The sequence below is a fragment of the Spermophilus citellus genome (assembly GCF_964194105.1).
Source record: "Spermophilus citellus genome assembly, chromosome: 1".
NCBI lineage: Eukaryota > Metazoa > Chordata > Mammalia > Rodentia > Sciuridae > Spermophilus > Spermophilus citellus.
In genome coordinates this window covers 10,960,688-11,082,583 of record NC_138182.1, presented here as the reverse complement: position 1 = coordinate 11,082,583, position 121,896 = coordinate 10,960,688, and the positions used below count along the sequence as shown (strand labels likewise).

General features: G+C 43.8%; 1 protein-coding gene across 2 annotated transcripts; it reads right to left on the bottom strand.

The window, feature by feature from the left end:
• Window positions 1-4,345: 4,345 nt before the first annotated feature.
• TMTC4 (transmembrane O-mannosyltransferase targeting cadherins 4) lies at window positions 4,346-59,951 on the bottom strand. 2 transcript variants are annotated; one of them, XM_081292022.1, is made up of 18 exons: window positions 59,768-59,951; window positions 54,470-54,685; window positions 51,258-51,373; window positions 50,063-50,279; window positions 44,611-44,698; window positions 32,489-32,589; window positions 27,627-27,719; window positions 27,236-27,400; window positions 25,849-26,051; window positions 24,415-24,586; window positions 24,202-24,333; window positions 17,190-17,269; window positions 16,909-17,016; window positions 16,670-16,811; window positions 12,106-12,220; window positions 10,809-10,921; window positions 5,666-5,735; window positions 4,346-4,503 (listed from the first exon to the last, which is right to left on the bottom strand). In XM_081292022.1, the coding sequence occupies exons 2-18, from the start codon at window positions 54,629-54,631 to the stop codon at window positions 4,355-4,357; spliced, it is 2,226 nt and encodes a 741-aa protein (XP_081148148.1). In that variant the 5' UTR covers window positions 54,632-54,685; window positions 59,768-59,951; the 3' UTR covers window positions 4,346-4,354. The 2 variants fall into 2 exon arrangements, with proteins under 2 accessions (XP_081148148.1, XP_081148147.1); XM_081292021.1 differs by having other exon boundaries at window positions 24,202-24,330; window positions 59,768-59,891.
• Window positions 59,952-121,896: the final 61,945 nt, after the last annotated feature.

Here is a 121,896-nt window from a genome sequence, read left to right as displayed (position 1 = left end):
ACCGCTGAGCCCCAGCCCCAGCTAGGTTATGTTTTGTTATGCCAAGTGTTCAAACTCCAGCACGTATATTATGTGTATAGCACATCCCACTTTGGACTGGCCACATTACATGTACCGGATAGCTGGACTTGTGTCCAGTGGCTTCCTTATTGTTAGTGCAACTGTAGACATGCAGTTATTATATTGTCTTTTTTTTTGAGAGAGAGAGAGAGAGAGAGAGAGAGAATTTTTTTAATATTTATTTTTTAGTTTTTCAGCAGACACAACATCTTTGTTGGTATGTGGTGCTGAGGATCGAACCCGGAACGCACGCATGCCAGGTGAGCACGCTACCGCTTGAACCACATCCCCAGCCCCTATTATATTGTCTTTACATCAACCTTGCAAGATAAGCACTATGACCTGCATTTTTGTTTTTAATTTGAAGAAACAGTCTCAGAAAGATTGACATCTTGTAGCATGACTGCTGAATGCTCCAAGTGGGGCTTGGCCAACTGAATGAATGACCAGGAGTCCACTTCTACTCCCATGGGACCTTGTTAACATACAGCAGTAACTTTGTCCCCCTTTTGTAGGGCTGATCTCCCCCCAATTTTGGATCCCATTCCTTCCTTTCTTTCCTAGACCCTCCTCTCTCCGGTTCATAGGCAACTCCTCAAAGGCTTCTCTCAATCTGCACTGAGCTGACGCTGGCACCTCTCATTTCCTCCCAGCCTACCTATCATCAATTGATTTCTAGACATTTCTCTCATCAGTCCATTTCTCCAACTCACTGCCACCTTGCTGCACCAAGCCACCTTCATCCGGACACTGCACACCTGGAATAGTCTGTCACTCTGTTCACATCTCTTTGCCTCTAATTTCTTCCCCATCAGCAGCCAAAGTGATCTTGTCACAACATAAATTGAACTGTGTCTCTTCCTGCTTTGAATCCTTCCATGCTTTAAGATGAAGATTCTCTGGTCTGGGGACTCTGGCACAAACTGGCTCTTGTCACTCTATCCTATGCCCCTCTCCCTCCAGCTTGGATTTTGTACCCACTTTCTCACCAGGGGTCTTTGTGCATGCTGTTTCTTCTGCATAGTTAGGTTTCCTAACCTTGGCCGTGCTGATGTTTTGGGGGTATATAATTCTTTGTTGAAGAGGAGTTGCCTGGTAAGCGCTGGGAGGTATAGTATGCCTCCCCCACCGGATCAGTTTTAACAAAGATATCTCCAGGCATTGCCAAATGTCCCCTGGAGGGCAAAATCTCCTGATTGAGAACAGCTGGCCTAGAGTGACTTTCTTCCTCTATCAAATCTCAGTTCAGAAATCACCATCCAATGAAACCCTTTCCTGACTGCAGGTTAGATCAGGCCTTTCTCTTCAGGTATTATTTATAGGACTACATAATAATTCTTTATCAGCATCCACCCCATTCTCTTATCTTGGGTAGCTCTGTAGATCATATCCATTTCCATTCACCTTTTTTTTTTTTTCAGAGAGTGAGAGAGGAGAGAGAGAGAATTTTTAATATTTATTTTTTAGTTCTCGGCAGACACAACATCTTAGTTTGTATGTGGTGCTGAGGATCGAACCCGGGCCGCACACATGCTAGGCGAGTGCGCTACCGCTTGAGCCACATCCCCAGCCCTTCCATTCACCTTTGTATCCACAGGGTCCAAGAAGTCTCTGGCACATAGTAGGCACCTACTATTTAATGCATGAATGAGGGAATAAATGTATTGAAGGGCAGATCTATTTGCTCCAAACACAGATACTCTTTCAAAAATCCAGACTACTATTTATAAAGGGCCAAGAGGTTCCCAGCTTATTGAGGGAGATCTTACTATCTCCACTTGGCAGATGAGAAATTGAGCTTGAGCAATGAGAAGTGAACTGCCCGTGACGGACAGCCAAGGCCCAAGTCTGGGTTTTGTGACTGTGACTTCCATTGCTCTGAGGTGGGGCCTGTTCTGTGTATTTTAAGTCAGTAATTTGAAATGAAATACAAAGAACATGTTCATGAAATGTCACAGACTCAGAACCCCTGTCAAGGCATGGTCGGCTCTTTGTAACAGGATGAATGTGAAAGAATTTAAGCTTCCGTATGCACCAAAACAAATTTGAACGAGTGAAGACCTAAACTACCTTCCAGACTGGATGATACCTGCTACTAAGGAGGGGAAGGGTGACAACTAATTTCCCCATATTTGGTTTGATGCTGTCACTCACTCCCCCCATTGTCATAAAAAATCAGAAGAGAACTGGAGCCAGGTGCAGTGGTGCACGCCTGAAATCCCAGAGGCTCGGGAGGCTGAGGCAGGAGGACCGGGAGTTCAAAGCCAGCCTCAGCAAAAGCAAGGCATTAAGCAACTCAGTGAGATCCTGTCTCTAAATAAAATGGAAAAACAGGGCTGGGGATGTGGCTCAGTGGTTGAGTGTCCCTGAATTCAATCCCCAGAACCCCACCCCCCCCAAAAAAAAAAACAAAGAGGAGAACTGGGAGGTAGCCTTCCACTTCAGTCTTGCTAGGAAGGAAACCCAAGATCCAAAGGCAGTGGCTGCTTAAGATGGGAAGAGAAGGAAAGAGAGCCGTCATGGTACACTTCCAAACTCTACAGATAAAAGGCTTCCTGGAATGTCAATCAAATAAATGACTGTTTTCTCTGGATAGAAAATGGATGCAGTGGGAACCAGAGAGACCAAGCGGGGAGAGCTCACGGTTCATCTGGAGGCAGGGTCCAGGTTTGCACGTCTCAATTTGACACTAGTTTTAGTGTCAGGGGAAAAAAGGTGCTGCAGGGGTTTTTATAAGAAATACTTTTTCTTTATTCTTGAAGGATAAGTACCCCACCCCAAAAGGGGAGAGATTTGCTTTAAACCCCACCCCACACAGTATATACCAAATCTATCCTCTGCCAAGCTAAGCACTATAGGAACATAAATAATAAGGCAGCCCCTGCTCCTAGGAGATCTGTGAATTATTGTTTGGGGTCCATTTAAGAAACGTCAAAACAGCACTTTTCTGATGTATCTCAACAACCATAAGTTATAATTACACAGATCTGTCCTCAAAAAAGTGAGTGCAGAAAATCAAATTCACCTCGTTGTGGTTCTATGCCACCCATTCTCTGAACCTGAATAACTTTATAATGCAATTGTATAAAATGGGCCCTAAAATCAAATAGAAGAGATAAATTGGTCACTTTGATTCCATTGTAAGGGAAAGGAGGACACAAAATCCACAAACGTGAAAACCATCTATCAAGAAGGCAATATGACATTTTAATGCCAGTGTATGTAATAGTTTTACTGCATAAGAAATAACAAAGACTGAATGAACCATTAGGTTGACAGCAAACAAACAACTGAACATGATTATTCTGATCAAATAAAAATTGGAAAAAATCCCCCAAATCTTAAAGTCCCCAAATATGACTCCTTTTGCTTTTTCTGGACAGAATAAGGACTGCAGTTCTATTACACAAAATGGATAACTGCTTTACGCTGAAACACATAAAACCCTATGTATACACACATGTATTCCTGTCAACACTGGAATTAACAGGAACAGGATGGTAGGCTGCCTGCTCTTATCTATAGCATGGCTGGAATTGCCTATCAATAGTGACAGTTCATGGAGACTATTACATGATCTCTTAGGTACTGAAACTGCACATACTGGAGAATACGAAATATATTGCAGGAGTCCATTTCTGTCTATGGAGGAAAAAGTATATAAATATACTGGGTGTCAAAATTTTTCATTCTTCCTTCAATTATTTGCCCTGTCCAATACATAAAAATACAAATAAATATTTCCTTACAAAGAAAGTTCATGATACATTGTTATAAAATAAAAGAGGTAAAAGACAAAAAACAAAAAACAAACCCCAAACTCTTTAATATACGGTCATTAAATAAAAATGCTAATATACAGACACATTTGATGTTCATATAAATTGTAGGAGTCCGTCATTTCTTGGTTACAATGAGGTTTCATAGTGCTAGTCCATACACAATGCTCATAGCCCAAAAGCAGACTTAATATTGGGAAAAGTTACTCTAGATAATTTTTTCAGTTTTTTTGTTTACTTAGAAAAGGTTTCATTTTGGGGAGTCTAGAATTACATTGGAGTTGTCTGAAAAAATACAATTTTGATGCAAAAACCCTATCAAGCATTCAAGAGTATATTGCTGGTGCTGTAATCTTTTTGCATGTCTTTGTTTTAATAGAAAAAAAATAACAATAAAATAAACAACATGTCCAAGAATTTCAAATGTTTAAACAAGCATATTATATTAATGATATGACTTCTCACACACACACACACACACACACACACACACACACACAGACGAATGCAAGAGGTCAGACATCCTTTCTCTGCATTTGTTCCAGCTTTCTTCTCAAAAGGCCATAATTCTCCTTGGTGCCTGCTGCCGTGGGGTCAAGCTGCAAGGAGATTTCATAGTGTTTCTTGGCCAAGTTGAGATGTCCCCAACGATGATAAAGCACAGCTGAAATAGCAGGAGATGAATTTCATTGGAAACGCTTCTGAATAACTTGCATGATTCCCAACCACTTGTGCAAAGAACTATTCCAGGGCATTTGCAAACAGTTTTTGAAAATCATTGCTTAAAAAAAATATTGTTTGTACTGAACATTCTATTGTAATCATACTCCCTGGGGATGGTCCACTTAACCTCTGCCAGTTTTCTGTAGGGCTTTTCCTATCATTAGATGGGATACATCTGCCTACAGCAACATCATTACATAAAGACGTAAAAAGAAAAGTGCATTAAGTGTCTTAAAGTTGCCATAAAATTTCCAGGACCCAGGCCAGATAGAGTGGGGCTCCCAGCACTATTTAGAATTCTGGCTACACAGAAGTCCAGCCTTTTATTTTATTTATAAAGAAAGAGAAGTCAACTGTTTATTTAAAGTAATGATTTTTCCCACACCTTTTGGCAGTAAAAGATTGTGTGTCCTAGCTGGAAGTAAGGGTTCTAATAGCAAGATTTGACCATATAATGATTGTCACAATAAACCTAATTTTTAGGATAAACCTGATTGTTACAATTATGTAAATAAACTAAACTTCCAATGTGGGAAGAAAAACTAAGATGCTTCATGACTTTTATGATAAGTAGCTTCAGAAAAACACCTTTGCATGACTGAGCTTTCTGAGCTGTGCGGTAGGCACTGAAAACTCCAACTTTGGAGATGTCAGAATGGAAGAAAGGAATTCTGGGGAATAAATAACTATTAGTACATTTTGGCCACAGCATAAGGGAACACAAGCAGAGGAAACAGGGCTGGAAGGGGGAAGATCCACTCTGGAAGAAGGGAACAGAAGGTGTGTTCCCTAAGAAGCTTCTGAAGTACCTCTCGGGTTAACATAGTAGGTTCCTTCACACAGAGGGAAGATCTGAGTTCTCATAAGAAGGCAATAAACTCGGTGGGCAATTTTGGGGGTTGTCTTGGTTATGCAATCACAATTTGCAAATAAGGCTGTCTTTGAAATGTCATAATAAAACCAAATTTTAAAACCAGATTATGAAGGACAATACAGACTAGCTTTGGAAAAAACCATTCTCCTAACAATGACTTTATAGAAATATGCCCATTTCATTTTAATTATATAGAGTTTCAATGCAATCCAATTTGAAGTTTCCTTACCCAAATTACCATGGTAACTTGCAGCATTCGGATTTGCTTTAATTGCCTTGAGGAATAAAGCTTCAGATTCCTAAAAAAAAAAAAAAAAAAAAAGAAACACACACAAAAGAGGGTATTGTAACATGAAGCTAAAGTGATTCTGTTTTTACTGCCTGTGGTTTTCAAACTGTTACCCTTCCTTTGTATCACTGTGTCCTTCCAGAAACATGCTCTGTGAGAAGAGGCTCTGAAGACCTCGCAAGGAAGCCAAGGCGCCAAGGGCAGCACTGAGAGGGCATGACTGTGCCCATGAGCTCCGCAACCTGCCTCCCAGAAGTGGCTGGAATTCTGCAACTGGAAGCGAGCTGCTTGGATCAGGGTGCGGTAGATGAGAGAAGGCCGAGTGAAGCCAAGCACTGGCTGCAGCACCCATGACAGCCACTTTCAGCCTGCACCAAGGAACTCCCTGCCAGGACCCTCACCATAGGAGTCGGCACCTGTCTCACTTCCTGAAGAACCCACAACACCCGTGGCAACCCAGAAGCAGCTCATTCAGCTGGAAAGAATAAGCAGAGAGAATGAGAAAGAAGTAGCCCTCTGTCATTGAAGCTGTCACAGTACCGTGTATGACCGTGACCGAATGCCCTGATGTACATGAATCGATTCTTGCATAGACTTGCATTTCCTCCAAATCATCCTCACATCCAATGTGGTCACTGTAAAGCAGGCAAAGTATTTTCCTACCTGATCATGCTGAACACTGCAGACTGGACTGCAGCTTTCTACCATCAAGTGCAGAGATAAAGATGCCCTATCTATTCTCCCTGGCACGTGTCAGGGGCCACCATTCACTCCCACTTCATTCCTCTTCTAAGAGGGCCAAGCATGCTGCAAATGGCTCTAAACACTAAACTTCAACAACTAAAGCTTCTGGTGTGGGGATGATTATTTTTGCTTCTTGTATCCTAGGTGTATTTTTCTGGGTGGGCTCTCCTTATCTCAGACTCTGCATTTTCTAACCTGCAAGAGCAGCAGCTCCTTTGCCCTGTGACAGCCCATGGTTGTCCTAAGAAACACACTGGTTATGTAGGCAGACACCTCTGAAACCAGTGCTTTTTAGACAGAGCGAGTGGAGAAAACTTTGCATTTTAGAAATATCATTCAGAAGTGGCTGAATGAAGACATCAGGCTAAAATACAGGAGGTCAACTCTATTTCAGTGTCTATAATCCAAGTTTCAGTAGCTGAAATGCCTCCAAAGAGGTTCTTGAGCCGGGAATGGTGGTGCATACCTGTAATTCCAGCAACTTGGGAAGCTGAGGTAGGAGGACCGCAAGTTCAGGGCCAGCCTCAGCAACTTAGCAAGACCCTTTCTATAAATAAATAAATAGGGGTGGGGATGTAGCTCAGAGGTAGAACACCCCTGGGTTCAATTTCCACTTCTTAAAAAAAAAGCCTACAATTTTCCTGCTATATCAAGTAAGCTGCAACAAGAACACCCAAAACAAGACCTCACTGCACCAATCAAATGGATTGTGGAGTTAGCAGTGGTTTCTACATAACTATAACTATATTGTCTCTGATTTTGAAATATTTCTATTTGAAGTCTAAAACTTTAGAAAATAAGGCCAGGCAACTGAAATCTATTTAGTTATGCTTCCCTGCCTGCAAATAAAGCAGGATTCACTGGAGAGAACGGTTTTAGGGATAAATGCAGTTTAGGAGTTTTCTAGGGGGTCCTAGATTTATTTCTTCATTCATTATGGAACTGCTCAAATGCCTAAAGGGATGACAGTCACATACTCTGTGAGAAGAGGCTCTGAAGACCTCTGGGACTGGAGGACAGCAGCGCTGGTGGTGGGGAGGGGCTTTCGGCCCACCCCTCCTTAGGCTCTGCTATTCCTGGCAAGGCAGGATCTGAACTCTGCAGAGGGAGCAGGAAGCTGAGAAGGAAAGAATGGGTCTGAGGAAGAACCGACAGCAGTGGATCAGGTCTCGACAGGGGAGGAAATGTGAGTCCACGTTTCTTGAGCCTGGAGATGGGAACACCGTGGCACATGGGCAAAAGGGGCATCTGAGGAAGATGGGTCTAGGGAAGGGGAGTGTGGGCCAGACACGCCCTCTCAGGACAAGGTGGGGCTCCAGAGCACCCTTCAGCAGCTCTCCATCTGCAGCTGGGCCTGGAGGAGGGGCCTCTCATGAACACAGATTCTGCAGGAATTCAAAGCCCCAGAAATGCTATGAAATTTTCTGAAGAGCATTGGATACACTGAGAAAGGCCTTGGAAATTGCATCTTGCGGTGGAACAAGTGTGGACTTTCACTGGGCAGCTCCTTCAGCCCCCACAGCTGTTGGAGAAGAAGAAGCATCACTGCCTCAGAGACCACAGCCCTCTCTGTGCCCTTGGAAGGTGTGGCTCAGGGCCACTGTGATCCACTTGAAGGAGGGAAGGCAGGTGGTCAACGGGAGCCGAGACCATGAACCATACAGCAACATTCCCTGTTCAGTTCTCCTTCCTTCCTGTGGATCCACTAGGGGCTGCACACGGCAGAGGTTTGCGGGTCACCCTCTAGCATCTGCCAGTCTCTCCCAAAGCTAAGACCAGGTGACCCTCAGGCTCAGAGCTGTGGCCAGGCAAAGTATGTAGCTGGGACTGGGTAAAATTATGTTATTTTTCTTACCTTATACTTACAGTATGATACACACACACACACACACACACGCGCGCATATTTTAAGAGCAGATTACATTTTGATAGAGCAATTTCTCAATTTTGTTCTTGTACATTTTTTCATATCCCCTCATCAGAGATTCTGCAGATCAGTATTTCCATTTTACACATGAATAAACTGAGGCCGGGGCCGTGCAGTAACTCCTAATAGATAAAAAGGGCTGCTGGGAGAGGATCCCTAGACCACTCAGCGTGAGAATGCTTGCTGTGCATGTCAAAGCCCCAGAACAGGCTGTGGAAGCCTGTACGAAGTTTCAGAGTCCAACAAGAGATGCATTCAGTCACTTCATGACTACGAACTGGGCTATTAAGATCACCCATCAGCACACAGATCAGCAAGAGACAGGAAATCAGGACTGGAGACTCAGCTCTGCACTCAGGTAGCCTCCCTAGAGATGGAGCCAGTAAGCAATGTGCTCAGGTGAAAAGCAGGCTGTGCAGAGAGAGACCCAGTCAGACTGTGCCCAAGCAGCCCATCACCACCACATCCTTCTCCACAGCATCCAGAGCAAGGAACACCCCCAGACAAGCAGCACCAGGCACGCAGCACACCAACAGCAACAGGTATCATTTTTTTTTTTTTTGCATTATAAGAAAAAAAAAGTTGTTTAAAATTCCAAATCCTAATATAAAACCATATTAAATGAGGCTCATGGGTGACACCTGGCTGGAGGAGTCCTCCACCCCTCCCCTGTCCTGAGAACTCAACTTGAGCTCCTGATTTCATCTTCTGTTTCCTTATCTTAGGCTCAGCACCTTAGCCTTAACAATGAGGATGAAAAATGTGCAGGGAAACGGGAAATTCCCACTCTGCTTTATGGAATATTTTCTATATTATCTGGGAAAAAAGGAAAAAAGTGACTTGGAAGCCTAATGAATCCTGGGTTCTGTCCCCTCAATAGAAATTCTAATGGATAGACTGCAGGATGATAGAAACACCAATACAGTGATCATCTAAGGGACGTTGAGAGGGAGAGGAAAAGTGCTGGGGAGTACTACTGGCCAAATTACCTTGTGTATTATATGCATATACGAATACACCAAAATGCCATGTACACATCCCATCAGTTTGTACAGTTATAATACACCAATAAAAAAAATGGGAAAAAAAATGAAGTAAAAAACGTCATATAAGCTGCATGTTGAAGAATTTCTGTAGCTGGGTTAATGGAGAGCCAAGACTCCTGACCATCCTAGGCAGACAATGGCTGAAAAGGTCAAAGGTCATTAGGAAGGACACCTATAACCCTCCCATGCCCCTCAAGTGGCTCCTTAAAAAATGAAACTAAGTCTCTCAAAAAGCCATCTTTGGAGCAAAATCTAGAAATATTAACAATGTATCCTGAAGCTACTAATTTCCCTGACACTTAAAAATAAACCCATGAAGAATCTTAACTCTATGAGAATTCTACCAGTAATGGCATTTAATGAACAGAAAAGGAGAAGTAAATAACACTGAACAAATATTAATTAATCACTACCATTAGGCTTTAGGTTTTATCTGTAGCCTCAGAGTGATCAAAATAACATATAGGCCCTGATTCTGAAATATTTGTCCCTCAAAAGGACCATGTGTGTCAGGCACTGAGGATGCATGTTGGAAACCCATTCCAGGCTGGGGGTGCAGCTCAGTGGTAAAGCGCTTGCCCAGCATGGGTGAGACCCTGAATTCCATCCCCAGAAATGTAAAAAAAAAAAAGACATTCCCTGACCTGACCCCATCCTCATGAGAAGGACTCTGTTTTAATGAGCTTCCTGAGTCATTCTGATATACAAAACTAGGGTTTGAGATCATTGGTATTAAGAATCTTAATATACGGGGAGCTAGGCTCAGCCTATTTCTCACACATCCTGGGACACCAAGTGGAACAGATTTACCATCTTGTGCTTTCTGTTGGTGAGCAACGTCCGGCCTTGCTGACAACCCGTAACTCAGAGGAGGGAGAACTGCAGACGCAGTTGTGTTTCCTCATGGGCTGGTCCTTCTTTTGTGGAGAAAACAGCTCCCAGAAATAAAACTCAGCTTTGGCTCCACTGCAAGGGACAGCGTCCAACCCTTCTGTGAGAGGGTGGAGGCTGGGACGTGTCCTGGAAGGAGCAGTCGCTATGCTGAATGGTCCTCACCCCAGCCAGGCAGTTCAAGGGACCAGCGTCAGCAACTCTTCCTGGTCACTGCCCCTGCCCTGGTCTCTCTTCTCTTCCCCTCCCCATGTGTGAACAATGACTGAGTTCTGATGAGAAAGGACACAGGGTCTGACCCTGCACATCCATCTTTTGGGCAACTTTTCCAGGAAACAAACTGACCAGCTCACCCTGGTGCACGGCTGCCATGGCTCTGGCCTGATTCCGAATGTAACTGGGCAGAAGTAACACTGATGGCTTCTGTCAGCTGCTGGCATTCATTACAAGAAATCACAGCCTGTGGTTTACACACCTTGTATTTCTGGGATTTCCCCAGCACGTTTGCCAAGGAGAACATAAGAGAATGATCATTAGGTATTAATTCCAGTGCCTCTCTTCCAACTGCTTCAGCCTGCGCTAAATTACCTGGGAGGAAAAAATGGAAAAGTAAAAAGCATGTTAATATTGTACTTGTGTTTTGTCTCTCTCTATAATTAACAGGGCTTACACACATCATACACAATTATGAATAAACTACTGGGGAAATCTACGTAGCATGTGTAAAACATAGGCAGCCTCCCGAATGGCAGAGCCTCTGCAACTCAGAGCAGAGTTCTGACACATCCTGCAAACGGCTTTTGATTAATTTCTGTAAACCATACAAAACCTAGTTTTAATCTTCCCCCAGACACCAGTTATACCCAAACGGGAGAAAACACATCTGCAAAATAAGCGTATCACAGTGACACCTTAATTGGGGAACACTTTGCAAGTGGAAGTGTGTGTGCTTGGCATTTTCCTTAGAAACCAGTCCCTTCCCTGCACCATTTCGATGGCCTGCCAGCTTTAAATCCTGCCAAGTAGCACCGTGGTTTCTTAAAGAATGGTTGGCTTTCTAAAGCAAGGGTAGCGAACTAACTCCAAATTGGCTGAACCCAGTCTGCTAAGGGATAAAAACCAGATCAAGTCACGAACATATCTCAAATAAGATCCAAGATTTGGGGGAAGTGACGTATGCCTGTAATTTCGGGAGGCTGAGGCAGGAGGATCAAAAGTTTGAGTCTGGCTTCAGCAACTCATCAAGATCGTGGCTCAAAATAAAAAGATCTGGGAACGTAGCTCAGTGCTAAAGCACCCCTGGGTTCAGTTCTCAGTACCATAAATAAATAAATAAATAGATAGATAGATAGATAAATAATCCAAGGCTCTTGGTATAGACTGGAGGGTGTTTTCTGTATGCAGTCAGTGAGCTAGTGAACATAGACCGGCCCTTCCATCCCAGGAGCCCAGAAACCTCTTCTTGCTCATATCTGGGTGCCTCTAACACCTGGGTGCTAATGTAGCTGGATGACAGGCTTCAGAATAAATGAGATGGAATCACACACCTTCCCCAATGACTCAACACCATTCCCCAACATTTGTATTTCAATATATCAAAGGAAGCTCCATTTTCTAGAAGAATAGACATTTTTGTAACGTAAAATATTTACATCCATATTATTTTTTAACTTGGGGTGAAGGAGGGCACACTCATCTCTGCTTCTCAATTATTCAGCAGTACTGTGGGATGGGACAATTGCCTCTGATCCATTGAATTTTCCCTTCTGCACCTGTATTGTCAAGGAGGATGATCATGTTGTTCCAAGCCAGGCTGTGTTCTGGCTTCAGCATGGTGGCATTTCTCCACGCGTTCAATGCGTCTACGTGGCGATTTAGATCTGCATACTGAAAAGGATGCAAGGACAAAAAAAAGAAAAAAAAAATCATTATTCTAAAATTTCTGCCTTTTCTCTAAGATATCAATAACAAAATAAAACCTCATAAAAACTAACAAAAACCAACCTAATCTTTATATATGGGATTTCTGACTTTTTCATATTAACCCATTTACTTTTCAATGAAATAGATATTATTAGCATCCCTATTTTGCAGATGAAGCAACTAAGGTATGGGAAATTAATAACCAAAGTCAGACATCTAGAAATGAAGATCTGGTCTAGGTCCAGAGCTTGGGCATCTTAACTACATAATCTAATATTTGTTATGTCAGGTATCAAATCATATTTCTGGCTACTAACATTTCAATACTGCTTATTATTCTTTATCTAGAAAGACCCCATACAGTCCATCTTTGATAAAGTTTTATTTAGAATAGTAAACAAATATTTTATGTGATGAATAGCTCTGTGTCCAAACTGCCTTATGAAGAATGGCCTTTGAGCTCCTTCTTATCCATACTTGACCCTAACATAAAAGGATGACTATGCCAGACACACTTTGTGAACTCCTACGGTCATGTAAAACCTTTTTCTTGGCAATTCAGAGCTTGTTTGCTTGGTTTAAGAAGGACAGAATTATCTGTTGCTTTCTCTTGAAAGGAAACTTTGTTTAACATTGGTAACAATAAAAAATGGCTGGCTCTCAATTTGCATAGGTAATAGAAGCCACAGAGGGAGAAAGAGATGTATTCTTCAGCTGGTGACCCTCTGGCCCTCTTGAACTCAGTTCAGAGGCACATTTCATCTGAATGTGCTTGATCCTTTTAACTCTGCAAAAGGAACAAATGATAACAATTATCAAAGTTCAAGGCGATTTCCTTCCTTATTGTCAAGTGTATACTTTTTGTTTTTTGGTACTGGGGACTGAACCTAGGGGTGCTTAACCACTTAGCTACACCCCCAGCCCTTTTAATTTTTTACTTTGAGGGAGGGTCTCATTAAGTTGCGTAGGCTGGCCTCAAATTTGCAATCTTCTGCCTCAGCTTCCCCAGCCACTAGGATTACAGGTGTGCACCACTACACCTGGCTGAATGTATCTTTCCATTAGACAACAGAAATGTTTGATTAGACTTATGACCCACACAGCAAATAGATGGTATTTATACCAGAAAAAGATGGGTTTAATGAATTCTAGAAACACATACGAATATCCATTTACTAAAGATGTCACAATTAATTTCCCATGAGACTTAGACAAGCAGGTTATAATATTTTACTCTTTAAAATGGATGATATAAAAAGTTTAAAAAATTAAACTAATTTGGGATACTTAATTATATTAACATTATATTCTCTCTCTTTATAGGCTATCCTAGTGATTTTAAGGCAATTCTATCCAGCATGTGATATGTATCTGATTCACTTGGACAAAACCCATGGCAACATTTTAACACATCTGAGACAACCAATATAACATCCATTCAATGCACATATATATTTTCTTTAGAGACCGGTTCTTGCAAAGTTGCTGAGGCTGGCTTTGTACTTGCAATCCTCCTATCTCAGCCTCCCGAGCTGCTGGGATAATTGGCATGCACTACCATGTATGGCACCATACAACCCATTCTATGGCTACACATTTTAAGTTCTTTTCTATTTACAATAATTTGCACACTGTTTTTTTCTGAATGCATCCTGAGTGATACAATCAGCTTCTGCTAGTGAACTGTCTCCAGTAATACCTCTGGCCACTAGATCCTAACTCTCTAGGACCAGCAGTATGTTCCAAATAACCCAGCTCTTCCTAATTTTCTATTCCACAAGAGAACTGCATTATATTCCCTTATCAGGGTCCAAAAATCAAAACAAATTTCTCTCTTATGTTATAAAAATGTGACTTCTAAAGAAGACACCTTGAAGTTATTAAGTGCCTCTCATTTGCCAATATATAAATGGATTGGTTGAGCTGTTAAAGATTAAGCTCTTAATGCTTTTAAGCTGTCAAGTGGGCAAAAGCTGGGTAATTAAACCACAATGGAGAGCAAAAGCCTTAAATGAGCAGGAACAGGGGGTGGGGGGCAGAGGACTGGGGGGGAAGCATTTCAGGGCAGCCTAATTAGTAAACAATATCAAGGTCTCAATCTGTTCCGTGCTATGGTGATCTTCCAGGTGAATAAGTAATGGATCCCAGGACTAAGGTGTACTGTTAAAGCAGGCATTTCATATCTGTGATCCTTTCTTTGGATATAACTTACAGCAGGCTCATTTAGCATATATTCTCTATTTCCAAAGCCTAAGGAATTACAGGGACAGGCAGCTAGCTACCGGGAAAGAGCAAGGCTGTGGTGCAGAACTGTAAAGCCACAGGATGCGGCAGACACACAGGGCACATTAGAGGGTACAGGCTGATGCCCTCACCTTATAAGCAGGGACTTAAAGAAGAGCTACTCTCAGTGGAGGGGAAAAGGAACAAGAGAACTCAGAGGGACAATGAGTCCAATGTGGTGCTCAAGCACTAGTCTAGCAGCACAGGAAGGAGAGGTAACGTGTATATATTCAGGCACCCCACGTGCTCCCTCCTGTACCCACCCCGTTCTCACTTAGTTAACTGTGAGGATTGACCCTGTCTTGTATGCTATTGAGTTTTCTGGTTTCCTTTCACATCATTATAACATCTTACTGATCACCCCCGCCCACAACAGTTAATCACTATAACACTTTTGGTTCTTTTCCAGTCTTCCAGTTTCAGCTGTTTTAGCATCAAAATGTGTAACTAGATCATAAAGCACAGAATTTTGAAATGTTGAAAAACAAAACAAAACAAAACATATGCCCAGTAGCTCCACAGAAAGCTGATGAGGGACAGTGGGAATATTGTGCTATCCATCTTTCCTAGCCAACCCCTGGCTGTTCTGTTGGGTCAGTCCCATTATTGCCATCCTTCTGACTGTGCTCAGGGAAAAAGAACTTCTCTTTTCCTAACTAGAGTAAGCACGGAGATGGTATCCTCCTACGGCACCTCCTAACTAAAACACTTTTTGAACAAAAAAAAAAGTAAGCTATTTTCACTTAAAAATTTATAACATAAACATTATTAACTCACTTAAAGTAAATTATGTAGAATAGCAAGGTTGGTCTTTACCATTCCCGCCATCTTGTTTCCCTCCATTCATAAAAACTGCATCCACATATCTCACAGAATCATGGCCATCCTGGCCAGAAACAAACATGTTAAGACCAGAATCATTCGCATCATGGTAAAAATGGAAGACTGGTTTTCCAATAAATTTAAAGCAGCTAACATTTTCTGAGTTGCTCTTTCCAAACAGCCCTTTTGCTTTGACATGATCTTCAGGTCAAAGCTTGAATACAGTTGCTTCCCAGATGCAGGGCCAGTGACATGACACTGGAATCATCTGGGGATGAGGGTTACTGTTATTTTTTGATTCCCAAATCTGAAATGGAGTGGATATACAAGCAGTAGGGTACTATTGTTTTTGATAACACAAGGATTCCAGAAAACAAAGAAGCTTCAGTAGTTTAAAATGAGGATTAATAGGCACTTCATTAGTACACTGGCATGCTATTCTATCTGTGAGGTTAAACTGGGTAAAATCTGGAAAATTAGAAATAAACTTCTTTAAAAAGCCATATCACTGTGCATATATTCCAGCTTAGCTCAAATGAACCAAAAGTTTCTTCCATAACAATTTTTCCTAATATATCTAAATACATTAGAAAAATATATTTACTTTCTTGAAACCAAATTAAAGAGTTGATTGAACAGAGAATATAATAATTCCCATTTAAATAATTTTGCTATTTCTGTGCCTCATTTTGTCAAGAAAATCAAGAGCAATCAGATCTTCGTGTGCAGTCTGTCAACAACCACTTGCGGAACACATTATTTCCTATTTCCAGTAAGTAATGCTGAAGCCCTTTTGAGCAAGTGCCCTGACTTCCCAAGCTGTCTCTTGGGGAAAATACTCCCTGCAGATGAAGAGATCTGCTCCCTTGAGGAAGGAGGAGAAGGAAACTCAGAAACCACACTCCACGTATGTTTTTAAATCCATTTCTATTCAGTTTGTGTTTTTGAGAGATAGATAGATAGATGAGAGAGAGAGAGAGAGAGAGAGAGAGAGAGAGAGAGAGAGAGAGGTGTGTTTATCAGGAAGTTATCCCTTTGGAAGGGATCTAAGAAGTTTTAATCTATCCTTAAGTTTCACCTATTGCCTTGTTGATCTCATAGACTTGGTTGGTTTAAGTTGGACTTTTTGCTCATGATAGCTTCAACACTGAACATAGGAAATCAAACAGCTACCGTCAAAGGAGATAAATGGATGTGGAAGCACCTTATAAAATGTCAAATACTGGATAGGCCTTATGACTGTCACTTGATTTTAATTAAGGGGAACCCAGTGTTTCCTCCTGTAGGCCTGGGACGGCCTGGTCTTACCAGACGCCCGAGGTTGTAGTAGCAGTCTGGGTATTTCCTTCTGTATTTAATTGCTGTCCGGTAACTCTGCTCTGCTGCCTCGAACCGTTTCAGGCTGTTTTGCACTATGCCCAAATTCATCCACGCAGCAGCAAAGTCTGGCCTGAAGAGCATTTTTAATAAGAAAAAGAAAGGCTCAGAAGTCAGAGCAAATGAACTTGTTTCTTTGTCCCTGGCATAATTATAAAGGCAATGCTTACTGTATTTGAACAGCCAAAGACAGCAGCTCTTCGGCTTCCTGTAGCTCATTCCTTTCTTTTAAGATATTTCCAAGATTATTCATGGCGTGAACATACTTGGGATTTAACCTGAAAGTTAAGAGAGAAACCAAGCTATTACTGTTGAGTACGTTCCACTACACTCTCAGGAATCAGTGAAGACCTTTCAAGGTTGGGGTCATTGAGGGGATGGGTTTAGGACCCCAGCAAGTGAGATCAAAACCCGCACACCCGTGGTATTTCTGGAAGACTCGGTCGCGTACCTCACTGCTTCCCGGTAGTATCTGATGGCCGCCGTTTGGTTGCCTTTGTCAGCCAGGTTTTTGCCAATGTTGTAGTGAACCTGCAAATACAGAGGACGATGTGGCCATCAGAGCCAGGACTCTAACCACACCTTCTAACTGAACACAGAGGGAGAGGGACTGAAGAGAACACCCCTCAAAATGTTTGCTAAACCTTACAGGGGGCAGGTTAACTCCCCACACTGACTAGAAGGGAGGTAATACACACACTGATCACTAAAGTGTGACGGAAGGAAAATAGCTATTTCTCAGAGAAAACAAAATCATGAACTGAGGCTGTTTTTATTCCTAATTCTTAAAGCCCCCTTCTATCCCCCACACCCCATTACCATTGAGATAACTGTCAGTCACATTTGGACGTGACAGCAAGAAACTGTGACTCTGTCTTCCCATTTTACCCAGATGTAGCCCCTTCCTGTACGATGTCTTGCTTTGGTGGCACTTTGAGCATTTGGCTTTGTATCTGTTGTGGGAGAAACATTTTATGTGCCCTGTACATCCCTATGTTGAGATCCTAACTCCTGACAGGACAGTGTGAAGACGTAGGAACTTGCACAGTGATTAGGTCATGAGGGGCACCCTCGTGCCCTCCTTCTGCTAGGTGAGGACACAGTGAGAAGACAGCTGTCCCTGAACCCACTGTCCAGGCCCTCAATGGACACTGTATCTGCTGGTGGCTTCATCCTGGACTGCTCAGCATCCCGAACTGTCAGAGGTGAATGTCTGGGATCTGAGCCACTCAGGCTCAGAATCCCACAGTATTCTGCCACAGCAGTCTGAACTAAGACAAGGCCTAATGAAACCCACCCACCTGCATCCTCCAGGCAATGGTAGATGGTGACTGGGAAAGGCCCTATGCCAGCTGCTGGGGACACCATAGGGAGCAAAGGCTGAGAAAGTCCCTGCCTTACAGTGCACCTGATTAACTATCAAACTACCACGCGAGTAAACATGTCTCTGCGAAGGGCTCCAGGGCTGGGAGGGAGACAGCACAGGCAGGTTCCAGGGCTGAGAGGGAGCCAGAGCTTGAGCAGGGGGCATACAGAGGGCAGGGGCACAGGCTGGCCAGCCCAGGCAGAGTAGCCCTGTACAGCGTAGCTCAGGCAAGGGCAGGTTTGGTTGGGTCACTGCCCTGAGAGCAAGAGGGCCAGTGCAGGGTGTGCAAACCTGCGAGCACCCTCAGGCTTTTGTATCAAAGCATCAGCAACTGGGGCACACGATGCAGCACTTTCTCTCTCACCAATCTCGAGGCTGAGATTAAGGTGCTGGCGGGGCTGGCTCCTTTCACAGGCTCTGAGGCACAAGCAGCTACGCCTCTCTTCTGGTGTTTGCTGGTGACCTTGGCTTGCAGCTGCCTCTGTGCCACTGTCCTCACTGGGCCTTCTTTTGTCATAAGGACACCAAGCACATTGGAGTCAGGGACTGCCTTACCCCAGTGTGGCCTCTCTTAGTCCATCTTCTGTTGGTGTAACAGAGTACCACAGACTGGGTAATTCACAATGAACATAAGTTTAGTTGGCTCACAGTTCTGGAGCCTGGGGAGTCTCGGGCCCAAGGACTATACCTGGTGAGGGCCTTCTTGCTGCATCTTGACATGGCGGGGGTATCACGTGGCAAGAAGAGCAGGCGCCAGAGCTCAGGTCTCTCTCCTTACAAAACCACTAATGCCATCCTGGGGTCCCACTGTCCTGACTTCATCTATCCCTAACTATCTCACGAAGGCCCATCTCCAAACGCCTTCAACACATGAAGGTGGAGATAGAGGTTCTAATACGTGAACGAGTGGGGACATTCAAACCAGAGAAACCTCATCTTGACTTACATCTTAATTACATCTGCCACATCCCCCTTCCCAAATAAGGTCACGGTCACAGAGGTCAGGATTGGACCTGCCAGGGACAGTAGACCATACTAAGACTTGTGGTCCTATGAAATAGGACACACTGCAGGAGATACCCAAGGGGGAAAGCAGCAGACAGCAAGGGTCCAGGCAGAGGCTGTGGCCATGGTCCTGGGTATAGAGGACAGCAGACTGAACTAGATGGTATAGAGTGGTGAGGAATTTGAGGAACACTGAAGAAGCAAAAGGCACAGAATTGTGATGAATTGGTAGGAATGTAAAAAGTGTGCCAAAAAGAACACCAGGTTTTCAGTGCAGTGCAGGTGATGGTGCTCAACCAGGAAGATCCGGTGAGCCGTCTTATTTGGGGTGCAGGCTGGGCTGACTGTGAAGTCTGAGTGAAGAGGCCCAGTAGCCACCCAAGCTCAGGAGAGAGGCAAGCCAGAGATGCCAACATGGCAGCCAGGGAGGAGGCACAGGTGGTAAGAGAAGACCCAGCTGGGTGTGACCACCCAGAGAGCCAGGCAGTGAAGGAGAAGCTCCAAGAAGCCCTCCCCATTCCATACCTCTCACCACACTAAAGGGGAAGAAACTAATAGGGTTGAGGGGATGAAAGTGTTTTAGAACTAGACAGAACTCGAGGCTACAGTGCCCTGGAGACCCTAAATGCCCCTGAGTTGTTCACTTTAAATGGTTAAATTTTTTAATTGAGATAGAATACACATAACATACGATCTCAGCCATTTTTAAGTGTGTAGTTCAGGGGCACTAAGTACGTTCTGACTCTTGTGTACCCACTGCCACCATCCGCTTCCAGATCTCTTTCCATCCTGCAACTCTAAACCTCTGCCTCCGATAAACCACAGCTCCCCTTCTCTCCTCCCTGTGTCCCTTGGTCTCTATGATCAGTGATATATATTGGTGATGGAAAGCTCCTTTTGGGACCACATAACATAAAGTCTAGTAGCAATTTCAGGAAAGACAGACTACAGATATCCATTCAGTTATGAGTGTTCAAGGTGACTGGTAATGACGCTTGTATCACAAGCACCTGGCACATGCTAAGAACCACCCAGATGCAGGTGTGGCATTTGGTGCATGCCTGAGTGGTCTCTTCTCTCTCCAAGCTGACACACTGCTTTGGCATTGCTGAACATCCCATCTGACTGTGATGCTGGATTTGCACCGGGTTCCTAAGCCTGTGTTTCTTTTTGTCTATGTGACACCTGAATATCAGGTGACCATGGGCTGACTGCTCCAGGCAACTTCTACATCCCTTGATTCACACCATTTGCTTTTCTTCTTGGAGTATAATGTGCCTCAAAATAGGCACTAGTGACTGTGGAAATAGGGTCTTTAAAAAGGTAATTAAAGTAAGATGAGGGTATGTGGTGGCCTCAATCCAATCTGACTGGTGTCCTTACAAGAAGAGGTAACTTGGACACACAGACACCAGGTGTGCACAAAGGAAAGACCATGGGAGAGACACAGGGAGAAGGCAGCCATCTCTCCCCCACGGAGAGAGGCCTTAGGAGAAACCCACCCTGCGCACACTTTGATTTTGGACTTCCAGTCTCCAGAACTGTAAGAAAATAAAGTTCTGTGATTAAGCCACCTAGGCTGTTATGGCCGTTGGAGCAAAGCTATGAACCTTGAAATACAGCAACAGTTTAAGCCTACTCCAGCTGCACCACATCAGAACACAGCTTTGAACCACCTCTGAAGACAGAATCACACCCTGCGTGGCCAGTCTTACCCTACAGCTATGGCACTTTTTCAAGTGTATCTGTGGAAGGGGAAGAAGAGTGCAACACTCTATAGGCACACATGTGATTATCTAATCTGATAAAATGATCACAAGCAGAGAAATCGCAGGTAATATAAATGTGCACGCCTGTGCACCACACAGAATAATTTAGCTTCCTGGACCAAAGTCTTGTCCATTCACAGGTATTCATATCCTTAAATAATAGTCTGGAGGTGGTTCAGTTAATGCTATTGCCAGAGCACGCACTGGGAGACGTGTGACGTAAATAGCTTGATTTTGCATCTCCCCAGACCCCAGCCTGGAAGTGTGACTTCACCTTCTGTCCCATGCACAAAAGAACCCAAGGCCAGAAAATGCAACCTGTAAGGGATGTCCTCGGGCCCCCAGAATACAAATTCAGCTTCTACTCCGATTTCAACATGACTCCCGCCTCTTCCACCCCCATGCTCCTGCTGCTTTCCTTTGTTCTGGGAAAATTCTATTTTCTCCATAACAAGCTCAGACAAAGAGTTCAACTGCCCTCTGCAGTATGGACAGTGTTCTGTTAGATGCTCAGAACGCCAGACCGGAAGACCAAGGGACAGGAAGGGGCCCTCTGGAAAACCAGACTGCAGTTATTTAAGTGGAATGACTTGAAGCAGATTCAGCCCTAGAGGGAGGTCCCTAAATTAAGACCTGGTGAACGGCTTTACCCTATGGATTACATGGAGGAGATTCTGTGACTAGAAAACAGCTGCCTAGATTACAAAACAAAACAAAGCACAAACCTGACAACCAGGGTCTTGAAACTGCTTAGAGAATGGGGGTGATTTTTGTTTCCACGGTATATGAAAGACTTTAAAACAAAACAACAACAACAACAAAAAAAAAACCCAAACCTGTTCATTCAACTTTGTGCTTCAGAGTCTGAGGCAGTGACCAGCACAGAAGCCAGATAAAAACCACCAACACAACTGAATGATGTAAATGCAAAGTAAAAGCATCATGAATGAAAGGTGCTTTTAATACCAGTACTAAATCAGTTTATTTGAAAAATTCTGCCAACACTGGATATTAAACTTAAAATGTTTTAAACTAAAAACACTATAAGGGTCCTGGATCATTCCTTCAGGAGATCCATCATGTGGGGCTATGATCCTGCTCACTGTTAAAAGAATGTGGAATTGTATTGCAGAGTTGATACCAAGTGCAACATATGTTTAAGCCTTAAAAACCAAGTGACTGCAAATAAATTAGACATTTGCAATCTCATCCACAGCAGGCTCAGTGAATTCAATTTCCATTTAGCCCAATGCAATAACTAATATTAAGTGCCTACCATATACAAGGCACGGTGGGTATTTAAATGCAGGCCGGGCACCAGCACCTGTGTTGACATTGCTATCTTTTAAAAAAGATGAGTTTTAGTTGGTAAATCTGGGTGTAAACTAGAGCTGCAGACTTAATATTCAGTGAACACCAGGCAAAGAGCAGTGTGGAGGACTCATTCTGTACCATGGCCTGAAGGGAAGCCGTGAGATCTCTTCCCTGGAACTTACTTAGCTTTTGCCCAAGAAAGGAAGACAACAGTACCAGGCTGTGATTTATAGTAGAAAGTTCAAAAACAAAACAAAAAACCTCTATCTTGCTCACATTGAAAGATATAATTGAAAGGTTCTTAGAAAACAGTTATTCCCAGTGGGTCTGTTTTGAAGATGAGACCTTTTGTGCATACCTTAAATTATAAAGAGAAACACAAGCACACACACTTGCACACCCCTCTGTGTACCTGCCCTGTTTTCTGGCCTGTTACATATGAAACCATGCCATGGGCAGACTCTCAGGCCCAGCCGTCACATGTCCCACCCCCTCATTTACTAGTTACCTGATATCTAGCCACCCAAATAAATAACCCAAATGTCAGTTTACCCTTTCTATGCCTCAGTTTCTCCCACTTGGAAAAATAAAGAACCTTAGCAGGAGGATAATGGAGATTAATTATATAGCCTCTATAAAGGGACCTGAGCTCCTTTGGTACAGAACTACACAAATAAAAAGGGATAATTACTGCTATTCACATAGAAAAGTAAAAATAAAGCAAACCTATTCACATTTATTAAACTAAATCACAGGCAATTTATTTTTAGTAGCATGAAATAAGTTGATCAGTCAGCAAATAAAATTAAAGATAAAAACTCCAAGTAATTCACTCTTTTATCTAAGTCTCCAACTGTAAAACAGGAACAAGATGTTTTAAATCCAAGAACAGGACAGAAGAGGAGTCAGCACCTTTTATCTGCTGTCCTTCACTGCAGGTCACAATAAGAAGTCAACTCTGCATTTTACGCACATAAATTTGCCTGAAACCATTGCTTTCCCATACATATAGAATGTGAAAAAGAGAGAGAATTCCAGAGAGCTCCCTGCCACCCAGTAGGACTGCATGGGAGCATCCCAGGCACCTCCAATTTGGAGGACCTAAGAGAAAAGGTATCATCACTTAATGATAATAATCTATACTAACAGAAAGTCTTCTAACCTACTGCCCTAGAACCTTCCTGCCATTTAATGGGAAGCCCAAACTCAAAAGAACCCGTGCAAGCTGACACTTCTTGGCACTTACTCTGTGCTGGCCACCGTCTGAACAAGCCCAGCATGCGGGATCATCCCCTTCTTAGAGAGAAGGGCACTGAAAGTTCAAAACAGCCTAGTTTGGCCCAAAGTTTTGCACAGTTTTGCCCTAGTTTTGCACAGCCAGCTGTGTGCAAAGCTCAGATTCATAAAAAATCTTAAATGAAACGTATTCTTGCCTGCTTCAACACAAACACTGCCAATATTGTAGTCTATACGTTTTTGTTTACTTAACCTGACAAAAGCAATCTGATGCTGAGAACCTGAAGGTGACATAAATATGTATTTTGTGAAATACACAGCATAATTTAAGCGTCCTACACCAAATGACTGCCCAATTGTAGGTATTACCACCTTTGAATTGCAGCTTGGAGGAGCCAGCTCTTGCTAAAGCCAGAGTCTGGGTTCTGAAGTGGGCCTTGCCCAGCTCCCACCCAGAGATGTGATGTCCCCTTCCTGGCCCTTCAGAGAGTGATCACAACAACTGGAAGATGCATAGGACTCCTTTTAAGTAATCTGCTTCATTGATATTGCCTGGTTTTAATGACGTCTTTTGAAGTATTTTAGCTAAGTGGAATTTTTATGAATCTTATCAAAATCATTAAGAAATACAGTAAAGAAAAAAACCCATGTATTTGGTTATCATGGTGTTACGCAAAATACTGTCCAACATTAAGTGTCCTTCTGACTTAGCTGGAGGATTCAAAATATTTCCTAGAAAAATCTTTTTAAAAGAAAGGTGGCAGCCAAGGTACCTTAGCATTGAGGGGGCACACGGACAGGGCACTTCTAAAAAGCTGGTCTTCACTCCGCCACTCCCCACTGCGAATCATGCATCTCAGGATGTTGATGAACAAAATCCCCAGCACAAAGGCAGCGATGAGCTTCTTAAGAACAGAGAGAAGCAACGTCACTAGTGAGCAGTTGCAGCTATTTCAGTCACACATGATACCACTCTGGGCTGGTACCTTTTTTTTGGTATGTCTGCTCAGGGCTCCAAATCCAAAGGTCAGCAGCATGCAGTAGCCAGCGCTGGGGAGGTAGAGGACCCGCTCGGCCACCACGAAGCCCACTCGGAAGAACAGGTTGCTTGCAGGAAGAAAGGGGATCACAAGAAATCCCAGGCCCAGTGTAAGGATTCTGGAAGATTAAAAGTATTTAAATAGATGGTTCTTTGGTTCTTTTTGGATTTGTCAAGAAAAACATCCTATCAACATTAATGATAAAGACCTTTTTTTTTTTCATGTCATCAACTTAAAATGGCACCATCGCCAGCAGAAAAATGTCACCAGGAGAGGATTTAGCTGGCAGTATGGGATTACCGAGGCACTTAACATAGGCACAAGGGCAAAACTTAGAAGTCACACAAGTCATATTAATAAAGTTAGAATGATCACGTTTATGAGCTCTGATTAATTCACCTATTCCTAACTATGCCTCTAGCCATTTAGGTATTAAATAGTTCAATGTAGTTTCATGGAAAAAAAAACTCCCTGTTATACTTAACAGTAATAATAATAGTGAAGTAGGATGAATGTCATCAATCTGAAACAAACTAATATCATGTGTGGTTGGTACACACCACCAAACAGAGAGCTGAGCACTGGAACACTTCTAAGACGGATGGATCCTTCCTAACATCCCATACGATACAGGAGGAGGAATGAAGAAGTGAGGTCAAATTTGGTGGCTCCTTCTTGGAGCCAGTGCCTATGGTATGTTTTTAAAAAATCGTGTTTCATATGTACATGTGAAATGACTGAGACCAAATTTCATTGCTCTTTAGAATCATCAACTGCTTTAAAACACAGATGAATGTGAAACTTGATTTATCTTGAGAAATTACTAATTCCATAAACACCATGCTTAATAGAAATCATCTTAAACAGTTTTCATTTCCATGAAACACATTTGTTTTTCTCAATAACCTTTAAAAAAAATTTTTTTTTTCTGCCAAGAAAGAATGGTCTCTTTGGGGCAGCAGCTTATTTTGTACCCGACAACAACACAAGGAATCACCACAGCATTCACTTGGGGTTTTTTTTTTTTTTGAAGGAGAACTGTGAAATAATGGGCACAACACACATCAATTACACTCTCTGTTCTGACCATAAATTACTCTTTACCACCTACAGCGAAAAGGATCTCCAAGTGCTATTTCACAGGAGAAGGGGCGGGGGAGACAGAGCAGTCATCTGTACCCCCCCTCGATTTCCCTCCCACTGGTTGAAGCCAGCCCTGTGTTCTAGGCGGATGAGACTCATCCTTGCCATTAATATGCATTTGAAACAAATGTCCTTAGACATCATGTCCACAAAATTGTTAAGATGATCAGTGCTGGATTTAGCAAAATGCTTCAGCCGCGACCCAGGGTGGAAGTTAAAATTCAGGGCTGCTCTTACCTTCTCTTGCCGCTGTCTTCGGAGCACAGGGCTTGGCATATTAGGCCAATTAGGCAGAGCCAAAGTGCTGCTAGAGCAATTACCCTCCAGTCACCAACGGACTTAATGAGGGGGATGCAGCCCATTGACCAATCAAAACAGAGCCACCAGGGACACAGCAGCAGCCAAGCATTCAATGAATAGTAGTAATTATAGTTTATGGCCTGTCAGTCAAAAGGAAAACAAACACTTATTTGACACTGAACTTGAAAGAATATATATATATATATATATATATATATATATATATATATATATATCTCCTAACTTCACTTTAGAGGCACTCACAGGCATCTGTTCAAGGACAGCAGATGCATAAAAATAAAATGTTGCCAGTGTGTATTTTGTACATGGTGCTGAAGTCTGAAATTTTTAAACACATCCAGATTTTAAACATAAACAGACTGCCAAACCACCAGACCAAGCAATACATTTGCTCTATTTCCGGTCAAGTCATGAGCCATTTATTTTGTCATGCCTAAAGTCGTCTGTGACCTAGGAAACCTGAGCCCTAGGAGTCACCAATGTGCCCACCAACTTAAGAACAAGGTTCCAGGGTTGTCTTCTCGTTTTCTGTCTCTATGAAGCACATAGCTAAGAATCTGTGGCTTGATACTCTTGCCTTTAGGCTAAAAAAGAGTCTTGACAACATTAAGACTTTTCAGAGAGCTCACAATATTGTTACATTTTGTCTTAACCTAGACAAGCTAATGTCACTTATAATATAAGTGACAGGGTCTGGGGGCAATTTTACAAGACTGGCAAGGAATCTGATGTTAGAATGGACCTTCAGATTCACCATGGATTGAAAATATTTAGGAAAAAATATTCTAGAAAATTTCAACAAGCAAAACTTGAATCTGCTACCCATTGAGTACTTACTTTGCTGAATCCATGGGAATGAAGTGATGTGTAGGCATTGTATGAGGTATTAAACATAATCTAGAGAGGATTTAAAAAATACAGGAGGACATGCACAGGTTATACACAAACATTCTACCATGAATTCTGGTTTCCATGGAGGGTCCTGGAACTAATCCCCATGGATACCGAGAGATGCTTGTACAAGGAGCTTCCACACATCTTCTCTGATAAAAAGTTGGTTTCATCTTAGAATATCCTCAGCGACAGCAAGCAAACTTGGAGGTGTCTATCTGTTAGGGATTTTGTGAGTGTGGTGGGATAGAGGTGTCCATCTGTTAGGGATTTTATGAGTGTGGTGGGGTAGAGGTGTCCATCTGTTAGGGATTTTGTGAGTGTGGTGGGGTAGAGGTGAGGATGGATGAAGGATCTGGAAATCTGATGGGGAAAGAAAATAGTGCAAAAGGGGAGCAGACTGGGTACTCACCCTAACCAACATGCTGTCAGCAAAGGAGGCTGGGTTGTCGACCTCAGTAAATGCCGGCGGGCCAGTACCCATGATTCTCCAGCGCACGTATAGCACCCCAGCCCCTCCAGAGGTTAGGAGGGTCATTCGGAAGAGGAGGCCCCCACTCCTGAGCATGCCGATATTCTGAAAGAATACCACAAAGCACCTGTTGTCACAGATTTTCAAACAGAAGTGTGACCAAGCCAGGTTCCAATGTGCAGCAATTCTGCTTCAATTACTTTGACACTGCATTAAGGGCTGGCTAGTCTAGAATTCAGAATCACAAGAAATACTTAGAAAATGGCATTTTAAAATCAGCTGGCGCTTGACATTTTCCATGTCTGGGCTCGAGGCAAAAGTATGTACTCACCTCTAATGACTTGTCCCTACGTAGTACCTTCTGGATGACTTCCACAACGTTGAATTTGCCTATCACCAAGATGTCGAACACCGCATTCAAGCCCTAGGACGCAAAGCCACACCATCAGTAGTGGGACAGCCTGGCTCTCATTGGGTAGCAATTACACATCACAATTTTATTACTGAATCAGGACAAGGAATGCAAAAGTTCAGATCATCCCAGAACTCTTCAGTGCTGAAAAAGAACCATCAATGCTTGTATGGCACTTGTTCATGGTAAAGCATTATACCACATTTATTATCCAGCAATGACTTCATGGTCTACACTTAGGAGTATTTATAAGATTCAGGGTAGCTAGAAATTTGAGGCTCCCACAGGCCATTCCTGATTCTCCTTTTTCTTAATAACCATAAAACAGTCCTTTAGTTCATTCAGCAGAGTGGTTAGTTGCCTGGGGTAATTACGCTGAAGTGGAAGGCAGTAATCAACAGTGCCAACCCAGCCATGTAAGCCAGCCTCAAGTGCTGGCTCATCAGGGCATGGTGAGTAGGTGCAGGTGCACATCAGAAGCCTTGGAGATCTCTCAGGTAGTCTCAATTGCCCACTAGCATCCCCTTCTTCTGTTACATAGCTAGACTACAACTTCCTATAGTTAGGTAAGCTCATGTGGCTGAGTTCAGCCTACAGGTCATGGGTAGAAATGATATGTGCAATTTGGGGGGTTTGGTTTGAAAGCTGGCCACTCTGTCAATTGGCTGGGATGGAGATGCCCAGGGCCACTTTGGAAATGCACCTGGATCATGGCAGGGCCTCCTGTCAGCCTGGGCCTGCTGTGCAGTCAGATACTTCCATCAATTGGGAGAACTTCCCATGGCTGTTAGGTGAACAGCAAATACCTTCAATCCTGAGAGGCCCCCTGCAGCATGCTGCTGTGGCTCCACCCAGGCACAGTTTCCATTCACCCCATGATGGCTTCTTTCCTGCAGGTAAGGGCTACTTTGACAGCTACTAAGCCTATAGTTACAGGCTGAAGGAAAGATGAACCTTGGATTCTATTCTCCACCCTGAGATAAGACTTTCAGCAAATATCACTGCAGCAGACCATGTCACCTGGCATATCCTTGACCCATCTGGAGAGGAGGGGTCTGAATAGAGCCAGAATATATGGTTAAAACTGTCCCCACATGACTGGGGTCTTTTTAATATAGGGCTTTGTAGAAAAGAAGATCATAAATTGTCAGAAGTCAGTGGTAATTTGTGGTTTTCAGAGCAAGGATGACATCCCTATTTAACCTGCTCCCATAACTGTTGGTAGCCACTAATTATCCAATACACGGGCCAGTGCCGGGTTAAACATTTCAGAGAGTCCTGATTTTATTCACTCAAGTGATATATGATCATAGTGGGTCACAGGAGACCCTTTCTGCCTGGCTGTAAACCATTTTCCAGAAGGCAGAAGCTTCCTGTTTCGCTGCCGCCGTCTTCTCCAGCTGCTTGTTTTTCTGCCCGGAAGCTGTGGGATGGTCACCAAGGGGTGATCATGCGGTCACCAGGACTGAATCAAACACACGACTGCACTCCCTCCTCTATCCCACTTGAAGGCAGCATCAAAATGTCCACATGTTATTTATGTAAATCCAGCCTAACCTTAGTGCTTCTGACATGCAAACGAGTATGGCAGCCACCCTGAGGACTGATACACAGGGAATCTGATCCAGCAAGCATCTGGGGTGTTGGGATGCTTCGTCCTCACACCGCCCTTCAGATTAGAGCAAGGCTTTAGAGCCGTGGTTCTCAGACCAGCGATTCTGCCTCTTGTGGTGTCTGCTCATGTCCAGAGGCAATGCAGGTTGTCACAACTAAAGCAGTCCTCTTGGACATCTAATGGGTAGAGACAGGCCATAAGACTGCCCCCCACCAGAAAGAATTACCTGCTCTAAAATGTCAACAGTGCCAAGGCTGAGAAACATTTTACATAGAGTCAACTTTAAATAAGAGAGCTAGGCAGGAGATTCAATCATCTTTCTGTAGCAATTTTTTTTCCTTTGCTATTTCCTTGCTAGCTCACCTTAATTTTATAAGGAAAACCACTAATCTTTACCTTGACTCATGTAAACCCCTAAATAGCTTTGACTACTCTCTTCCAAGCTATTCTTATGGTTGCTCAAATTCCACATTTTTGCTTCCTATTTCTCCACCTCTGATCACATCCTACATTTCTAAAACTTCCCCTCATAATTTAAAGCCCCAAGTGGCTAAAATGGAGGAAAAGGAAAGTGGATTTGTCTTTCTCTTCCTGGGGCTTCAACCATAGCTTCTACTCAGATGAACCCTGACAGGGGTAACTCTATGCTTGGGGAGCCCTCTGCTCCCCGCTGGGGAGCTCCTAGGGGGAGCCGAGCCTAACGTAAGACACCCAGCACTTGCTGAACCACTGGCGTCTATGCGAGGTGGTCCTAGAATGACCTCTGTGCTCTTGCCCGTGCAATGAAGGCTCGCCGAGAATCTGCTCTGTGCATGCAGGTTTATCCCTAGGAATCCCAGAACAGACCTAGTCTCTGCCCTCATGGGACAAAAGTCTAGTGGAAGAGGCAGACAATAAAGGAACACGTGGCCGATACCACTATAGAGAACCTGCCACCGTCACCAAGGTGGTAAACAAGTCGCTGGTGACATTGCAGTGGGGACTGAGCCAGAAGAGACCTGGGACAGAGTTGATGGGATGGGTCACTGAGACTGTCAGTGTGACTTGAGGATAGAAGGAGCAGGGAGGGCCAGGCAGAAGGAGCATCCCTACAGAGGCCTGGGGCAGAGACAGCTTGTCAGGTTTGGTGCTGAGGAAAGGCTGGCAGCTGGCGGCTTGCAGGCAAGTGGAGCCCACTTTTTACTGTTGAGACACAGGGGCAAGCTGTGGGCGGGGCTTCGAGAGGAAAGGCAACTGGAGTGCCACTGGCATTGTGAAGCCATCGCTTGGCTGCCTGTGCGCAGGAAGGTGGGCCTCAGCGAGGGGAGAACAGAACAGGGCTAGATGAACAAAGTGCTCCTGGGTGGGGCGGGGGGCAGCAGGCACGGCCACACCCCAGAACTTCAGCAAATGGGTCTGCTTGAGTCCATGGCTGAAGTCACAGCTAGCTGGCCCCAGGGTCTTATCACAACATAAGGGAGACCATGAAAGATGCCTTGACTGAGTTTTCCCAGACAACACAACACAGACGTCATGCAGTCAGGTATGCATCCTGGTTTTTAGTTACAGGTCATGGCACACTTGGGACAGGGATTTTAAAGTTGCTCTTATTTGATGATTTTTTAAACTATTTTCACTTAAAAAACACCATTAAGGATGGCATTAGAGCAGATTATGCTAAGTGAAGTTAGCCAATCCCTAAAAAACAAATGTCGAATGTCTTCTTTGATATAAGGGGGGGGGGGTGTGACTCAAAACAGAGTAGGGAAGAAGAGCATGAGAAAAAGATTACCATTAAACAGGGACGAGAGGTGGGAGGGAATGGGAGAGAGAAGGGGAATTGCACAGAAGATGGAAGGAGACCCTCATTGTTATACAAAATTACATATAAGAGGATGTGAGAGGGAAGGGAAAAAAAAAAGAGAGAAATGAGTTCGGGTAGATGGGGTAGAGAGAGGGGAAGGGAGGGGAGGGGAGGGGGGATAGGAAGGGGATAGGAAGGGCAGCAGAATACAACAGACACTAGTATGGCAGTATGTATAAATGTGGATGTGTAACCAATGTGATCCTGCAATCTGCACACGTGGAAAAATAAGAATTCATACCCCATTTGAATCAAATGTATGATATATGATATGTCAAGATCAATGTAATGTTTTGAGCAACTAATAAATTTCTGATGTTTTCATACACACACACACACACACACAAAAAAAAAAAAAAAAAAAAAAAAAAACAAAAACACCATTAAGTTCTTTCTGGGGTGATGAGCACGTTGCATATCTGGACAGAACAATGGTCTCATAAGTGCATATCATTGTCCAAATTCAAGTCATACTTTACATCTGTGCCTTTTATGTCACGAAAGCTATATCTCAGTAAAATAATGACAATAAAAAAGTTCACATCTGGATTTTACTTATATTTCCAAAACAACATATACTCTAAAATGTTTAAAATGAACCAAGATGATATGTTTACTCTATTAATGAGATTTCAAGGTTCAACAGTAAAAATACATGAGGAGTTACATCTGGGCTGAGAAAGCCCTCTAGGGACGAAGCCCCACCTGACACATCAGCATCATCACACACGCTCCTTTCCATACTAGACTAACTAGACTACTGATCTTTTCATTTTCCATCAAATTGTGAACATGGAACACTTGGATTCTAGTGTGGGTTGAAGTCTGACTCTCGGGTGGAGACTGGAGAAGAGACGAGGATGTGGGGTTCTGTGAGGGTTTCAGTGGCTGGCAGAACTATAATTTCTTCATTTCCAAATTACACACTGCCCTTTCAAAATCCAGGATTGAACACATTGCTGGTTTGCCAATGGTCAGTCCCCTGCTGTACCTAGGACTCTACTGATGCATGTGAGCGCATCCTAGGAAACTCGAACCATTCTTTGCTCTTTCCTATGGAACCACTCAGAGGATGAATTGTGGTCCCATAACAACTTCCTGTGCACCATTTCCCACCAGTTACTAGTGGTGGACAAGGGCACCAGTCAGTCTTCATCTGAATTATGACAGCATGAGCCAATGTCAAGAAAGGTCTATGCCCTTAGGCCAGCAATGGGACGCAGAAATAGAGGAGGTCACAAAGACAGGGCTGGCCTGAGATGTCCTTGTAGGAATGGAGGGAAGTGAACAAAGGGCAGGCCCTGCCTGAGTCTGGGCTCTTACCAGCACAGTGATCCCTTGCTCTTTGCACAGCATGGCCACTGCTCCCAAGAAGATGCTCAGCAACACCCAGAGGGTAGATGAGTGTGTTCTCTCCTTGTTACCTGTCAACCAAAGAAATGATACATGCAAAATCAATGCAATGTGTTCCACCTTGTTAGGCCAGAAACAAAAATTCCAAGCATGCACCTAAAATAGTCACAATTTGAAATCGGAGTTTGGTCTTCAGATCGCACGTCTCTGTGCGTGTGTGTGCATTCCTACATTCTGGCTGGACAATGTCCTCTGGATGGGACATATATCCCATCTCAAGGCTCTCCTGAGAGGGTGCCCAGTGCCTTTGGAAGGCATCGTAAGAAAGTCCTGGCCACAAAGACCCTACAACTTAGAGTCCGAATGAGGCAATTTCCTTCTTCCCAACCTGCCAATCACCTTCTAGACCATTTTGATGAGTTGTGTTGAGATCTCCCACTGAGACTGCAAACAATCCATCTGGTTTCAAGATGGCCCCAGCAGTCATGATGGAGGAGCTAGGAAGGCCTGAGCACCTCTTAGAATGTCTACCAATCCCTGGACAGAAGGCTGGGTTCTCTGCATATAATATGGCTCAGACGGTCTGCTCTGTTCCCTGTGTGGATTAGCTCTGACCATTACCAAAGGGTGCATGGTTACTGACGAAGGGCTGGCACTGAATGACCACCTGGGACAGGCAAGACTGTGGGCCAGGCTAGGCTGCCAGCCTGCATGGGAGTGTGGCATCAACAGGAAGTCAAATACTGCCAGACATGTGGGCCTGTGAGCAGCTCAGGACCAGGGGAGCTCAAGAACAACTGCAGGACTTGGGCTGCCTCAGGAGGAGGCGGGGTCTGGCCCTCTACTGCTGTGGTCAGTGGTGTATACAGTCTGGGGAAGGAGCTAAACTGCTGAGAAGGGAGGTGGGTGATAGGTAGGACTCATCGCTGTTCTTCCTTTGAAGTCCCTGCTCCTCATCTCAACACATGAACAAATGGGAACCCATTTGGAGGATCCAATCATGAGCTTGCCAGTTGCCTTAGGCCAGTTCCACTTTAGAATTCCACTCCTACTATTTATTATAGGACATTGAGTGAGTTACTTATCCTTACAGTCACAATGCCCTCATCTACAAATCAGGGACAACAGGAACTATCTTAGGATAGATTTGAGGCATCTTGTTTGCACTCCCTTCCTCCCTTCCTTGGCCATTTTGGGGATTGAACCCAGGGTCTTCTGCATTTTTGGCAAGTGCTCTAGCACTAAGCCATCCCTCACCCCCTTTCAGGACAGATTTGAGAGGGGAAAAACTATGACAGAATGCTTGGCCATTTGTGTTACATGCTGCAAAAAAGCAAAACATCTCTGGGAAATACGTAAGAAACTGGCTACATTAGTTTCTGAGAAGTTCTAAGAAGAAAAATTGGGATGAGAAGGGAGGAAGTCTGACTTTTCATTGTCTAACCTTTAGTACCTTTTAGATGTGCATATATTAAAAACCGTGTTAAAAACTACCCGTTAGTCATTTGGTACCATGCCAGGGCCAAGGAAACATTCAGCACATGCTTCCTGCACATGAGTCAGCAAAACTCCCTCAGCTTAGAGGGAGGTGGAATTTCCAGTGGGCTTCCACGCAACAGTCAAGGGGGTGGCTGGTGAGTCACCCTGTCGTGAAATGTGCCCGGCGTGGTACACGATATAAAAGGCACGCGCTGGTTCTCATCAAACTGCTTGCTCAGGACATTGACAAGAAGTGCTTTTGTGTGTAAGTGTGTGACATGCAGACCCTGAATGGAGGGATTAGTCTTGTGAATCCTAAGAACTAATCTGCAAAGCCCCCCCCCGCCCCGCCCTCATGGAAAGAAGGCTTGCATGTCCCAAGAGCAGGGGTGGTGTCTCTAGGGGCAGGAGGCACCCTTAACCTGGCACACTCCACATATGGGTAGAGACTTATGGCTAGTATCCATACCCAGCTGCACCACAGGACTCTCAGCAAAATGTGAATGGAACTGATTCCTGATGGGACTGACACCTGCTGCTGCCTTCAGGCTAAACACCACCCTTTTGAAAGTGGCTTGCATTTGGCGTCCTAATGTGACCACCCGGCACCCCTCCAGTCTCCCCAGTCTCCCGGGGTCTGTACTGCATTCTGGGCACACCAGCCAACTCAACAAGCTCTCCCTTGGCTTTGCTTACCCAGTTCCCTTAGGCTAGAACACCCCTGGCAAAATTGCTACACGTTTTTTTTATAAAGCTGTCAAATGTCACTTAAACTGCAAAACTGTGCCCCCGCCCTCCCAGGCAGCTTCTCTTTCAAATTCACTTGGTTTATTGTGGCAAATGGTCCTACTGCATGTGTTATTGCCCCTGTGGGTAGGTGCCCCTAACTGACCTCCAGGATTAAGTTAGGATTAGTCAGCCTCTAAACTGCCCTTATCACAATCTATCATAGCTATCTTATCACCATCTATTCACAGCTTGCTATAAACACTTGACTTTCTGTCACCCCCACAGATGAGGGCTCCTCAGTGTCAACACTACTGACGTGGGGCTGGCTGGGTCTTTGTTGTGGGGCTGTCATGCATTCTAGATGCTTAGCAGCATCCCCAGTTCTACTCATTAGACGCCAGTAGCACCCCTCACCCCAGGAGTGTGGCAGACACTGTCAAAGGACCTTGGTGGGTGGGAATTATTCCCAGGTGAGAACCACAATCCTAAACCAGTGCTATTCACAACGTGGGGTCCTGGGACCTGCGCCTGCATCTTGCTAGAAACACACACTCAGATCCCACCCAGAATTCCTGCAGCAAATTCTGAGGATGGCAACCAGCCACTGGCCCCTTTAAAGAGCTTCCAGAACGATTCTGAGGCTCCTTGAAGGTTGAGAGCATCATTCTTGGTAGCAAGCTTGTAAACAGCTGCAGCCCTGGCACCATGCCTGGCTTTCAGGAGAAACTGGAAATTTTACTGACCAAATCCGAAGCCCCTGATGGACTCTGAAAGGTAACACGTGTTCAGCGAATGAAGCAGAATTCTTTCCAAGATGCTTCCAGCAGGGGGCCACCCGGCCTTGACGTGTGTGTGCGTGCAACCTCAGCAATGGAGAGGAACTTTTTATAACAGCCCATTTCATTTTTAAAACTTTGGGGTGTTAGAATGTTCTTCCTGATGCTGAGCCCAAGCCTGCCCTTCTAAAATTCTGGGTCTAAGCTCCAAACTGTTCAAGTGGCACAACGCCCAGAGATCAAGTTCTCTTCACTAAAAACTATTATATGTCAGCACATTTAGTTCCATCAAGCAAACTTAAGGATGGTTACTTGCAGAAATTAATTACATATGTGTACGTAATACCCAAGGATCACAATTATAACCACAACAATAACTTTTAAAAAGCCTGTCATACTAAGCATGAGTCCAATTTGAGCATTTATGTCTATGAGAATTACTTATTTCATTTGGGTATTTGCTAGCACTCATTAACAAACAAGTGTTGGCAGATATCAAAGCTTTAAAAACCCTTTTGACCAAAATAATCCTAAAGCTAACACATCAATTAATTCCTTTCAGGAAATTATTTGGGGAAAAGGAACCAGAGATTTGAGCATGGAGTCCAGGACTCAGCTGGTAAAAATCCAAAGTGCTCACAGCTCACGATGTCCCATGCCAGAGCACCAAAAGCCCAGGACTTCTGCCACACTGCAGAGACAGAGATGGCCTCATCCACCGCAGCTCAATGAATGCTGTCCTCCTCCCAAAATGCTTTTCCTGAATCTGTCTGAAACCACTGAAGCATTGTCTCATATGAGTAGTTCATATGGATACAGAACCCTGAAGGACAGATGATCCCATTAGTTATCACAGGTTCTCTTCTACAGGTCAATGGGGTAAAGACACTGCCCCCAACCCTCCAGGTCTAGCAGGAGGTGAGGTCTGAGATCCAGCCTCGCCTACCGTCTTCTTCAAGTGGACAGAGCACCAGGTTCAGCTGTTCACTGGATACCAATGCACCTGCTCACCCCCACCAACTATCACCTGGATCAGACTTGACAACCTTCTCACTCCCCAATCTGTGTTCGTACTTTTCACCTAAATAGAATATGATTTCTCAGTGCACTGCTCCTGGTTCTTAATTTCAAAAGCAAGTTCCTAGATCATTTTGCCTCTTTTCCTAGAATAACTGAATCACCTTGTATTTTATTCGACTGTGACATGGATTAATTTTTCCCCATGGGCCAGGGACCTCTGATAGGAAACAAACTCCCAGTTCCCCCATTGGAAATGCTCAAGGGACTCTCTTAAGGAGACCCTGTTAACATGAAGTAAAATTACTTCACAGGTGTGAAAATGATGGGGCTCCTTTCCCACTCATGCAGAATTTAAAATGGCTTTCTCCTCGGATGGCTATCTCAGACTTCACTGAATTCAGAAAAAATAGCATACAGAAAACACAGCCTTTGGATTTATCAACAATCATCTCCCTAATCTCACCCGGTAATTTCACCCCCTCTCTCAAGTCCTAAGCCCTCATTCCACATCTACTTGCAAATCCTCAATGGCAATTTTCCTGGAAGAATCCTACCCTTTAATCTTCCCTCCAGGGTCCTGTAAAATGCACCCAGAATGAAAGCATATGAGAGGAAGGTCCTGTGCATTTGCTGAGAACCTTATTCAGTGAACATTAAACATTCAGGAGTCACTCCTCACAACAGTGGCAATTTCAGATCAAAGGCAGAATTTCAACAGTTAACACAGTGGCAGGTTTGCATTCAGAGGCCTACATTCCAGACCTGTCACCGTCCAGGAGAGGAGTCACCATGTAGCCAACAATCTACTGAAGTTTATCTAGTCCCAATACATATGAGACATGTCGTAAGTGGAACATACACACCCAATTATGAAACACATAATGCAGAATATTTGGGTTTTTTTAATATACATTACATTGAAATTATATTTTTGATACATTGAACTAAATAAAATATATTATTAAGAAGTCATCTTGCCTGTTTCTTTTTATAATGTAACTATTAGAAAATTTAAAATTACATATATGGCTCTCAACATTTCTTTTTTGGGGGGGGTCGGGTACTAGAGATTGAACTCAGGGGCACTGGACCACTGAGCCGCATCCCCAGCCCAACTTTGTATTTTTTAAATTTTATTTAGAGAGAGGGTCTCACTGAGTTGCTTAATGTCTCGCCATTACTGAGGCTGGCTTTTGAACTTGCGAACCTCCTGCCTCGGCCTCCTGAGCTGCTGGGATTACAGGAGTGCGCCACATTTCTATTACACAGAAGTGTCTCTAGACCATGTGATCAAAGTCTCAGCTAGTAGATAAAATGATCTGGAATTGCTGTTTGTATTCCGACTCTACCTTCAAACTTGAAAAATAGGGCATGAGTTTATCAGGAGCCACAAGACTAAACATGCACATACACTTTGGAGTTTTCCAGAATCCAAACTGGAAATCTCAATTTCATTAATATCTTAAAACCACGTTAAGTCAAACAGGTTGTCTTTCCAAATGTGTAATATGATGTACATGATAAACCAAGGTTTGTTGACATAGCATTGACAAAATATCTCCAGTGCTGGCATGAGAAAAAAAGAGGCTTTATAAAATCAAAACTTAGGGTTCTGATTCTGAGTGTTGGGACAGCCACACTTTGTGGAGTTCTGGTAATATACTGCCCTAGGATAGTTTTACCCATGTAATCCCCCACATCAATGTTGAGTCTTAGTTTGCTAAAGTGAGCAATGCTAATAACTGTCAATATATAATGTCATCTAGATGAATTTGGTTTGTGTCTCTATGGCTATATTTCTACTAAGTAACTAACACATTCTTTTATCCCAAGTTTGAGCATTTCAATAAGATGAATGAGACAGGTAACAGTGGGCCACCTTGCATACAGAGGGCACTCCGTAAAAATCTGTTGAATCAATGAAGAGGGCACTCAGTAAAAATCTGTTGAATCAATGAATAGTTTCCTCTATTTCCATGTCTTTCAGAAGTCTTTTATATCACTATATTTCTTATTTGATTATTATATAAGTTAATACCAAAAAGTTAATAATTTCCTCAGTGTGAACAAATACAGCCAGAAATCAAGTCTTTTCACTTTTAGATACTGTCTTCAAACCCCTTCACATTGGAAGAATCACCATCCTGTAAGAGACTCTTGAAAAACATTTTTTAATTTAAAATATTACATAAGAATATAAGAAAGCCCAGGGAACAAAGACTAATTTTAAAGTCAGAAGTAACTGTTAAAAAAAAAACAGTTAAAAATGAACTGTGAGAGTCAGATGTCACCTCCAGTGCAGTTTTATATATGAATATCTTTGTTCAGAAAATTCACAAGACAGGGGATTCCAACCTGTACACCTCAGGGTAACACCTTTACCCAGAGTTCTGTCTCATTTTCTTCTAGAGGGCTCCAGTGAGCCAGGGAGATGGTTCTTACTCCCTGCTGTCCCTCATCTCTTGCAAGACCAGCACTGGCAAACACCAAGGGTCCGCGATCCAGCACGTGGTAAGATTCGCCTCATCAATTTTTTTCTTGTTTCAATACGTGTCTCTATTATCTAAGATAATTCAACCCCGTAGGTAAGTGGAGGCAAAGGCTGACAGAGTAAAGGGAACTCGGGGTGGGGGGGAGGTTCAACAACAGAAAGACACTTGTCAGTGTTGACATCCACAAGTGCCAACAGATGTGGCGATTTAATGAAGCATGTGCCTCGGATCTGGCACTGCTTCCAGCAGGGAGCCTCCTTGCAGCAAGAGCACCACTCTGTCCACGCTAGCCCTCCTCAACACTCTCCGCCTGGCATCTCTGCCGAGTGGAACTGGCATATCCTGGTGTGTGTGGGAACCGCGCCACGCAGACAGGTGGCCACGACTCTGTAGCTGCCAGAGTAACACAATAAGCATCAGATTCACGTTCCAAAAGTTGGAACCAACCAAGCCTGCTTCTACACGCAGCCTCAAAGTCAGACCTGCTGTCCTTGAATGGGGGTGGGGGATCGAGCAATGCAGGAAGGAAAGAAACGTGCAGGCCGAGAAGACATGCCCCACGGCGTCCCAGGCAGCTTTCAGTGGGCAGAGGTCTGACTCTAAGAGCAGGGGTCCCGTGTGACCTGAGTTAGGCTATGGCCCGACTTTTTAAGCTGCATGGTTCTAAGTCAAAGGGATTTCTTAAATGGGAATGAAAGTACAAAGGAATGATAATCTGAGAGAGCTACCCTGTCTTGGTGTGTGCAATAAGATAAGGAGAGCAAAATAACAAAGAAGGTTCAAGAAGTTAAGAACAACTGAGGTTTGGGATTCTGTCTCTGGATTATGAATAACAGTCTAGGACTTAAAATGGTTGTTTAGATGGGCAGCAAACCCATTTCTCTCTAGAGGAGACTCTCTCTCCCACTTCAAGTGAGACTTAGTAAATTTCTCTTCTTAGTCCTAACTCCCACGAGATGAGTATTTTAAGGTACTGGTTTAAAAACACAATTGTTTTCACCATTCTAGCGAGCTTCTAGGACAGACATGAACTATTTCCAACCTGAACTACTATTTTTAAAAACAAAGAAATATTGACAAAGACATCTCATCATAAGAAAAAATACCTTTCGTTTGGAGCATTCAGAAATAAAAACCAGCATACCAATGACTTCATCTGACCTAATGATTTTTTTTTTTTTGAATAAAGAAAAATATGTGGCCTTTACAAGGACATTTCTCTTTTTAAAAAAAGATTTTGTTGTCGGGTGCGGTGGCACATGCCTATAATCCTAGAGGCTCGGGAGGCTGAGTCAGGAGGATTTTGAGTTCAAAGCCTGCCTCAGCAACTCAGCAAAGCCCTGAGCAACTTAGTGAGACCCTATCTCAAAAAATAAAATATAAAAAAGGGCTGGGGATGTGGGCTCAGTGGTTAAGCACACCTAGGTTCAATCCTCAGAACCCTCCCCTCCCCAAAATTTTTTTGATGCAAAAGATCTTGCTTGGAGACATTTTACCTAAATAATAAAAGAAAAACAACAAATAAACAATCAAGAAAAGAGGCAGGGCCCTGGAAATGTTATATGAGTGGGATTTTTCATTTTCTGAAAATACCAGGATTCCAGAGGCAAGCCCAGAGTTGTTTGCTCATAAACTCAGGTAGTTAAAAACTGTCCAGAGCTTTACAATACAGATACCGCATCTATAAAGGAAGCTAATGAGATTACTAAAAAAGAGATGCAGCCTCTGAAAGAGCTTTTTAACTAGCTAAAACATTGATTTTGGAGCATGTAATTTTTTTGTCTTATAAAATAATATTAGATCTGTTCCTCTGGAAAAACCTTTCTTGGATTTCAAGTTTATGTGTAACTAATGCTGGACCCTCCCCCACTTCTTTAAACTTTAGGTCCAGACCCTAAAAGTATAAAGGCCAGATCTTTAAAGGGGTCACTTTAAACATTAAATTGGAACATTAAACAGTATTATTACTGGCATCCCAATAAACAGCGGACTTAAGGTCTCCACAGAAAAGCTCTGATTCCCTGCCGAGCACTCAGAAACCCAGACACCTGGAACAAACACCACACCTATGATGATCTGAACACACGTCATGAACACGCTTACCACTTGGGTTTTTGTACATGGGCACTGACTAGCCAGAGGGAAATAAAAACGTGATTATTCTTTAAGATATCTCAGATTCCAAATGAAAACAGAGATACCTGAATGCCCATTAGTGCGAAGAGTTCTGTTCTGTTGCACTGGGGGAAATTTAATAAAGAGGATATCAAAGAAATTAGTGGAACAAAGGCCACAGCCTTCCATTTAGCAAAGGACATGAGAGAGTGATACTAAGTGCCTGACTGGGGGCTGGGTGTAGCTCAGTGGCAGAGCACCTGGACCTGGCAGAGCATGTCCTAGGACCTGGGTTTGATCCCCAGCAAAACACCCACACACTGGACTGCAAGCCCCTTACAGGTATGGACTCTGTCTTTCTAGTTTTTGAATCCCCAGCACTGAACACAGGGCAGGCCCTTGAAGTTGCATTAATTATCGGCAATGGAATGAATGCCCTAAACGGGTAAGCTCTGTGCTGTTTTAGGACAGAATCAGAGACCGTGAGTACTTTTCATGAATGCTGAGCCAGAGTGACCTCTGCACACTGGGCTCTTCCCGCTTCCCCTCTGTGAAGGTGTCTCAATTTGTGGGCATCATACTCCTCTTAAGAGACTCCCGGGCATCATGTGTGAAGTCGAACATTAATTAGCATGACGTTTAAGGATGAGTCCAAAGAGTTGGTATCTATCAACAAAGAAGAGCGTTCTACTCTCAGCAGGTTTAGGAGGGGTACAGAAAACCAGAACAAGACAAAGTTGCTGGAAACCCCAGAGAGAAGGCAAGGCCCCCAGACTTCATCAGCTGGTTTTGTGGGTAAGGAGACAAAGGGGGTGGCACTGGGAGTTTTAAGAAGAGGTGACGGCGCAGCTGGTGGAGTGAGGGGCTGTTCTGGTGCCACATGGCCCGAGGAGCAAGGTGGGCAGGGGGGTTGCTGGACATCTAGTCACAAGGTCTTGAAGTGACACGGGTGGGCTCAGGCCCAGCATACTGCCAGGGGCACTCAGAGAGTCACTTAGGCATGGGACACAGGGGACTCTCCTCAAGGCAGCTAATTGCAGTGCCTCTATGGCCTGTAGGCCTTAGGTTAGGGTTAGGGCTAGGACCCAGGCTACTCTGGGTCTCCAGACCTTTGGCACAATTTGGAGCAGAGGGGCTGGGAATGTGGCTCAAGAGGTAGCGCGCTCGCCTGTCATGTGTGTGGCCTGGGTTTGATCCTCAGCACCACATACAAAAACAAAGATGTTGTGTCCGCTGATAACTAAAATAAATAAATAAATATTAAAATTCTCTCTCTCTCCCTCTCTCTTAAAAAAAAAAAAAAAAAACAATTTGGAGCAGAGTTCCGTCATTCTGTCAATGGCGTGTGAGGGGAAATGAGAAGAAATGGAAAATAGCAATGAAAACCAATTTATAATGATGGAGACTGCAGCTCAAGACATGGGTATCTGAAACCACCCACTTTAAACCTTAAAGAGACACCGTGATGATCTAGAAGGGAAAGCCAGACCGTGCAAGTGGTCACAGTTGGAGGGCAGACCAATAACAATTAACACTCAGGGTCAAGGCCCTGAGGTCTGGATGGGTGTGCAGAGCAAACTACTTTAGCTTCATAGCTTCCATGACAGCTGGGATCAGAGACCAGGATGGTCCACAAGCTCCACTGTGATCCACTCTTTTCTTTTCCTAAAGGGGGTTCAAGTTAACAGGAAAGCAGACTCCAGGAAGATGGGGCAGCTTGCAGACCACAGACAGGCTTCTGAGAAGGCTCCCATATCCATCCATCCATACTCTGACTGCTCCAAGTAGCTTCTACCAAATTAACATCTAATCCTAAAAGCCACATCTACCACCATGATTGATTTGCAAACATAAAATATTTCCAGGTTAACTTTGTTGAAAACATTATGAACTTAACCTTAAAGGCCTGGTCATTTCTTTCCAATGCTAACGTAAACACATTATAAATGCTAGCTGAATTTACTGGACCAAAGGGAAAGGTCAAATGGTTACTGATGGTTAAAATATTTATGTTAGTACTGAAATATACTTTACTAATTTCCCACAAATCAAAGTATTAATTAACTGAAAAACCATCATTTAAGCAACTTCACCTTTGGTACTAAGTTTCCAAAGGTTTATATTAAAAAATAAATTTATCTTTGGTATAGATATATAATTTTATAATTCCATAAATGAATTAAAAACATACACATAAATATTAATGCACAAATTTATGAATTAGATTACAGAAATAGTAAAGAAATCAGGAAAAGAATATGAAATGTCTTTAATTTTTCACCATGCTGAAAAAATTCCACTAAAAGTGGGCTAATAAATGTACTGGTTCACTTGACAGAATTTTTAGTTTCATGATAGTTTTTCCATTATTTCACAAGAGCAAATCTTTAAAAGTAGTGAAGGACTGTAGTGGATCATCCCCCACGTGAAACCTATAGTAGGACATTTGGTGCTTCTTCAAAAGACACATTAGATGTATCTGAAATCCATTAAGAATAGAGTGCAGTTACTTTAAGGTAGAATGTGTTAAATAAAATGTATTAAATGATACTTCATGAGACTTTTAAGAATCGTCTTTGAGAAAAACCACAAGTCTCTATCCCAGGTATCTGTAAGTTCCTATTTAATCCACAGCTTTAGAACCTGAAGTAACATTTGCAATGGACACATCAGAGAGAGGTAAATGGAACCCTCCTCTCACTCCCGAATCATAATCATTTTTTTTAAAAAAAATATTTTTAGTTGCAGATGAACATAATACTTATTTTGTTCACTTATTTATATGTGGTTCTGAGGATTGAACCCAGTGCCTCACATGTGCTAGGCAAGTGCTCGACACTGGGCCACAACCCCAGCCCCCAAGTCACAATCTTAGAGAAACGACACCAGCATTGCCATCAGCTTCACTGTGAGGCTGAGGGAGATGTGACCTCCCAGATCAATGGTGAGCTTTATGGTCATCGTGGGGGACCCCACCTGAGAAAGAGACACATGTGCCTGTCTGCAAGTTAACTTTCAATCTCAGGAAAAGTTACCTCCACTACTTTCTGCACCTGACATTGTTCTATTCACTTGTCCCTGAACTCTCAGGTGAGTCACTGGAAAAAGTGGCCATTCTATCTTGGTAATGACAAAGGTGTGAAGTGTGACAGGTGTAACCATGCTGAGTGAGCACTGGCACCTTCTGGGGGTACAGGGGGGATAAAGCAGGAGCTCTAGTAGCTCTGCTGCTGCTTCTGCTGGTGGCTTCGCCAGTGGGAAACTCCCCTGTGAACCCCGAGAATCTGCTTTGCTCATCTAGAATTCCACATTCTGAAAAGGCGGTGGAGAAAGCAGATACCCAAAGAGCATTTCCACCTCCAGAGCCATGTTCCTTCCAAGCAAAAGGTAAACAAGCAATTCCCCATCTGTTAAAACACTGCTCAACAGCACAAAAAACACAAAGAAGTGGCAAAATTAAGAAGGCAAACATGATGCTTACTTTCTCTAAATGCTTTACAGTAGCCAAGGAAAGATAACAAAAAGAACAGGGTGCACAGGAGGTCAGCGCGGCCGACAACGCCAGCAACCTTGAAAGAAGGGGAGAAAAGATGCACGTCAAAAACAATGAAATATTCCTAAACTCTGGAAACACAAAACGTTCCTTAGACATAGAAAACCAGAAACTCCCTCGGCTCCTCCACTCCCCACAATACCCCATGAAGCTCTGCCACGAGGCTCTGGGGCCCTCTGACTCTGCTTCTCTTCTTCCCTTTATGTCTAGGACTTGATTTAACTGCTCCCGAGAAGAGAGGCTGTTCTGCAGGCACTGACAGCTGTGCTGCAGGCTGGACACACACAGTAAGAGCTGGTATTTAACATGCCACCCCAAGGGCCGTAGCTACTTAGGCTTCTAACGTGTCCAAAGTGGATTTTCCACTGGAAGACATCAGCAACTCAGAGGGCTTGGGATTTAAAAAATAAATTTGATCAGAGACATGAAGGATATAAAGGTGGCAAATATGTGTTAAAAGCCTCCAGGCAGATAGAAAGAGACAGCAATGATCCTTCCGAGCTGCCTCTGCCAGCTTTCCCTCTCCTCCAACCAAACTTGATTACGGGGTTACCCTGGAAGCAGAACCCTTCAAAAGTGAGTAACAAGATGAAAACACAATGAAACGTCTTGCATTTCTCTCCCCTATTTTCCACGTGGTGACTCTACTCTTCCCCTTTTTCCCTCAATGATAATGAAGCAATATAAAAATTTGTGTTGCTTTCTTTCGGGCTGATCAACAGTTGCTCTCCAAATGTTTCATGGTATTGAAAGCCTCAGAATTCCACTCATGGGTACTGGCCTGATTTATGTGGGGTCCTTTCCTAACTAGCACCCGAATGTGGCATGTAAGGAAGCTTCTGTTGTGAGTAAGAACTGCTTCCATGTCCATGAGATGTGCAATAGAGGACCATTCTTACAAATTAAGATAAAGGAATATATAATAACAGAAAATTACTCTATACATCATTCCCAAGTGCTTGTATGATCACGAGCCAAGAAAGAATACCTTTTTGAAGCAGTTTCCCCTACACTGCTTCATATGAAATGCTGAGGTCTCTTTTCCATTCTAATTGTGATCTCTGGGAGATCACAGCCCACAGTGTCATGCAAGGGCTAAGGATTGAATGAGTGGATAAATCCAACCCATGAATACCACGCACATGAAAGAACCTACCAAGAGGAATCAAGGGACAAGACAAGGTTCCATAGATTTGTAAGATGCATGGCAGTATGCTGGGGGTTGCATAATAGAATTACCCTGTAGATGTAATGCATGATAACGAGAGTTCTAGAACACTCAGGGCAGTAAACGCACTCAATCAGGGACACACTACAACAATCAGGGGGCAGCTACACAGAAGGGAGCCTGGCATGAGGCAGGTACTTCTAGAACTGGGAGTAAGGAGCAGAGAGGGAAAAGACATGGACAGAGAGCAGGACTTGTGACAGGAGGAGCTTCCTAGAGCTGTGGCTGTCTATAGTGCTGAGGACAGACGGGGACCCCAAACTCTTAGAGGAGAGAAACCACTAAGAGCAATGGGTGGGAGGAGGCCGAGAGCACAGGCTGCTCCTTGAGTAAAGGGGATGAAGTGGTTTAGGCAAATGAGAGGGGTGCGGCAGGATGTGGAGACCCCTTGTTACGTGGGCAGCTAACCTAAGTGCAAAAACTGCCCAGAGGCCAACTTTCAACACCATAAACTGATTTTTAAAGAAATGTTTTTGTTAGTTGTTGAAGACTGTCCCAAGTCTTTGCAATCTCTATATTACACTGTCTGACATAAAGAAAAACAAATGTTTTGAAGTATGTTGTTTTAAAGTAAAAGAGCATTTAGTACTTACGATGAATTTTTGGCATAGAAATCAAAGAGAGATTTCACAGGAAAAAAAAAAAAAAGGCAAGAGGCTATCCTGGGAGTCCCTGTATCCAATGGCTCTCTGAACAATGAGCATCAGCAAGAGGAGGTTTTGTCTTTCTTTTCAGATATTTGCATAATATGTATTTTCAGGCAAGGTTCTCTACAAAGGCTATCTTCTTTCTTCTGAATCACCTGACACGCACCTATTAGGGTTTTCTATAGGAATCACTGCAACCCCCTTATTCCAAAAAGGGCACGAGTAGAACAATTTGCCCAGGGGCCATGAAAAGAATTTGAAAGGGAGCAGGGGGAAGTTTTCCCCACCAAACTCCCCTTTTCCACCCTAAATCCAAGTCTGGGAGGGAAAGAATCTTAAGGAGGCCTCAGTTTTCTCTATCTTATACCAAAATTTGGACAACTTATAATCTGCCCCAATATCTTGAGGAAAAAGAAATGTAAAACCCACCCAGTGGTGCTGGTGTCTTCAGGGAGCTCCTGGGGACCTCTGTCTGTTCTGACCAGCAACAGGATGAGCCCCAAAGACCAGAGCCTATGCAAGGCCCCTTAGGTCTCCCTGCCAGTAGGGACTGGCTGTCAGAGTCTTCATGCATCTACAAACAACTCAGTGATTTGGGGAGGCTTATTTGAATGGGGGTGGGGATAGGAAAAGAAGAGAAGAGAGAGAGACAGAGATATTCCTATCAGCTGAGGAGAAAAGGACACCGATCGCAATGACTTCCCTACCAATTACAGCCTGGAGAGGGTAAAACTAGGGGACCAACTCATCCCAGTTAGCCTGGGGTCATCTTGGTCTTAAGTCTGGGGTCAGAACACAGTCTCAGGGACAATGGATGGTGGGTCACCCTGGGAGACTAGAAAATGTAGGTATTTATTTGCAATGGATAAAAACATTTTTGGTGTTAATGTTGAGGGGATAAAGATAAAAAAACACATCAATGTTAATATAAAGAAATTTATGTTGCTAAAACCTGGGGATATATCACCATTGCTGACCCTTAACAAATATAAACAGAGGCCCATGAAGCACCCAAATTCCACCATCCTCCCCTCATAGGGGCCAACGTGCAGTGTGAGCGTGCCATGCCCAGCCTGCACCAGAGCACGGGTTGCTTCCTCGGTGCTGGCAGGACACCTGTGAGGCACCCCCTGCCATCTGGAAATGAAAAGCTCGGGGTGTCCTGCTCTTTGCACATTTGTAAAGCTGGAATTTAAAATGCAGAGTAGCAGATAACAGGGGAATGAAGATAAAACTGAGTCTTATTTGTCCAAATAATGAAAGGTAAATATAGAAAACAGGATTCTTATGATATTAATTTTTAATTCTCTTAGTGCTACGGATGGAACCCAGGGATCTGCACGTTGGGCAAGCACTCAACCACTGAACTGTATCCCCCAACCAATACTAGTTCCTAAATAGTTTGAATAGCTGTCATGGAATGGGGGAGGGAAAATGGAAGACTTTCCAAACATTCTCTCCTCTCCTCATGGCTAGATTTCCCTCAGTTTCTTTTAAAGATATGAAACATGGCCTTTTGAGGTTAACATGTTCCCAGATTGCATTTATCTAGAGTGAGTGTCTGTGGTTTTTTTTTTTTTTTTTTGTGTGTGTGTGTGTGTGCAAGCACATCCAGTCACACCTGTTGACACTTGAAACATTTTTTAATAAATCAATTTCTCAATACTTAAAATCAGAATTTTAGAAAATTTCTTTGGCTAATAATTCAAATATCATTTTGCTTTTAAGATCAGGCTAATTTAGGCAAGAAGCAAACAATGTTAATGAGAACTTTCCCAAAGATTGCTTTGTTTATGATTGATGTGTATTATACTCTATCTATCTGGGTTCTAGCAAGCATTTAGAGATTAAGGAACTCAGATTGAAACCAATTCTAAATCAGGCACAGTTATGTGTTGATAAAGAGCTTAGAGCTAAACTCTTGCAACATCAAACCTTAGCCTCTGAAGGACTTAAATCTTCAAAACTTGATGAAGTAAAAACAAAGTAAAATTTAAAAAGATGAGAAGGTTGTAATAGCAACTCCATGATACATTTGATACCAAAGAATAGACAGTTTAATAAAAGTCAGTGCCAAAAACAGGAATTCTGCTCAATGTTTTGGAACTGACTCCGAGATGCTCAATAGGACAGCTGGTTAAATGCAGGTATCTAAATCCCTCTATTAAATGCAGACATCTATTGTAACAGAAGTAATAAAGCACATGCAGTATTTTGTACCAGGTACTTCAGGCTCACAGATGAATGACTAGAATCAAATCTTTCGCCTCAGCAAATATGCTGACTTACATTTTCTAAAAGTATGGGGGTAGGGGATGTTCCTGACAACCTTGCAAATGTTAAATCCCCACACAGTGTGCTCCAAGTATCTTCAGCAGCAGCCCAACCACATAGGGCCATGGGCCACAGGAAAGCAGGGTAGGCTCCTATGTGGGGCTGTCCCATGGCCTGGCCCAAGTCTGCTGGGGGAAGAGGATGAACAGGGAGAGAGGAAGGTGGGAAGATTTCAAAAGTGGTCCCTCCCATGTCAGCAACACCTCAGGGTGGGCCTCAGAAGCCCAGGATTTAAGTCCTATCCTACAGTCACCTGCGATTGACCCTGAGTGAGTTCTTTACCTGTCCCCCTGGGCCACCTCATCTACAAAGTAGGAGCTGTTGCACTAGGCCATCTGGATGTTAGGGCATTTTTATGACAATCACAGTAAGGTTAAGAAAGCTTTTTGCTGGGTGCGGTGGCACACACCTGTGATCCCAGCAGCTCAGGAGGTTGAGTCAGGAGGATCATGAGTTCAAAACCAGCCTCAGCAAAAAACAAGGTGCTAAGCAACTCAGCGAGACCCTGTCTCTAAATAAAGTACAAAATAGGGCTAGGGGGCTGGGGCTCAGTGGTGAAGCGCTTGCCTAGCTCGCATGAGGCGCTGGGTTTGATCCTCAGCACCACATTAAAAAATAAGATAAAGGTTATTATGTCCACCTACAACTAAAAAATAAATATTAAAAAAAAAAATCAGGCTAGGAATGTGACTCAGTGATCAAGTGCCCTAAGTGCAATCCCTGGCACCAAAAAAAAAAAAAAAAAAAAAATGCAGGCTTTTGTAAACTATAAAGCTTCCAGCTGCCTTAGGAAAACTGCCCCAGACCCTTTGCTGAAGAATGGTTCTTAGCTACTGGCCAGGCAACGTTCAAGGTTCACACCTGCCTGGCTGGTGTAGTCACATGAGCTCATCAGAAAGTACCAGCAGGAACCACACCATACTTTCAGGATTAACGTCGTGCCTGGCATGGTGCCCACATGTGTTCCCAGGGAGAAGTCTTAACTTAGAAACAATCGCTTCAAGTGTCTGGAAGGGTGTTTATGGAGTGTGCTCCTGTCCCTAGAGGATACCCTAGTGTGTATTCTCTATATCCTTGGAAGCAAGAGGAATCTGTTTTAGCCCACGAGACAGCACACAGAGCCTCAGCATTCCTTACACACGTGCGGATGTCACAGGCAGGAGACACTTACGCACTCAGTGTGCACTGGATGGACGGCAAACAGCAGCGCAGCCAGCAGGGACGCTCTAGGGGCCAGGTGCACCCTCCGGCCTTTACTGGTGTACTGCAGGCCACCAAATAATACAGAGAAGACATCCACCATCAGGACGGAGATGCCACCGTGCAGCAGGATGTTGACCACATGGAAACCCACAGGGTGGAAGCCGCCTGACAAATAGTAGTTAATCCTGCAGCAAACACGGATGCTCACGTTAGAGTGCAGCAGCAGTTGGAAGGAGAAGCGTGCAAGAAAACATTCAAAGGAGGTGAGCGAGACTCTGCCTCATTGGTAAAAATAGCACCAGGCTAATAACACGCCAAGCTAAAAGCTGAAGAAACAGCGTGGACATAATTAACCACGGGGGAAAATGGAGGGCGTCCAATTGCTGTGGTTCCACTACTCCTAGGCTTCTCTGAGAAATCTCTACAAAGGCATTAAATGCACCTGAGAAACACTAGGAACGAGAACCTTTGAGAGGTGACCATTTAACACAACGGTCTTCCAATGAACAGGCAGAGGGAAGTTGTTTCTAAGTTTCCTTTTTGCATACTGACTTGGTCACCGTAGGAAGGTTTATATCTTAATAGTTTTTTTTTTTTTTTTGCTATTATTATTTTCTTATCTTTAGTTGTAGATGGACACAACACCTTTATTTTACTTATTTATTTTTATGTGGTGCTGAGGATCAAATCCAGTACCCCACACATGCCAGGCAAGTGCTCTACCACTGAGCCCCAGTCCCATGTTTTTTGCTATTATTGTGAAAAAAGTCACAATTTCGTTCGATGCCTGTGTTGCTCTGACATATTATCATACCGATCTCTTGGTGCTGAATAACCATCAATGGGTACAATGTTTGAGAACCAAGAAAACTATGGGAGGCTTCACCAAACTGTGCCTCGTCTTCCTTGCACAGGGACCAGGCTTTTCTCCGTTCAGCTGAGTCTGTGCCGTTGAAGCGAGCGCTCTGGAGCGAAGCTCACCCAGGCACGTTCTCTCAGACGACTGAGTTGGAATCAGTACGTGCTTCTGAGACTGTGAGTAGCCTCTACCTCCCTAGGAACCATTGCCGGGACTCCCCAACGCTGGGAACCTGGGACAAAGCTATATGCAGTATCAAGTGCGAGGCCTGGTGACCAGCCCACCCCACGCTGTCACAGCTCACCTGAAAGTCAGCACGGTGAGAGGCCGGTAGGACTTGTGGCTGGTGTTGCTGCTCAGTCTGCTGCCCCAGAAGTCATGATGCCACAGGTCTCCCAGGGGTGTGTCTGCTTGGAGGTCCTGCAGGGACACACCAGGGGGCATCGTGGTCAAGGGAGTCACGATTTCTCCCCTATCATACGGAAGCCCTCCCCAAGCCCTCTCCTTCAAAGGTCCTCTGAGCTCCCAACTCTGCCCACTACTGTCCATCTCTCTGGCTTGTCCTGGGCCAAGCCCTGCCCTCTCCCACCTAGGGTGCTGTCAGGCCTCTGAGGGGGCCACTGTGCCTTCTGACGTGCTGTCTAAGTTGAGCATTTCAAAATGCACCTCAGCTCGCCCCATCGCTGTTGGCTTAAAGTCTGGCCATAGCCTTCCACACTCCTGCCCTCCTCTGCAGGTCCATCCGGGTTACTCTCAGCTCCTGTGTCAAAGGATGTGCAGCACAGGGCTCCCCTGGATGGTCGCCCTCAACTCTCTACAGCTGAACTCCTCTGAGGTCCATATCTCAGCCAACAAGCCTTCCTAAGTGGATCCCACAACCTTCCGAGTCTAGGCCCATTTCCCACCTGTCCCCACAGGGCCTGGCATACTGGTGACTTATAACACTTATTTGTTTATAGCACTAGGCTTGAGTTCAGGACCTGGGGCACATCTGCATTTAATGGGAATATACAGAAGGTGGTTAATATATGCTTATAAATGGACCACTTAGCTAAATAAGATCACTATATCATTCCATTAAATAAGGATTTTATTTTCTATTTTTCCAAAAATTTCCATTTTTGATCACGAAATATTAAAAAAACAAACTACTACTGCACTTCCTTAATTTCCATATAACTTTAAAGATCACAAAATATTAAAAAAACAAACTTTTTTACTACTGCACGACCTTGATTTGATACCATACTAAATATGCTTAAAATGCGTCTTTTTCACATTCAAAATATGAAACTAAATTGTGTGAAGGGCAAATAAGACTGTGGAGTAAACAGCAAATCTGATTGATTTTCTCTTTAAAGCAAAATTCAATAGGAATGTTCTGGGGGCTTAGTACATCCTAATTTCCAGCCCTTGAGTTCCTAATTTATTTATCAGCCGTACCCAGAGTTCAGTACTTGTTACTTTAGTGCTTACCCACACAAAGGGAATGGCTGGAGAGGAGGGACAGGTGTGGAGTGGGTCACCTGACACCCACGGGAAGGAGGCTTTCACCTCCACTGGGGTCAGCTTCAGGGCCTTAAGCACGCCAGCCACCCCATCCCAAGGGCTGGGTAGATGTTTTGTGAAGATGGTGGAACCCACCTGCTTCCCAGTGGACTCAGTGACAGAAACGGAAGACTAAACTCCTGTATTGTCACCAAAGTGCTTGTTCAGTAGTGAAGGGGCTGGGCGGAGGGTCTCGCCCTCCCTTTGAGCAGGAAATGAACACCCACTGAAGCTCTAAATATTCGATCAGGCGTAGCCGCCGTGCAGCAGGGTGCACAGCAGAAAGAAAGGTCAATTTTCCCTTATAATGATTTATGGAAACGATGGATTGTATCTGAAATTCATCATGACTCCACTGTCTCAAAGAAGATCATCGGCTCAAGGAACAAAACAGTAACTCAAGACTGCAGGGAAGCTTCTGGAAAAGTCTTCAACACCACTGGACCCACCCACAGCCTGTTCCCCATCACTCAGGCACAGTCCCACGGAGGGCAGGCGTCCTTCCATCCTACAGGAAGGAGAAAGGAGGCTGGCAAGTTAACCCAGGAGCGCAGGACAACACCGTGCTCAGCAGAGCCTCCCCTCACAGGAGGAAAGAGGGTCACATCCAGGGCACCCCCACCACAGAGCTCACTGGAATGGTCAGACACTGGTTCTGAATTAACTCTTCACATACCCAAGAGTCAAACTCATCAAAATGAAAAAATGGGAATTTCAAAGATCAAGTTGAATCCTTGTTAGAAAAGCAATTCTGTGGTTAGAAAGCCATTAATCTGACATAGAGCTACTCACTTCTTTCATATGTGGTTTAAAATAAAAAAAAAAAATCAAGATTAAACCATCTGCAGTAGCTGCTGGGTAAACTTAAAAAAATCACAGGCCAAGAACTTGAATTAAAAGCAAACATCAACAAGGTGCTCCTTAAGTGCCATCAAAATGGAGAGAATTAATTACAGTACTATGCTACATAAAATGCCTGTGAGTCAGTCATGTGTTTCCCCCACAGACATGCTTGGTCCTCAACATATTCCATATGAAAATGGCTTTTCCTCATCTGGCAAATCTGTTACCTTCACCTGTTGACAGCATTAACTGCAGTGCTGCAGAGTTCCTACACCTGCACGTCCTACAGGTGGGCTGGTGGGTTCCTTCATGTCTGGCCGCAGGTGAAGCAACACACTCCCATTGGAGCAACACACTGCCTGCCACACAGCCCCTACCTCATGCCATTTCTGGGGTCTTTCTCCTCTGGGACTTCCCTGCCTCTGAGTTTCTTACTGATTTGAACATTTCTTTCTGTCTTTGAACATTTTCCTGACCTTCCCACACACCAATTTGTTCTTCCCTTGCTCTGATGAGCTTGGGAAAAAGAATTTCATTTTTTCCTGCACTGACACAGCATTCCAGGTGAGCAAGACTGCCTGGGATTCTGCAAGGTCAGCCAACTGGAGCCTCCCAAAAGGGACGAGCAGGAAGTGCCACCCCTGGGCAGCACGCTGCCTGTGCCCCACAGCTGCCAGCAAGCTGTCCTCACACTCTCGATGGAGGAAGGGCCATGCGGGGAACTCACTGCCTGATGTTGACCATGCCCCTTCTGGCCAAAGATCAGACCAACCCATCAGTGCAGCAGGATTTTCTTTCTTTTCTTAAGTTATAGAAAATTTTCACGAAACCCGAAGTACTCTTGAGGCAATACCCTGGCCTTAGAAGAAGGGCCTCTCTCATTCATGTATGGACTGGGGCCTCACGAGGTTAGCAGGGGTTGCAGACCTTACCGCTAGGAATCAAAGAGGCACTCAATTAAGGAGATGATGTAAATAAATAAATAAAATGAGAAACCCACAGCATAACAGGGCCCAGGCAAACATTTAACCCAAGTTTAATAAAGAGTTCAACTCCAACTTTGATCATTCCTTAGACACAGGCAGGTGCTTACCATGTTTCCCAGAAAAGAATTAAGCTACAAACCTTATTGTTAACAATAGCTTCTGAGTCGTCAAAGACAAAATCTCCATCATAGCTCCGTGCAAAACACAGGAGGGAAACAAGTCCCACTACTAACTTAGCCCAGAAAGGGGGAAGGACCGAAGATGGGATGATGTGATCCAAATCGGTGTCCAGCTCGGCCATTTTGAAAACTGCAGGCTGCCAGCCTCCTGCTTCAGCATCATGCTGGTTAGGAATCTGCAAGGAAAACGACATCATATAGAGACTCACCAACGCACCGTCAGGAATGGGTCTACCGTGGACATAGTTTACCTTGAGCACCTAAGAGTTAGACAGTCATATATGCTGTAATTTTACAGGATGTGGTTCTCTAACTATAGCGGGCAGGAATCTTGGGTGGGACAAAGCCAGATTCCTGAGCCCTATCATGGCCTATGGAATCAGAAGCCCTTTGATTTCTGATGCTGGATGTGTTGCCCTTTAAGAAACACTGATTTAATGGAGATCTGTATTTTCCGACACCACCAGGCAAATCATTTTTTAAGAGTCCCTGAGCTGGTTTACAAAAAGAAAGAGTTCACATTAGCTTTTTCCAATCAAGAAAAATCAGTAACCTTTGGTCATTGGGTCTTGGCACATTTTGTGTGTGTGTGTGTGTGGAGGGGTGAGATTTAGGGTAAACAAAACATGACCCAACTCTGAAAAAGCCTACTATCTATTTGTGGAACTCAGATAATATGCCAGTTAGATGAAAATCTGAGAGGGAAATCACAAGGCAGGGCACACGACTGATTGATTGGCTGATTGCTGTTAGTGGTTCACACAGAGGGGATCTACTGCTTTTTTTTTTTTTTTTTTTCCTAGAAAGGAATGAGCTGTGTTCCACAGAAGGGAGAAAGTTCTACATGAGAATATGACCTTCAATACTGCTAAGAGTCAAGATAAAAAGACAGACTTCTCTTGAACTTTCCTTTCAAACGGCAAATGTTTGTGCCCCAGCCTTGCCATTCATAACGTGTGGCCTTGTGTATGTCCCTGACTTCTGAGTCTATTTCCTGTGGTACTCAGAAAAACATAAGAACTTTCTAGCAGTAAGAGTTGCCTTGGAAAGGACCCAAACAAATGTCAAACTACCCACAAATCACGATCCCCGTGCCCCATATACCCCCAGCAGGTGCTTTCTTTAGATTTGCCAGGATCATGTCTGGGTCAGACTGCTTGGTTCCAATCTTGCATGATTCTGGGCAAGTTACTGAACTTCTCTGGGTCTGTTTCCTTACCTGTAAAATGGGGATGACCTCATACAGTTGTCATGAGGGTTTTAACGAGTGCTCAGTGGAGGCTGGGCATGGTTATTATACTTTGTGAGGGTGAAAGCCCAGGGCAGATCAGTTTTCTCTGGCAAGCCCCCTTAAGTTGGCTTATTGGTCCCAAGGCTTCTGTCCCTGCACAGACTGGCCCTGTTCCCTTCACAGAGATGGAAAAGAATCCCAGTTCCATCTGGGCAAGCAGCTTGGATGTAATCTGTTTGCAGATCTCCAATATTCTAGATTACTGAATCAACAAGAAGTCAACCCAACGGGAATCCGGGGTTGCAGGCATCTTTTCTACCGCCTTCTATGTAGTGAAGGTGGAGGCCCATCAATAGGGCAGAGGACACGTGGTTCTACGGCAGCACTGGCCTTCTCCAGGGGTTAGAGGAGGTTTTAGACAAAAGATCACATCTTGCTCACTACTTGTCCCCTGAGTCCTGACACCCAATGGAAGGCATACTCTCAGGAAGTACTGGGGGAATACTACAGGTACAATCTGCTGCCTTTTATTCTTGTTCAATGAAAGGATAAATAATTGTTCAAATCCAAATTACAGTTCTAAATACAATTCAAGTCACCATACAGGCTCTAGTCATTGTTTACATTCAGCAAAAAATTACTTCTGGGGTGTGTGTGTGTAACAAACAATATGGAAAAAGGGGAGGAGAGATATTGAATCCTTAGAAAAATACCATGATGTGAAAATAAAATAAATAAATAAAAATAATTATGGTCTTTGATTTATAAAATTACTGTGTAGGCCAAATGTTGTGGTACACACCTATATTCCCAGCTACTCAGGAGTCTGAGGCAGGATGAGCACAAGTTTGAGTCCAGTCTGGGCAGCTTATCAAGACTTTGTCTCAAAATAACACACAAAAAAAGCTGAGGATGTAGCTCAGTGGTAGAGCACTGTTGGAATCATTCCCCCACTCCCCACCAAAAGAAAACAATTTATACCAATTTGAAGTGTACAATAGAGTTGAGAGCTGATAAAAGGTCACACAACTGGTTCTGATGTTATCCACTTGAGTCACAAATATCTGAATATCATTTCACAAAAGTTTGATGAGGTTTAAATGGCCTTAAAGGAAGGCTGTGATGGAGGAGAAACTCTGTGCCCCTAGGTTGGTCACCAGGCCTCACTGTTGACCTCCAACTGTTTAGAACAGACTCATGATTTTGGTACTCAAGCAACATACTGAATATATGTAGGGCAGACTGTGGGCTCTGACATCTGAAGTGCCCTGGGGGGCACACCCTTGGGATTCCACAGGATGGCTGAGTCATTTCAGAATGACCTCCTCTTCATCTCTTGCAGGGACACCATGAAGAGTCTGTGCCTCTCCTTCCTCTACCTCCTCGGTGGTACTCAGCCCTGGCTGGCTCTGGCCTCTTCATGGAAATATCCCTCCGTTTTTCTCTTAGTTTCCAAGGTCCCCACTTCTTTGCTTCCAATGAAAATAGTAAAAAATGCCCAATAAATGGAATTTCCTGCTCTCTTGTATAATGGAATAGTTCAGAAAATGCCTTTCATTAACAAATGCAAAACAAACAAACAAAAGGCTACAATATGTTAAAAACCCATGTGAAGTTCTCAAGAGTCCAGTCCAGTCCAGTGGTTGAGAGGAAAGACCCCGGAGACAGACAGATTTGGACTTACTGGCTATGTGACCTTGAGCTACTTAGTCTTCCTAAGGATCAGTCTCCTTAGCACAGTAGAGAACCACTATTTTATTCAGAGTTTGTGGTAAAGATTAAATGAGGTAATGTAAGCAAGGAGCTAGTTCCCATTATGGCTATTATTTTGGAGAGATTAGTTCGCAGTGCCCAATCCTTGACCACCGTCTTGGGAGTACCCACTTTGCTATCAATTGTAACTCCAACCAGGGCCAGCAGCAGCCCATCAGGCAACCAAGTGTAATTGAGATCTACCCTTTTTTTGGGTAGATCCAAGTCACATGGACTCCCTGGACAAGAGTCTTTGTGTCCTGCCCAATTACACAGAGATCCTGATCCCAACTCCCCTTCCTCCAAAAGGAAATGACCTTTGTTCCACAACGAGGCTTGACACTCAGGTAAAAGGAGCTGTGGCCCCCTGAGGAGGTAGACATGGGGACCAGCTCCTGCCACCCTATTATAAACTCATGTCATGAAACAGGAAGGGGCAGTGTTTTCCTCTTGATGGCCCTGTGCTGCACTGCCTCTTCTTCAGGTGATCTCCTACCTGAATGCCTTGGCTCCTCAGTCACAGCTGGAAGGACCAGATAGGTGCTTCTGTGTGGCCTCAGTCTAGTTGTAGCAGCCACAAAGCCAGTACTACCTGAGTCCAGTGTCTATTTTAACTGGCTCGACAGTAGTTAAATATAAAATAAATCAGATCTGTTTATCTTTAATTTCTCAAACTTCTAAAATCAAGCTTCTATCTTTGAGATTAAAAAATTTATTAATCAATCATCAGTGAAAAGGTCAAAAAGATGTCAAACAGGGACTACCAAAAAACAAATGTCACTGAGCTGTGAACCACAGGGACCCAGGGACAGCTGACAAAGCACACTGGGCTGCAGTAAACAGGATGGAGAGACCAAACCTAAATGATTGACTCTGGAAAATCAGCAGCAGTCACCCACTGCAGAATATTCTTCCACATGCATGGTCTCCGGGTGGCCTTTCTACCTTATGGGCATCAATTCACCCACATAGCCAGCTGCCCTCTGCCAGGCTGAGTTGTGACAGTGTCTGAGGAAATTGGACTAAAGAATAGGATGGTTTCTGACCCAGCACCTAGTTGCCTGGCAGTAGCTGGAGACTGGACCTGTCCCCCTGCAACCCAGGGTGCCTCAAGGTAAGGAGGCCAGCCTTCCCCACTGCCATCCCCCACGCAATGCCCAACCAAATTCTATTGAAAGTATGTCCTGTTGTGACAGTCCTCCTGGATCTTAATTCTCGTGATGCACGAGAGTCACAGCTACTTATAGCAAGATTGTCTGTGTGGTTACTCATTCACAGTCACTGTCCCAGAAAGTTTCCAGCTTGCTACCTTGTAGCCATTTTCTCATCTAAGTGGGCCAGCGTCACTGCCCCACCTCCACCTAGGTAGGACGCGCCAGTTTGGTCAAGGATGTAGGGAGAAGGGACAGGGACGGGATCCAGTCACCCCTTACTATAATTGTTCCTCAAGGAATTCTCCCCATCCATCTGCTCCCGGTAAAAAGCAAAGTATGGATGACTCACAGTGGCTAGATCCTTCCTCTAACTCCTCCTTTCTTTTGTGTAGGTTAAAAAAAGAAAGAAAACACACACAACCTACAGTCACAACATCAACAAGACCAGACGCCCCGTGGAGTTCGCAGGAGGTGAGGCAGTGGCTGCACCACCTGCTCGGCTTCCCCAACTCCCAGCCCACGCCGGGAAGTGGCAGCTCGGTGGCTCCAGGCGCCCCGGCCGGTGGCACCCGCTTCCCTGCCGCTTGGCTCCGCAGCCACGCACAGAGTAGCTGGCACTCCGGGCGCGGCGGGGGAGCCGCCTCGCGTAACCCGGGGCAGGCGGCCAAACGGCCCGGCTGTGCCCAGCCATCACATGCGCCGCGGCCAGCTGGCGGCCAGGCGCGCGGCCCCGTGGCCAGCTGGCCGCTCCGCCCAGTGCGCTCTGGGCCGAGGGAGCTCCCGTGCGGCCGAAGCCGGCAGGGTCTGGCGTAGTGACCTCGGCCCTGGAGGGGGAGCGCAGGACTGTGCCCTCAGCGCGGGCAGAGGGGCGCGCACCCTTCACACCGCGCCCTTTGTCCCGGGAGCTGCTTCGCCGGGGCGCACGGCGTCCGGGGCCCGCGTTCCAGGTCCCAGAGCCAACTCCTCCCGCAGCGCCGCGGCTGAGCTGGGCGCCGCCCCCGGGCCCGGCCGCCACGCGGGGCTTGCGGCTCGGCTGCAGCGGGGAGCCTGCGCCCGCTCCGCACCCAACTCCGCTCTCCCCGAGGCGCTTTCGGCCCTTCAGGGGCCACCCCGCATGTTACCTGCAAGGAGCCCGACAGGCGGCCGCATCTCCCTCCCGCGCGCGGAAACTCCGGCGGCTCCCGGCGCCCGCCCGCAGCCGGCAGGGGAGGGGCCGCCCGCGCGCCGCCCCCCGCCGCGCCCCCAGCACCCCGCGCGGCGCCGCGCCGGCCCGCAGCTCCCCACGCGCGGGCGCTCCCGCTCACACTCCCGCCTCGGGCCGCCCCTTCCTCCCTGCCATTGGCTGCTCCTCCCGTCACCTACACGCCAAAGCCCGGTTTCTCTTCAGTTCATTGGTGGAATCGCGAGTGACGTCGAGCCATAAGCTCCGGGCGGCGGCGAAGGAGGCGCAGGGACCGACGGACTCCGCTGGAGAGAAGGAAGCAGATCTCCGGGAGCGGGACCTGGGCGGGGCGGGGTCGGGGAGGGGCGGCCTCGGCGTGGCCCAGGGAGGCGGGCTGCGGTGCGGGAGCCGGGCCTTGCTTCCTCGTTGGCTGGAGTCTGGTTCTGCTCTGTTTTGCGCACTTAGCCGAGGGACTGCAGCATCCCTGCAGAACCACGCGGACTCCAGAGTTCTTCCTGTCGGGGAGGAGTTGAGAAGGTGTGTGTCTGCACTTTCTACCTCTCGGAACAGAACTGAAACAGTCCTTCCTCCCAAGGCCCTGCGGCCGCCCCCACCTGGCAAGGCCACCAAACCGGCGCCCATGCACTAATAGTCACTGCTCACTTTGTCCTAAACCTCCTCTCCTGAGGGCCACTCCACCCTCACTATAGATCGGGGCTTGATTTGTTATTTTGCTGATTATCTCCAGACTTTAAGAAAGTGGTGCGAAAACATCACAAATGCAGATTAAATTTTAAAATATAGTATGCCTGGTTCCCATTTTTAGTAGACGGTAGACGTCTTTGATGCCAGCTTCAAGAAAAAGAAAAAAGCTGAGCGTGGTGGCCCAGGCCTGTAATTCCAGCGATTCTGGAGGTTGAGGCAGGAGGGTTGAAAGTTCGAAATCAGCCTGGGCAACCTATGGATCGTGTCTCAAAATAAAATGAAAAGAGCCAGGTATGTAGCTCAGTAGCAGAGATCCCCTGGGTTGAATCTCCAGTGTGAAAATAGGAAAAAAAGAGAAAGAAACCTCCTACTTTCCACCACCAAACCCACAAACCTCCTATCAGGACCCTTTTTTCCCAGTGTCACAGAATAAGTCTCGCTGTGAACTGAAATCCCTGTTCTCATCATTAATCATTTCCAAGCCTTCCTCTCCTCCATGTGCCCTTGCAGCGGCCGTCCTGTCTCCGCTGCTCTACATCCCTGAAGTTGTTGAAAGCACCATTTGCAGTCTCCAGTTCCTTTCACTGCTTGGTTTTCAATCTTTATGAGACTGCTTTTGCCATAGTCACCCCACAAAACTAACTCCAAAGGACACTCACTTCCAATTGTTACCTGATCTCACCACAAAATTCCATCTTCTTCCTTAAAACATGTTTTCCTGTGGAGACAGTCACTCCACTCTCCCATTTTCCTTCATTCTTTGCTTGCTTATCTGCTCTGAATGATCCCTAAATAAGACTTTTAAAGGTCTCAGCCCTTCTTACTCTACAATTTTTCCCCCCTGCATGATTTAATCTGCTGCCAACATTTCAATCAGTATATCCCCAATTTGCAATACTGGTCCTTGCTTTCATAGAGCTGAACACCCATTTATCTAGTTCCCTATTTAGCTTATCCACCTGGATGTGTCACAAGGACTTCAAATGAAATACATCCAGAGTCAAAAATTGCTTTTACTGCATGCTTTTCTTCTAGGTCTCCTTTGATACTGAGGGCACTGCAGTCTGTCTAGTATTTCCCCAACTCTGCCTTCACTTCTGACATCTAAGATTCTACTTCCTAAGTATCTCTCAAGTTTGTTCACTTCCTTCAGTTTTCACTATTAATATACAAGTTGGGCATACCTAATCTGAAAATCTGAAATTTGAAGTACTCTAAAATTAAAAAGTTTTGGGTGACCAATTTTGGATTTTGGAGAATTGGGGATTTTAGATATCCAGATTAGGGATGCTCACTCAGTAAAGTTTATGAAATATTCCCAAATCCAAAAAGCTTTGGGATCAAACACTTTCAGTCTCAAGTATTGCAGATAAGGGACACTCAACTCATAATGTGCCACTGTGCCTGTTTCTTCCCAATGACATTGCCCCAGCAGATTGCAATAAGCCACACGGGTGTATTTACACTAAGGACTTTAGCAAACTTTATAGATCAGAACTTGATTTCTTATTGTGTTGACTATCTCAGACTTAAAACAGTGGTGAGAAAATATCACAGATGCAGATTAAATTTTAAAATATAATATGCCTCATTCCAAAACTTAAAAAGTTCAGTGTAAAGAATTTAATTTGTGCAACAGTGAGAAATAGTTTAACAAGTCAGAATTAATGACCATAAATTTACTGGAAAAATTTTTTATTGGAGTGGGATGCTATATTAATTGTTAAATCATGGTTGAACTGTAGGCATTAGATTAACTCAGGTACAAATCTTTGGCAAAAAATCAACAAATTTTTTTATGAGAATCAATCAACTCTATAGAATTTACAGTTGAAAATATTTTATTCTTATTTGTAAGTTATATGCTGCATATTATTTGTATCAATAACATTTATATAATTCACATATGCATGAACATATATGCATGCAACTTTATTTTCCCCAGAGAGTCAGTTGTTAAACATTTGCACACTAGTGACTTAGTTACAATTGACCATGTATGGTGAAAATAAAAAGTAGATAAAGTGTTAGTTCGTTTTATTTCTCTCTTTCAATTCTCTATGACAAGGCACCCCTAGGATGCATTGTTCCACCCTAGGTATGTATTGTCTATGAAGAATTGAAAGACAGCAATAGGAGTAGGTGTTCCATCCTATGTTTTTTTTTTTCCCCCTTTATGGCCCCTCTTGGCAATCCACTGCTTCCTCCTGCTCTTAGCTTGAAGACCTAGGTCCTTCATTTATTTTCCTCATTCTATGGATGAGGAAGGGAGCACAGAGACCCAGGGTCCAACAGCCAGGACATTACCCAGGTAAGCCAAGGCAGGGCCATCCAAATGAGGGAGGTAACCAGAGGTTTAAAGAATCCTGGAATGTCTCATAAGGTTGATATTTTGAATGAAAATAACTGAAACAGAAAATAGCTAATATCATCTTGTTTTTCCATACCTTCTCAGGAGCAGATGTCAAAAGTTGCTGGAGGGAGATAAGCCATTTAGCCTTTTGTGGCGTAAATATTTTCATCTGGTTTGGTTGCAGATTTGGAGAGTGGTTGAGATGTTTTGGTGTCTGGGAAGTCTTTGCACTCTGAAATGTGGACACTGTGTAAATAGAGCCATCTGGAGTCATGCAATGGAGCTCTCTCAGGTGTACACTGCGTTCCTGGACTTGGGGACTCTTTTGATGAGATCCTCTTGGCCTTGGGAGAGTGTAAGGGGACTCTTAGATGTCCTTGCTTACCACTTTCCTTCACTGGGTTAAGTCCCATCGAGGAACAGCATGAACTCTGGGCGGCAGCAACAACCCTCACAGTCTAGCTTCCAGAGACTAAGGTCCTGAAACTAAGGGCAAGGAACCCCCAACACCTGTCCTCAAAAAATTTACAATCTAGGGAGACAGAACACAGAAGATTGTGCTTCATAAAAATAAATGAAATTAAATGGCAAACAGTAGAAGCAGAGATGACAGGTGCTCATTTTTTACAGGGGTGGCATAAGAAGATGCTAAATCAGAGCAAAGTCTTGAGGGATGATGGACTGTTTGAGTAGGTTAGTTACTGTTATAAATGATGCTAACTACTGTTATAAACAATGCTAGACTCCTTGTGACTTAACCCAGTAACACTTTCTTTCTCGTTTATGTCACAGACAGGCAGTCTGCTCCATGCAGTCATTCAGGGACCCAGGTTCTACCCTTAAGTGTCTTAAGTCTTTCATCTTCAATTTGTGGCTTCCTAAGCTCCCTGGCATTATCCAGCACGTGCAGAAATGAGGGATGAGAGTGAATAGATTGAGAAGATACAACAGCTGTGGCTTGAAAGTTACTCAATCTTTACGCTTTTGCAGAAAACCACTCACACTGTGTAGATGCAAGAGGGCTGAAAAAAGAAGAAAGAAGAAACCATGTTCAGACCATTACACTTTGATTTCCTTTCATCGTATTCACTCTTTTCCTCAGATTATGTTGAATGGCTTCTCTTCCTTTTAGACAAAGAAGCCTTGACTAAGACAAATGTGGCTAGAAAGAAAATTTGAGAATCTTATCTGTGCCAGGTGAGCAATCACACTTGTGAAATGAATTTTAACTCCATTCCCCTCCTCTTGCCCTATTTCTAGTCCTAGCTGTCTGAGCAGAATCAGAGAAGGTGAGCTGTCAGGGTAGCCCAGGTCTGAGGATGGTGGGTGAGCCCTGTTATTGATGACCCAGGAAATCAGGGAGGATCCCAGGGCCTAGCAGGTCATGTAGCGGGAAACTGCACACACAGGTAGACAAATCTAAGAGCCTGAGACCAAAATATACTCAAAAGGGTCTTCAAAAATTTAAACAGAACTATCACGTGACCCAGAGATTCCATGGCCAGAGTATTCATACACTTGCACATCAATGTTCATAGCTGCACCATTCCCAATAGCCAAAAGGTGAAAGCAAATGTCTATCAACAGAGAATGGTAAACAAAATGTAGGACATCCACACTGTGGATTATTATTCAGAAAAGGGAAGGAAGTACTGCTACATGCTATAGCACGATGAGTCTCAAAACATGGTAAGAGAAAGAAGCCAGTCACAAAATGGCAAGTCTTGTAGGACCCTGTTTATGTGAAATATCCAGAGGAGGCAATGAACAGAGAAAAATGGAGCGTGGGGAGGGTGGAATGGGGGGCAACTACTTAATGAACAAGGGGTTTTCTTTTGTGGTGATGAAACTGTGTTGGTGGGGTGCATGATTTGTGAATGTACCAACTATCACTGAATCGTATACTTTACAATGGTGAAAGTGCTGAAGTGTGTTGTGCAAATTTTATCCCAATTAAAAAAAATGCAACTGAGAAGGGGGAACAGGAGGTGGGGGACTGAGTCCAAAATCTCAGAGCTAGGACTGTTCATATGACAAATAGGACCCACTTTACTTGATGAATGGGTGAGACAGAGAGGAGGTGAGGGCTGCTGCTGTTGACTGAATTGTATCTCAAAAACCCATATATTGGAGTGTAAATCCTTAAATGGTTGTATTTGAGATGGGGCCGTTAGGAGGCAAGATTCATTGAGATGGTAGACTTGGAACTCTTGGACCTCAAAGAATTGTGTTCTGATGAGAAGAGAGACCATGGAGCTTGTACTCTCTCCCACCCTGTCCCTCCTTTCCATTTCTCTCTCTCTCTCTCTCTCTCTCTCTCTCTCTCTCTCTCTCTCTCTCTCTCTCTCCCATTTCCTCTGAGTACCTGGTAATTTACTCACTTAGGAAAGGCCATGTAAAGACACAGCAAGAACATGGCCATCTTCCAGCTAGGACAAGAGATCTCGCCAGAAACTGAATCAGCCAAAACCTTGATCTTGGACTTCCAGGCCCCTGGAACTGTGAGAAAATAAATTTCTAGTGTTTAAACTACCCAGTCCATGGTATTTTAATATGGCAGCCCAGGCAGACTAATACAGGCCCAAAGGAATGGAAGAGGGAGCAGTTTTTAAGGTCAGGCAGGTAGAATGATCCTGAATGCTGAAATCCCAGTCAATAAATGCGTGTTGAGTACTAAGCCCTGTGTTAGTTACTGGAAAACACATGTACATCATTTTTACCAAAGAGGATAGCCACGAATTGGGTGGCTTCCTGAAAAAGTGGTGAGCCAAAAACTAAGAGGTCATTGCAGCAGGTGGAAGAAGAGATGAGTGATAATTTCTCTGCAGCTTATATCTGCTAACCTCCACTTGTGTATTAGCTACTGCCAAGCGCTTTACATCACTTATTTAGTTAAATTCTCACAAAACATCCATGAGCTGGCTCCACTGTGATTCCTTTCTTACAGATAGGAAGACTGAGGTGGATGAGGTTAAGCAGCCTGACTAGAGTCCTGTAGACATTGAGGGATAAAGACAGACTGGAACCCAAAGCTCTGCACATAACAGGTGTGTTGTAACTCCTCCAAGTGGGTGTGGCCTTCGGATGTCCTCATTACGTGAGATGACAGTAGAATCATCTGGAATTGGCAGCAGAGGCATGATGCCAGTGACCTCCTTTCCTAGGAAGTTGAAGGAGGCAGGTCAGGAAGGCTTCCTGGAGGAGGATATCCCTAAGTTGGGTTTGAGTGGATATTAACAAGTCAGATAAAATGAAGATGGCTGAATGGAAGAGGGCTTCAGATGGAAAAGCTGAGTTTCATGTGAAGAGAAGGGTGCTCATGGAGAGAGTGATGCTAGTGTTGTTTGCTCACAGTACAGCAAGGTTTTGGGTTCCCCAACCCATGTTTTCTTGGGTTCCCTCGCTGTCACCATGGACATGTAGCTCTTCTCTGAAGCTCCCAACTTTCTTTATCCAGGTCATTTCTGACCACTCTCCTGGAATAAAAACTCCTCCTTCACATTTTTTTTCTCACCCAGAAGAGCCTGCTCTCTCTCTGAGGTGATGTGCACTTAACAATGACCTTGGTGGCTAGAGCAAAGTACCACCAATGATGGGAATTTGGAGGCAAGAAGGACAGAGAGCCCCGATGGTGGGTGAAGAAAGTACTTGTGGGCACGCGGGAACTGCTCAAGGTCTGGCAATCATGGACTTTATTCCTGGGGTGTCACAGCTTGGAACTTGCTGCTACTCAAATATTTTGCATACTAACTTTTTTCCTTCTCATTTACAACAACATTATATATACATACATTTTTTAATGTTGACCTCTCCATACTTTTTAGTAAAATGTAATAACTCAATCATCTCTTTCTACAAATAAACCTTCTGCAATTTCAGCTCCACTTGTGACAAATTGCATTTCCATAGTATTTAAAGCAGATGTGTCTTTTAACGATTCTCCTTTAAAATTTTTAAGCTCAAATTAAATATCCAGTTTGCAGATTCAAAAATAGCGATGCTCTTGTCTGTATGAAATAGGATTTACTTAAATGTGGGCTAATTATTTATTTACTTGCTTCTTCATTCTTTCAACCAAAAGGCACTGAATCCCAGTTACTGTCTATGAGTTACTGTCCTGGATGCTGGAATTTCACAGATGAACTGTATGTACCTTTAGGAAAGGAACAGATTTCTAAGTGGCTGAAGAGTGGAAGACAGGGAATACAGAAGAAGAAGGCAGCCTGGGGATATGGACACAAGCAGCAGACCCTTGTGAGACATCAGGGAGATGTACAGGCGCTGGATAATCCTGGGCTAAAGCCCAGGAAAGAACTCTGGGCTGTTGCAGATTTGAGAGCCTCAGAACACAGCAGAAGCTGCAACTGCATGTGAGCTGTGACTCTCATGGGGAACCTGGGAAGGTGCTTCTCCCCACCTCCAAGAATTTGCTAGAAGGATTCACGGAAGTCAGTGCTTCCTCATGGTTACCATTTATTAGAGCTAAGAATACAGATCAGAATCAGTAAGGAGCATGATACAAGGGGTAGGGACACAACTTCCCTTGTCCTTTCCTTGTGGAGTTCTGTAGACAACAACTGATTCTTTCAACAACAGTGTGACAACCCCCATGAAGTATTGCCAACCAGAGAAGCTCACCCAAGCCTTGGTGTCCCAGAATGGTATAAGGGGTTATTTATATAGACAAGACTGGCAGCATACATTACTGACCCAAATTTCTAGGTCCCCCTGATAGAGTCTGAGGTCGCCTCCATACATTATATTAGCATAATCTAATATGACTGAACACCCTGAACAAAGACACTCTTATCAGATAGAATATTCCAGAGGCCTCTAGGTTACCTCCCAGCAGCTGGGAAAGAGTTAGACGCCTCTTTGGAATGAGGCTAATACTTTACTCCACAGAAGATCAACATTTGAACGTTAGGTGAGAAAAGAATTCACAATAGAGAGTAATATTCAGTGAAAACTGGGCCTAAACTAAGAGAGTATGTGACCATGGAATCCAAGAGCAAAGAACTTCAACAAGGAGGGGTAGAAATGCCAAATTGGTCAATAAGATGGGTACTAAGGAATGTCCTTCAAATTTGGCCAGTGTTATTGTGGACCTTATATAGTTGAGTAGACCCTTTAGGATTAAGAAAAGGGCAGATTGTGGGGACTGAGGAATATAGGATTAATCCACTCAGTTATTACAAAGTATCATACACAGGGACATTATGAACAACAGAAATTTATTTCTGGAGATGGAGAAGCCCAAGATAAAGGTGTGGCAGATTCAGTGTCTGGTGAGGGCTGTTTCCTGATTTATAGTGGAGTCTGCTCACTGTGTTTTCACGTGGCAAAAGGCATCTCACGGGCCTCTTTAATAAGGGCACTGATCCCATTCAGGAGGGCTCCATCTCAAGACCTCATCACCTCCCAAAGTTCACAACTCATACCATCATCACACGAGGTGGGGGGTTAAGTTTCAACATATGAATGGGGGTGGGGTGGAGGCGGACACAGACTTTTAGGTCACAGTGAAGAGGAAATGGAGATGATGACTTTATTGTTTCTGAGAATTTTTAAATAGGGAAGAAAAGGCGTACATCATATAAGTTATCTTCAGTAACAAACAATAGAAAATCCCAGCGGGGAAGGGCTTAAACTAAAGGATTTATTATGTTGCTTCATGGGAAGGACAGAGGTTGGGTGCTCCTGGGACAGCCCCGTGCTTCTTTGCGCAGACATCCTCAGGATGGCTCTGGTTTCCTTCATGCTGTGACATGACTCTCTCAGTTCCTAGGATGTCTCATTCTTAGGAGGGAGAAAACTTTGCTAGAAATTGCCTAGTCCCAAGTCCACCCCTAAAGCCATGACTGCCTGGGGAAGGAGGACCATGTCACTAGCTGGTACCATCAGGGCTCACCGCAGTACCGCCTTCTTTGACCGAACCACACAGGAGGGGATGGTTGGGTGGCTGGCAATTTATAGGTTCTTTGGGAAGAGTGGATGCTGGGTTAGAAGCCATCAATGTTTCACTGCATGACAGCTGGGAGGAGATAGATCAAAGAAGAGTTTTATTTTTAATACATGAAAAGTTTTAATTTGTTTGCTGAGATATAAGAGCCAGAAGAAAGGAGGGCAGGTGAGAAGGGAAGGAGAGGGAGAGGGAGAGATTGAAAAACAAAAAAGAAAAACAATTAATTATATATGAATTGCTGTCTCTGAAGAAGCAAGAGGAAAATTTACTCCAAATTACAATTTGGTGTATATATATTTTCCCCTGGAGCTCAAGAATATTTAATGATGTTACATATCATAAACTTCCCACTGATAGGTTGTCTAATATTTTTTAAACTTCTTGTATTTTCTACCTGTACCCCAGTTAATCATGTTTACTGCCTACTCTATTTTCACATTAGTTACCTATTTTCTTCTAAATTTCCCTTTTTTTCCAGAACCATACAATCACCTCTATATTTCAGAATTCCCAAATTCCACTAGAGTTGGTGAGAACATTTGTAGGTCAATCAATATTTACCAAGTTTAGGTTTTGGGTGGTTTTTTTTCCATATAAATATTAAAAATGCTTTGGAGAGAAATGCTAGATAGTTTCCTTTATTTGCTTAATCTTAAAGCATCATATTTTGCATAGTATTTCCATAAATTTTCATGTTGAATGTGCATTTTCAACACAAGGTGTGTAATAATAAATTAAGCAAACAAGCTGTGTAGCCTGCGTAGTTATATTTGAATCTGAGACTGAAATCACAGTAGACAGTGTGAGCTCTGAAGAGAGAAGACAAAAGCAAGCTTCCCCAGGCCCTCCTCACTACATTATGATTTGCAATCTATTACAGACAGACAGATTATTTGGTATTAACACACAAAAACTTTTTAAAGCCCATTTCATATATTAATTTGTTTGGTCCCTGAACAACCTCATAAGGTACATCTATAGTAGTCACTCCCTTTTTGTAGATGTGGACACGGAGGCACAGAGAGGTTAAGGAACAGCCGGTATGTGGTAGAGCTAGGAGTCAAGGCCGAGGGACCTGGAAGGGGGAGTGTATGGTGGTGGTCTTGTCTAACCAGTTCACTATCTTGCCCCATGCATGGCCTGGGGTGTACAACAACCAAAATTTATAAAGATTTCTCCTCAAAACCTGCATCTTTACCTCTTTGGGCTTTTCTTTCTCCTCGGTCTGTGTTTGTTCTCCTCCCAGGGTTTGTTCTCTTTTTCTAATCCCAGCCCTCTTATCTTAAATCTCTACTTAAAAGATTTGAACAATATACTAATGACCAACAATAACAATAATAGTTGATCTTCACTGAGCTTAGCATGTGTATGACATGTAATGCTTTCATGGATTATTTTGCATGAACCTATTAACTAATGGCAAACCTTAAGGTTTGGTTTACCATTAGTATAATTTTAGAGATAGGGATGCTGGATCTTAGACAGGCTCAGTAGTTTGTTTGAGGTCATATGGAAATTGAGAGCCAGAGCTCTTGCACTCTCTCCTACAGGGAGATATGACACCAGATACTGTTTTGAAATCATTATGCAACATTGCCTCTCATTTGATTATTGCTTCTTCTGATGTTTGCTTTTCTCCTCTAAAATATTAGGATCTTCCATCTTCTCCCTTTTCCTTGGATTGGGCTGAGTGAACATCGACACATTTTGCTCTTCAGCTCAAGGTTTATGGTCTTGGTACAGACCAGCACTCCCCTGCCTACCTCTTCAGGAACAGACTGTACTTCCATTTCTATCATTTGTATTTTCTGATTACATGTATATTTATCTAACTCTCATATGGAATGTGGAGGGTGTTCTCATTTTGCTTAAACCTCTTCCTTTGCTTGGGATGTCCCTGAACCTTGACCTCCTGGAGACTTCCCGTTGACTTTTAGGTCCTAGCACAAGGTGCTCTTTCAGGTAGAATGAATGGTGCCTCCCTTGGGTCCTCAGTGGGTCCCCTAAGGCTGTCCAGAGGCTGTCTCACCTGGCAATGGCTGGTGCAGAGATTTGATATAAGTGCAGCGATATCTCTATGCTTTGTATGGCATCTGGTTCCCTTCCCAGGCCCACAGTACCTAACGCAGCAAAAGTTCAAAAGAAAGAGTTCTCTTGAATTTAATTCAACTTCCAAATTCAACAGAAGTACAAAATATATGCAGAATCAGCATCTAAGGATATTTAGCTGGGAGAGAGAGTACCAAAGGGGATTTGATAGAGAATATCCCAAGAGCTGTTTTTAAGCACAATTCAAACTAATGGGCAAGAGTAGGAAGGAGATTTGTGTCAGTGTGAGAAGTGACTTCCTAATAAGAACTATGTAACAACGGAACAGGTTATCTTGAAAACAATCAGGAGTTCCCCTGCAGGCTGCATAGATCCATGGCAGCACATTGAGGAAGAGCATTTGAGGACAGAACGTTCCTCTTTCAGAGGGACATTGATTCAGAGCATCGGATAAGGATGTCCAGAACCTGAAGATTCTGGGTGCTGTTGAAGTGTAATTTTCAAAACATTAAAAACATGAGTCCTGTACATCTCTAGAATGAAGTGTCAAAGATTTTATGCAACTTTCTAATGAGGGAACAGTAAGAGGAATAGGAATTACTTCCACCAGAAAAGATATCCTGGTTGTTTGCTGAGTTTGAAGGAAACAAGACTGATTCCTGTCCTACAAGGCAATAAAATTGTAACCTCTAGGTAATGTTTTTACTAGACAGAAATTATTTGTATCTCTACTGAAATTATTTGCAACTCTACCAGTTAATATGTAGCTTCACAGAGACTGAGCACTTATCTAATAAATAGAAAAAAAACAGTCTTCTAAGGCATCTGGATACTTGGGTGAGCCTGTTAAACAATGTCCTAGTGTGTTTGTCTCCAGAGTTGTTGTATCACATCACCACCAATGGAGTGGCTAAAAATTCCAGAATTCATTCTCTTGAGAAGCTAGAAAAGTCAAGGTGTCAGCAGGGCCAGATGCTCCTGGAGACTCCCCTCTCTCAGCATGTAGTCGCTAGCACCTCTGGGGTTCCTTGGCTTGTTGACGCAACACTTTGCTCTCTGCTGTCATCCAGGCTGTTCTTCCCTGTGTGTCTGTTCCTGTGTCTTTTTCTTATAAGACAGCAGTCATAGTGGATTTGGGGCCCACTGTGCCCCAGTATGGCCTTATCTTGTCTAATTACATGTGCGGAAACTCTGCTGTCAAGTAAAATCAGTCTAAAGTTCTGCAAAGGACACAGATTTTTTCAATCCAGTATACCCAGTAGGACAGAAAAAGGGACCTGCCTCCTGCTCCTTTGCCTTATTTCCTTGTTTTAAGTGTTTTTCCTGCCTGCAGCTTTCAGTGCCTTCCTGGTCTCTTGTTTCACTGTGTTTCAGGTACTTCGACACAGGTCTCCAGCTGGGGCTCACTCTATGTCTAATGATGTGATATAAGGGAAAGACATAAAACATGTTTCTAATAAAAATCGTAAGGTATGGATGAAGTAAGGAAGCTGGACTGTAATGACACAGGAGGCTTAACGGCCATGCAGGTGCTTCGCTGCTCAGGCAGGTTCTGGGTGCAATCATTTTCATGAGCTGCTGCAGTGTGGAACATGCCCATGGAGGTAACGCCTCAGGAGATGGGTCTGGTGCACATTAAAGACAGAGGAGAGCATTTTAAGTTATATAGGTAGCTTTCCTTCCCCTGTCTTTTCTGTTTGAATGACAGTTTTTTAGTAGGATGTCCAATTAGGCAGGGCCTAGGATTTGATACCAGAGAAGTTGCCAGCAATTACCTAGGTTGGTCTCTTTAGAGTGTGTGTGTGTGTGTTTTTTTTTTTTGGGGGGGGAGGTGGGGGTTGGATGAGGTCAGAAAGTCATTTCAACAGGTATTTTTTAAATATACCTTCATTTTTCATTTATTTATTTTTATGTGGTGCTGAGGATCAAACCCAGGGCCTTGCACGTTCTAGGTGAGTGCTCTACCGCTGAGCCACAACCCCAGCCCCTCAACAGGCCTTTTTAATATGAAAGTTAAATGAGTGGAGATTAATTACCCTAAGGAAGATTTTAATGGCAATTTAACCTGAAGTTTTTCAGTTAGATTTTGTTTAGAAAATCTTGGTTGGAAGGAATGGCTTCTGAATTAGGAGGTGGGTAACTTTGAGAGGAAAGGGAGCGACTCCTGTCCTACCTTCTCTCTGTTGAGATACCCTGATTTCTGGCTCTTCCTGGTACATTAAGATGGCCAACGTGCACTGATGGTAAAGGTCACTGAGGCCTCAAATGGGAAGTCATCTATCCAAATGTTTGTCTATGTATTTATTTCTGTGTTTATGTATCTGAACATCTATGCATTGAGCTGTCTAATATCTATCATCTATTTCTAGATCTATGTATCTAAGTGTATATCTATATGGGTGTATTTATCTGCATCTATTTCTCTATGTATTAATATATCCATGTATAGTTTTGTGTGTCTTTGTCATCTATCTATAGACATATATATCTATGTGTCTGTCTATGTATGTATGCATGCATGTATGTATCTAGGTATCACCTATGTATCTATTTATGGATCTGTTTCTCTGTCTAGGCAGAGGTGTCTGAGCTGGTGAACCAGGCTCAGCACAACATCACACATTTGTGACATTCCTAAATCCAGCTGTTCTGGCAGAATATCACACCAGGATAAGTAAGTGGGCCTAGGTATGGCAGAACTAAAGGTAATATAGCCTTAAGGTACAGGTATAATGCATGACTGTGTCTGAGACCCAGAGGCTATGACTGCCAACTGGGCATCCACGGGCATGGTGGCCCCAGGGAGATGGTGCTGGGTTTGATCTAAACAACTTGGGTTTTCCCTTTTGCTTCTTTTGGGCTGAGCAATTGAACTTTGAATTCTAGGCATTGAGATGGAAGGAAAGGAACTTTCAAGAAGTACATAATGAATTTTCTGATAAATAGGACAGATAGAGGTCAAGCAAGAAATTAGAAAAACAAAAGCTTGTATGACCTTGGTTGTCTTCCAAGCTGATAAAACGGCTCCAGTGATTACAAGGCATTCAGTGACATTTATGCCTGATTTTTCTCTTGGTACAAGTCATCTGGAGATGAGTCTTCCTTGTTCTTTTTTTGATATGAAAATTCTGGCTTTCTGTTTAGAACTGTATTATTCTTCTTTCTTTTTCTTTTTCATTAAAGGAGATTGAAAACAGGGGTGCTCTGTCACAGAGCTACATCCCCAGTTGTTGTGGTTTAGAAATGAGGTGTCCCCCAAAAGCTCATGTGTGAGACAATGCGAGCAAATTTAGAAATGAAATGATTGAGTTATGAGAGTTTTAGCCCAATCAGTGCATTAATCCCCTGATGGGGACTAACTGGGTGGTAACTGCAGGCAGGTGGGGTGTGGCTGGGGGAGCTGGGTCACTGGGAGCATTACCTTGGGGTTTATATTTTATTTGTGGTGAGGGAATTTCTCTCTCTCTCTCTCTCTCTCTCTCTCTCTCTCTCTCTCTCTCTCTCCTTCCTGGTGCCATGTCCTGAGCTGCTTTCCTCTGCCACACCCTTTCACCATGATGTGCTGCCTCACCCTGGCCCAGAGCAATGGAGTTGGCCATGTGTGGACTGAGACCTCTGAAACCATGACACCCCAAAACACCCTTTCCTTCTTTAAAATTGTTATTGTCAGATCTTTTGGTCACAGTGGCAAAAACAAACAAACAAAAAACCCAAAAACAACAACAACAAAAAACAACCTGACTAAAACACCAGTCTCTTTAATTTTTTTGTTTTGAGACAGGATCTTAATAAGTTGCTGAGGCTGGCCTAGAATTTGCAATCCTCCTGCCTCAGCCTCCCCAGTCACTGGGATTACAGGGGTGTGGCCTGTGTACATAAGGCCTGTTATTCTTATTTCTTGAAAAACACTGACAAATATTGGTTAGAACGATCTCACTCCAAAGAAGTGATACAACGAACTCTGTTTTCCTTTTGGTGTTTTCCCAAATACACTGGCTATTATTCTTTATGACATTTGTTTTATAAAATGCAGAGACACCTGTCATCTTTCCCACATGGCTGATACACAGAAGTCCTAGCTTTAATTTTGAGTGGTTGCGGATGCTGCTATTGTTACTGTTTTGGTAGCTGCCTTCAGAATGAGCTCCACCACGCGGCCTGTGCAATGGTTTCATTAATGAGGTTCTAGGCATAAAGTTAGCTAGATGAGATCGAAATAAAACACACAGACTCAGTTACCTTATTTCTATTGCCAGGTCCGAGACGGCTCCCCTCTCTGGTTCCCTCCTCTAACCGCCCAGCAGGGCAGCGAGGATTACTCAGGGCTAGCAGGAGAGAGAGAATTTGAACACGCCGGGGAGTAGCCTTTTATTGGGGAACAAGAGATTCAGGGGAGAATTCCATCCAATGAAGGTTGAGGGGGGGCTGCACTCCAAGGTCAGGGTCAGTGATTGGGCCCCCGGGGTCAGTGGTCAGGCACACCCCCACACGGATGGGCTCTCTCATCAGGAAAGGGCCGGGAAAGCTTGACACAGCCAAAGCGCCTCAGACCCTTAACTGGAGCCACCCGATCACGTGTCAGAATGGCTTCCCACAATGAGCTTTTGTGTGATCAGCTTTCCGTTACTGTTGCAAAATACATTGAAATAGCTGATAAAGGAGAAGGTTTGCTTTGGCTCATAGTTTTGAAGGTTCCAGTCTGTGACTGGATGAGCCCATTGCTTCTAGGCTTCTGGTTGTGTGGCAGCACATCATGGGGGGCGATGTGGCACAGGGTAGCCATTCACCTCCTGGCTGGAAGATGAAAGGGTACACCCCCATGACTGGAAGATCTCCCACTAGTCCCTTTTAAAGGTTCTACCACATCCCAGTGGTGCCATCCCTAATCCTTGAACGCATGGGCCCTTGGGGACGTTCCAGATCCAAACTCTAGAAGCTTTATATTTCAAAATGCTTTTTGTTATGAGTAGAAAAATAAAGAGAGAAGCGCTAGAAATCCTACCTCTCTGTGATGACCACATTAGTGCACATAGACACATTTAAAGGTTTGTGTACAACTTTACACACACACACACACACACACACACACAATCTGCAACCAATATTATCCTTTAATGCTCTGTCATGAACACATTTTCATTTTTATAAACCTACATTTAGAAGTCACTTATGATGGCTGGAGATTATCACATTGTTCACAACATAATTAATGTAATTAGTTGCCTATCAAGGGCCAATTAGGTTGCTTTTGATTTTTTATCATTATAAACAATGCTGGACATCTTTGTGCCTCCATTTTATAATTATCATTTCAAGCCCAGGTCTTCAAAGGGGAGCACTGACTGAAAATATGTGAACATTTGTAAAACATCTCTGTAAAGGCTATACCCATTTCTATTTTCTTCAACAATCCTTACCCATTTCTTAATACTTTGCCAAAACAGATTTTGTCCCTATAACATGCAGAGAGACACGAATAGCTTAATTTTGTTTTCAAAAAGATTTTTAAAAAATTAGAAAATTTTAAATCAACATGCATATCACCATGGTGCTCTACATTCCCTAAGATCTCTGATTTTAAATATTTCTATTTTTATTATTTATGATGGGTACTTCTGGAACCGAGGATCACACTATTTTGTGTTTATTTTTTTTACTAATGTTAGAGTATTAACGTCTGTTGACGTATCAGGACACCAGTCCACATAGTCCTCTGCCTGTTTTCCCACATCTTTTCCCTCTGTTTCTATTTTAGTCCACATTAAAACCAGAGATAAAAGTCAATATTCGTTTGGATTAAAAAAAAAATTCCCCCTACCCAGGGCTCTGCTCAACAATGTATAGTCCTGAACAAGACTGGGAGATGATTTTATCTTGAAGCAAAGCAAACAATTTTAACAGGCACAGAAGACTTCCATTTCTAAAGCCCCACCAGTTGCCCCTGGTTGAGAATGGATGGCAATAAATCCTTTCATCCTCCTGTTTAGAAGAGGGAGGTGATTTCCCCTCCCCCTTGAGTCTGGCCTGGCCAGGGCACAGCTTACCTAATGGGATGCAATGGAAATTAATCAGTGCCCGTTTTCTTAGGACTGGACCCTTCCATGTCCTCTGTTAGGATGCTCGTCCTTGGGCTGCTGCCCGCTGAAACCCAGTCACAGGGCTGAGATGCCATGTGATGTGGCACCAGCTGAGCTCCCAGCTGGCATAGTCCCTGCCAGTCATGGGAACGAGTCATCTTGGATCTTCCAGATGAGGTGAGTGCCAGCTGTCTATGACTTTGCGGCCTGTGATTCTGTGGGAAACTAAACCAAACCAAAAATCGAATCGACTGGTGGGTTTGGAGACTTCAGTTGAGCTCCTGGCCGTCTTCAGAACCAGCAAAAGAAATTATGCGGCAAGTGTGACTGTGGTGGAATTTCGTAGAACACATCTCTGAAGAGATGCCCAGCCCCCTTCCCCTCCACCTACATCTCCCTCCTGCTGGCTCCTCACAGGGCCTCTCTCTTCCCTCCTCCTGTCCTGACCCCGCACACTGCCACTTCTCTTCAGGAGCCAACTAGACAAATTCTGCCCTGGCCTCCTTAAAAACATCCTTCCCCACCCTGAAACCTTTATGCTTGCAGACCCAGATTGCTAGTGGGCCTGAACTTACCACGGTATCCTAAACAAAGCCCACCCCTCTCTCAGGAGAACTGAAGGGGGGAGCTTCTCTATCCATGAACCTCGCCGGGGCTGCTCTCGCCATGCACAGCAGAAACCTCTTCCTTCCCCTCCCCTTCTCTTTCTCTAGGTTCCTTCCTTCCTACCTCCTTCCCCGCCTTCTTTTATATACCATGAGGGTATAGACCAATAACCGTTCCAACTGCAAACAAAACAAAACAAATGACCTCACTGCAGAACTGGGCACCCCGAGACCACAATCAAGTGTGAGGTGACTCAGGAAATAAATCCATCGGTTCATGCACACATCAGTTAACTCTGTATTTTCGGCAAGATACTGATCTAGCCAAGAAGCAAGACATAAAAACTGTATGACATTGATTGACGCTTGTTTTCCTCTCCTCCTTTGTTCTCAACATATTACAGACGTAGCAGTGACTGTCGTTCTAGATTATGAGTTCAGACATGTTTCCTGAGTGCCTCCCAGGTGTCCGGAATAGAGAAGTATGTTGCCTCGAGGGTCTTCCTTCAGCTCTTCAAGCTCTCCTTGCGTTAGTTTTCTAGGACCACCACACCCCAGGACCACAGGCTAAGTCTTAAAACTACAAGTGATTCTCTCTCAGACCCAGAGGCCCCAAGTCTGAGCTCAAGATGTTGGCAGAGCCTTGCTCCTCTGGAAGCTTCTGGGGGAGGATCTCTCCCTTCCTGCTGTAGCTCTGGCAGACGCTGGCATTCCTTGGCTTGTGGCCCCCTCACTCGAATCTCTACCTCTGTCTTCACAGCATCTTCCCTCCATGTCTGTGTCCAAATTTTCCTCTTCTTATGAGGACACTGACTTATTGGCTTACTGCCCACTCTAGTGACTTCATGTTACTTGGTTACATCTGCAAAGACTCGATCTTCAAAGGTCTCATTCCCAGGCACTGGGGTGTAAGGATTTCAATGTGTTTTTTTGGGAAGACACATTTGAACACTTGACACCTTCTCTTTAAATGCCTCTTCCTTTTCTACTTCCCATCTCTCATCCCCATTCTTCCTCAAATCTATACCCTCCCTCCTTCATTCACCTCTACCCCAGAGCAGCCTTCCTTGAAGCCCTGTTTCTCTCCTGGTGGGGACTCTGGCTCTCTTGGAAGTGTAGGAGGAGGGAATGAGCTTAGGCAGAAGTCTCCAGAGTGACACAGTCTCAGCAACCACTTTTCTCTCCCACTCTCAGTGTCCTATCATCTTGGAAATGCCACCCACAATAAACCCCGGAGGGAAAGAGATGAGAAGATAAGGAAGATATGGCTGGAGCAAGTCTCTAGACAAGTGCAGCAGGCATTTAATCTAATGAAGCTAATATCTTTCCACTACTTTTCATAATACCTGCCAGAATGTTGTCAGACTCGGCAAACATGAAGCAGTAGACTTCTAAATGAGTAGAAAAGGATTACAACTCATTTTTTTTTTTTGCAATAAAACTGTAAATAAATCGATCAGCTCTACCCTCAGTGGGGTCTGCTGCTGGACAGTCCATCACATGGAATACTTGAGGGATTCTGATGAGGTCTGTCACAGAGCTGCTATGAATAACTACGGATGGATCCAGTTGAACAAGCTGAGCCAGCCTCCGAGATCCAGGAGTCGAGAGTCAACGCCTCTGGTGAACATCCTCTGCCCTCATTCCCATGAGGGAGGGCTTATCCTCCCATCTTAACTGACACAACTGTGTCATCTCAGTCGTTGATGATCTTCAGTTCCCTCCAAGCCCGCTCTTTGTCCCTCAGTGAGCATTAGTGGGTGTCTCAGCCCTGGTTTCTGGCATCCTACATGGAAAACCAAGGGCCTCACAGTGGGGCCCATTGCCAACCACCTCCTGCAGATGGGGAGCTGACTCAGAGGCAGGTAGGAAGAACTGCTCCTGCTTATTGTTGGTTTGCTGGGACCGTGAGAGCGAGTGCCACAGGCTGGGTGTCACCCACAGAAGCGCACTTCCTCACAGTGCTGATGGCCCCGAGTCTGAGACGAAGAGGTCAGTCGGCCAGTCTGGTTTCCTCGGTCTCCATGGCTTGCAGCTAGCAGTCTTCTCACTGTGTCCTCATGTGGTCTTTTTTTCTGTGTCTGTGGCATTTAATTTTGTGTCCATTTTCTTATAAGGATGCTGGTGAATTTGGGATGGGGGCCACCCGAAAAGCCTTATTTTAAGCTAATTGCCTCTTTACAAGCCCTGTCTCCAAATACAGTCACTTCCCGAGGTACTGGGTATTGGAACTTCAACATGTGAATTTCGGGGGGAAACACTTCAGTTCGTAACAGCCTCGTCTGCCAGGTCCGGCTGGTTTGGGAAGGAGTTTATTAATTCAAATGTGGCTTCATTTCCTTCTTTCTTCACCCCACCATCCAGAGCCTTGGTGGGGTGTTTCTACCTTGTACCTCTGAAAATCACAGGAAAAATAAAGTCTCTCTAGGACATGTTTCTCCAAAGATGGCCCAGAGACCAACTGCTTCCTATCTCTTAGTGATATGAAAATTTAGGTTGTTAACATACAGACTCTGGGGCCACCTGAGACAGTATAAGTAGGAATCTCTTAGTGTTGGAGCCCAGGAATCTGAATTTGACAAGAATTACCTCTGCAGTTGATTCTAAGGAACACTAACCTATGAAGTTGTGCCACTCTCCACTGGAGATAACTGACTTTACAAAACTAACATTTAATGGGTGGACATTTTTTTTTTAAAATAAAAGTTGCAGAGAGAGGACAATCTGCTATGAGGGAGCTGTGCATAACCCACACTGCCTTGTTGATGTGATTGATAGGGATGGACCATCACTGAATCATTAACAAATAGCAGTGATTAGAAATTATGGTAGTCTAACTGCGGGAATGAGGATGTGTGGAACATGATAATTTAATGCACTATGTAGTTCTTCAGAAGAAAAATCAAAGAGCATGATTTCTCTAGACATCCTTTATAAAGCCAGTAAGATATATCTACATACACATGCATACCAGGACACACACACACACACACACACACAAAACCACAGGCATCCCTCAGTATCAGAGGGTGCATCATCCTCAAAGAAAAGCAGGACGGATGAAATGCCATGTCCTTGAAGACTCTCTTCCTGCTCCCAGACACCTAGGCAAGCTGAGGAACAATGAGAGCAAGGCTGGGATGGAAAGTCCAGAGACATAACATCTTGAAGGGCTGGCTTTCTCTCATGCACCCTGGAGACAGGGCAAGCCATTGTCATCTGTAGAAAGCTACTTTCTTGCATGTACGCCCGGTCAGTTGCTCCTGGGGGACTGTCCCAGCAAACTAAGCAAGCTAACGCTGATGAGTGCTGCAACCGAGCATCTAACACCCCTTTCTCAGTGGTGATAGAGTGGAACTGAGGGTACCATGGAAAGGATACCTGTCACTCACTCAGCCGCCTGTCACCAGACAGCATACCTGAGGGAGAGAAGATGCTGAGTGGCAAAGCAGTGAGGGACTGAGGTGCCACCTGCCAGCCTGTTGCAGTAGACCATCTCAACAAACCCTTCTGCCTCCTATGCTGTCTCCAGGTATTTTCTTCCATCTCTCAGAAACTGTCCCACTGCCCTGGGACAACTGGGCTGTGGATGTGATGGAGGGGGATTGGTTCCATGCCCCACCCCCCATGAACGCCCAAATCTGCCACTGTTCAAGTCCCTGGCATAAAGTGGCCTAAGATTTGCATAAACCTATATACATCTGCTTGTCTACTTTAAATCTCTTCTAGATCACTTATAACATCTAATACCATGGAAATGCTGTGTAGATGGCTGTTGTACTGAATAGTTTAGGGATTTGTGACAAGGAAAAAACTGTGTACGTGTTCAGCATAGATGCAGTTTTTGGTGAATGTTTTCGGTTTGTTTGATTAAATCTGTGGAGCTGCGGGAGGGGAGCATATTGAACATCTGCAGATCTTTCGGTGTCTCCCAACCTGTTCTCTAATATGCAAGCCATATGGCTGGTGTCCCCACTTCATATAAAATAGGGTGGTGAGCATCCTCAAGTTGACTTCTGGGAAGGTCCCTGGAGTTGATGACCCTGTGCCCATCCCTAGCTGTGTATTCTGGATATCTCCTCTTGGATGGAGGTGTATCCAGTCCCAGCACAGGGACTCCCCATCCCAAGCCACTCACCAGCGTCCTCCCTCAACTTCAGCTTCCCGTGTGTTTCCTCTTTCTCTATCTCCCCTTTAAATCACCTTCCATACTTCTTTCCTCCATTCCCTTTCCCTCTAATTACCAAGGCAAGACTGAAAAAGTATGTCACTCAGTTATACCCAGCAAATGCTCTCCATCCTCATCCCAGACTGGGCTTTGGGCCTTCTTTGAATTAACACAAAACAAAACAAAACAAAACAAAAAAATTAGCAAAACAAACAAAACAAAAAACCCCTCCGTGTGTTTCCTGAACACCCAGCAAGAGGCAGACACATTTGGGTACCTGAGTTTCTTTTTAAGGAGTTTTGCTAAGGGAAACATTTACCTTCAGAACAAAGAACAGGCTGAGCCAGGTATGGTGGTGCATCCCTGTAATCCCAGTGGTTTGGGAGGCTGAGGATCGAAAGTTCTAGGCCAGCCTTAGCAATTTATCAAGACCACTTTGTTTCAAAATAAAAAAATAAAATGCCTGGTGATGTGGTTCAGTGGTTAAGCACCCCTGGGTTAAATTCCTAGTATCAAAACAAACAACCCCCCACCAAAAAAAAAAAAAAAAAAAAAAAAAAACCACATTAAAATTTTCAACTGGAGACCTTCTTAAATTTGGGTGAAATCAAATTGTTAGGCAGAACCCTCTTCTCCATTTGTCAGAAGTATTTTTGCTTTTAGTATTTTTTTTGTGGCAAACTACACATTGCATAAAATTCACCACTTTAACCACTTTTTCATTGGACAATTCCGTGGCATTAAGTATATTCATAGCGTTGTGCAGCCATCATCAGCATCTGTTTCCAGAACATTCCACCATCATACACTGAAACCATATGCCCATGGGACACTTACTTCCTCCTCCCCTCCCCTCAGCCCCTGGTACAGCCTTTCTATTTTGCCTCTCAAAGGATTCTGAGCACTTTAGATAAGTGGAATGTACACTTGCTCTTATTTCACTTAGCATGATGTTTCCAAGATTTGACTATATTATAACATGTGCTGCAACTTCATTCCTTTTTAGGGCTGAATAACACCGTACCATATGTATATGTCATATTTTTCTTGTTCATTTATCATTTGATGAACAATTGGGTGGTTTCTTTCTACCTTTTGGCTTTGTGATTAATGCTGCTCCAGCATGAATGAGTAATTAATCATCTTTGTTTTAAACTAGAGTTGCTGGATCACAGGGCGATTGTGTCTGACTCCTGTTACATGTCTCTTTATCAGGCGTGGTTGGGTGGACATTGGCACTGGTTTGGGAGTCAGGAAGCCTGGGCTCTGCTCTGACTCAGGCACTTAGAACTCAGGCCAATCACCTAACCCTTTTCACATTCTTTCCTCTTCTGTTCTATAAAACAGAACATGGGCACCAAGATTTCTTCCAGTCCTAAGATGTAGGAAATGGGATGTAGAATCCTGATTTCTCAAAACCTAATCAAATCTAATTTCAAGACTGCTTGAATTACTGAATGCACAGTCTTAATTTTTACATCTGTCTCCAAAGTGAGTCTCTGGCAACCCGCCATCTTTGGTGTAGAAAAGCGTAGCTACTGACTCCTTGGTACTGCGGCAATCATTCTGAGAGCTTCATCCATCCATCCACCCACCCATTTTAAAAGTCTGGATGTTGGAGGTGCAGAGAAGCATTACACAAATTCTATTCTCAAGAGTCTTGTGAATAGAATTTGTGTAATTCACTATTCTCAAGAGGCAGGGGTGAATCTGTGCCCCTCCCAGTTGGGGCCCGGAACGAAAGCATTTTGGCCCAGAACTCACATGACAAATAGTCCCGAACATCAGATTTCTGATGTCAAAGTTAAACATACAGTGACAGAAATCATGGACAGGACAGAAAGAAAACAATGCCATAAAAATTTAACCTTTTGTCTCATTACTACACCACACTTTGAAAGCATTATTTAATATTTTAAATAAGGGCTGCAATTATCTTGTGATTAGCCATATTATTTAATTATGAGTGTGCTAAGTGCACTAATTTTCTACACGGAAATATTTGGCGTGCTGGGTGTGGTGATGCATGCTTGTAATTCCATAGGTGCGGGAGGCTGAGGCAGGAGGATTGTGAGTTCAAAGCCAGCCTCAGCAAAACTGAGTCACTAAGCAACTCGGTGAGACCTTGTCTCTAAATAGAATACAAAATAGGAATGAGATGTGGCTTCAGGGGTTGAGTGCCCCTGAGTTCAATCCCTGGTACCAAAAAAAAAAAAAAAAAAAAAATCGGCATACCCTGCAATGTCTGTTGTCCTGTGTTTCAGATAAAATTGTTCTTGCCTGAATAATGGCATCAAGAAAACAGTATCTGGGCTGGGGATGTGGCTCAAGCGGTAGCGCGCTCGCCTGGCACCACATACCAACAAAGATGCTGTGTCCGCTGAGAACTAAAAAATAAAATATTAAAAAAAAATTCTCTCTCCCTCTCTCACTCTCCCTTTAAAAAAAAAAAAAAGAAAACAGTATCTTTTTTGGGGTGGTGGTTCTGGGAAGTTAACCCCGGGGGACCCAACAACTGTCCACTCAGCTGGCCTTGCCTCTCTGCGCCTGTGCCTGGGCAGTGACAGGAGGCTGGCTGAAACTCCTGAGTGGGGCTGCCACAGATGCTCAGGATTTGAGCAAGTGGAGACGAGGGGCACAGAGGGACACCAGGGAGGGATGCAGGCGAGGCAGACATGGCCATGAATGCATCACAGCCCCAGGGTCCTTTTCTCCCCCCACCCTGCCCCCCAGCCCTCTGCACAGCTCTGAGCTCTGCTCCTTTGGCTAGCGGAGGACCCTAGGACGATGGGGTCCACTTGCCTCTTCACAGGGAGACGGAGCTCTTCCTCTCACTCCAGCTCTTCCTCAGCCGGGGCCAGGGACTGGCTGGCTTGGGTGTCTGGTGGCCTGCTTCCTTGTTGGAGTCAGGACAAACCTCAGGGCTCCTTGTCCCCTCAGCCTGCTGCTTCCCTCTGTCACCCCCAGGGCCTTTGTTTGAAATCACACATTTCCTTGCCTTCCCTCATCCAGCATCCCCAGTAAGTCCCCTGCACTTGAACTAGCATCTCAGGGCCTCTGGGGACCCTGCCTGAGACTCTAGGAGTAGGTATGGGGACCAGAAATAGCTCCTGTTAACAGCCATGAAGACAGGGAAGCCAGTCAGGACTCGGTGGCTTTGAACACCGAGCAGGCCGGATGGTGGTGCCCTATGCTGTGGGGAATGGCTGCCTGCCAGTGTTGGGACTGGGTGTCAGCCGCGCACCAGGGGAGTAAGGCAGAAATCAGAGTCGGGGAGACGGAGGCGTAAGCTGGCTACATGGCTATCTTCATAATCCCGAGCACTAATGGCTGAAAATAGGTTTGTAGGATGTGGCAGCAGGGGACTGGGCACATGTGAGAGGGATCGCGGGTGTCTTGGCACAGGTAGAGACTGAAGCTGAGGGCCGGAGAGGAGGCACAGGCTGACGTCGGGGCCTAACATATGGGGAAGTGGGGGGCCATGTGCAGACACAGGGCACCCAGAGAGAAGGCTGGTCCAGGAGGAAGGGGGTGAATCGGGTCTGCAATTGCAATCTGCCACACCGAGTGCACACATTTCCCCCTGAATTAATATTTCTTTCCCTCACATCCTTCTCGATTTATCTTTCAGGAGCAGACTGTCCTTTCCAAGTCACCGTCTTGCATAAGTCTTAGATCATTATGGCTTAATTGGTGTTTGATCATTTTCAGGCTCAGCCCTTCAACATCAAGGGGGAATTTACAGGAGGAAAAAAAGAGATCTCATCACAATGACACCGAACCCCACAGAGCCATGAGATAAGTCCCTTTCTGCAGGTCCTTGAGTGGCGTGCAGATAACACCTCCAGCCAACAGCCAAAGCCGAGCGGATGGAGCTGTTAAATGGTAGCATTTGACAGTGGGGCTGAGCTCACTGTACACTTGGAAAATTAACTCTGTCCCTCAGGATCCTCAGATAGACTAGTCATTCTGCGGAAACAGAATGGGAGAGTTTTCAGGCCTAGAAACTCTGAATGTCAGAGACACGATGTAACGCATGTATCAGATCGTTTTTTCTTACAGACACAATGCTCAGCTTTATTTGCCAGTGTTATCTAGGATTGCATTTTTGTTTTAAGATAATGAGTCTTTGTACTCAGAACAGAGAAACACTCAAAGGCACTCACTTTTAACTTAAACACAAGTTCAATGTACCATCTCCGAGTGGAGATTGCCTCTGTTGTTGCCCCCCCCCCCCCCCCCCCCCCCCCCGCCGCTGCTGACAGTGCATCTGGGGTTTATTGCTTTCTGAATTTACATGTATCTGGGTAGATGATGTTGCTGTACCATATCAACAGTTCTGAGTAAGGAAAAATCTTGCACTTATTAAACAAGGACCAAACCACAAAAGGTAGGATGCCTTAATCAATTTAATCGTCCATGAACCTAGACCCACCAATAATTTCGAGCACTGGTATGTTCTCAGCATTGTGCTGGCCACTAAGTGCTGGGGATATGCTGATGAGACTGGAAGGTGTGGTCCCTACCATACAGGGACTTGCAGGCTACTCGGGGCTACAGATGTAAGAAACAGATCGTTTTGGTACAGTGTTCTGTGGGGCATGGATCTCAGCAGGCTGCAGGGTGGGGATCACATCTGGAGTGTGAAAGATTTCCAGTTCTTCTCAGCTCTCCTGTGTGTTTCAGTTGGATGGAGCACGCTTCACATCTGGCACTTTAAAAAAGAGAAGATTCTTCAAAAAGTTAAATAAGAATTACTATATAACCCTGCAATTGCCAAGAGAAGTTAAGTCTACACAAAAACTTGTGCACCCAGATTCATAGCAAAGTCATTCACACCAATCAAAATGTGCAAACAGCCCCAATGTCCATCAGCTGATGAATAGATAAGCAACATGGGATGTATCCAGGTGGAATGTTATTCAGCCATGCAATGAAACAGAGTACTGGCTCATGCTACTTTTTTTTTCACAATAACTTTAATTATTTTATTTATTTATTTATTTTTTATGTGGTGCTGAAGATCAATCCCAGTACCTCACGAGTGCAAGGCAAGTGCTCTACTGCTGAGCTATAACCCAGCCCCTGGTTCATGCTGGAGTGTGAAAGCATTATATGAAGTGGAAGAAGGTGGTCACAAGAGGCTAAACATTGTATGATTCTATTTATATCAAATATCCAGAATAGTCATATACATGGAGAATATAGCTGAGTGGTTGCTAGGGGCTGGGGATAATAGGAATGGGAGCTGATTGCTCAATGAGGTGATCCAAGTGTGTTGGAAAGACATCGTCCACTGGAAATGTGGACTCAAAGACCTGTTCCTGTTCTCAAGGATCCTGTAGTCATGAATGTAAACAGCAAGTGAATACATAAGTGGCCAGGACATACAGAAAAATAGAACTCTGACCACATCTCCAGCCACCAGCCCTCTGTGTGTAATAGCCAGCCCAGGAAGACAGCCTGCTGTGCATAAGTCAGACCTCTGAAGTCGGACCATGATGTGTAGCAACTGGCCCAGAAGCCAAGCAGTAAGCTCTCTAAAAATTGGCCCCAAAGGACTGGGACTTGGTTGAAAACTGACAGCTTCTCTAATTTTTGTCCCTGCTTCCAACTTAGGATCAATCAGAGAAGGCCCCATAAGCTCCCTAACCCAGTGATCCCAGGCCAGCAGCCTCCAAACAGTGCATGCCTGGGGCTGAACCCCTTTTCCTCAGTGTGAAACTCTCCCACTCCCCTGGCCTTTGAGTCTCTACCAAAAGCAAGTGCCAGCGCCGATGGCCTGCCCTGTGCTGCTGCAAGTTCTGGGTGGTGGCCTTTGCCTTTCTCATCTGGTTGGGCTTTGTTTTCACCTAGAGAAGGCAGCATCACAGAAGTACTAAAATACTTACAAATCCCACCCCATGTGTAAACAAAAGACGGAGTAATTCTTGTTAATTCATTACCAAGCAGTTGGTAAAGAAAGCCTTGCAGAGAAACAACCATGATGCACTTCTAAGTGATTCCTCTCTTACATTCTTAGGCACCAAGGCTAAATTAATGTGTGGACAGCATTTGGACAGCCAAAGGAAACTGGCTGTCCTCCCCACCCCCACCGCCCTGGGGTATGCCATAGGAAGGCTGCCACGGCTAAGGTTTGCCTCCTGCCTAGATCATGGTGCAGCGGGAAAGAGGGTCAGGACACTGAGACCTGGAAGCAACACTTTATTAGTGGTGCCATGGCCCAGAGGGATAATCCCCAAAGTCTGAGCCTTGAGCACAGCAGGGTTTTTATTTTCATACATAAACAAGTTTTGGGTACATCAAGGCAAGGGAGTTGGTGAGATTCTGTTGAAGGGAGCATTCTCCATTCCTTATCTGGGTATAAACTTGTCAACAGCCTTGGGGCTCTTAGCTCCTACAGCTTTGGGACTGTGGCTGACTAAGCCTAAGGAGGGGGTTGTTCTGTCCTGGCTGTTTTATTTCTTGCCTCTGCTACTGTAGTTGTCTGTTAGCTAGTGTTAGCCACTGCAGACCTCTATAGTTAAAGTCAGTACACAGAGCTGCTGTGTGTTACTGTGCAAAACCACAGCCCGTCAGCTCTTAAACTGCCAAAGTTTTCGTTTTGCTCTACTGCGATGGCATGGGTTTATCTAGATTTCAGGAATTTCTCTGTTGGATGTGAGCATAAAAGTGCTTGGAATAAAAAGGGCTGTGTCTTTTCATTGCTGTGGGCTAATGAGTATTCTCAGATATTGTGCTTTTCAGCCCGATTTTCTCCCTTCAGCTTCTCATTCATGCAGATAGACCCTGAGATATATTGTCTGAGGAAAGGTTTGAGGTTGTCTGATTTATTTCTAGAACTAAGTACTAGATAAGGCTGTAGATCCCTGAAGGCTCTGCTTGGAGATCTGATTTCTGAGGAAAGTCAGGAGAGAGAGGTGCCACGGAGCTTCCCACTGTCCACCTGAGCTCTCCCCACCATGGAAGAAAGTTCAGGTGAGAAGAGCAGGGAATCTGAGGTCTTGGAGGAGGGAGTTCTTGGTTATAGCTTCCTGGAAGTACCCCATGGAGAAACGGCAGTGTCTACCCAGCTCATAGACAGATGGAGCCCATGTGATTGGCAGGAATTAAGCCCTATGGGACCATCAAGAAGAGGAAATCTCTGCAAAAAGCAAACTGATGCTTGTCCAGAGGGCTGGTCCCAAGCCTGTGGCATCATTGTACTCTTGCCATAGCTTCAGGGAACTGGCTGGAAACTCTGAAAGCAATTAAGGCTAAGTTTCCTATCAACCTGGCATTATCAGCAATAGGATCAGAGAACAAACTGATTTATACAAAGAAATGCATCATTTCTTGCACCTGAGTTTGTGGGCAGTGATTCATGAATGAACTTGATACTTAAACCCAGGTAACAAAAACAGGATGGTCATAGAACTGGTTATCTCCCACTGAGGATGCAGGGTTTCTGGGTGGGCTGAATGTATGGCAACACATGTGATTTGGGGGCTGGAAGGCCAGTAGGGGAGATAGGTCAGTTATCTAATCACCCACCAGAGGGTGTCAGGGAGCATGTCATTTTCTAGATTTATTTGCCCTTCCTCTCTTCATATATAGATTTAGCAGCTGTTCTTTGTGTCAGGATTCTGTCTATGAATTGGGTGAGAAGTTAGAATCCCTTAGAGAAATGCATTGAGTAGGAGATGAAATGAAGAGGAGGTTGGGAGATATTAAATCTATATTATATAAATTCTTGGTGCTGTTTAGCTTTCTTGGCCTTAGAGAAAAGAGAGCTAGAGCATATCTCTTCGCAGAGTGAAATGTTTCAAAACAAGTGAGATTTGGGAGGACACATTGTCGATATCTACACATTTCAAATGTGCCTTGATTGGAAGAATTTACTGGATCTCCAGCAGAAGAACGAACAGGTCCAGATTTACGGCTTAGATAGCTGACCGGCGACTTTGCAGCCTCTTAGTATTCCTGCTCCAGCTCTGGCAGAGTGTCATTGGTGGCATTCATTGGGGGAGAACAGATGTGGAGGGATGATTCTGGCAATTCTTCTGTCAGATCCTGAAGGCAGGGCAAGTGGAGGTCAGTAGACCTGGAGGGGAGATATGGAGGTGGTAGTCTGTTCCTGGGTCCCTGTACGATTGCTGCATGGCATCAGCCTGTGGGCAAGCTCTGGGGGGGAGGAGCTGATGGGTGATGACTGGAAAATCAGCATCTCAAATGAGTGCCCAGGTGGTAAGGAGATGTGAAATCCCGGCAGAACAGTGGATTCCAGTAAGGAATTCATGGTGGAGGCCGATTCCATGGCTTAGTCCATCACAGGAGGGCATGGCCATGTGCAGAGGGCCCTCCCAGGCACCGCATTATGGATCTGTTCTGCGATAAGGAAACTGAGGGAGGACAGTAGACAGAACAGCCCCCTGAAGATGTCCACACCATTATTCTTGGAGCCTGTGAATATGTTTCATTACATAGCAAAAGAGATTTTTTGGATCTGATTATAGTATTAGTTAATAATCAGTCAACATGAAGATAGGAGATCATCCTGGATCCTGGCAGGGGCTGGGGAGACTAGGGAGCATACTGATGTGGTCACCTGAGTCCTTAAAGCAGAGGACTTTCTCCAGCTGGAGTCTGAGGATGAGGCATCAGAAAGAGTCTGGGAGATGCAGTGTGAGCAGGACCCAGCGGGTCACTGAAGACGGAGGAGTACCGGGATGATGAATACGGGTGGCCTCAGGTAGCTTAGGTTCCAAGAGAGCTCAGTCCTACAGCCGGGTGGATGGGACTCTGCCCACAACATCAGTGAGCTGAGACACAGTCTCCCTAGAACCTCCAGATAAGAGCCAGGTCAGGCTGACCCTGATTTTGCTTCTGTGAGATCCAGAGCAAAGAAACAGCCTAACCTGCCCAGAATTTTTGCTTATGGACTGGGAGCTCTAACTTTGTGTTTTTGAATCCACTGAGTTTGTAGCAATTTGTAATCACACCGGCAGGAGGTAAATACAGGGCTCAAGGTGACATGTGAGGGATCTAGAGTCTGAGGTCGTTCTGAATTCCAATGCGTGATGCCAGAGCAGGGGGCTAGGGTGACGGATACTGGGCTGTGAGTAGGGACATCAGTAGATCCACTGCCAGGGCAGAGACACCAGAAGAAAGCAGGGGAGCACAGTGACTCAGGGCTGGTGGTGGGATTCTTGCAGGCTCAGGACTGCCTCTAAAAACTCACAGCTTTGACCCTGGGCGGCAGGATCATAATGGCCGCACTTTGTGGATATGGCATTTGTCCTTGGTGGCAAAGCTGTCATTCTACTTTTGTTCACTCCTGATTCCCACGTTTGCCTGACCTGAGTCTAATTCTCTCTCAGTTAGTTAACACTGGCCCAACCCCCAGGAAGCCTGTTTGCAAAATAAAACATCCCATTAAGAAGGGAAGGGTTCCTTCATCCACTGACCTTGATCTAGCACTTTAGAAAATAAGAGCTGTCCCTTTTGTATCCCATGTGAAAGCAGTTTTGGGGAATCATGTGAAAAATCTATTTTTCCAGGAACAGAAGTATTAAGGTCGATATTGTTTTTATCTGAAAGAAAACTGTGATTTAGAAAAGAGAGAGAGAGAGAGAGAGAGAGAAAGACAAGCCAATAGTCACCCTCCACTTTTTGTAGGTCACTTTGAAATCCTTGAGATTCAAAGATTCCGTGAGTTTTTGTAGTGGCCGCTTGTCGGGCAACTGATTAAGCTGGCTAAGGAGGACTGGAGGATCAAGGTGCTGAGTGTCTTCGCCTCAGACTCCAAATACAGCCCATTGTTTCCTGGGGGGCCTGTTCACAGTGCAACCAGGGACCCCAGTTTCCCCTCTCAAAGGTTGAAGACATGGCTGTGTTCCCCAAGCAAAGCTTGCAACCTATCTCCAACCACACCTGCACACAGTGGAGGGTGTCACCCCCCAAAGTGTGAATTTGTTAATTAGCTCAGGGAGTTGCTGTGGGGTTCCCACTGGGGCTGTCCTCAGCAGTCTTCCAAGGACTCTTGGTGATCCAGAAGGAACATCCCTTCCTTAGCATGTGTGGGCATCTTTAGGGTGTTCGATATTGTGTTCAAGGTTTTCTTGGTGAGTTCAATTTATGTTGTCTGTGGATGACCAAGGAGGTGGGGAAGGACAGCTGCATGTAGTACTGGAAACATCTATGAACCAGGGTCACTTTTCTGATATGATTCTATGGTGTATTAAGATTTTACTTGCCAAAAACGATAGAGTGCCGGGGATCCCAATAGCCAACTGTGCGACCCCGGAGATCCAGGCTGACTGATTCGCACGGCCTGCCCCGCGGCTACAGAAGGCGGGGCGCCGCAGAGAAGCGATTAATTAGCAAGCAGGGAGAAAAGTGTCTTCGATTTGGTGGAATCCCGCCGGCTGAGCCCGCACTGACCCCCGGGCTGAGTACGGGATTTCAGACGGGGAAGGAAGCGGTACAGTCCTATCCCCCACAATGGAAACTCCACCAAGGCAATCAGCGGCCACCATCTTGGAGAGCTGAAGAATCCACCGCCACTCTCCGACAGACTGCAACAATAAAACAGGTGTGTGTCACTCAGCTCATCCCCCATACATCGGGGAATTCGCATAAAATCTCTCCTAGGCTTTCTGGGGGAGGGAGTGTCAGAGTAAGCCTGCATAAAGACTAAGGGGAAAACTAGAGACACCTGACCTTCAACTCCCCCTCCCATCAGCAGCCAAAACGAAACCTGTCTAGCCAGCGCTGGGGGAGGGGCAAGCAGAAAAAATCAAAACGATAGAGTGCCGGGGATCCCAATAGCCAACTGTGCGACCCCGGAGATCCAGGTTGACTGATTCGCGAGGCCTGCCCCGTGGCTACAGAAGGCGGGGCGCCACAGAGAAGCGATTAATTAGCAAGCAGGGAGAAAAGTGGCTGCGATTCTGTGGAATCCTGCCGGCTGAGCCCGCACTGACTCCCGGGCTGAGTATGGTATTTCAGAGGGGGAAGGAAGCGGTACAGTTCTATCCCCCACAACGGGAACAAAACAATAGAGTGCCGGGGTCCCCAATAGACACCCTCCACACCCAACAAACGGCAGGTCCAGAGTACAGTTTGAACTGCCAAGAGCCATCACTCAGGGGAAATCTGGTCTAGCAGCAGAAACCAAGACTAGCAGGAGAAACTAGGGGACTAGAGGCCAGGCCCTCACGACTGGGCGGCTGGAAACCGCAGGCCCGCTGGCGACAGTTCACCCACTGCCCGTGTAACTGGGCGGTAGGAGAACGCCCGCCTGCTGGCTACCGACCGCACGACTGGGTGGCTAGAGATCGCCCGCCCACCGGCGACAGCCGGCCCGCTGCCCGCGTGACTGGGCGGCTGGAGTCCACCCCCCGCCGGCGACCGATCACCTGCCCGCTGCCTGTGATACTGGGTGGCTGGAGACCGCCCGCCTGCCGCGACCGGGAGCTGAAACCAAACAGAGACAGTCCAGTCACACCCCCCCATTAGGACACCCCGGCAAGGAGCCTGGGGCCCGTCATAGCAGAGTAGTGACGTCACTGGAGCTCGGCTGTCGGAATTCCTTCCCAGCGGAATCCACGTTAGCAGGCATAGTTTAACAACACAAAGGAGAGACAACAGAGTAATACAGAACCAAAACAAATCTATAGAAGAGAGCAGAAACACGGCAATCAAACAGAGCTGGAAAGTAATGTGAACAACATCAGAAAACGAGGGAAAAAAGGAGTACAAACAATGCAGGACAACTTAATTCTACAGGAGGACATAGAAACACCAGAAGCAGGGATAGGGAAAGAACTCAAGGCATACCTAACTCGAATGGAAAGGAATATTAGAGAAGACATGAGACAGCAAGTCCAAGCAATAAAAGTATATTTTGAAAATGAATTCAACAAACAAATTCAAATGGCAAAGAATGAGCTCTACCAGGAGATAGAGATCTTAAAAAAAATCAAACAATAATCCTAGAATTGCAGGAAACTATAAACCAAATTAAAAACTCAAACGAGAATATTTCAAATAGACTTGATCAAGTAGAAGACAGAACATCAGATAATGAAGACAAGGTTTATCAACTTGAAAAGAATATAGTCAACACAGAAAAGATGCTTAAATCCCACGAACAATCTATTCAAGAGATATGGGATGTCATAAAAAAACCAAATTTGAGAGTCATTGGGCTAGAAGAAGGCACAGAGATTCAAACCAAAGGAATGGACAGCATATTAAATGAAATAATTCTAGAAAACTTCCCAGAGATGAAAGATGGAATGGATTGCCAAATCCTGGAAGCCTACAGGACCCCAAACATTCAAAACCATAATAGACCAACTCCAAGACATATAATTATGAAGATAGCCAACGTACAGAACAAGGAGAGAATATTAAAAGCTACAAGAGAAAGGAGGCAGATTACATTCAGGGGTAAACCAATTAGGTTAACGACTGATTTCTCATCACAGACTTTGAAAGTGAGAAGATCCTGGAACAATGTATTTCAAACGCTGAAAAATAATGGATTCCAACCAAGATTACTGTACCCAGCAAAATTAAGCTTCAGATTTGACAATGAAATTAAAATCTTTCACGATAAACAAAAGCTAAAAGAATTCCCAGCAAGAAAACCAGCACTGCAAAGCATTTTGAGCAAAATACTACAAGAAGAGGAATTGAAAAATAGTGCCCAAAACTAACAGCAGGAGGTATCTCAATAAAGGGGGAGGAAAATAACCAAAAAGTAAAACTAGCCAAACTAAAATAAATAAATAAAGAAGCGTGACTGGAAGTACAAATCATATCTCAATTGTAACCTTAAATGTTAATGGCCTAAACTCACCAATCAAGAGACATAGGCTAGTAACCTAGATAAAAAAAAACAAATCCAACAATATGCTGCCTCAGGAGACTCATATGATAGGAAAAGACATACACAGGCTGAAGGTAAAAGGTTGGGAAAAATCATACCACTCACATGGCCCGTGGAAGCAAGCAGGAGTGGCCATACTCATATTGAATAAAATCAACTTCAAACCTAAGTTAATCAAGAAGGATAAAGAAGGACACTATATACTGTTAAAAGGAACCATCCACCAACAAGACATAACAATTATCAATTTGTATGCACCAAACAATGGAGCTGCAACATTCATAAAACAAACTCTCCTCAAGTTCAAGAGTCAAATAGACCACAACACAATAATTATGGGTGACTTCAACATACCGCTCTCGCTACTAGACAGATCATCTAGACAAAAACTGAACAAAGAAACTATAGAACTCAACAGCACAATCAATAACCTAGACTTAACCGACATATATAGAATATATCAACCATCATCAAGTGGATACACGTTCTTCTCAGCAGCACATGGATCCTACTCAAAGATAGACCATATATTATGCCATAAGGCAACTCTTAGTAAATATAAAGGCGTAGAGATAATACCATGCACAATATCTGATCATAATGGAATGAAATTGGAAATCGATGATAAAAGAAGGAAGGAAAAATCCTACATCACATGGAAAATGAATAATATGTTACTGAATGATCAATGGGTTACAGAAGACATAAAGGAGGAGATGAAAAAATTCTTAGAGACAAATGATAATACAGACACAACATACCAGAATCTATGGGACACAATGAAAGCAGTTTTAAGAGGGAAATTCATTTATTGGAGTTCTTTCCTCAAAAAAAGAAAAAACCAACAAATAAATGTTCTTCACACTACACCTCAAAAACCTAGAAAAGGAAGAGCAAAACAACAGCAAATGTAGTAGAAGACAAGAAATAATTAAAATTAGAGCAGAAATCAACGAAATTGAAACAAAAAAACCATTGAAAAAATTGATAAAACTAAAAGTTGGTTCTTTGAAAAAATAAATAAGATAGACAGGCCCTTAGCCATGCTAACGAAGAGAAGAAGAGAGAGAACTCAAATTACTAACATACGGGATGAAAAAGGCAACATCACAACAGACACTACAGAAATACAGAAGATAATTAGAAAGTATTTTGAAACCCTATATTCCAATAAAATAGAAGATAGTGAAGATATCGATAAATTTCTTAAGGCATATGATCTGCCCAGATTGAGACAGGAAGACACACACAATTTAAACAGACCAATAACAAAGGAAGAAATAGAAGAAGCCATCAAAAGACTACCAACCAAGAAAAGCCCTGGACCGGATGGGTATACAGCGGAGTTCTACAAAACCTTCAAAGAAGAATTAATACCAATACTTTTCAAGCTATTTCAAGAAATAGAAAAAGAAGGAGCTCTTCCAAATTCATTCTATGAGGCCAATATCACTCTGATCCCGAAACCAGACAAAGACACTTCAAAGAAAGAAAACTACAGACCAATATCTCTAATGAACTTGGATGCAAAAATTCTCAATAAAATTATGGTGAATCGAATACAAAAACATATAAAAAAACTTGTGCACCATGATCAAGTAGGATTCATCCCTGGGATGCAAGGCTGGTTCAATATACGGAAATCAATAAATGCTATTCACCACATCAATAGGCTTAAAGAAAAAAACGATATGATCATCTCGATAGATGCAGAAAAAGCATTTGACAAAGTACAGCATCCCTTTATGTTCAAAACACTAGAAAAACTAGGGATAACAGGAACTTACCTCAACATTGTAAAAGCTATATATGCTAAACCTCAGGCTAGCATCATCCTAAACAGAGAAAAACTGAAGGCATTCCCTCTAAAATCTGGAACAAGACAGGGATGCCCTCTATCACCACTTCTATTCAATTTAGTTCTCGAAGTACTAGCCAGAGCAATTAGACAGACAAAAGAAATTAAAGGCATAAAAATAGGAAAAGAAGAAATTAAATTATCGCTATTTGCGGATGACATGATAATATACTTAACAGACCCAAAAGGGTCTACAAAGAAGCTGCTAGAATTAATAAATGAATTCAGCAAAGTGGCAGGTTATAAAATCAACATGCATAAATCAAAGGCATTCCTGTATATCAGCAACAAAACCTCTGAAATGGAAATAAGAAAAACCACTCCATTCACAATATCTTCAAAGAAAATAAGATACTTGGGAATCAACCTAACAAAAGAGGTGAAAGATTTATACAATGAAAACTACAGAACCCTAAAGAGAGAGATAGAAGAAGATCTCAGAAGATGGAAAGATGTACCCTGTTCATGGATAGGCAGAACTAACATCATCAAAATGGCGATATTACCCCAAGTTCTCTACAGGTTTAATGCGATGCCAATCAAAATCCCAACAGCATTTCTTGTAGAAATAGATAAAGCAATGATGAAATTCATATGGAAAAACAAAAGACCCAAAATAGCAAAAGCAATTCTAAGCAGGAAGTGTGAATCTGGAGGTATAGCGATACCAGAGTTCAAACTGTACTACAAAGCAATAGTAACAAAAACAGCATGGTACTGGTACCAAAATAGGCAGGTGGACCAATGGTACAGAATAGAGGACACAGAGACTAATCCACAAAGTTACAACTATCTTATATTTGATAAAGGGGCTAAAAACATGCAATGGAGGAAGGATAGCATCTTCAACAAATGGTGCTGGGAAAATTGGAAATCCATATGCAACAAAATGAAATTGAATCCCTTTCTCTCGCCATCCACAAAAGTTAACTCAAAATGGATCAAGGAGCTAGATATTAAATCAGAGACACTGCGTCTGATAGAAGAAAAAGTTGGCTACGATCTACATATTGTGGGGTCAGGCTCCAAATTCCTTAATAGGACACCCATAGCACAAGAGTTAATAACAAGAATCAACAAATGGGACTTACTTAAGCTAAAAAGTTTTTTCTCAGCAAGAGAAACAATAAAAGAGGTAAATAGAGAGCCTACATCCTGGGAACAAATTTTTACCCCTCACACCTCAGATAGAGTCTTAATATCCAGAATGTACAAAGAACTCAAAAAATTAAACAATAAGATAACAAATAACCCAATCAACAAATGGGCCAAGGACCTGAACAGACACTTCTCAGAGGAGGACATACAATCAATCAACAAGTACATGAAAAAATGCCACCATCTCTAGCAATCAGAGAAATGCAAATCAAAACCACCCTAAGATACCATCTCACTCCAGTAAGATTGGCAGCCATTATGAAGTCAAACAACAATAAGTGTTGGTGAGGATGTGGGGAAAAAGGGTACACTTGTACACTGCTGGTGGGACTGCAAATTGGTGAGGCCAATTTGGAAAGCAGTATGGAGATTCCTGGGAAAGCTGGGAATGGATCCACCATTTGACCCGGCTATCGCCCTTCTCGGACTATTCCCTGAGGACCTTAAAAGAGCGCACTATAGGGATACGGCCACATCAATGATTATAGCGGCACAATTCACAATAGCTAGACTGTGGAATCAACCTAGATGCCCTTCAATAGATGAATGGATAAAAAAAAATGTGGCATATATACACAATGGAGTATTATGCAGCACTAAGAAATGACAAAATCATAGAATTTACAGGGAAATGGATGGCATTAGAGCAGATTACGCTAAGTGAAGCTAGCCAAGCCCTAAAAACCAAATGCCAAATGTCTTCTTTGATATAAAGAGAGCAACTAAGAACAGAACAGGAAGGAAGAGCATGAGGAAAAGACTAACAGTAAACAAAGACGAATGGGGGGAGAGAAAGGGAGAGAGAAGGGAAAGCATATGGAAATGGTAAGGGACCTTCAATGATACACAAAATTATAAGAGGCTGTGAGGGGCAAGGGGGAGGAAAAAAAAAGGGGAGAGAATTGAACAACAGCAGAGGAGGTAGAGAGGGAAGATGGGAGGGGAGGGGAGGGGGGATAGTAGAAGATAGGAATGGTAGCAGAATACAACAGTCACTAATATGCCATTATGTAAAAATGTGAGTGTGTAACAGATGTAATTCTGCAATCTGTATTTGGGTTAAAAATGGGAGTTCAAAACCCAATTGAGTCAAATGTATGAAAGATGATATATCATGAGCTCTGTAATGTTTTGAACAATCAATAAAAAAAAAGATTTTACTTGCCTAAAATTATCACCTCTAATGATCTTCTGCCTCTTTTGAAATTTCTACCCTTTAGGTTTTATTTTAGCTAAATTGTATGTTTGTTTATACATATAGATATGCATACATGTATGGCTGTATTCATAACATCCACTTCCAAAGGACTTGATGAGGCTACCTACATTCAAACAAGAGCCAAAAGCCTTGTAATAGAAGAACAAAAGAAAAAAAAAATTTAAATCAGAAAATTTAGGCTAAGGACAAACATGAAAATTCAGAATGAAATGTACTCTGAGTTTTCTGGGGGCAATGGAGAAAATTAAAATAAAACAGAACAAGAAGTAGTATAGGCCACAGACTTCTTATGGGGAATAAGAAGAGAATGCCCATTTCTTGCAGAAGGACAAGAATTCCCACCAACAGAATTCTTTAGGAAGGTTATCTGGGAGGTCATAGGGAGCCCAAGAGCTTAGCTGTGGCCTCTTTTTGGACATTCTGCCTGAAAGTTCTGCTCACTTGGGAATGTGGAGAAAGTGCTGGGCAGAGAGGGTAGCTAGCCTCTCTAGAGGGGCCAGCAGCCATGGCCATGGTGGGGTCAGTATGGGGGCCTAGGGAGAACATCCAAGTCAGGTGGGAAGCCTAAGAAATGTCATTTTTTTCCTCCCCCAGAGATTGATGTCCTGTTTAATTCAAGAGCTTTTTAGCTGTGTATTTTTAAATTTCCAGGTGAAAATATTTAGGGGCTAAAGACTATAACATGGGCAGTGAATAGGAACAGTGTGATATTATTTTTCTTTGAAAAATAATATTTGGCCTATTATTAACCCGATTTTTCAAAATATAAGGTGATTGTTTAGAAAGAACCTATATCTTCTGCTTTGATTATTCCTAAAAAAATGCACTTGTTTACCCCCATTCATTGTGCCAATAAACCTGTATGTAGTATTTATTTATTTATTTATTCTTTACTCTTTATTTTCTTCTTTATTTCTGGTTGGATTGAAGAATACATTTCAAAGAAGTGTATCAGGACAGTTATCTTCACATTTTCACTCTAAAAGAATTTTTTTGCAAACATACTACTCCCATAGTACTGCATAGTTTTAAAGTTGGTATTTAAAAATAGTCACTGTAAGTTTAAATAGTTACTAATAGAAAGTGATTTCTAGTAGTAAATATGTCATGCTTCAGTTCTCTGGTTGTGGTTGTTGAATAGAGAGAGTTCAGTGAGGGATTCATTCAAATTCAAATTCACCCAAATCTGGTTCCTGAATTCAAATGACATGAGTTTGTTGTCTTTACATTCTGGAGAGAGGTGGTTGGTTACACCAATCCAGCTGCTCAAGGTGCCAAGCAGGGTGCTGGCTCTTGTATCTGGAGGTTGGTTACATACAGCCTCATGCCCTGTGGGCAACCCTGCTCTAATCCCCTACGGGATGTGTGAGTACCTCTTTCCTCACTCCACTGTAAACAGTATACATTATAAACCTTCAGGAAACATTCCACTTTGATGAGCAAAGGATTTATATACTGTGTTCATTTGCATTTCTCTGGGTAGTAATGAAATTGCATAATGTTTCACGTTTGCTGACTACCCGAAGGATGCCCTCTGCGAATTGCCTGGTTGTAAATTTTGTCCACATTTTCTATGCAGTAGTTAAAATACAAGTGACAGAGTGAGAAAAATATTTGAAAGATAAATAACGATAAGATATCCATAACACGGAAAGGCTATGTTGACATTTTTAATAATAGTGCTATTAAATTACAACTCCCAGAAAAGTGAATAAAGCATTAAGTATACAGCCATGGGTTTCCACGGTGAATAGGTCTGCATAACAATACTGGGAGAAAGAAAGCATCACCAGGCTCCCAGAAGCCTCTTGTCCTCCTTCCAGTCATTGCTAGTGCCATCCAAGGGTAACCATCCAACTGGGCTTCTATACCACTAAGTAGTTTGCTTGTTTTTGAACTTTATATTGTGAAACACTCATTGTGCTCTGTTTCCAACTTTTCTGAGACTGGTGTGGTAGGACATCCACACACACAATAGATTACAGGAAGGAGGTTTGTTGTTTACAGATAGGCAGCAAGGGACGCAGAAGCCAGGGATTCATTGTAAGCTACCCCCCCTCCCCCATCCTCCAAGGCCAGGAAAGCTCCCAAGGTGGACAGAGCCTTGCCTGCTCATGCCCCATAGGCATGACAACTGATGGACCCTGAAAAGTAGCCAGCCCTGGTCTTTACTCCTTGGGATGGACTCATTGGATTCAACTTCCCCATCTCAGGACACCACATTCCCAGCACAAGCTACAGTTATCCTTGAGAACCATTAGCAAGGAAAGGAGGAAAACTGATCAGTCGACGGTCACCTGCAGAACCATCCCACTATCTAAAGGGGTTACCTGTTAATTATACAATGTAAGTTGGTGAGATTCAATTGCATCAACATTAAAGTAAACCTGTTAATTATGCTTTTGAATTTATTCAGTGAAACCTAAATATGATGATTTGATGATGATGATGATTTTTTTTTTTTTTTTACGAGTGTAGGCACCAATAAATCTTTCCCGAGCACTGGAAAATGTATTAGTTTGTTTTTCTCCATTCCACTTCTCCCATAGAATTATATCCTATACACATCAATTCTATGCTTCAAAACTTTTATTGCTCACTCTATTTTGTTTGATCAATCATGTTGTAATTTAAGTTATAACTAAATACAGAATAAATGTCTTGTCCGTAAGAGCCTGATATTCATAGGAAACAAAATTTTCAATCAATAATCTGTTGCAAACAAATATTTTTGTTTGACCATTGATTGAAAACATATTACAAATCTCAGTGAGCAATTATTAAACTTAAAACTACATGTGACTGCAATTATTTCTTAATCGTTGTGATGGGCAGAATACTGGCTACCTGAACTTGTGCCTGTCTTATTAATGTGGAAACTCTGTGTATGACAGGTTATATGTCAAAGTGGAGTTAAGGCTTCAGGTGAAAAGGGTAGTCTGGACTACCCAGGTAAGTCTGATAAAATCAACAAGGGTCCTGATAAATGGAAGAGAAGGCTGAGGAGGGAGAACTGTAAAGACACAGCATGAGAAGTACTGATGCCTCTTATTGGGCCATGACTGAAGGAGTCGGGGCTGGCCCTAGAAGCTGGGAAAGGAAGGAAATGGATTCTCTCCTGGAGCCTCCAGAAGGATCACAGCCCTGCAGGCACCTAGATTTCACTGTGGTGAGACCCATTTCAGACTTCTGGTCTCCATAAATATAAGATGATAAGTTTGCCTTGTTTCAAGCAATTTTGTAGTACTTTGTTACAGCAGCAATAAGAAGCTAATACAATAATTGAGTCTGGTATGTTGTGAAAATAAGATAGGGTGCAATATCAATTTTACTTTACATTTTAAATAGGAAACTAAATGTTTTTGTGAGAAATACAATACAATAATTGAGTCTGGTATGTTGTGAAAATGAGATAGGGTGCAATATCAATTTTACTTTACATTTTAAATAGGAAACTAAATGTTTTTGTGAGATTAACCACTATGAGGTGTGTCTCTGACTGGAATAAAAATGATTTGCTGAAAGAACTTTACAGTTGCCTCGATCTGCAGGAAATCGTGTAAAAATTTTATCTGTAGGTTTTGTCAGAAGTATCTTTAAAAATGTAGTATTTCCAAAATAATTCTAGTTAGAATCACATCACCAGCTCTTACTGCCTTTGCTATTTATACATTTCTCTATGTACTAAAATATCCCAGGCGTGAGTACTGAGAACAGCTGAAAAGAACTGTTTACATTTAAGAATATGGAAGAAGTTACATTTTTGCATGTAATTAAATTAAGTTACAAAAACTTTTTTTGCTTGGTCCTCCTGAGAACTCTTCCTTTAAATAGAAACATTCTTTGACAATGGTCCAGGATAATAGAAGCAATGAGAAAAATGAAAAAAAATGTTTTAAAAATCTCATCATTTCACTTCACTCCAGGTCTGAACTCAGAACATTGTCAATGAGGCTCAGAATTCCTACTCTCTAGTGATAGAATAATCAAGAGAGACATAAGAAAGACACAGTGCCCTATGGGGGTGCTCATTGGCATCATATAACTTGAAGTCTTTTTGTGGCACTGGAAGGTCTTTCTGATTGGGTAACCACCCAGGTGAGGCAGTTGCAGTCAGCAATCCTCCAGAGAAGGGCCCATGAGCCTTCAAAACCAGTTCCCACAGTGTCCAGGGTGGACATTCAGACTGAAGAGGAGTCTCAGCAGGGTTCCCAGGGTGTCTGCTACAGTCTGTCTCCTGTAAACAGGATAGAGTTGATGCGTGCTTGTGCGCCTATGTGAGTGCTTTAGCACACAGCTGAATACTGTTTTAATACCCTCTTGGGGTCAACACACTTTTTCTCTACCATCTCAACGTTAGTGGCTAGGAGCCTGTGAGTTAAACTAACAAAATATGGATTGACAGGAGAAAGGGTGCGCAATTCTTATTCATGTTGAGGTGAAATAAGTGGAACTCAAAGGAGTGGTCAGGCAGCAGGGCCTGTATATAGGATCTAACAAAAGGAAGGAGGTTTGAGCTTTAAGAGACAACACATTGTGGGGAAATGACAAAGATACACATGGAGTGGAGGGAACTAATGGAAGGAAAGTTATTTTATTGAGGCGTATTTACTCAGGGACAGCTCTCTGGGTCTGCTGACAGGTTTCGCTCTTCTTCCTTTTCTGGGCTAACCTTTTTTGAAGGAAAATGTATGTCCTGCTTTTTGATGGATAAAGAGAACTCTTCCTGTGTCTGTTGATTCTCAATTGCCTTTAGCTCAAAATAATCTTTATGCCAAAGTGCTGTGTTTGGGGGAGGCATATTCTGATCTCCTTCAATGCTGGTTTAAACCTGAACCGCTCCTTCACTTCTCGTAGTTTCCAACAGGAAATCTTGTCATCCTTCTCTTAAAAATATCCTCCAGTTCCAGAATGTGTGGCTTATTTCCACAAATACTCCCCCAATCTCATCCCCTTTTGCATATTGCAGTAGCCTCCAGGTCAACCAACCCACATCACATGCCTGCCCTTTATTCTGCTTTTTTTCTTTGTGGAATGTTACCTGTGGCTGAAATTACATTACATAACCATTGGTATTTGATTTGTTTCTTTACTGAAGTGTAAACTTCACAAGTTTAATAATTGCTCACCAAGATTTGGAATATGTTTTAAATCAATGGTCAAACTTAATTACTGGGTTTCTACTGCCTTTAATAAGGCCTGCCACAAATTTTGCGTGAAGTAAACATGACGTTGAGTGAACTAAAAAAATGTACTTTAGCCACATCTATTCAATTCGTTGTTGTGGACTGATTCCTGCCGTCTGAACTTCATTCTCCCATCCTCCCAGTGCCTTTCACTAGGTCGGTCAGCCCTTCGTTTATAAATTTTCTCTTGTAAGTCTGGGAGTTTACACATTTTACATCTAATCTTCTAATGCTTACCTGTAAATACCGAATATTGTCTGGAGTCCATAATTATCTAGAATTAATAGCATCATCTGGAATTATCTTTCCTCTCTTCCCTCCGCAGCCTGAGAACTCTATTGCCCTCTGAGTTCCTCTCACTTGCCTCTGTGGATGATTTAATTTAAATTTTAAATATTTAATATTTATTTTAATGCAACCGTAAGTTTTTTGCTATTGTGTGACTCATTGTCTTATGCATCTCGCTTCTTTCTTCCTCTTTTCCCTCTACACTTACTTCTCACAGGGATTTCCCACACCATTGTGTGGCAAATTTTATGAGAATATGTATATACACACACTTACATATGTGTGTGTGTGTGTGTGTGTGTGTATATATACACACACACACACACACTAGTATACACACACACACATATATAAATGTCTTTAAGTGGATGTAAAAAAATAAGATAAAACAGGTGTCAGCAAGCTTTTAAAAAATGACCCCAGTAGTAAATATTTTGAGCCACGTGGTCTCAGCTGTGTGGATGAAACCCCCAAACAACCACAGTTCACCAAAGCAGATGAACAAATGGACATGACTGTGTTCTGACACAATCTTATTCATAAAAGCAGCATGCTGGGCCACTGGCTAGTTTTTGCTGACCCGTTTAACCGTGCAGTTTGTGTCTGGGTATAAAGTTTTAGGTTCAAAGTTATTTTCCTTAGATATGGAAAATCCTTGCTCCAAGTTCTTCCTGTATCTGCTGCTGTTTTCAAGAAGCTTGAGGTCTGTCTGATTCTTTTTTCTTTTGTAGATAATCAGTGTAGATAAACCTTCCTGGAAGGTTTTAGAAATTTTTTTTTTTAAATTTTAGTGATGAAATTTCTTTATGGATTTTCAACTGTCAGCTCCTCTAAATGTCTATCAAAACCCAACCTTTTGATAAGGCAAAGCTACGTTTATTAAACTTCCTGCAGCAGGGACACCATCACCTTGAGAGAATCTTAGCTAGGGTCTCGGGAGGATGTTTAGGGTGCTGGGTCAGAACACCTGGAGCTTCAGACAAGCCTGTCCTGGTGGGAGAAGTCCAGGGGATAGGCCAAAATTTATAACTCAAAGTTTGGGATTGGAGGACCCAGTGAAGCAAGGTGCACCAAGCAAATATTGACATGCAAATCTTTTGATAAATGATCTTTTTGCCCAGATGAAAGCATCATTGTCCTTCGAGGGAAATTGTTTGTCTAGATGCACAAACTATTTGCCCAGACAAATTGGTTTGCAGGGATTTCCTGAAACCAACAGCAGTTATTTGTTGATTTATAGGTTTATCTTTCTGGGAAAGGATTTCCAAGAACAAATAATTAAGGCATGTTGAAATAGGTGGCCTTTGTCCTTGGCTCTAATGTTTTAGCCATGTAGAAATGGATGTTTTTTTATTTTATTCTTGATTTTGCCTGAATAATTAATAATATATTTTTTTAATCCTCCTGGGTATTGATGGCTTCTTTCAGTGACCTAATGTATCACTTGAGTTTTGGACACGTCCAATTATTTCTTTAAGTTTTATTTACTTTTCATTTTCTCTAGGCCCTTCTTTTGTAATTCTTGGTGTGTGGATGCTAGAACTACATTTGCTCTATGATTTTTAAATTTCTGGTCCTTTTGAGCAAATTCCATGCCTCCATTTTCTAATTGATTTGATCCTCAGCTGAGGCATTTCTGTTTTTCCACAGAAATGTTGAGCTTTCAATTTTAACCATTAAAAAATTAATGCCCACTAATTTTGATTGGTTCTTTCTGTCTATTCTTGTGATTGCCCACATTATTTCCTTAAAGCTTTAAAGATACCTATTATATATTCTTAAAGAAGAATCCCTTCTATGCACCAATCTGTTCCATTGGTTGAAATTTAATTTTTTCTGCCATATGGTGCTGGCTCTCCTTACACATTTGAGTCTGACTATGTCCATCAGTGTTAAGGTTCCCTGATGGGTGATGTTACAGGGATTTATGCAGCTGCATTAGGGAGGGGAAGGGAACTGTCACTGAAGCTCATGCTTCACACCAGCTTGAGTGTATGGATCCGTGAAGTTGCACATCTCTAAGGCATGTCCAGGACACTGCCCTGTGTCTCTTGCTCCCAGAGCCCCGTCCACACACCCTTACATCCCTGAGAAGTGCTCCAGGCTCTGCCCAGGGGCTACTGGCCTGCTGTTCTCACCTTGGCCCCCAGAGATTCTCCTCCTCTTTCTGGATCCAGCCTGCTGCTCTGGTGCACCCCTGAGCTTCCCGCAGAATCCTCCCACAGTCATCCTCGGGCGGTGGTTTTCCCTCTTTCATTGATTCTTGCCTGCTTTCTAACGTTGAGAGATTCTGTGTAGTTTCTGGTTTATCCTGTTTGCTTTCTTTTTAATCATGAATTTGCCCTTAAGTGTTTCATTTTTTTATATCTTTCTAATGAGTTCTATGCATTTCAGGAAGGGGAAATTGGCAATGTGTTATGAGATGTCTGTCAGGCCTCCATCCTACATGGAAAACATTTCACCATTTTCCAACATTGCAAAAAAAGTTGTGTGTTCGGGGGATGGGGATCATGTGCAGGAATAGTTATCCTGGGAGCTGATCCGTGCTTACCCTGAAAAGTCCACTGTCAAGGCCTATTGCAGGTTCTGCTGCTTCTGTACCCCAAAAAGTACAGAAATTGTAGCCACTGATGTACCCTGTGCCAGGGCTCAATCTCTGTAGGCACAACTGGCAGTTCTCAGCAACCCCTGAGATCTAACCACCTTCCTTGGTCATTATGAGGGACGTGGTGGTGGGCTGTAAGCTTTTGCATACACCCCACTCTCATTTGCTAATTTAGGGGATTCTCCTTTTCTCCTTATTGATTCATTTTCATTCTTTCTGTGGCCCCTGCTTTCCCCCAAATGCTGTATTTTTTCTCCTTTCCATCCGTAGGCGGTAACCTCCAAAAGAGTAATAGGGTTCCAAAGAGTTGACTGCCTCTACTTGAACAAAAGCTTTCTTGGAGTGGGCAAGGAAAAATCCAACCAAAACCACAAATGGCTTTCATGGTCAGTTTGGTTATTAGCCTAAATGTCTCAGTGTCCTTTCTGCAGCCTCCTCCACTACAGGGGCTCCATACTGGACCTCCTCACATCCTGTTTAAGGTTCACCCAGACACCCCACCACCATGGGAGGAGTGTAAAGTAGCACACCCAGAAAAGCACTTGGGATGCCCTCTGGAAGACACAATCTGGCAAAGGCTGCCCTTTGGCCACAAGAGTTCACCTTCTTTTCACCTGAAAATATATTTTCTCCCTTCCCAAGAACTCTCACATCAGATCTACAGCATTGCCAAGGAGGGGCTTGAGTGAGGGAGATTTTGCCTTCCATAGACATTACCTTCCTCCTGAAACCTATCATAATCAACAATTAAGCAGCTTCTAGACAAGCCTCCCGCCTCCATCAGCAGCCCCTGGAGGTCCCCAAGTAAACAGACGGTCTAATCCAGCCCTGGGCTGGCTGAGGAAGTGTCCTCCAAGATTCATTGCTAGGTTTCCTTTCAGTCCTTTGCTCCTCTTTTGTATAGCCTCTGGGCCTGCCACTGTGCAGCAGTGAGAACCAACCCAACTTAATACCTTTATAAATTACCTTTCCACGGTATACACTGGAAACAAATATGTTAACGCCCATATCCATTATTTTCAAGTGGTGAGGTTTTTGGTAGTTCTTTTGTTTTCCTTTTTTTTTTTTTTCCGAATGTTCTGAACATTCTAAAGTTTCAATTTTCTACAATGTACAGTGTAGAAAACCACCTACGGACAGCTCCCATGTCAGACACCATGGATTGCCTGCCCAGGACTCACTCTCTCTCTTCCTCTTTCTTCCTTACTGGCTGTGCTCTCCTCTGGGCCCTGGGGATTCACCCCTACATACAAGACTCCTGCCTTCTGCTCCTAGTTGGGTTTGGCTAATGGGGGCAACTGGCGAGAGATCAGTGGGCGGAAGGGGAGAGTGTTTAGGGTATTTCTTCCTCTGTTCCTTCCATACTGTCACTCTTGGTGGCCACCTGCCTGATAGGTGCAGTGCTTGCTGGGCAGGGTGCCCTCCTGACTCCAGGTTTCCTTGTGTTCAATTAGCCATTTGTGTCTCTTTTCTCCTTTAGGTCAAAGGGTGGTGACAGCTCCTCACTGCTCCTCTTCAAGATGCTCATGCCTCTGCAAATAATCCCTGCATTAAATTCTCTCCATCATTCATCAGACTTCCGGCTGACTCACCAAAGAAGAGCCGTGTGATATGACGCAAGTCCCTTACCTCTTGGGCGTCCATTCATTTATTTGCAAAATAATGGATTTGGACCAGACTGGTGTTTCTCAAACTCAGTTCCATATTGGTAAGCATTTTTGAAAAGGGATTCTATCTTTGTTTTCTGTTAGTGGGAATGTAAAACCATGCAGCTACCATGGAAAACAGTTCCAAAAAGATTAGAAATAGAATTACCAGGGGCTGGGGTTGTGGCTCAGCGGTAGAGCACTCGCCTAGCACATGTGAGGCCCTGGGTTCAATCCTCAGCACCACATAAAAATAAGTAAATAAAATAAAGGCATTGTGTCCAACTACACCAAAAAAAAAAATTAAAAAACAGAATTACCATAGGATTTATAATTCTACTTCTGAGTACATATTGAAAAAAAAATGGAAAGCAGGGTTCTGAAAAGATATTTGTACACCAGGGTTCCTAGCAGCATTACTCACAGTAGCCAAGAAGCGGAAACTACTCAAGTGTCCATCAGTGAATGAGTGGATAAGCCAAATGGGGTGCATCTGTGTGATGGATCACCATTCAGCCTGAGAGAGGAAGGAAATTCCAACAGGTGCTGCATCACAGATGACCTTGTGGACAAGAGGCTGAGTGAGCCAGTCACAGAAAGACAAATGTTACACGACTTCACCGCTATGAAATATCTCGAGTAGTGGAATTAGGTTTGGAAAAAGTAGATTCTATATGAATAAAGAAACCTTCCTCACCTCTGTAAAAAACATTCTAAATTGATCTTGGAGTTTTGACACAAACAAAGAAGGTCATCTCCAGCGTCCATTTGTGGTTCTATGGCCTCTGACTTCTTTCCCTGAAGAGTCAAGCCCAGTCACAGCTATTTCTGACATTTACTTGTTGGCTTTTTTTTCTGATCACAGGGGTTCTCGCTGCCAGAGACATGTCTGGACGGTGAGATGGGAAAGAATCTTTCTCAGTGACCAGAATCCTGGCCAACAGCCTTAGGAGCCCAGAGTAAGCTGCATTTATTTCCTGGACTCTGAGTATTGGGTGGAAGGAGGTAGAATGTCGTATTTGAAGGTGATTGTATGTGAACGGGTTTCAGTTCTTTGTCAACAACAACATTCAACGTGGATCAAAGTGCAGAAAATATATGCCTCCGAAAGCTGTTTAAATTCCCATTTTTCTTTTTGTAATTATGTTTGTTGCACTAAGAATCTGACTGCAATGATCTGATATAGATCTTGTTTAGTCAAGTAGTGCATAGATACTTTGTCTTTCTAGATTTCCTTCTAAAGGTAATTATTGGTAGTGAGGAAGAACCATCATAGATTTATCTTTAAGGAGATTAAAAGAAAAAGAAAAAAAAAGGAGATTAAAAGAATAGAAAATGTCAGAATCAGACTTTTTACTTTAGTCAGACAGAAAAAGATACTTGAACCAAAATAAATATTTGTGCCACTTGATTCCTAGCATTGATTTGTCCTGTTTATAAGGAAACAGGGGGGTTATCTGACTGTAATAGGGATACCCAGCACTTTTTCTTTGACTTTCTCCAATCCCAGGGTCTGGAAAGGAGGGTTCCTGGCCTATGCAGATGACCCCCTTCTAACTACCAAAGAAAACAGAAAAGCATGAGGCAGACATCTTTCATTCCCTAGATGTTGTGCTGGAGGTTCTGATGTTTGGGGCTGATGTTAGGAAAAAGCCAAGCTCCTCACAGAGTGGTTGACCCAGCATCCTCTAGGGATCAGCTCTAAAACCACTGGTTCAGATTCCTTAATATGTATGATAACTAAATGCCACATTTCAATAAATTACATTTGGTGGATGTTTGTTGAGTGCCTATAATCTGTTAGCCACTGTTTTAAGTCCTTTAAAAACATCAATTAACAAAGATCCTTGCCTTCCTAGAGCTACATACTAGCTGCTAGTTGTCATTACCTACTGCCTGCAGTTGAAAGCATTTCCGAATATCCGTGGTATAATTTGAACTTTTATGGTTTGGGTGCTGTGGTGTGCTGAAGCTGAGTCCTACCAGCTTTCAAGAATTGATAAATGTTTAGGATTTTTTTTTTTTCTTTAAACACAGCAGCTTGGTTAAGTTGTATACATGTGTAATTGAATTATATTAAAAATAGTCAAACTTAGCATTTCCAACTTATTTATCAGTTGACCTTTTGAAGTTATTTGCATGTATTGCGTTTGTATGATGCAGAGAGAATGTAATGGGTCACTCCTGTGCCTCTCTTCCCAAGTTCATGTTCTATGACATCACTTTGGCATCTTGAAGCCAACCATGGTGGGAATATTTAAGTCATGGAAATTGACAACAGCTACAGATCAAAGGGCTTGGTTTATTGTTCTGATGAGGGTCTAGGTTTAAGAATGAAATGGAGAAAATGTTAATCCAGATTAAATTTAAAAGATTGTTGTGTCTGTGACCATTATATTTTGAATAACATAAATGTGAGGAAATATTCTTCTAGCATTGAAATACTATTATGTAAATCAGCAAAGAAGTTGCTGACATCATGAAGATCAAGTGATGCTCTGACATTATCTTCATGGTTTCACCTTACCCAGCTCATCAAGTTCAACAAAACATCTACCAACATTCTTACTAAAACTACACTCATATATCGGGTGCAGACACAAGAGCTTGAGACAAATCAAGAAGTGTGTTCTGTGAGAATCTATTGGCTGAATGGATTTACAGTTTACAATATTGTACACTTTTTTTATAATTTGTAAATTGTGTGACTCATACATTTTATTTCAGTAAACTTGAGAACAAACTTACATACATATTTGTAGAGCTGATTCTTGAGCATTTACCTGCACAGCACTGGTTGGGTGGGATCACACATGAAGCCAGGCTTTGAGTCATGCACTGTGAGACAGAGTTCAGCTGATCAGAGACATAGCCTAACCACATGGCTTACTGAGCCCACTCAGAGAGTCCCTACCAGAAGAGCTGTAGAAACTACAAACTGCATGGTTTTTGCATTAAAACTGTCCACAGAGTACGTGCCCAACCATTCAGGGCCTAATGTGTCTTCATAATATGTCCCCACATAGCAACTAGTGTGTTGAGAACAAAACATAAAGCAAAAAATAAAGTAACACGTGACTGTAAAAAGGTGTTTTGGAACAGCCTTGGTCATATTGCTCTTTATGAACCAAGAGTTTCACTGACATGTTCTACATGTGCAATTATTGTCTTTTCCATGGAAAAAATTGGAATGTACAAATAATGCTTGTTAAACAAGTACCCACCTGGTTCTATATGTCCTTCTTCAACTATAATTATCTCAGGGAGGGGAGACCAGTGGTTTTTGCAAAATGCCTTAGAATTTCTTGTTTAACAATGTTGTTAACTGATGATTAATGTTGGTGAAGAAAGACTGCCCATTAAACCTCAGAAAAAGAGGTAAGAGAGATGATTGGATTCACCATGGCCTAGGTTTCTACAGGGGAGAAATAAGGCCAGAGACCTACCCTTTGTGCATTAGTTTTTGGAGCTGCCTTCGGAGTTGGCTGCAATTTGCCTGCAAAAGCTTTTTTATACATTATCAAGAAGAGCCAAATCCTCTTTGGATGTTTGCAAAAACAGAAAATGATCCGCCAGCAGAGGGCTGAAACCAGTGTGGATAATTTGTCAATGTTGCTATCACCGTTTTGCATAGAGAATTAACAAGAGTAGAATAATCGTTAACTGTTTTCAATTTCTTGGTATGTCGAGACTTACATCTCATTACCCTTTGCCCCTTTATCTCATTGCCTTTTTAAAAAAAATCCCATGTCTTTATTACAATTATCATGAATGGAACATATTGACTGAGTGAGAGTTCTGGCTTAGGAATGTAATAAATATTTAATTCATATGTGCATAAGAAATTAAAACACATCACTTATTTTTGATTGACATTAGAAAGCCTTAGTTCAGACAATGATTTTGGCTTATATTATTAATGCTAAGAGGATTCTCATTAGTGAATGTGTAAAAATGAAGCAGTATGCAGAGATTTGCTCTGATTAAAGCTGTTTGTTTTCCCAGACAGTGGTCTGTTTTTCACTAAACAACATGACCTTATTCAGGACCCTTTGCTCCTCTCCCCTGCCCCAGTAGTGCTGGGGATCCATCCCAGGGCCTCATACAAGCTGGGCAAGTGCTCTACCACTGAGCTACACCTAAGTCTGGCAACTATTGCTCTTTGAAAGTTTTTGGTCAGCGTGGCCTAAGCCAAAGATGTGATCTCCCTTAATTTTAGAGAGGTCTAAGATAAAAAGTGATCCTGGGAAGGGAGAAAGAAAATTCTTTAAAGGAGACACACAATGATCATTTGACACCCAGTAAATGATAAGTATCCAGCTGCTGGGGGTGAACTCAGCTCATTCAGGAATCTCACTGGAATGAAGACTCCATTTACTTGTGGAGCACATTATCTCATTTTCACATGTACAGAGAAAGGAACCAAAGTATGGTGGAAAGAAGAGATAGATCTCTTCCTTCTGCCACTTGGGGCATAAATTTGGGCAAGTCACTTGACCCCCTTGAGTTCCAATTTCCTCATCTCTGGAATTATAGGGATTATAAAACCTAGCATGTGGGCTACTGTGTTCACTAATGTAAACATACAATTCATTTTTTTATGAACTGGAGTCCAACTCAAAGTTGAGGAAGAAATGATGCTCGCCTCCAAGTAATTTACAGACATTTAAAAAATGATTTACTGTGGTTAGGCATAATATAGTGATTTCTTGTTTACCTCTAACGACTTCTATTATGCTATTTTAATGGAAGGTAATATGGTTGGGCCTACATGAGGAGGGGGATGGGGTCATATAGGGACATATATTCTTTGGAACAGTGACTTTGCTTAGAACTGATGGAGTGAAACATTCTGAGATTAAAGACCCAGTAAAGACATTCCTCTTTCTTATTCTACCTATACACATCTACTGCTTCAAAATGCAGACTAAACCCACACACTCAATATCAAAACTTGTAATGATTACAACCCAATCTAAAGAATAGGCAAAGGTCTTGAATCAACATTTATCAATTTGTAGTTTGAAGTCCCAACCTCCTGATCATCAGAATGTGATTGTATTTGGAGATAGGATCTTTAAATCGGTAATTAAGTTTTTGAATGAGCCCTAATCCAATATAACTGGTGTTCTCCTACGAAGAGGTGTAAGGAAGTAATAAAGGGAGACACAGAGACAAGGTGCAGAGGCAGGAAAGGTGGCAGAGTGGCTCTTTGCCCAAGCAGCCATGTTTATTTATACCAATAGGTTACATTAGTACCACAACTACATTATTGTTTAGATTATCAGTAAGGTTGCTTACTTAGTAGTTTCATTTTACAGTTACAATATGTAATGTTAGGAGCTTTGTGCAGTTCTCAGTAAGGTACATTGTCTGAAGTTACCGTTAGGCGGGCAGCTCCAGGAGCACTGGAGCTTGATGAAACATTGTAGTTAGCTACCAAACAAGTTCCCTTATTCCCAGGGATTGCTATGTACCTGCAATCAAGGTCGAGGCCTGATGAGGATCTAACACGGAGGCTTCTCAGGGAATTGCTGTACCAACTAGACAGTGCACATATATTAGCTATATGATTAGATCCTAAGAGAGATTGCAGGGCATTCTAAGGGTGGGAAACAGGGTGCCTGTTACCCTCTGGGAGTTTGCTCACCTGGGGAATGCTTCCCTGTACTTTTCCATGGTCAGAATTCCTATAAAGAGGAATAGCTGGGGCCATAATGCTTCAGGAGTAGATGCTTGCCTGGCATGGGTAAGACCCTGGTTTTGATCCCCAACACCAAAAAAAAAAAAAAAAAAAAAAAAAAAAGAAAAAAAGAAAAAAGAAAAAAGAAAGAAAGGAAAGACAGTGTGAGTCACAAGGAGAAGATACTGTTTATATGCCAAGGAGAGTGGCTTCATAAAAACCAGCCCTGCTGACCCCTTGATTTAGGGCCTGCAGCCTCCAGAACTGTGAGAAAACAAATTTCGATCGTAAGCCACCTAATCTTTGGCCCTTTGTTATGGCAGCCCTGTATGACATTTCTCCAAAGAAGGTACACAGTGGCCAAGAAGCACATGGAAAGATACTCACTCATTCATCATTGGGGAAATGCAAGTCAAAACTACCATGTTACACCTACTAAGATGGCTGTAAAAATCCCTAAAGAGGTGGAAAATAAGAAGGGGTAAGGATGCTGAGGAATGAAGACCCTCAGGTGTTACAGGTACAAATATAAATTGCAACTTTGGGGAACCTTTTTGATGGTTCCTTAAAAAGCTAATCAGAACTGCCATATGACTCAGTAAATCCACCCCTATCTGTACCCAAGAGAAGTGAAAGGAGGCACTGGAATAGGTACTCATAGGCCAATGTTCATGACATTATTTGCAATAGTTTTAACTGGTGGAAACAGCTGAAGTGTCTCTGCAAATGAATAGATAAACAAAATTTGGTGTATATGTGGGGTAGAATATCATTCAGCCACAAAAGTTGAAATTCTAATTCATGGATTAATGTTAGTACACAGATGAGCCTTGAAGACATTACACTAAGTGAAATAAACCACAGGGAGATAAATGTATAATTCCATGTATGAAATATCTAGACAAAACAAATTCATAGAGACAGAAATTACATTAGCTGCAGCTGAGGGAGAAGGGAACAGGGAACTGTTGTCTAATGGGTATAGAGTTTCAGTTTGGGAAGATGGAAAAGTTCTGGAGATGGGGGGTGGGGACAGCTTACGACAGTGTGAATGTCCCTCATGCCATAGAATTGTATACCTGGACGTGATCAAGAGGGTAAATTTTATATTATGTAGACTTAACTGCAATAAAAGAGTATCCTACCAAAGACGTTTAAAATGGAAAATTTTGTTATATATATTTCACAATTGAAAAATAATATATTGCAATATACCAAATCCACTGAATTAGGCACTTTAAATGGGTGAATTGTGTAGGGGCTGTTTTCTGTCTCAATACAGCTGTTGCAAAAGAGCACAGAAGATGTCAGCAAAGGCAGGCAACAGAGCATCAGGCTCAATGGGTAATCCTGCTGGGACTTTTCCACTTCTCCTTGATCCAGCTCACTGGTGAAGCTCTATTATCAGGTGCGCCAAGACCATTAAATAGGCTTTGCTTCTAGGTGGCCCCTGTTTCCGGTCTGAGCAATCTGGAGGTTAGGAGGTGGCATGCCCAGGATGGTGTCTCTGGGCTGATCAGCTGCTGCCCCAGTGAAACGCTGCTTGTTCTGGGCCTGGGCTCCTTTCCTGTGTCTCCATCAGCCTCCTGTCTGCTCAGGTGGCACCTGCCTCATGTTGCCACCACCGCCTGCACTCCTTCTAGACTCTATAAATATACCCTGAACATAAGTAAAGAGCTAGTGCTGGGGCCTCTGAGCAGGCTCTTTATTTATTGTTATGTGCTATGATTCTGAATCCCCCCTCCCCAGGGCTGGGGCAAGTGTTTGCTTTGGCGGCTGATTGAAAGGTAGTTCTTCATGATCATAAAAACAAGTTGAAATCATCTCTTGTGATCCAGCCTGCGGCTACCAGCTGCAATCTACGCTTTTACATTATGCATGATTCTCGACTGCTCATATTGGAGGAAAAAGATACACAATTCCATTTGTGATTCCCAGTGTTATGCTAAGCATTTCCAGGCTACTGCTGCTAATTAATGTTAATATAGAACTGCTTACATATTTATGTCTTAGTTCATGCATCCTGAGGATGGCACAATGGCCCACTTATTTGGGACTGATCAAGCCAATTTAAAACTGATTTGAAAGCTGTGAGATATGGCACTGGAGTGGGTGGTGTTGGCAGTGCCACTTCCTGTTATTAAGCAGGAGAGAACCCACGGAGGCGAGGGCTCTGCTGGGGTGGTGCTGCGCACACATGTGCCCAATCTCTTCTGTCTCCTCTCTTCCCTGACCCTCCTGCTGTATTTGCCATGCTTCACAGCCAGCATGAGTTTGGTAGCTACATTAATCTGCTCTGGGGTCTGTGACTGTTTGGGCTACAGGCCCCAGCCCGAATCGCACATGTGATGGCCTCAGACGGTGGGTGATCTCTCATCCTTTGTGTTTCCAGTCCTTTTCCCTTCATTTCTTCTCTGCTTTCCTTTCTGCTTAGGATGTTGCTCTTTCTCTCTGTTGGCCTAAAGACACTCGCGTTCCAAAGTCCGAAGAGTAGAAGAGAGGGACGAGGAAGAACAAGAGGGACGGAGGGAGAGCCAGTACCCGGGAGGGTCACAGGGCTGGTCACTGAGCTTGGCAATGGGACCGAATTCTGCGGTGCCTTTCTGAGGAGCAATTGGGACCCCAGCCCCCCACCACAGTCCTGCAGAAGCGTCTATCCTGGATTGCTTCAGAGCAGCAGCTTCTCTCAGAAACATCCAACTACATGCAGGAGTGTAGCATATGGTGCAGGCTCCTCCCCAGGTGCCTGGCCACAGGATTGGAGGGATGTGGGCTGAAGGCAAAGACACTGGGGTGAAGGTAGGCGCACTGTGAGTCAAGTCAGAGACACATGTAAGTGTGGTCCACAACAGGGCTGCTAGGGGAGACAGGTGCAAGAGGTGCCTGCTAAGCCACTTGGGAAACCCTCGGGAAGAAGGCTGTCTCAGCCTGACACCCGCCCACACTACCCCGACACCTCCCCCTGGACCGCCCCTCCAGTCTCAGCTCTTCATCCAGTTTTTTCAGCATTCATTGTGTGCTTAGAGTGATGAGGCTCTTTGCTGGTTCTGGGACAAAGGGAAAGAACAGAAAGTCTAAGAAACAAGATGTGAAGATGTGGTCCCTGAAACAGACAGTGCAGGAGGAAACTGAGGCAATAAAGACTCGTGGGGGCTCATTCATTCCCGGATTTTACATTTCCTAACCACTCTCTCTGGACCAGGAGGTCTTTAAAACATTAGGTATTCAGTGCTAAGCAAAACCCAGGTGGTCTTCGCCTCTCTGGACTCAGGGGAGGGGCAGGACGATGATCAAGGATCAGGAACTCGCATAGACCAAGGGCCTCCCAGAAGGCTTCCTTGGAAGGGCAGTGTGGAAGCTGGAAAAGGCTAACTAGTGGCCTGAACAGGGGCTGACCCTGTCCCTGCTCAACCCTTCCCTGCATTCAGATGCCGGGCTTGTGTCTAACACATCACTTATTCATGTTGGTTAAGGTGGTTAAATGTCCTCCCCCAACTCCAGCCTCCATTGCAGTAACCCTCTGGGAGGTGTCAGAGAAGCATCCTTCATTGTCCAGAGCAGCAAATCCAGAGAGAAACTTGGGATCTGAACCAAGGGCAGGGCTAAAAGAGAGCCCCTTTTTGGGTTTCCCTGACACCTGGACTTCACAGCTGGACGGTGCCAGGCACTCTTTCTGTTGGGAATTTCATGGGAGGTAGTATAATCTGAGTGGGCAGGAAAGGGGCCCTCATACATAGAATTCTATGTTAAATCCTGAATTGGGTCTTGATACTACTGTCAGAGATGAAAGTTTTACAGTGACTGGGACCTGCAGACTCTTCTTTGAAATCTCCTCTGTTCAGATGAGGAAACTGTGGCCAAAAGAAGGAGAGTTGCCCAGGTCCCTCTGAGTGGTGACCAGCAGGGTAGCAGCCACACAGTATGACTCAGACCATGTAGAGCTGAGCGAGCAGGACAAGTTACCAGGCAGAGCAGCATGCAGGGAGACAGTGGTGGTCCCAGTAGGGAGGAAGGGGGATTTCTACAATTCTCTAGCCCAGAGCCCTTAATTAGGGGGAAATGGGGAAGCCCTGGATGAACATCAAATCAGGTGAGAGTGTGTTAACTTTCCATCACCGTAACACATACCCGAGATAAATCAACCTACAAGGAGGAAAGGTCTATGTTGGCTCCTGGTTTCAGAGGTTTCAGTCCATGGTTGATTGGCTCTGTTGCTTGGGCCTGTGGGAGACAGCACTCATAGCTAGGAGCATGTGGTGGTCAGGAAGCAGGGGGAGAGGGACAGACGACGGGCAGGGGTCCCAACATCCCCTTCAAGGGCACGCCCCCCAGTGGCCTACTCTCTTCCATCTCCTGTGGGGTCCACCACTTCCAACAGCAACACTGGCTGGCAACTAATCTTTTAACACATGTGCCTCTGAGCGACATTTAGATCCAAAGTAGAGCAGAAGTTTTTTTTTTTAACATTTTTTTTTTAGTTGTAGGTGGACACAATATCTTTATTTTATTTTTATGTGGTGCTGAGGATTAAACCCAGTGCCTCACGCATGCTAGGCGAGTGCTCTACCACTGAGCCACCGCCCCAGCCTGAGCAGAGAGTTTCTGATTCTAAATGGCAGATCCCTGGGCTCCACCTGTGGACTGACTGCCCTAACCCTTTTCGATCGTGTTTGGAGACAAGCCTTTTGGGGAGTACGATATTGTGATGTGAGAGAAGCTATGCTGTTGCCTGCGCCTTCCCATGCATGTTGCCCGGAACACAGGACTGTCGGGGACCGGATAGGTAGAGGGCAGAGCCGGGGTGAGCAGCAACCCTCACAGGTCACGTCACAAAGCATAGTCATAGCTACAAAATGTAAGTAGGAAGCTGCTGGCATTTTTGTTGAATGAAAATCACCCAAAGATGAACAAAGATTTCCTCCCATTCCTGCCAACAATATTTGAAAATTATCTTATTGAACCCAAATACCATCCTGCACCCTACTTACTTCCCTTCTCCTGCCACATGACAACTCTGCATGCAGGAAACCATTGTGCACCCCCAACACGCACACACATGTGTACACACATATGTGCGCTCTCTCTCTCTCTTACACACACACACACACACACACACACACACAGCCACAAAAATGACAATCATGGTGGCTTGATTTCACATCAATGTAGTTCTCATTCTGTGCCTCGGGCTTTTTGCTTTGAATGGAGATTTAAAAAAAACTCTTTTATAGAAAAAAAAAGGGAAACTTCTTTCTTCTGCTACCTTTTCAACAATAAATCAAAATGTCCCTTCTGGATTTTGATGCAGAGGAGCAAGTCCACAGCCCTCTGTGAGCTTCCTGGCTGCTATCCAGGTGGAACTTGAGCAAAAATAAATGACATTAATCACAGTTTCTTATTGTCCTTTGACACCCCATCATCCTGCATGGCCAGTGACCCCACAATGAAAGGAATTGGTCAGAGCCTGTGTGGTGGCACTGCATGGGGAGCGGGTTGACTTCTCAGCCGGATTCCAGGTTCTATTTTCTCCTCTCCCTCCCTCCCTGGCCCCCATCCATCACGCAGGACCTTCCTGCAGCCCCTCGCCATCCAACCCCTCCTCCTGGGATCTTTGAGGAGAAAAAGACTTTGATGAGCTTTTGCAGCATGGGGGTGCGGACTTTTGGATTCTGCCAGAGCTTCCTCTGAAGGCTGGAACCTTGGAACTTCTCTAAGACACTGGGCAGAAGCTGGGCTAAGGTCAGGAAAACATCATCCCTCATGTCCTTGGTGGGGCTCTCTCTTCTGCCCTCTGCCTCCTGGCTGGGTGTTCATTTCTTAGCTGCCTTTTCTGGTGGTCTCAAGCTGTAGAGCTCTCAAAACCTTTAGCAGGGGGGTGGCAAGATCTGCTGCCCATTGGTTACCATGGGCTGCCAGGCCATTCAGGTTGCACCTGCAGTTGGGCCACAGCTGTTGAGAAATCAGGCACAGCTGGGCAAGGTGAGGATACACGTGTTCCTCTGCCTTGGAGACTTAAGGGACTCCAAAGGTGTCTGGCTTCTGCATTTAGCAGGATGACATGGGCTGAAGTGAAAGATGAGATCCTGCAGAATCCCATCATCCCAAACCCAGCTGAGAGGACAGTGCTAGCCTGAACCTCTCCACAGAGAAGTGCCAGCCAGTGCTGGAGTGAGAGGCAAATCCCCAAAGCTGGGGGCATATGGGACATGCATTGCGCAGAGAACCAAAAGCTATTGGTGGATTGTGACAGCTGCTGGCTCTTTTCCAGTCCTGCAGGGCTCCCCGCAGCAGCAGATGGGACGGCGATGGAGAATTTGGAGTTGACTGATGTGCCAAGAAGAAAACTTTCATATGACCAGTATACTGGAAGGTTTCATGAATTCCCACACTGCCGACTGGATGGCACCAATACAGTCCAAATGTAGTGGAGAACTGGGGAGATTACACACATTATTTCACTCAATCAGCAAGATATTTCTTTCTGGGAGAAATTACTGAGAAGCCTGGATTACCTGGATGTATGGATAGAATCGTGTTCTCAGAATTCTTAGGTTGAAGATTTAACCCCCAGTGAGGCAGTGTTTGGAAGAGGAAGGAATTAAAGTTAGGTTAGACCTTAATGGTGGAGCCCTGATCTAGTGGGGTTAGTGTCTATGTAGGAAGAGACACCAGGAAGCTTTGTGCACTTGCTCTGTGCCTAGGAGGCCATAGGGAGGGCGGCCATCTGCAAGCTAAGAGGGCCCTCACCAGGAGCAGAAGCTGGCATCTTGATCGTGGACTTTGCAATCCCCAGAACTGTGAAAAATAAGTTCCTGTTGTTTACCTGCCCACCCCTTCCCAGTCTGTGGCTTTTTTTTTTCATGGCCACCTAAGCTGACTGAAAGGTGTGACCATTTGACTGACATTTCGAGAGCCGGTTCATGTTTTCAGAAGAAAACTATTTCCAGAGGAATTTTCCCCTCTTCTATTCAGTCCCTGTACACTTCTAGGTTCCAGAATATCATATGCTAGAAATGTGGGTGCAGGCACGCGAGCTGTGTGTGCTTTAGTAAAAAATAAATTGTGCGTTATGTTTGCTCATTCCTTGTGTGACACTGGTAAAGCCTTATTGCTGGCCTTTGGTATTGGGTGGTAGGCCAGGTAAGCATCATCTTTGGTAGATACAGAATTTTATCTAGATGGAGGCTGAGGAGCATTTTATTGGGCTGTGAATGAAGTTGCTTTAAATCTGCAGTCACCTAGAGAGTGAGAGAATCAGAACTGTGGCCCCGTTCTCCCCCTCCCCAGGGATGGCGCAGCAATCACAGACTTTCTCTCCACCCCATGGCAGCCCTGAGACCTCCGAGGTGGCTCCTATACACCATGCAGGTCCTGAAGCCACCTGCCTTTTTGATGGGTATATTTCATAACTTCACAGCTGCTGTTAGAGCCAGCTTTCATGGCTAGCTTGAATGCAAGCAGTTCTGGTTTTCGCAGTGGTAATACGCCAGGAACTTTGTAAACCCCCCATGAGTTGGATCGGGTTGAACACACCTATTCATTATAGGCACTTAAATTTGCACAGGGTCTTTATTTTCCAGGGTTTCTCAATTTATCATCCCTCATCTTCTGATTTCATTACTTCTAATCAGCATAATCAAGGGTCT

Excerpts from the sequence above, each read along its gene's own strand:
- TMTC4 (XM_081292022.1), bottom strand. The coding sequence starts at position 54,631 with ATGGCCGAGCTGGACACCGATTTGGATCACATCATCCCATCTTCGGTC. Across the intron at positions 51,374-54,469 it reads AAGCTATTGTTAACAATAAG|GACCTCCAAGCAGACACACC; the intron begins GTTTGTAGCTTA and ends GTGTCCCTGCAG. Across the intron at positions 10,922-12,105 it reads CATCCTCCTTGACAATACAG|GTAATTTAGCGCAGGCTGAA; the intron begins GTGCAGAAGGGA and ends TTTTCCTCCCAG.